Genomic DNA, 144,179 nt, shown 5'->3' with positions numbered 1-144,179 from the left:
CACACCTTCTAGCTTTTGCTCATTATTATTGTATTCTTCGCCCAATCTTCTTGATAATGTTAACAAGTTAAAGGAATCTTGTCCCATTGCTATCCACTTCACTTTAGGAATAGGGAATAGATAGAGTATGATCCAATCATGCAACTCGAAGCTCTATATTCTAGCCCCTGGCACTACCTCAACTACATCATGCTATGAGTATCACATTACTAGATTCCATACCTCTATCACTATTCTCACTAATGTGGTCCCATTTTGGGTTCTCCATCCTTGTCATTCACCTTGCCAAGAATAACACTTAGCCTACCCTATATCTTAACTTTGTTCTTTTTATTCTACGCCATTCAGGTTGTCCTTTCATTTATTTCTTTTATCTTACCCAAAATAGAACATGACTATTCTATCCATGGTTTCATTCTTCTTCCTAACATGACAGCTGTACTTGCTAACTGTATCTTTCAGAGTCTCTACCAGGTTATCACATATCTGTACTACTCAGATTTGGTCCTTTGACCACTCTAGCTAGTACTTCCACTGACATTTAGATTATATTGCATCTACAATCAATTGTCCAAATTTTCATTCTGCACTTTCTTTATCCACTAGCCTTCTGTGATTTATCTTCGCTAATTTATTACTCTTAACACTATTATAATTAGATTATACTATTGTTTTGAACAATATGAAGTTAGAAAGGAACTCAAGAAATTGCAGTCATACATTTATTGTGTGACTTCTATTCTTATCCTTTAGCCTACATAATACCCTTACTACCTTGAGAACTGGTTCTGCAATAATTTTATTTTATTTTTTTATTATTATTTTTTTTTCATGTTTACTCAATTAGCCAAAACTTAAGATACTGGGCACCCAAACCCATCATTCAATTCAAAGGCTTTAAATCCATCATGATCTAATCATTTATGATTCATATAATGGAACTTGTATCCTCTTGAGGATACCCAAGCTAACTACTCTCTACCACACTCTACAGTCCCATTTGGGGCACTATTTTGTTGGTCACCATCTGTCATGACCCAACCTATGAGCCGGACCGGCACTAGGACCTGGGCCAGCTAAAGCCCCCGAGGCCCGTAGTAAGCTTAACTATTCCTCAACCGAACTCTAAGGCCCATTTGAGCCCAATTTCAAGAATTCAACAGGACAGAGTCCGGCTATAAAATAGACCTTTTAATGGGGAGTTTTTGACTCTCCCGACCTGTAAACACAATATATAATCAATTGGGGAGCTCAACTTACCCTCCACATACTCATAATAACATAAAGTCGAATGGGAGCTCAGCTCCCTCATCCAATCCAACATACATGCATATAATAAGTTTAAAGGTCCAACATGGCAAATTATATTACAGACCCAAATCAAATAAATATTTCTAACACATGCGAAATTCTAGGAGTTAACAGAATTATGCAAATATTACAGACATTAATAGACGACCTGTGAGAGAGAGACAAGTTAGAACTCAACAAGAAATCACCTGTAGCCTGGAAAAATAATGAACAGGAGTGAGTGTTCGACTCAGAGAGTAAAATATCAATTTTAACCATAATCTCTATAGCTATCTAAAGCTAATGCACCCTGTAGAGTGAAATGTAACATCGTCAATATTTTCACGTCATAATAGCAAAAAGGTAATCTGGAGCACTCACACACTCGATAAAGTCAAACAATACGTATATGGGAGCTGATCCCCTATACAGCCCTCTTAATCCAACCTGTGCTAGCAAAGAACTCAAGCTGGACTTTCGCTTAATAAACCAAATCGGGGTCCCAGCGAAGAACTCAAGCCGTGTCTACCCCGAAGGACTGGGTCCCAGTGAAGATGTCAAGCCGTATCTACCCGTCCTGTCCATATTCAACACTACACCACACACGCATCAATGCACGCACACTGCTCCAAATTACCACAAACAACATCCATGGCTCTTTAACAGTTGTGAATGCAATATAAAATGTGCCTAGAGTTTAACTACATAGATATATACATATAAGTGATGCATGGACATACTTGAACATATAATAATATCGAAATTACAATTAAAATTAATATTTTACTCACAGACTCAACCGAAGTCACTGTGGTGGCTGGGAGGAGGAGGAAAGCTGTCCTAGCTCACCTAATAATTTTATTACAATTATTTAATAAATTTGACTTAATACAAACTAAGAAAAAGATCAAAGATGTCCTAAGTTGTGCCGAAAATCCGACAGAGTCTCCCCTATACCTAGGACCTACCCAACCTGCAAAAGGGCTTAAAACGCACTTCTATATCCACATACCATACACCCACAACTCAATCATATCACACAGCCCCTCCTGGGCCCATCCAAATAGTCATCAATCACAATATGTAAAATTACAGTTTAGTCCTTATAATTGACCCTTTTTGCAAAAACTATCCAAATAAGCTCTAAAAATTCTAAAACTTTGCCCCGTGGTCCTTAGCAATATTACTAAGCTAATGAAAAAAGAATCATAATTTTCTGAGCTACCACGAATATTTTATGGATTTTTAATCCCATTCAAACACTAGAAAATTACGAAAAAGCAAGGTTCGGGTTTACTTATGCCGATTCCGACTCTGGAGATGTGCTCGGGACGTCTGACAACGGTGAGGTAGCCAAAATCTCGACCCGATTCCGAGACGTTTTCTGTAACTTGTCTGTCTGGCCAACAATTCACAGACAAGGGCAACCGTCGAATTTCCGCAAATTGAAGGTACCTACACAAAGCCCACAACACGGGGGTTAGTATATAATTTTTACGAAATTTTCTAAGCTCATTTAATGCTCGAAAAAACACTACGAAGTTTCATGGGACCCACCGAAAAACGGTGTCAGAAAATTTTGAAATTTATATTGTCGCGAAGCTCTCGATGAGTGGAGCGCTCTAGTACTCTTGATTTTCTAGTGGGGTTCATGGTTTGCGAGAAATCTAGCCCAAAATTCGAAATGGGCTAAAACTTTCAGGACAAAAATTGGCAAACCGCTGGATGGATTTTGGTGTTCTTGGTGTCTATGGAAAGCTCTCGAGGTGTAGATGGTGTTTGACACAAGACCCAGCCCAATCGATGGCCGGATCGACCGGATTTTGGCTAGGAAGGAGAGGCATCGCGCTGCGCGTCGCATGACTTCGCACGCGTTTTCTCGGCGTTCCAGGCGGCGGCCGGCGATGGGGAAGCATTGGGGCGGGGCGCTGGCGAGGTGGGGAGGCTGGGGCGGTGGCTGGCCAGCGTGAGGAGGAGGGAGGAGAGAGAAAATGGGAGAGAAAGAAAGAGAGAGACGGGACGTGCGCGAGAAAGAAAGAGAAAGGAAGAAAGAGGCCGGTCTAATTCGACAGGTCCGATCTGGTCCGGTTCGATTCGGTCGGTTCGATTTATGACACAAAATTTTGAATTTTTACTCTGCCTTGTGACTGAAAATAAGGCTCAAAAATTTTAAAAAAATTCTAGAAAACTCAAAAAAATTCGTAGAGTCCAAATATATTTTTAATTTTGCCACATGGTCTTTAAATTAATTTTAAAAAAATCATCAAAGTTTCATAATCTCTGAAAATCGAACCCAATTTCTAAAATCAAAAAAATTTCAAATAATTTTCTAAAATTTAAATAATTTAAAATATTAATATTTTCTCACAAAATAATAAATTTAAAAATTAGGGGTGTTACACCATCACTAGTAATAAACCTCTATCTCTCTTGAAAGAATAAGACCACTTTACGTCATAACTGATTGCGAAAAAGGTACTACATCTACCACCTTGCCACAACCACGTCTGATTATCTGCTCTCTTATCATACTGCAAACCCCTTAAAGCGTCATTTCATAGGCTATGAACATCATCTATAGCATCCTGTCTCTTTTAGGGGAGAAAAATCGTACCATGCGCCTTGCTGCTACACAAAGAAGATATTGTTTTTTACTAAACTTTAGGCAAGAGGCTCATTGTAATGCCAAAACTATCTAAGACCCCATATCAAAGACCAAATGGCCTCACCCTATAGGTGTTACCTTTAATTTATGACTATACTGAAACCTCTAGTCTTTCAACAATTCCTGATGTAATTGTAGCTCATGTTAGGATAACTGAGTCACTGACTCTAGCTACCTTACAACTGTGACCTTCGATATTCTAGCTCTAAGGTTTTAAATCTCTACCTAGGATTTCCAAACTCTGTTGCAGTAGTAAAACCCTGTTCTGGCATAACTGTACCAAAGCAGAGACTGTCTATAACCATCCTCGTCATGAGCACCATAGGGAAGCAAGCAGCTCTACACAATAATCCCATGTCGGTACTATAATCTGCAGCTTATAGTACAAACATCGAGAATATTGCATAGTTACTACGGTACGTCTCAACAAACTAGGTTTCCCACTTTTTTATCTATCCTGAATCCACTGATACCATGAACTTACTTCGACTGGCTATTCACTAATGACTGCTAGCAACGATATCCTCACTCCCATTTAGGGTAGCTATTCTGTCAAAAATTACCTTTAGGTCCTCGTGCCTTGCACTAGATAGGCACACCACTTGGACCCATACTGATAGAAATATAGTGTTTCTTGGAGTACCTATTTCCATGGCAGACCTCAACACGTCTGCTAAATCTATTTCACATCACCATGTACTTCACAAAACTGAGGTGCTAAACTGAAGCACTCTTATACTACCCAAGGAATAATGCATAATCTAGAAGCAAGGAATTACAGAAGAAGACGAAACAGAATCCTATACTCCGCATATGACAACTCTATGTGCACACTTTTCCATGAATCTAAAGCCTAAGCTCTGATACCACATTTGTCACAACCCAACTTATGGGCCAGACTGCACTAGGACCTGGACCGGCATAAAGCTCCCAAGGCCTGTAATAAGTCTTATTGTTCCCAAATCCATGACCAGGCCCATAATTTAGGCCCAACATGCATATAAAAATAATTTAAATTAAAATATTATAATTTTATTTCGGACCAACTTAACCCAATAATTATCAGAAACTCAAATTAGGGGAGCCCAGCTCAACCCGGTTACATCCTTTATAAATTATTTAAGTATCATACAAATCTTTATTTATTAACCTCAAGAATTTAAATTAACACAATTCCTAACAGGGTCTATACTACTGCTAACATATGCGGAGTTCTAAATTACAAATTTAGAGAATAATAATAAAATTAAGTAATTATTGATAAACTGCGAGAAAAAAAGCAGGTTATTCTGAAAAATATCTCCTCCTATAGCCTGAAAAAATAAGGTGAACAGGAGTGAGGGTTTGTCTTAGAAAGTAAAATATCAATTTTAACTACAATTTCTATAGCTATCTAAAGCTAATACATCCTAAGGAGTGGAATGCAATATCATCAAAATTTTCATACAAATCACATCATAACAGTAAAAAGGTAATTTGGAGCACTCACACACCCAACACTGTTTAAACAGTACATATATGGAAACTGATCCCCTATACAGCTCTCTTAATCCAACATCTGCCAGCGAGTGTCTCTCAAATCGGACTTTCACTTAATAAACCAAATGCAGGGTCCCAGCGAGTATCTCTCAATCTGTGTCTACCCCAACTTATCCATAAAGGACCGGGTCCCAGCGAGTATCTCTCAATCCGTGTCTACTTGTCCTGTCCCTATCCAATACCATACTGCACGCACGCACGCAGCTCCAAATTACCACAAACAACATCCATGGTACTTTATCAATTATGAATGTGATATAAAATGTGCCTAGTGTTTAATTACATAGATACATATTTATAAGTGATGTATGGGCATGCTTGAATATATAATAATATCGAAATTATAATTAAAATTAATATTTTACTCACAGACGTGATCCGAGGTCACTGTGGCGGCTGGGCGAAGGAGGATGGCTGTCCTGGCTCACCTGACAATTTCATTACAATTATTTAATACTATTGACTCAATACAAGCTTAAAAGGACCAAAGATATCCTAAGTAGTACCGAAAATCCGACAGAGTTCTCCCTATACTTAGGACCTGCCCAACCTGCAAAGTAGTTCAAATCACACTCCTAAAGCCACACATCATCTCAACAATAACACATGGCTCCTTCTGGACCCTCTAACTCAGGCAAATCTCACATAATCTAGCAATTCAATTATAAGGTTTAAAACGGATATTTTGCAAAAGTCATTATAGCTAGCTCTAAAAATTCTAAAATTTTGTCCTGCAGTCCTTAGCAATATTATAGAGCTAACACAAAAGGAATTATAATTTTCTAGTTACTCACGCATATTTTATGGAATTTTATTCTAAACCTAGTACTATAAATTGAAGAAACTCAGAGTTTGAGTTTACCTATGCCAATTCTGACGTTTGGAATGCGTCCGGAGTGTATGAAAATGGTGGAGTAATCTATAACTTTGACCCGATTCTGAAGTAATTCCGACAGCTTATCTTCTCAGCCCGAAATTACAAATCCGAGCAATAATCGAATTGCCACGAAATAAGCTTACGATACCAGGAGTTAGACTAAAACATTTATATTTATATATAAAATAATTATTTAAAAATTAAAGGTGTTACAAAAACTATTTGTCCTTTTAATTATATTAAAGCAATTTTTCCCAATGCAAATATTCAATCTCTATAATTCGAATAATATAATTATTTAGTCTTATAATTTTAAATTAATCAATTATTCATTCTCCATTTATAATTATTTTCTATCCTTTTGACTAATAAAAAAGTCAATAAAAATGATTAAACAATTCACAAATTAAAAATAAAAAGATTAAATACGTGAAAGCGTAAAACAGTTGTCTGGTGATTTTCTGATACAGACTGTGAAATGCATTGAATTAAACCATGCAATTTGGTGGGCATGGGATGATGTGTGTTGGTCTATCACTAGGTATGGGATAGAAATTGAAACAAATGACTCACAAAGTGAGAAGAAAAAAAAATGAAAGAATTAATATAAGGCTAGAATCATTGCACCTCTAGCTATTTGAAAGCCACCTTAATTAATTCCCACATTTTTAATTAATTAATTGCCTTGCATCTCTAATATTTTTACTTGGTAAATTAAATATTTGTACTTGGTAAATTATATATCATGAATTTCTTAAGTAGTAATTGATAAAGATGGCGATTTTTTTAATTTATAATTCAATTAAATTCACATTTATTTTAACATAACTCAATTTTAAATAGTTTACAAATTTGATAATTAAATTAATTATCAATATGATAATTTATAACATTTTAATTTAAATTTTAATATCAAATTTGAATAAGTAATTTTTTTTTAAATAAAATTAACATTTTAACTTAAAATGGTATATAAATTGAATCAGTACATAATAATTAAAAATATATTATCCATTTAATAAATTCATAAATTTATATTTAAATTTATATTTTTTTAAAATAAATATTTATTTATGTGTGTCTTTTCAACAATAATATAATAAGATTAAGTTGATCAATTAGAAGGGTTTATTATTGTCAGCTCCACCCATTGATTTTTTTATTTTTTTTCTTTTTGGGTGCAACAACCCATTGTTAATTCCTCTAAGTTGTCAAAAACAATCATGGTAGTTGCTCAATCAATGGCTCTAATTAATATGATGAATTGTTGTTTGATTATCACCAAATATGCAATTAAATTAATGAAAGCCTTTTAATTTTCCAAGTTGAGTAAGCTCTAGCTACTAGTTTATTTTATCCTCTCTAATTACATATATGTATATATTTCAAATCTTTCTTAATTAATTAGCACTAGCACACCTAAAAGCAAAACCACTAATCTAAAAATGGGGCAAAAACCATTTAACTTGATGCTATCCAGTCTTTATCAGTAGCATGTCTATGTATACAAAAATGGGGCAAAAACCATTTCTGCAATGAGAATGAATTGATTAATATATTAAAGGTGTTCTAAAGCTTTAATGAAAGTGCATTTTAGCTAGAATAATTCTTCTTGTCCTTTGCAGTTGATCCATGCTTATAAGCTACTTTTGCTCATTAAATTATGCTTATAAGCTACTTTTTATCATTAAATTTTTATCGATATGATATGAATTATTATTTGCATTTATTAGCTAAATAAATTCAATTATTTACGTTAATTACTTATTTTATTTAAATTTTTTAATTTTAGATAATTTAATCATAATTTTTAAAATTAAAAAAAATTTATCGAAAATCTAAATTTTAATTTGGAGATTTTAACTTTTGCCGCATGAGTATCAAGTGGCCTAACAAGTCATAATTTTTATTTTTATTTTTTTTGTTTGATTCCTCTCTCTCTTATCCCATAAAAAATTATAGACATCAAATTTTTCCACAATGAAGAACTTGAAAGGTAAACCATAAAAAGATTGAGAAGAGTATATGAGAGAGAGAGAGAGAGAGAGAGAGAGAGAGAGAGAGAGAGAGAGAGAGAGAGAGAGAGAGAGAGAGGTTGTTGATTAGCTTTGTAAGGGCTAGTTTTTGTTGATGCAGAAAGAGAGAAGGAGAAAATGGGAAATGTTTTTATTTTCTTTTGTTAGAAAGAAAAAGAGAGAGAGAGAGAGAGAGAGAGAGAGAGAGGCTGTTGATTAGCTTTGTAAGGGCTAGTTTTTGTTGATGCAGAAAGAGAGAAGGAGAAAATGGGAAATATATTATTTTCTTTTGTTAGAAAGAGAGGGGAGAGAGAGTGTGTGTGTGTGTGTGATAGAGAGAGAGAGAGGGCGATAGAGAGATGAGTCAAATAAAAATTTTAACTTATCAAGTCACTCGGCATTCCACGTGACTAAAGTTAAAATTTTTAATTGAAATTTTGTTAATTAAATATATATTTTTTTAATTTTAAAAATTATAATTAAATTATTTAAAATTAAAAAATTTAAATAAAATAAACAATCAACATAAAGACTTAAATTTATTTAGCTAATTATTAACCCTTTACTCAAACTCGAGATAATCTTAAAGAGGAAAATTTTCATTGATACCGAAAGAAAACTCCATTAGAGAAAGCATCTCAGAAGAAAAGGTTTTTAAGTTAAAATTTCACATGGTTTTATGTATTATTTGTTTGCGAGTGTATCATATTGGAAATTGACGTGGTTCATGCATTATAATAAATAATAAGCAAAAGAGGTCGGCATATCATCGCATTCACACCAAGCTAGACAGAATAATAATAATAATAAATAAAAAGATGTCATATTTTCTATTTTTTTTTTAAAGTAAATAATAAGAAGAAAATGTTTTAGAATGGGGAGACATTGTTTTGGTCAAATGGGTTTGTTGAATTTAATAGCCCAGATTCATTGTAGTCTTACTCTTAAGCCTTCAAGTGGCAAATTTGTTCTTTTCCAATTCCATTATCCTTATTTTACACATAATATATTAAATTAAAATTTATATATTCATTATTTTGGTTGTATTTATTAATTAATTTTATATAAATATCAGTATAAACATTTAATTTTATTATTTTTTTATAAGTCATATTAAATAATTTATAAATTTCAATATGAAAGATTTATTATTAAAAAAATATATAAATTTAAAAATTATTGAAAAAATATAAAATAAATAAATAGTGATAAGAGTAATAAATGTTTAATTAAGTGGTTGTCTTAAATCAAGAAATATCTAATATATTATTCTTCCCTATCAAAATTTTTGATGTAACAAAAAAAGTATGAAGCAACAAAAATAAATCAATAATAATACAAAATCGATGTGGGAAATATCAGCCACAAATGGATAATCAACCCAATCCCAAGTCTCAATTATTTAAAAATTATTATCGATCTCTTTAATAATTATGATTCTGTACGACTCTGAAGATCCATTCAGTGAAATTGTTGCAGAGAATTCCAAGATGTTCTGTCAAATGAGAATTCCAAGATGTTCTAGCTTTTCTAAAGATGCATCCTCTCAATTAGAAACAACTACATCATTGTGATCATCGTCATCAATGTTCCATTCCCAAGAAAGAAAAAGAAAAAAAATTGAATGTTCCAATGCATCCTGTGAAAAACATTGGAAGAGAGCCACATGAATTTCAGATGAAATGTATATCTATATTAAATGAGATGCATCAAATCTTAACAACTTTATTTTATTTCATTATTGACATATAAAATGATTTGGTTTTGGATTGTAATCTTTATGTAATCCTGTTTAATGGGAAAATGTAAAAGCCTTGAATTTTAATGAAAATTTATTAGCATTTTACATTATATTATAATCTATTTAGTCTTTGAATTTTTATTTTCATATTTATTTATTTTTTATATAAATATCTATCTTATTTATCATCCAAGATTTGGTTTAGATAAATGTATTAAAGTATGAAAATATAAATTGAAAATTAGAGAAAGTTAATATTGCGAAGGTGTTGTGAAGGTGTGTGTACGTAAATCATCCTGTGACTTTGGAAAAATAGATTAATTAGAAGGCAAGCTAAAAAGCTAGCTTTTTCTTTGAAGCCACCTTCCAAATAGTCCTGAATCCGACGTACTATTATTAGACTTGGCAAAATAAGGATTCAAATGACTAATCTTTATTGGAAATTTCATGGTTTTGATAAATTTCTATGCATATTCAAATTCTTTAAGAGATCATTTTCTTGGAAATTTCTTGTTTTAGGCAACGTCTAGCAATCAGATCATTCGTGGAAAATTTCAAAAATTCAGAAAGATGGGGTTTAATTAATTAGTTGATAAAACATAATTTCGATTCCCAATTTGAAATAATTTTCGATCTTTTAGTTTATGTGAACATTTTTTTAAAAAAATTTAGTTCCCTTGTTTCTGGTAGGAAAGAATTATATTATGGATCATGAAATAAATTGATTCTCCTCTAAAAACAAGGTCCTTTTCTTTTTCTTTTTTTAAATAAACAACACACTTCCAATCTGTTGCAATCCATCAACGAAAGCACTAATTAAGCAAGTTGGTTTCTACTTTGTGTTTTCTAGTAGAAAACTGGAAAAAAAAATTGAAGTGTCGATGGATTTGTTGAAACTGCGGGCTCTCCATCACAATGTTATTCTTTCAAGTTGATATTAGAATCATCTTAAGGATTCATTATTATTATTTTTTTTCCAAGCTTTTTCTGTCAAAGCTATTCAAAATTTCTACTCTCTAAATTTATTTTTTGCCGTTAATTTTGAAAAATTCAACCTCTATTTCATGGTTATTTCTGATAATTCTCGAACTTCTTAGCCATCACACATCCTATTACTGTTAATTTTTTAATGGTTTCAATTATGATTTGGGGATTAAGAGATGTGAAGTTTCTTGAAAGGTTGTCTTCTTTAGCATTTTATAATTGATAAAATATCTGAACTCACAAAAGAGATAGAAAAAGTTGATGCTAAATTCACTAAAAGACGATATCAATGAGATAACAAAAATAATTAAATTTTGACTTTATTTCTTAATATTTATCTTTCAGAAATTAAATTGAAATCTGGTCAATTTAAGACTACTACGAAAATTTGAGATTTTTTTCAGTCATTATACTGTATCAAACAATGTTTATCAACTTAAACTTTATTGTGCTCTTCATCAAATGCAGCAACTTTACATAGTTGTGTTTCTTCAATCTTTTCAAGTTAGGGAATCGTCATTATTTTGCCTCCATATTCAGATTTACTAAAGAAGGATTTTTTTATTTTTGGGAAATTTAAAGAATGATTAAATATAATTGATGATAAATATGAGAATTTTATTTCCCATTATTTGCGTTTTTTAAATTTCTTTTTTTATTATTTCTCATATATTTGAGTGTTTTTTGCCTTACCTCAACAAACAAGCACATGACTTATTTCCTAAGCGTAGAGTCTAAATTCTCTACATTAATATGGGCAAATTATTCAATGCTCAATCAATGGGCTCATCTCTGGTAAGGGCTCGTGATTTGTGAAAGGACCATTGGTAGAAAACTTTTAAGTCTTGTTATGTTTGGGCTGGGCCCCGATTCCTTTGTTTCTCTTTCTAAATTGTGTTGGAACTTAGAAGGGAAGAGAGAAAGGGATGTTTCTTTGGTGCTTCATGCTTAACTATCCCTCGCTATTTGTGGGGTCTCAATCTTGTGAAATGAAAATGTGCCCATATTAGATTTGACTACTTATATGGTAATCTGAGAGCAGCCTCAGGCGCAAAATAGCACAAGAGGACAAAAGTTCAAGAATTACCTGACCCAAGGTTGGGGAAGAAGCCAGAAAACGATACACGTCCACATGGAGATTAGCTTAAGAAGCAGTCGAGCAGATTCCAAGTTCCACTTTCCTACTGCTTTCATTTCATAGGATTGCCTTCTCAGTTGACATACAAAATTAGACAGAGCTTGACAACATCTAAGGCATCCCATGTTTCTCATGTTATGTTTACACCATTTACCATAAGATCATCTCTAAGAAAGAAAGTTTATTAATATGAATATTTGGCAAAACAGCAAAACTAAATTTCCAAGACAACAATGAATTCTATGACAAATTGAAACAAGAGTCAAAGGTAGCCCAAAAGCAACATTATCAGTCGATCATCAACCTCAATAGTTCCGTTGTATATTCCTATGTTAATGTCCTTGTTTAAAAAGGAGAGATGCAAGGTTTGCACTCCATCCATATATCATCGAAGCTTCATGTTTTTTGGGGATGATAGAAGCCAGACCTAGCCCCACATGGTGACTGGGTGCAATCTGCTGCTTGGAGCTAGTCTCTGCAGACCTGGGAAAGATACCAAATAATGAAAATTTCAAAGGCAATTCTTCAATCAAAAGGATGTGATTGTATTAACATTAAAAAAAAAAAAAAAAAGTTTAGCTAGTGATAGCCATGCATCTTTCTAACATCATCTGCATTAATCTTCTGCTAAACAGAGAATGTAAAGGGCAACAAAATACTGAAAAATTGATAAGTCAGTCTGTTCATGCAATTCAATCTTTTCAATAGGTAGTTTACTAATCCTTCATACCCAGTATATCATTGAAAACATTAAAAAAGGGTTTTGCAAGGAAATGGGACGATTGAGAGTTACAAAAAAGCAAAAGTCAAGTAAGAATATCATTGAAGTACTAAAATGAAGCAAATGGGAGAGAGCATCAGAACTTCGATTAAAGAATCTTGCATCCCTCCTCCCCCCAATCTTAATTTTCCTTAATATCAGAAATAACATATATTTGAAGAAAAAAAATTCAATCGTCAAGGCTGGAAAAGAAATTTATTGAACATCATTGCAATGCATTCTAGAAGAGGCTTGAACCTTGAAAGGCTTAAAACTCAATGCAAATCCAATGATTTAAGATTTATTGTCCTTTCTGTTATTTAAAGAAGCATTTTTACAGTGGCTTGGCTAAATGTCAACCATTCATGCAGTCAGCAAGAAACACTCACGCTACCCTTTATTTATTTACTTCTATCTGCAGATGGGGTTGTTATGAAGATCAAAACAAAGCAAAATTTATCAGCCAGCACAAAAGTTCACGAGAACCAGACCATGAAAAACCGTTACTATCTTACGACATGTGGAGGTTGCTATTGTAGATTTCTCTTATAGAACAACAGACGCTTCACAAAACTATATAAATTTATGTTTTATATATAATTAATAATAACATACCTAAACCTATTTCAAAGTGCATATATAACTCAAATTTAAACTTGAAAAATCATCTTAGAACTTTTTCTCTAGAAACACAGCATAATTTATTTATTGTTTTTTTTTTTGTTCTTATATTCAACAACCACTTATTGAATTCATCGCAAAGAATCAATAGGAATGATTATTCAAAATCTTCTAATCACCTAGTGAGAAGAATAATTTGACTTTGTATAGGAAAAGGAAAAACTGGTGTTCATACCTCTCTCTCTCTCTCTCTCTCTCTCTCTCTCTCTCTCTCTCTCTCTCTCTCTCTCCTTTTTTCTTTCCTTGCATGAAATCTCAATAATACTTTAAACTTGAACAATACCCACTTCTGAAGATACTTTTAAGTCCATGGCACAACTGAAATGCAACTAATGATTGAAAACAAACCACTGGCAATTTTGGACACGACCCGCGAACACGACACGAAAATATAGGGTTTAGATTAGACTTATTCGTGTTCGTGTCAAATTCGTGTCGACTCATTTATGACACGGTTATAATCGTGTCGTGTCACGGGTTAACCCGCTAACCCAACTTGACACGTTTATGACACGATTTAATATTCGTGTCACGTGTTGACCCATGACCCACTAACACATTTGACCAATTATGACCCACAAAACCCTCTTATCTAGCGTGTTAAATGGGTTAAATCGTGTCAAACCGTTAAATGTATTATTTCGTATTAAATGGGTCGTATCGTGTTAAATACACCTAAACCTATAATAAAATGGTATAAAATGGTCGTATTCGTATTTAAATTTTTGACACAATTAACGGTTAATAGTGTCGTGTTCGTGTTGATCTTAATCGTATTCGTGTCCCATTCGTGTCATGTGTTGACGTGACAGGACACGAACTCGAATTGCCACCCCTAGCGTGTGTGTGTGTGTGTCAGAGAGAGAGAGAGAGAGAGAGAGAGAGGTGTCGTGTGTTGACAAGACACGAACACGACCCATCAACTCGAATTGCCACCCTTAGTGTGTGTGTGTGTGTGTCACACAGAGAGAGAGAGAGAGCGCGAGTTTCTCTAGAGAGAGAGAGAGAGAGAGAGAGAGAGGGCGTTAGATAGCTTACGTGGATCCTTCATATGCAAATGTTGACATGCCTTGCCGTTGCTTGTGCTTAGGATTGGAACTACAAATTACATATACACGACCACGGCGTTTAACAATCTGACAAAACTCACACATCTTCTTCACAGATGATCGCACCTTCATGGCTACTGAAAAGAATTAAACAAAAAAGGGGTCGTCAAATGCATACCCAATATGATATTGAATAAGAAAGAATGTACCAAAACTGTTTTGAGGAGGGAAAAGAAAGGAAAGAGAAAAAAAAAAAAAGCAAACAGAAGGATTATATTGTGATGCAATCACCTCTTTTCTACCCTATACATGGTTAGCTCTCCATGTAACAAGCTAACATTGAAATCCCAGAAAAGGGTTTAGCATCTTCTCTCTTCAATTAGAGGGCAGGGCACACATCTTGAATTAGAGTGCAGGGCACACATGACACATCCCAAGCAATCCCCGTTTCAAAAGTTTTGTTAAACAAGTTGTTAGGAGTTGATGGCGTAAACTGAAGTTGAAATTAGCGGATACTAAGAACAAACTTCTACTGTCATTTTTCTTTTAACAAAGAAATTCTGAATACAAATTAACTTAGGACTACATGCAATTCTGCACCCATGAATAAATTGAATCAATTGAGAACGGGACCAAGAACATCACGTATAGAATTCTGGGACATCTAGTTTTCCACAATAAAAAAAAATAAAGAAATATAATTATCATATGGCAAACATAAACAAAGCCCATTTCCAGAAGTTAAATAACAGACAAATTTATACATAACTATCCAATCCCATCACATGAGATTTGTAATGTGAACTGAAATTTATAAAAAAAAAAAAAAAAAAACTTCAGCCCACTAAAAGGAGAAACTAGTACTCAAGTAAAACAAAGATCCACATGAAATTGGCCAGAGAGAAAGAGAGAGACAACAAACCAATTATGGGACGAGAATCGCTGTGGCGTCGGCTGTTGAGTTGTAGAGGTGTCTTCAAATCGACCAACAAGAAAGGAGAGCGAGAAATGAGAGTGCTCGAGATCATCCGCAGAGCAGACGGGAGGGAGAGGGTAGGGTAGGGTTTGGTTTTGGCGTTAGTGTTTATATATGGAGATTATGGTTAGTTGCTTCTCAGCCCAGGATAAGAGTTTACTTAACCGATTAAGGCATGACATGTGTTACACAGAAATTATAATTTAATATTTTTATTTTTATTTTTATTCAAGTTCTTACAAGAATTCACTACATTAATCACAAGTTACATACTCTTTAGCGTCCTCATTTATATCGGCCATCTTATATATTTAAATTAAATATTTATATTAAAATTTATTTAAAATCATTTAATATATGCACACGTCCTGACACCGGTGCTAGATGCTGCTCACAGGCGACCCAAAGGTTATAAGAGATTAAGAGGCCGGAAACTTCATTTTTCTCCTTCAAGGCTACGGTTAACAAATTCCGGCTTTACATTTTCAGAGTCTAAGGCAATGCTCTTCAGAATGGATTTCTACTCAATATGGTTGTTCCCAGCCTTGAATGGCTTCCCGCGGTGGAATTTCCTTGATTTCTTGCTACCGGAGGTTATTCTGTTGCCCAATTGGTAATGGGCTTCTCTCGACAACTCAAGCGGCGTGGTGAAGAATAGCTGATGGCAATGGCGCTGCATAACACTTAGCTTGGGTTTTGGGATTGTAGGTTTAGGGCCTAGCCCATTGGGTTTGGTTGGCTGAAAGGGATTGGTCTTTCTTATAATGGGCCTTTAGCAAGATCTTTCTTGTCATAGTCCATTGAGCTTTTCTCTTTGATAAATTTTTATCTACGAAAAAAAAATATTTAAAATTTATATAATTGATTCAAAATGCCCTTATAAATATTTTCTTTTGTATCCGACAATTTTACCCATTAATGATAGTCATGTGAAATCCATCAATTTGATTTTAAAATGAATTAAAATGATTAAAAATTTAAATTAAGAAATAATATTAATTAAATTGAATTGAATTATAAATCGAATTAAATTAAATTTAAAATTTTGAGTTTATTTTGTTAAACTTTTATTTTTTTTTAATTCTTATTAACTCCACTATAAAGTTTATAATTACACAATGGTGGACTGATTGAATCATAGCTGCCTTTATATTATTTTCATGATTTAGTGTCCAATTTATTTTTGAGACATACAATCATCGTCACCCTTATGGATAACAACTAAGGTAGGAAAATTATTAGAAAATTTTTAAGAACAATTTCAATTAACTTAAGCTTGATTGGTAATTTAGTTTAAACAATAAAAAATCACAACTTTTTTCCAATAAATATGTGATTCTTTGCTGGCTCTAAACTAGATAGCAACACTAATTACGGTGTAATTTAATTAGTTTTTCTTTATTATTAAGGTGTAAGAAATGAAAAGATTTTAACTTAGAGTTTTTTATTTACATATACTAAAATAATTTGGAAGAAATGATTATCTCTCGTTGTATAATTTATCAATTACTACTCGATCCATTAGACCCCATTAAATTCAAAAAAAAAAAAAGACAATAATAAACTAAATAAAGAGTCAAATATTTGAAAATTTATAGGCGAATTAAAAACAAAAGCGTGCAACTTTAGGAATCTAATTAAGCCTTTAATTATATAAAGATTCATGTTAGGGATGTTCCAACATTTAACCAAAGGGCACATCAATGAAACGTCATTAAGCATAATTAATCTTAATTTAAAAGAATAATGTCATTAATCCTTATCTTCATAGCACAATCTTTTTAATTTACCATTTAACATACATTAAAAGTTAAGATTAGACAATTGAGTTGGTTGATTAAGTCGTCACTCAACTTCCCATTTGATTAGAAAATGAATTCTAATAAAGTCATTGATAATATTTTATGATGAAAAATATACCAAATGAGGTATCAAAGAACATGCATGACATAATCATGATTGACAAGCAAACTAATGAAAAATTGGCATTTTAAAGCTTGTTTTAAGGAAAAGGAAAACATTTTATAATCAATAATACAAGCATAAAGCCAAGCAAGAATGAGGTAAGATTAGGGTGACATTATTGGGTGACTTTTGTTTAATTATGTATATAATGGTTGGTTGATAGAGTGGCAGGTAGCTGCAATGGTTAGGCAAAAGCATTGGCCCTTTTACTGACTGGTAAAGGGTAGAGAGAGAGAGAGAGAGAGAGAAATATCATGTACACTTTATTTTATTTTTTAAAATATAATATATGTCAATTTGGCATTAAGGTAATTAAACTTTAAGGGCTAATTTATGATTTATTTTTTAAAAATTATTTAAAAAATAATTTTATTATTTTTATGATATTATATTAAAATTTATTAAATTTATTTTTAAATTAATTTTTAATATTATCTTATTGATATAAATAAAATATTTTTTTAATAGTAATTATTAACGAACTTGAGTTGAATAAGAAATAAATGAGTCAAATTAAGAGTTTATGAAATGTGATATGAATTTACTTAAATTTAGATTAACTATTATTAAATAATTAGAATAAATTAATTAATTAATTGGGCTTTATTCTTTTAAGTCCTTTAAATTTTTTATTCTTTTCTAAACATGAAACTATTGCTTAGAAAAAAGAAAATTTCGATCAATCTATAGTGTTGATTTATTAATTAATAATTCCAACAAATGAGACTGATTTTTCAATTAAACTAAATAATAAAATCAATAGTGAAAAATTAGTGATTTAATCGATTAAACATACGATTCAATTGACTAAACTATCTATTTGATTAATAGAAAATAGATTGACTCATAATTTATGGGACATAAATCAAAGCTCAATGCTTATACAATAAATTAAAATTTATTAAATGGTGTAAAAGAGATTGATCTATTTAATTTTTTATTTATCCAATAAATTTTATAAAATAATTTATTTATTTATATGTATTTATTTTTTTTTTTTGGATATGTATTTATTATTTAGTAAATTAAAATTTGGATATTTAAAACCAGGAGATATGCTCATGTCATGCCAGAATCACTTTTATTAGATGGGGTACTTTTTTTTTTTTTATCATTTTCCTAGTTCAACCATTGTTGATGGACGTGTCATGCTCCACTGCAAACCGACAAATTGGGGTAAATTATTATTAATTTAATTGTTTTCTTATGAAATTTTTTTATTTAATGGAGCAGTTAGGTTTAATTTTTAATGTAAAGTATTTAATAAATGTAAATTTTAACAAATAATAATGAATGAATTTGAAGTTATAATTATGTTGTTTATAAATTAAAATTTTAATTATTAATTTTAACCCTTTAATTACTAACCGTTGATCACAACAATTGAATTAAATAAAATTCTTATTATATTTATTGATAGTATAGTAAATATGTCCATGAACCATGATAGACACTTGATATATAATTACTATGTACTAAGGATTTTTTTTTATTATTTTTGTGAAATTTAGTTTTTTACCATCAAATTATTTTGATATATATCATGAAATGGAAGTTTGCAATACTTACGAAGTTAAGACACATCTTATTTGGAAATTATAAGTTGTTAAATGGCATTGAATGGATTACATTATATTGGAATATCATGGGAAGTTAATGTTGCACAATTGTACAAATTACCTTAATTTTTTTTTTCATTTTCTTGAATATATTAACATGCAATATGTCATGGTTGCATAACAGGATATACGTGCTTATATAAGTTTTTTTTTCCCTAATTTTTTTTAATAAGAAAAGAAATGTATTATAATTTGTATCATGTCTGTTATGCATGGGTTGGTACAAGGTTTCATTCAGTGAGTAGTGTAATTATCAAAAGCACAATATGACCCTGCTGATTTGGGAATATTTTTTCCATTTTTTTTAATTGTAAGAAACATGGAAGATTTTGTGAGCAAAATAAGTTTCTCTTTCTAACATTTAGAGAGTTTTTTTTTTTTTTTTTTTGTCTTTTTGGCCTCTTCTGTTTTAGGGTTTATCCTCTTCTCACTATCGAATTGTGGCTCCCTTGCCCCTCAGATATAGGGGGGATTCCTCCTTTGTCCAAAAGTGGGTTTTTTCTACCTCTCCATTTTCAGGACGAGTTGTATTGTTTGGGTTTTGGGTGGACTAGGTGGATAGTAGGCTCTGCTACAATGAAAGGAAAGGAGGTATTCTCGAGGGTTACAAGAGCTAGCCGAGTGAAAGTTATTGCCCTTTGGATATAAGGATTGAGAGGTCGATTAGGCTCTACCTCCTCCCTGTCTCTTCCTTTCTTGTTGTTTCCACCTCGAGTGTGGATGGTTTTCTTGCTTTCTATGGTTGTGCTTCACTAAGCTAATAGTTTCCTGACTATTTTGTTGGGTGGATGGTCCTCTTTTTGGCCCTGGTTTCATTGGAATGGATACTGTCTAAAAGGACCTCTAGCATTGCAAATATGGGTGTTGCAACGCTGGTTGATGATGATGTCGAATCCTCTGGGTCGAGTTTCATTAACTAGTTATCTTGTGCCCTAGGATCTTTGGGTTTTGAACAAGCATTGTTGTGGTTTTCTGTGCTATTTGAGTTTGGGCTTAGACCTTGGTTTGTGTTGGGCTTAGATCCTTTTATAATAGCTATGTTTCATCTTATTCTTGGCCATGGGCCATGTTTCCTGCTTGTAACTTTTCGACCTCTTAAGGCTTTTTTAATAAAACTTATGCTTTGACCAAAAAAAAAAAGAAAAAAAAATATAAAAGGTAAAAATTTCATATTTTATGGTGCATAATATTTAGTCTAGTTTGATAATTTTAAAAATAAAATAAAGAGATACACATCTAGCTTGTTTCTTTGTACATGTCTTCTTCTCTTCAGTCAAGCCTAGGTAAGGACATGTGAAATGCATTATAAATGCTACCATTTTTAGTAATGAGGGTAAAACATCATTTGATGTTGTTTTACGAGACTCGAATGGGTTATTTGTTGCAACATTAAGATGTTTCAGTCTTTCTTCTCATCCTCCTAATATTGTAGAAGCCAATGCTCTTAGGGAAGCTTTTCTTTGGTTAGGTAGTCGTAATGTAAGTCATATGGATATAGACATGGATTCTAAAGGTGTTGTTGATGCTATTCATTCTGTTCATGATGATTTTTCTGAGTTTAGATAGGTTATCTTTGATTGCAAGCATTTGTTATCACAAGGGTCTAATTACCTTGACTTAGATCTGGCGACAAGCTAATATAGTAGCTTATACATTTGCTAGGGTAGCTACTTTATATACTAGTCTTACTTTTTGGTTTGAGCCTCTGACTTCTTTATGTAATATTTTTCGTTTTGATGTTGTTCTAAGTTTTTTAACTTAATATTTTAGATTCTAAGTTTGGATTTTTTGAGAGGTCTACTAGCTTAGGTTTAGAATAGACCTAATTTATTAAGTGTTTCCTTCATTTATTAATAAAATCATTATTTCACACAAAAAATTAAAGACAAATGATGAGAGAGAATTTAAGTCGCTGTTTGTTCAAAATGAAATATAAAATCAGGAGTTATTGGGCATGGGAGGGAAAAAATAAATAAATCATGGAGAAAGATCAGCTCGATTGAGGGAAGAAAGAAATGAGTTGTTGGTTCCCAAGATGGATTTTTATTTCTTAGATTGAGAGTACTTCTATGTCGTTTATTCATGAAATCCCTTGTTTTTTACTCAAAGCCCTAATTTTGTTCTTCTGTTGTTGTTATATTATTATGATTGGATTGTTAAATTATAAAGAGAAGAAGAATAAAAAATCTAGAATTGTTGATTTATAGTGAGAAAAAGAGAAATTTTAGGAGAAAGGCCGTGCGCAGGGGGGGGGGGGGAGAGTTTTGATTGTTTATTTATGACAAATTATAGGATACATTGATGCACTAAGAGTATATTAGGTATTCATAAAAAAATAGTTAGAACCTTAAATTTAGGATGTTAATATCTAGTTATGGAGAGGAAAGAATTGAGAAATTTTTTTATTATTTATTTTTAATACTACTTGATCAAATAAATATTTTTATTACTAAAATTAATGACATATTCTATTTGAAAAGGATTATTGTGGAACAAAATAATCATTCAGATGCTTAATATGAACAAAAATAATAAATATTTAAAGACTCAACTCAAATAGAACAAAACATGAAAATTGGGAAGCTAAAATATGTGTTTTGCCTTAATGATAAAGATATACAAAGACTTGTATTGCTTTTTAAAAGTTGATTGGAAATTGATGTATGGTGTGGGATTGAATATCCTCACAATTCACAAATAGTACTTGACCATTTCACTTTATAGAAGCCTAATCTAAAAGTTGATTGGAAATTGATATTTGAGCAACCGAATCTAATACTACAGTGAGAATCAAGAAAATTGAAGCTATAAAAAGTTGAATGTGAATATATCCAATGAAAAAACCAAAAAACAAAAGTTGAACATGTGAAACCAATGACTTATGATAGTTGATTTTAGCTTACCACATGACTTTTCTTTTTCCAATTATCTTTTTTGGTAGAAATATTTTTCATTAGATGAAATAAAATTACAAGACTCAAGCCCACAAGATATAACTTTGCTACAATCATTTCAAGTCAAGTCCAAACCCTAATGGATAGAAATCCTAGGGATGAATCGAGTATGACCTAAGACTTGACTTCAATAGCAGCTGTCAACACCTTTTCTCTGATGGCAGCTTGCCACTGGCTACCTAAAATGGACTGCTGATCAAATCAACCGGGCAAGGGAAAAACAAAACACAAATAGCACAGGAGTGCTTAAACATCATACTCAAACCAAAGTCTCGTAGCTCAATGCCCTCAAAGCCAGAGAAATGCCAAAGATTTATAGCAAACACCGGAAGAGCAAGGATAATGACCAATTCTGAACGAACTAGGAAACATGCTTGGGAAAACATGAGGCTTTCATACTTGCCCTGAAGGAAAGGGTGACCAACTCGGTACCACTCCTCCGAAATTGCCAGCCAAATAGCTCCTAAAGCTTAAGTCAAATTGTAGGAGAGGACAGCCACAACATACAAGCATTTCATTGAGCACCAATCAAAAGCCCCATCCACAACTAAGATTCCATTGCTATAGACCGATAAGAAACTAAGAAAATAGCTAAGAAAAATAAAAAAAGGAAAAAAAAATTGAAGATAAGGTAGGGGATGGTAGATGGTCAAACCTCTCCCTTGGGACTAAACCAGAACCGAGTCTTTTTTAGAGAGAGAGGAGGGTGTTTAATGTTAGAGAGAGAGAGATAGTAAAGAAGAAATTATGGTTTTCCTAATTATATACCCCATTATTTCATTTCATATATATAAAATTTAATTTTTAAATATGATAAAAAATACAATTTATTCTCTTTATTTTTTATGAAAAATAAATTTTATTAACAAAATAATTTTTTTCATTAAAATTAATCACAATTTAATCTATCTAATTTTCATTTGTAAAATAATTTAATCTTTTAAATTTAGACTAATTGTTGAATTATGATCAACTAATGGTAAATTTTAAAAAGCCTCTTTCCTATATATATATATATATATATATATATATATATATATATATATATATATATATATATATATATATATATATATATATATATATATATATAAAGAAGCCTAAAAGCCACGTTGGTAGGGATCAAGGTATTAGGTATACTCCCCAATAACATAGGACAGATGCAAGTATGTTTAAAACAGCTAACGTGCTGCTATAGCAGAAACACGATGTTGTCAACGAGCCACACCCGTCAAGAGAAGCAAACTCCAATCAGCCCTTCCCCAGGATCATATCAGTTGAGAAGGGGAGGGGCAGAGCATGTCTGCTGAGGTCACCACACCCCTTGGAAAGCCCACCAGAAAGCAAGATCAAAGGTTCGTTCAAATTGAAAAACAGAAGACAACCCACAAATGATATTCTTTATCCATCCACGATACCCTTCTTTGAGAGTTTATATTATCTCCATTCGAATTTATTTTATTATTTTTATTTGATAGTATTAAATTTATATCAATTCGAGAATCAAATAAGAGAAAAATGATTGGTTAGTACAGTAGCCAATGGCCAAAACATTTCACATGGATTGTCCAATAACAATGGAAGCACGTAGGAGAGAACGATAAATTATCTATTTTGAGCTCTCATTTCTTCTTCTTCATTGGTTGCGAGTGTTTGGTCAAACACTCAAAAGAGGAATGTTGGCTAACCAACCTTCTGGAATTTTTCAACTTTGATGAGTTAGGCCACTCGAGAATAGGGACATAAAAATTAAAAATATAATAATTAATTAATTGATTTGAAACAATATAATACATGATTTATATATGAAACACAAGAAGCCCCCACAAGCAACATAAGCAGCACTTCCAAAATTCAAATTAAAAAGACAGGCTAGCTGATATGTGATATCAAGATTCTCCTTCAAAGCAACCCCAGTTGAATTTTTCAGTTGCCCATCCTCTTTTGTAGAGGTTACTTCGCCTTTTCTTGTCCCCAATTATTGCTTCTCACGTGTCATCTCAAATGAATAATCCTACAATTCTTAGCTATATTCAAGAGGCAAGCCAGCCCTGGAGCTTCACCTTATCGCTAAGTGTAGGTGCTTTCTCATATCATTGCTGATGTTTCATTACAAGTGGACTTCAAGAATAATATACTTTTCTTGTACGTGAATTTATAGTTCAATGTGAATGAGTTGTTTTTAGCCTATAGTTCTCATTTAGTCCACACATGAATATTTATTTGAAAATCAATTTGGCCCCCCTAAAAAAAGGCCAAATTCATCCACATAGTGAAAAAGAATATTAAAAATATATTATATAATTCTTTTATTAAATCAAATCATTTTTTTATTTTATTTTTAATTTTGTTTTTCATCATACAAAAAATCTGTTTTTTTTTTAGTTTAACTTTTTAAATATAATTTAATGAAACAAATAAGGAGAAATTAAAAATTCATTCCCACTCATTGTGATTTTGAGGTCCTTAATTAACATTGGCTACATTAATCCAACAATTAAATAATAAAGCATAAACTAAATTCCACTAGCTAATGATCATGTGTGGTGAAGTAGTCCTCAAGCTCTGTAAAAGGAAGGAAGACTTATTATTTGGGTCTTTTCATATTAAACAAACCTGTTATTAAGTGTGTGGATGTATGGGTTGCTGAGGCTGACAAAGGAAGCATCCTCGCACATGCCTGTGTCCATTGATATGTTGGAATGGAGACTCAGTTCACATGTGGCTGGTTCATGTCCCTCGAAAGGTCAATTAAACCAAATACCATAAGGGTACCTTTTTTGTGTGGTTAGTTGGAGGATGCACACACCTAACTCAGTGACAACACACGGTTCTTAATAAAATGTGTGAAATCTTTATAAGTCACGCGCACACATTTTTATATTTGATGTGAAATTTTAAAAGATTAGCCAACGAGGCCAGCCATTTGACTATGAATTATACGTGGAAGGCTCAACCACCCATTAAACCTCTAAGAGCTACAATTTTTTTTTTTGATCGATAGGTAGAGAGACGCACACACTCGATTCAATAACAGAACACACTACTTAGTAAAATTATAATAATTTTATCGAGACACAATATCATACAAGTCATGTACACACATTTTCTATATCCGATGTGAAATCTCGAACCACCATAAGGGTACTTTTATTGCTTGAAATTGTTGAAAATTCATACACACAATAATTATGTAATTCCTTTTATAAAATTTTTTAATATATCAATTATATTTTAAAATTATTTTTTTATTATTATTTTAATTGAAATAATAATAATAATAATACTTAACCAATTGACCTATAGTTGAAGCACATGTGTGTATATATATATATATATATATATATATATATATATATATATATATATATATATATATATATATATATATATTACAATCTTGGATATAACTCTGTTATCAACGAACTTATATTTATATATTTTATTTAAAGAAAATATTAATTTAGCTCCTTATCTTGATTGAATAATTCGATTAAACACAAAATATAAAAGTTGAGTCAATTGAATTTTAAATTTAATAAATTAAGTTAATTTTTTTTTATATATATGAAGGATTAAAATGATAGTTTGACATCTTATAATTTACTCCTCAAGATTTAAAAGAAAAGCTATAAATCGATCCCTCTCTATTTTCTTCATCTTTCTACTCTTTTCTTCTTACTTTTCATCTATCTGCTTTACCACAATAATGACCAAAAAAAAAATAAAATTCAATTTTTTTAACTAAAAAATAAAATTCAATTGAACATTAAATAAAAAAAAAATATATCAAATTATTTTTTATCTATCTAAAACTCATAAAAAAAATTAAAAATTAAAATTCAATAAATCTAACAAATTTTAATATATAGTTGACTCCATTTTTATATTTTTATATTGAATTAAATTTTATTATCAAGATGAGGGACAAATTCAACCATTTTTTTTCTCTCTAATATAGTTCATAGCATAACGTCAAAGGAGGACATAATTATGGACCAAAAATGTGGAAAGCAATTTCCCTAAGAAAAATATGTGCAAAAGAATTGCATCTAGTGAAAAAAAAATGTTTTTTTAAGAAAAATGTGGGAAAGGCAGGTAATTTCAAAAAAATTTAGAAAAAAAAATTGCCAAAAAGGTTTGTAATTTCAAAAAAATAACTTTAATTTTACGTTTTATTATTTAAAAGATTAAAATTTATTTTTCATTAAATAAATATTTTTTTTTCTTTTCACTATTGCTATTAATAATGCGTTGATGTGATATTCACTTAATTAAATTATGAATGATTAATATCAATAAAGTAATGCCATAATATCACATAATATTTTAAATAATAAAACCCAAAATCACATATACCTTTTTGAAATTATTTATATTTTTTAATTAATAAAAATTAGCTACCATACATAAAAATTGTCTAAAATTATTTATGTATTTAATTTTTTTAATACTTACAGTTACAAGTATTTTTAATTAGCCTACTTGTATTGAGACTAAATGTTCTCCATGAATGATTTTTGTCATTATTTTTATTTTTTTAAATTAAAAGAATTGAATTATTTCAAAATTTTAATTTCAGACAGACTGTTTATAATCTGTCATTTTATAAAAGTGTCATTCAGTCAATAAAATAGCCATACAATATTCATAGTCAAGAATATTTATATTGAAAAAAATATGATCTAACATTGAAAAATAACAAAAAATCTCTAAAAATATTATATAGGATCTCTTCAATATGGCTTATGAAATGTTTCAATTACTCCAAAATTGGAAGAAAATTAATTTACACCAACAAACCGAATTTGGATTAGATTAGTGATGAACAGTTAGAATAATTGTACATGGAATTTCCATTACAATCTACTAGTGAAAAAAATCCAAGGATTTCTTGATTTAGATAAGAGACATTAACAAATATTAGAGAAAGTCAGAAGAAAAAATGGGGCAGAAAAAGCCAGAACTCTTGATATTTATATAAACTTGTGAACAAATATTCCAATTAGATTACCTTCCAAAATTACAGACAAAATCCTCAGCTAATACCAAGAGGATTCATCGCCATGACCAATTATCAGATGAGAAACAATGGCCAGTACAGTCTTAAAAGGACCGTGGGCCATTTCCTCCTTCGAGATTAATTAAAAAAAAGGGAAAGAAGAAGAATATATACAGTATTGGACTAAAAATCACACAGCAACACAAAATATTATACACAAAAACAGTCAATTAACAAGAATAGGCCAATCGGTGAATCACACGATCCCTAAGGATCCCATTGTAAAGAGCCACTCTATTTGCAGGCATTCCTTTGCCTTTAGCACCACTGCTACCACCACCACCACCAATCTTCTTGAACTTTGGTGGAGAATATGAATTCTTGCCAAGAACAATGGTATCACGCTGCCTCCTGAACTCTTCCCCGTTCCCACTTGGATCCACCACATCCTCTGCAAAGTGCACCCGCTTTTTCTTCTTCTTTTTCTTCCCCTCTTCACAACCCACCAAAAAAATAAAAAAAAATAAAACAGAAACCAAATTAGCATACAAGAAAAGAAAAGAAAAGAAGATATATCTGAAGTCCAATTATTATCAAGAACAATCATGTATATATATGCATGTAAATATGCAGAGATGTCTTTGTTAGATATACCTGATGAGATACAGGAGCGCAGAACTTGGTCTGAAGATTGTGGAATTTGGTCAATAGGTAAGAGGGAGGCAGGTAGAGATTTTTGAAGGCGAAGAGCGAGGAGAATTACGGTGCCGGAGACAGCCATGGCAGTGGCCAGAACCACTCCCTGTGAACAGAGTATAGAGGACATGGTTGTTGAAGAAGAAAAGAAAGTGTATGCAGGCTTGGAAGGAGAATATGCTGTGTGGGGTTTTTACCCTTTTACATGGGGCAGAAGACGAGGGATAAATAGATAAACAAACACAGCGTGGTGGGTGCAGTGGAAAAAAGAAAGGGAAATTAAAATGTCAACATATTGTACAATCCTGGTTCATGGAATGGAAGAACCAAATGGATTATTATTTTAAGTGGGTCTTATTCAATTTTAATTTTTGTTAAAGAATCTGAATCGAATTAAATATAGTCAAATTTTTTTATTTTAAACTATTTATATTAATTTTTATTTAAATTTTAATTAAAAATAATTTTGTATCTGTTAGATATTTAATTATTTTATTAATTATTAAATATTAACTGTTTATACTGTACTAAGTTCAATCCAAATTTTAATAAATAATTAATAACTAACTAAAATAATAATATAAATTCAATTCAGTTCCTGTAATAATATAACAAATTAAAGGAAAAGAATTGGTGGGGTTTTGGCATTAGACAACTGATTGAGAGTGAAGGAAATTTGGAAATTGAAGGGTAAAAGGGCTAAAAATTTAAAATGCTACAGTATGAGAATCTTATGCAAGCATGTCGTTTTGTTTTGGTTCTTGATAGACGGCTCTCTCTCTGGTCTTGCTAAACTTCTGCTCGTGCACTTCACGGCACAGAAAGCTTTTCTTTTTCGCTGATGTCATTTCCTTGTTAGAGAGGGACTACATGGGGATTATTTATTTTATTTTTCTTCCTATTCTAACGTGGAATACTATACCTGATCAGCCGCCGGCCATAGCTCCGTTCACCGGACGACTGGTGACTTTACTACCTAATTATTGACTACTTGAGAGTTGTGATTAGTTAAAACTTGTGGGTTTGTTAATTAAGTATGATTATCCTCTAATGTGTCAGCGTTTTTATCATCATATGTGATGTGTCAGAGCAAGCCACCAATGCCAAAACAATGGAGATTGAAGAGGCTTAGATCCAGTTGATAGGAAAATGAGTCAGGACCAATAGGATTAGAACTTGTGCCGCATGCTGCACATGCCTTGAGGTACATCTCTTTATTATTCTTTTTAGGAATGTTTGGTCCCAAAGATTCCAGTTAATTAGATGTAGTTCGGTGAATGTCTTAATTAAGACAAATCGAAGCATTATTTTAGAAGTGAACTAAACATAAGAATATAAGAGCAGTTAAAATTGTTCAGAATTTGCAGGAGATAATTAGAATTATATGAGAAAGGGAGAAAAGGGTTGCTTGGATCCCAGCAATGATGATTTTGGGATGGAATGAGACAAGATCCCATTATTATTGACAACAGTAGCAACAAAAAAGCAATCACTGCCTTTGAAAAAGGGTAAAGATGGTGAGATGCTTGACTACTACCGAAGGTGATATGTCTTTTTATTTTGGAGGTGCTTAATTGTTCAATCTCAATCATTTTGGCATTGAAAATTCCTAGCCATACAAGTCTCAACTGAATAGCAAATTGCACCATCCTATTCCCAAAAGGTGCTTCATCACTATCCTGTTTGAAAATTGAAACAACCTTTCATTGATGGGTTCCTTCTTTTCTTTTTAGTCTGTACTGAGAAATATTCTTGTATAAATTTGATCTAGAATGCAAAATCTTAGGTCTAGAGAAATTAATGGATGATTTCAATGTACGTGTACTTCTCTCACAATCATTTGAGGTCTACACTATATATTTTAAAGAGGGATTATATTTTTATATAAAAAAATATTATTTTTATATACACAGATAATATATTATAATCTTAATTTTTTATATATATATAATTGATGATGGCATACAATATAATCAACCTTTTAGTTTTATAATTTAATTCATGGATAATGTGATTGATTATATCACATAATTTTTTTCTTTTTAATAGTATTTAGATTTTAGTTTTGATGTAAAAATCCATATGCTATGTTTCATTTTCTTTTTTCATCCCCTTCTTGACCAAAACTTAAAATAAATAAGGAAACATTATTGTTTAGTCTTTATATTTTAATGAAATTAATTATTTAATCTATATAATATGAAAAATATACTATTTAATCTCTGTATTTTATTTACGTTAAATTATTTAGTCTCTCCGTCAAATTTTCTGTTATTCATGCTATTCAAACAACTATTTTGTCCATTTATTTTAAAGAAACTAATTAATTGATCCTCGTGTTTTTGAAAAATAATACTATTTAGTCTCTCTATTTTAGTGAAATTAATTAGTTGATCCATATATTTTGAAAAATATATTATTTTGAAAATATAGTCATGGATAAAAATATAAATTTTATTGTTTGGAGACTAAATTTGAATTTATTTTTTTTATTTTTAATTATTTAGACATCATTTTTGTGTTTTCTTTACTAAGAAATAATTTTTTTTTTAATTACTTAGAAATTTAAGGAGACTAATTAACTTTTCTATATATACAGCTTGTATAATTTTTATCAACAGATTAAAAAATAAAGAGAGAATGAGAGGGAGAAGGGTGTGGGTGTATAGGAGAAAAAACATAAAAAGATATAAATAAAGAGGAGAAATTATGATAGTTTAAGTATAAAAAATAATTATGAGACTGAATAATTAACAGAGTTAAATTACATAAATTAATTAATATATTTTTTTTAAAATATAGACATTAGCTAATTAATTTAACTAAAATAGAAAAAGTAAATAGTTGTTTAATTAGTGTTAACTAATTAAAAAATCAATAAAAAGAGTAATAGTTTAACAAAAATAAAATATATTGACTAAATAGAATATTTTTTAAAATATAAAAATTAAATAACTAATTCAAAAATTAAATAATAATTTAACCTCTAAATAAATATCAGCACTTTTTCAAACAAGATTCATTGTAGTAGTTGGATGAAACTTAGGGTTAGGTAGAATGTGGAAATTGGAGTAGTGCATGCGTGCACTCTTCAAAATTGATGGAATTCTTTTACTGTGATAACATAAATTATTACAATGATGGAAAACTGGAATTTATTAGAGTGGTTGAAACTTGAAAGATAATGCAGGAGAGAAAGCATGGGTAGACTTGAAATTGGATCAATTAAATGAGTAATATATTTTTAATCACTAAATTAAATTGGATCAGATAAACTTATTTTTGTGAAAATTAATAATGAGCCATTAGGTTGCAATGATCAATTGCTTATTATGGCATTCTAGAGAAAGTTTAATGTTAGAAATATGATCTGGGTCATCTACGTGGTTTAATCCTGATTCATCAAATATAAAATCAGAATAAAAAATAATCACATAAAAAGTCATATATATTATTAAAAAATATTAAATTTTAAAAGTCATGTATATTGTAAAAAAGAGACAAAATCTAAAAATCATATATATTAATTAAAAGATGTAACTACATAAAAAGACGAAACTCTTTTTAATAATTAGAAGTGATACAACTTCTAGTCAAAAGGTGCTTGACTTATAATTTATATTATTTATATGATTATTTAATAGACTAATGAAATAAATATATATGATGGATATCTTGAGATTGTATGAATTTATTTAAAATATAATCCTATCATTTAATGATCATTTTTATCTAAAATACAATTTTTTCAAGTAACATTTTAATTTTTAAAATTTCATTAACTAAATAAGAATTTAATAGTACATTAGACAAACCTAGAAAAGAATATGATTTCTCATTAATTTCAACATTATCAAAAAGCTACGCTTTCTAATGTCTTATCAAGGGCATTTTAGGCAAGTCATCGACAAGGATGTGATCGTCATGTGATCATTGCACCAGGCACTAAGAAAAATGCAAAAGGTCATTTGTTATTATAGATAAATCATTATTTTCAAGTTACAATATTTATTTATTTGATATTTTTAAAATTTTAAAAATAATGGGCTGTCAGCATTTAAAACTCAACTCTTTGTATTATGAGACAAATTCTTTATTATTAAAAAAATTAATTTTTATGCTAAAAAAATCAACGAATCCAATTTAAATTTAAGATTTTTCAATGCTAAGTGCTAACGAGCAAAACTAAGTCCAGAAAATTATTATATGTGACAACTCTGGCCGAACAAAGCACAGCTTTGAGTGGATGATGAAGCAAGCTGCAAATATCTCTGTAATGACAGAATTTCTGCAGTGGATGCATCCACATCTGTACTGAATTTATGGCCTCATTGATGGACCAACTAGCTGCAGCTCAAGATTTAGCCTGTGCAATTTTAAGTAGTGAGGATGGAAGGAAGTAACTCGGATTTGGATCCAAAAATCCGAGCTCTGGTATCTGGGAAAAATTCTGTTTCAGGAAGCTCTGTGATCTCTCCATTACTGGTAACTCCAATGGGATAAGTAAGCAAATGGCCTGGCAAGTCATGTTCTAAATTCCCAGAGGAGTAGAGGTCCCAGTACTTACTAGCAATGTGGTTCAATTTTTGGACACATTCCTGGGTCTCAGGTTGGCAGAAGGAGTCATCGAGCATGCCTAGATGTTCGTACCACAATGACATTCTGAACCCATGAATTTGACCCCTGGCTGGCTGCTTGGTGCCCAAGTGATATGGCTGATAGGCTCCCATTGCTATCTCTGAATCCCTTGCCCCGTCCATTGATCGTTGATTAATGTTTGCAGACCCAATGATTATGTATTCATCATCCACTACAGAAAGCAAAGCAAAGCCAAATTTAGCAAAATAATCATTTTCAATCAACTTCATCCTTAAAATAAAACCATATGGAGATTTGACTTGGTTACCTATCATCATCTTGGCATGAACATAGATCATGAACCGCCTAGATTCCTGAGCTCTAAAATAATCTGAATCATGTTCAGGTCTCTTGGGAGGTTCATATTCCCCAGTCTTCTTTATCTCTCGATTACCAAGGCAAAAGAATGACAAGTAGTCCTTTGGATTTGTGTCAAGTCCCTTGGCATTGAGAGCTTCAGCTATGTCACTATACATCATTTCCATTGTTCTATTTTGCCAATTCAATATTGCTTGAACAGATGCACTTTCTGGGATACCCTCTGGCCACATTGGAATCACAATATATACAGCAAATCTTTCTTCAGCTTCAATCTTACTTACAATCTTTAACGACAGTTCTTTTGGGATAAGATGCAAAGCACCAACCTCCTCAACCTTTATGCCATTAGACTTCCAGCTAAACGAACTTCCAAGGAAGTACTGGTTTTCTATATAAATGAAATTCTTTGCTCGCCGAATGGCATTAATATAAGCATCTTGAATGCTTCTTTCAATTATATTATCCTTCCAACTGACAAGACCAGCTCCGGCTGCAGCTTCAGGAGCTTCAGGGAAGCCAAAAGCAGCTCCACCATCAATGGACCTGAACAACTGTACATGCCATGTTTCGCGGTCTTCAGGGAGAGTAACAGGAGATGGAGGAATAAAAATGTCAGCAAATTCTCTAAGTTGAAGAAGCAAGTCTTTATTCCCACCTTGTTTCCTCCACCTCTGCTCAAAATTGGAAAGTACATCCCAAGCAACAGGCCCTTCTAACCGGCAATGAATGTCATGCCAAGGCTCCCTTGGTCCTCCCTTGGCAATTGATGCATGGGCGAAATTAGGCTGATGAAAATCCTTGTAATGCGCTGTATCTAAAGTCCTGAAAATGGAATGAAATGGAGTATCATATCTCCCATCACAAAGGTCAATGCCACCAATGAAACTCACTATCCTCCTCCTTTGCATTTCTCCATTTGGCAGTCCACTGTCCACCACAACAGTCTTCTGGTGGTGAGTGAATACTGTAGAAATTTCAATATCTTTTACAATGCTTTTCCTGTTATCCGGACTTCGAGGGCACAGAACACAGTGGACTTTGGTATTATGGAAGTAACTTCTAGTATCTTCATCATGTGTAGCCATTACTCCATCTTTCTTTAATAACTTTACTGATGTTTTATCATCCCAAACTAGCATTAGGACCCTAACATCTTCATCAGCTTTTTTCTTCAGTAGTTCTCCAAGAGTAATGTCTTCTCCCTCTTTTCGCCTTCTCAAGTCCCTCAATAAAGTGATTTTAGTATATACAGACCAGCCTGTAATGTAAATAAAATGTTCTGCATTAGAAATGGCATCAAAAATGTCTTCCCAGCATCGATTCGGTTCATAATGATAGGACTTGCCCCCAGCAAGAGGGAACTTGGGGACAAATTCATCTGGGACATGAACATCTTGATAAAGGGTAACCCTGCAACCACTTCGTTGGGGAAAGAATGTGCAAGGTATGCCTGGAAATGTAGGATCAGGAATTCCTTTAGACCAGCTACTTCCTTTACTTACATCAAAAAATTGTACTTTGACATGAATCTTTGAACCTCTACGTAGAGGTTTATGGTTCTTGTTCAAGATCCTAAGCCGTGTATCTAATTCTTTCCCATTTAAAAGTTCGGAAGCAGGCAGGTAAGCTCTTCCAATCACTTCTGCTCCAATGGGATCTTTTACTTTGATAGAGAATACAACATTGGAAGCCTTATGAGCACAGTAAATGTGGAAAGACTGGTGCCATTTTGGGTCAGAACGAGCATGTTCTAACAGTCTAGTTTGGCCAACTCTAGCTCCTTCTAAATCAATTGCAGCATATAATTTAGAGAAACCTTTTCCACATCCCACAGTCTCTTCAATGTTTTCCAGCATCTGCAGGAAGTATTTGAATGGCATTAGTCTAAATTTTACATTAAATTATAAACTTTCCCAACTTACTAGTGCATTTACCCATTCCAACTAAATGGCAATTTTAACTAAGTAAATTTTAAAGCGATTTTAAAATGCTAAAATATTAATTGAACTGAAATAAAAAAAAAATTAACTGAAATAGAAAATATTTGGTCAATTATTAATTGTAATTGAACTAACAAAAAATTATAATATGTATATTATATTATTAATTAATAAAAATATATTTATAATAAGTTTTTATTTATAAAAAATAACAAATATTATTTATGTTAATAGGAATATAAAAATAATAATCATAAATAATATATTATTAATACAATTATCTATATCCTATAATCTATTTATAATATATATATAAATATATCAATGAGGGGAGAATTTTTAAAGGACAAAAACATTTATATTATTTACAAATATATCATCTTTTATTACTTAAATAAATTTTAGAATTTATATAAATTTGAAATTTTTAGTCTTACTTGTACTTAACTTCCATTTATTAATTAAGTTTGTTATTACAATCTAAATAAACTATTATAGAAAAAATTAAATAAAATTAGAAATTTATATTAGAAAAAATATGTTTATGTTTCAAAAAAAATTGACTTTTATAAAGCAGGAGTAAATTACTTAAAAAGTGAAATTTATTTATAATTAAAATTTTAACAATTAAAAATTAAATTATAAATAATTAAAAAGTATTTATAATTTTTTATTTTGATTTGATAAATAATTCTAAAAAAATTAAATTCTATTTATAAATTTGATTTATTTTATATTTAAATTAATGTATTTTATTTTATAATTATTTTTATTTATATTTTTATTTCACTTTTAAGTGTTATTTTAAATTATTGATTGCAATGAATAATATAAAAACAGACAAAGTTAAAGGCTTCTTTTTTTCAACTAATTAATAAAAATTATATTTTATTAAGTTAAATAATATTATTACTTAAAATATTTAAATTTAAAAAATTAAAATTTGATTATTTTTCTAATAATTTAAATTAAAATTAATATTTTTAATTTAATTCAAATTTTATTTTTAAATATTTTATTGAAAATTTTTATTTTAATATATAAAAGTATGAATGGAAATACGAATTTATAAAAGGATAAAAATGTTTTCAATTTTTTCCATAATTTTTTTTATTAAAAACATATCTACTTATATAAAGCAGTAATAAATTACTTAAAAAATTTCTAACAACAATAAAATAATGGATATGAAAACATTTCAAATATCTATACATTATATTATACTAATTAAATTATAATATTTAATTATTATAAAAAATTTAATATTTTAATAAAATAATTAAATTAATATTAATTAATTTATATGTAAATAAAATAATTACAAATTATAAACTATTTTGATGGACGTCCTTCAAATGCTAGTATATGTCAAAATATGAATAATGGGTTAATAGTAATGATACTTGAATCAATAATAACATGTTTCAACTGTATCCCAATATATATATATATATATATATATATATATAACCCTAAAATTCTAAATCCTAAAGTGTAATCATAAAATTCTAAACACTAACTCTAAATCCTAAAATTCTAGAATTAGGTTTAAATTTTTAGAACTTAGGTTTTAGGGTTTAGAGTTTAAACTTTTAGAATTCAGGGTTTAAGTTTTTTAGGGTTTAATATTTAGAATATAGGGTTTAGAGTTTTAGAGTTTAAGATTTAAATTTTTTAAAATTTAAGAATTAAATTTTATTTAATTTAAAATTTTAGGATTTAAATTTTTAGGGTTAGTTGGGATAATTGGACATGGTCAAGTAGCATTACTTATAGGTTAAACTTGTAAACTGTAACACCCTAGGCAAATCCCACATCGGCAAAACACGAGAGAGATGCTGGGTTTATAAGTTGGTGGTTCGTAATCCCTATTGACGCTTTGTAAAACTGTGAGGGTTTCGGCCTAGAGTGGACAATATCACTAGTGGGTTTTAAAACCGTGAGGGCTTCGGCCCAGAGCGGACAATATCACTAGTGGGCCGGGCCGTTACATAAACAGAGAAAATTATCTTTAATTAAGATCTATTTATTTGTGCAATTTTAATTACATGAATCCTAAACTTATCCTATTTCTGAGGTGGATTAACGATAAAATTTATTAATATTATCTGTATATATTTATATAATTCTTTTAAAAATACAAAAAAAAATTGTATTTTACTAACTTTTTTATTTGTATTGTATTTATATTAGAAATTGAATGTACATATCTATATAAGACATGGAATTGTATATTTTTAGTTTCTACTAATACAAACTATATTAAATAGTCTTAAAGTTTTAATTAAATCTAAGTAAGCTTAGTAAATTAATCATTCTCATCATCTTCAACAAAAAAAAAATAAAAAATAAAAAATACTTATTAAATATAGTTCCTTTTGTATTAACTATATTTAAAAATTCTTTACCTTTCTTATTTTACTTTGATAATAATAATTATTATTATTATTATTGTTATTATTATTATTATTATTATTATTATTGAATAATATATATAACTGAAACTAATATTTAAAAGCTTATATTTTAACCCTACAAATAATTTTCTTAATAAAATTTTATTTTCAACCTTTTCAATAATGATTACATTTGAATTAAAAATATATAATTATATCATAATTTTATTTTATTATATTTATGTAAATAAGTAAATTGATATTATATATTTATAATTGAATTAATTATATAACATATAACTTTTCATAAAAATATATTTTAATTAAAAATATAATAACTTAAAAATTAATGAATATTTTTATTTATAAAATTAACTAAACTTTATTTTTTTTTGTTTAGTATCTAAGGATTGGTATTTTTTTCATATTTTATATTTTATTAGCTTGAATTAGACAAAAATAAGGTCAATTTTCATTTTGCAAATATAATATTAAATTATCAGCAACTTAATAAAATAAAAATTATATATAATCTTTGTAAATATTTTTTAAAAATTTTTTAATTTGGTTGTACTTAAGACAATTAAGTAGCTCTAATTATATGGACCGAGCCCAAACCTAATCAGGCCGAAACAAAATCCATCAAGTCCATGCAAGGGCTTGAAAAATGTTCAATGAAGAGACTTGAAAGCAAGGCTTTGCCTACCTTTTAAACAGCATCAAACAGATCATACCTACCCACCACTTCTCAAGTCCCAGAATTTTAATTGTTAGAAAAGAAAATGACAATTAATTAATTAATTAACCCAAATTTTCCCTTTCCATGCAGCCACAGAAAGCTTGAGCTTTTATTAAATATTTATATATAAATTTATATATTTTATAAATATATTTTAATTAATTTTACATAAATATTGATATAAATATTTAATTTAATAATTCTTAAGTTCATTCTCATGCACCCTCCTCTTAAATATAAGTATTTTAGGCTTTCTTAATAGAACAAATAAAAGAGTAAAAAAAAAAAAAAAAAAAAAGCCAATAGATGAAAATTAATAGCTTGAAATGAATAGAGGAGAGACACAGGATATAAATACCTTGCAAAAAAACCTGCAGCAACCAGGACCAGAAAGCCGATTGACGTCAAAGATGGTGACATGGAGTATTCCATGAAGCAGAACAGGAGAAGCCATACCCTTTTTCCAGCTTTATGTGCCCACAAATGCACTAACCTTGCTTCATATATATAGAAGAAAAATAAGTTCAGCATCGAAGAACATTCGCAAAATAAAATAATGGATGCAGGAGGCCAAGACCAAGACTCAGTCTGGAAGAGAAGAATGATAGTTGGGGAGGACAGAGGCTGTTAGCATTGTTCTAGGTGGAAAGAAAAGGGAAAAAGAAAGAGAAAGAATGTGAAGGGAAGACAATTTGAGTTCGGAGAATGGAAGTTGAAGGAATTTTAAATTAGCAGAAGCAATGCTTTAATGAGCAGACTACCAACATGAGTTTATTTTAATTCTGCTGATGTTGCTGCCATTCAACTGTTCCATTCCTTCCTAAATTACAAGAAAACCCTTCTATTTATAAAGGTTTTTTTTTTTCTCTTCACTCTCTAAATAATATATATAATTTTTCTGATTCATTTGGTGAAGATCATCTAAAAATGGGGTTTTAGCTGGAAAGAACTCACTCTATTCAACTAATTGATTTTATCCTAATCGTTTCCATTTGCTTTGTCAAAGTATTAGTTGCTTTTAGAAGTCTAAGCTAGAATAGTAAAATGTAATTTTAATTATGTTTAGTTGATGTAATCGTCCCCAGAAAAAAATGTAATGTGGATTAGGTAAAAGGCCTAGTGGATCATTGTTTCAAGCAAGCCAATTAGATATGATGTTAGGTAGTGTAGCTTTTAACTGTAAAGGCATTTTATATGGAAATTAAATACTCTTTTCATGTTAGGAATATTCTTGCTCGTAATTAATTAATGTAATAGCATGATTTTTTATTCCTTCTTTTATTAAATTTTCATTTGATTATATTCATTTCTATTCGATATACATAGCCACACTGGCGGGGAAAATTCCAGGTTTGGAGAAATGGTTAATTTAACCCTTTTTGGATCAGTGTTTATGATCATAACGTTCATGGCTCAGACAAATCAAACTTGCTTGTTTTCTTTTTCCCAAAATTCTCTCGTGTGGTGAACACCATGCAGGCAAGGATTAGGAACATGACAACAATGGATCCATCATTCTTCCATCTTTGGCCAGCATAAAAATAAATGATAAAAAGTTAAAGAAAATTGCTTTACGTCAGAAACTCAGGAGCAATTCCTCAAAATCTTTTTTGTCATGATCATTACAAAGCTTGTTAAGAGAGAGAGAGAGAGAGAGAGAGAGAGAGAGACACACACACACACACACACACAATTTGCATACAAATGACATACAATGCGGCTAATTTACAGCGATAAGGAACAGGATAAAGTATCAGAACTCAGATCCCGAGCTAACTGAAGAAGGTGCTCTATGTTGATATCAGGGTAGTGCTGCAAAAGCCTCAAGTTAGCAGCAAAATCCCCACTTAACAGCCTGCTTTTCGCACATAGCAACATTGCACAACAGATCCGTAAAAGCATATCCTGCAAAAAAAAATAAAAGAAAAAATTTGTTTCCACTTAATTATAATTCATCTGGATCACCTCAAGATAACTTTAGAATGAGCAACAGTGTCAGATACTTCTAGTCCAGTCAATGATTGTGTGTATGTGTAAGAGAGAGAGAGACCTGAACGCCAGAAGGATTACTCAGAAGTGAATCCCAAATTCTTAAGATGGACTGGAAGTTGAATTCTTGAGTAAGTAGTAATGTGATCCACCTGAACGCATAGAATTGCGGCTTAACCTGGTCATTAGGTGACAGTATAAGCTTTCAGATCATGATTAAAATTAGAGCAATGCAAACATAGATCAATATGATGAATTTTCAACTGTAGAAAATTTTAGCAAAAATAAAATACCTACTATCTAGTATAAATTACTCAAAAATACAGAAATTCTGAAAGCAATATTTGGTATAACTTGCGTGTTGTAATTGCATTCACTTTAATTTACCTTGGTTGTGAACTCAAGATGCCGCCACAATTCCTCATCATTTTCTTTCAGTAAGTCTGTCAATCGGGAAAGGGTGGATAGGATACCAACTGGACTATTATCCAACTGTGTACAAAAGTGATCCATTGAATCACTCAGCAGTCGAACAAAACAGGAAAAACTATCTGCTTCTGCATTTGCCTGCATGATTTAACAAGGGAATAAATATTGTTTTTCTCTGCTAAGGAAAATCCATAATATAGTAGTTTTATTTGTTTTTTTTTGAACAATGCAAGTTTAGAGTGTTTAGACATCTAATGCAGATAAGAACTAAAAGGATGTATGTCTTACAGCATTCTGCTGGTCAGTGTCAGTACTAAATACATAGAATATTGGTGCCAAGACTTCATTCATGCCTTGAACATAACGAATAGCAGGATTTAGTTTTGCAAAAAGGAGAAGAATATTCCTCATAGCATCCTGCAGTTGAAAATACCTCATAAATTTAGTCTAGGAGAACCCAATCTTGTATCCTTGTTGTTACTACTACTGCAATTTGGCATAGAATTTTGAATTTCATCTGGCGGCTTAAAAAACAAGGAGATAGAGAAGCTGCCACAAAAGAAACTAAGAACTTCTGGTATGCCTTTCAGCTTGAGCAAATAATCGTTACCAGCTGATAGAAATAAAATAGAGGAGAAAAATAATGGGAGCACAAGTATACCCTGTTTTTCCGACTGAATGACGAGTCCCCTGAAAAGAATTTAATGTTGGGGTGTGTACGCTGCAAATCACGCTCAATCTGATCTGCAATCTCTGTATGCTATAAACAAAGCATTCATCATGATGAGCAGCGGCTCCAGCTAAAGCACAATGAGCTCCAGACTCCTTAGAATGGAAAAGAGTTTTACCTGAAAGTACTGATGCCAAGCACTACTCTTACCAACACTCAAGGGGTGATCTTCATGAGAAACCCCATGTCGCTTAAGTGGTCCAGCAACATCACCTTCAGCATTCAGCTCATCAGAATTCAATGAATCATCATTTACCCTATTGAGTTCTGACTGTCTAGATTCAAGATTTTAGTTAGTGCATGGAAATGGTCAAAGCACCAACCAAAAACCACCAACTGATAGAAGTGCATAGCAATCAGCAACTTACGGGACTTGATAGAAGCTCCTCTTTTAGCTTGGCATATTTTTGTCTGTTCTCAGTCAGCTCCTTTTCCCACAAGTCACGAGTAGGAGGCAAATAACCTAAGAGAAGCTGTCGGCAGTTAAAAAAATGCAGAACATTCAGGATTCACTCATAACAGCAAGTATTTAAAGATTTAAACTGAATTTAGTATTGGTTGTGACAAGTACATATACGACCCTATATTTTATAACAATCCAGTAATTTAATTTTTTTTTTTCCTTATAAGCAATTCAGTTGTTGCAATAATATATTCTCATACAAACAGCATCAGCAGTATGCCAAGTTGTTGTGACAACATAAAGATGCTTGCAGCTCTTTATTCATGCTGCAAAGGCAATTAGGTTGTAACCTTGCCAACATATCATGTGCATCATATATTGTTCCTCGAGCTATATTAGATAAAATATATATATATATATATATATATATATATATATATATATATATATATATATATAAGCACCAAATACAATAAGACAAGAAAGGAAGCTATAACTATACTGACAATAAACTTTGTATTCCACTAGCTATTTGTAACATAAATGTTCTGTACAAAAGGATCTTCAAACTATTCAAAAGATGATATGCTTTCCATTGCCTGTATACCAATCATAAACCACCTGACACAGATTGATATAACACTCATCCTTGTCTTTGTTTCTTGCAATCTCCTTTTATTAGTGACCAACAGCCATGTATGCATGGATATTTCCTTTCGTCCAAACATCCAAAAGGTCAGCACAGGCCAAGAATATTGTTGAAATTACAATATACGATTATCCAAAGTAGAAAGATTGGAATTCCCAAGTTGAATGATTTGACTATGAGGCATAGACTTTGTCTAAGCTTATGTCCGAAATAAACATGGAAGACCTTATGCATGAGAATGCAATCACCTGGCAGGGAGCGGTCACTTAGGTTAACAAAGGTCGTTAACTCTTCAAGTGCTCAGTGTAAGAGTAGAAATCTGGCACCCAACTTGAGCAATCCAGAGTTGACAATTATTGTTTAAGCATATGTGAGCAGGTGACGTATTCATCCTTTAACCCTAAGCCTCTTGATATTGAATAATTGAAATTCTATAATCAATCTGATCTTGCTAAATGTGGGAGAAGAAATCAGATGGATATTGGAGATCCCAAGCCCCACACTTAACATTGACACATTGTTGTCTGTGAATTGATGATCAGACTCAAGGTTCCTCTACAGTCCTTGAAGATTACCCAATCACAACATTACCAAAATAAATTCTGCTACGTCATGACGCTTTCTGTTGGTTTTTTTAATTTATCAAATTAAAACATTAATACAAAATACACAATATTCATGGTTATGGAGATTTTCCCAATTATCGCCACCATACGAAGCATTCATTATAATATAAACTCAAAGGAAAATCCACTGGTCAATTGCTGCATTAAATCTTAAAATTTCTCAATTTACCAAAATAAACAGCAGATGTAAAGAATTATATAAAGCAAAATAAATGGCTAAGCAATAAAATTCTACCTTCCAAGTTGCTGCGCGTAAACCTCCTCCCTCAGGGAGATCAGTACTAGCAGTTCTCCTTAACTTCTCTAAATTTATTTCCTTCTTAGAAAGCTGACCAGAAACAAAAAATAAATAATGATGATGATAAAAGCACAAAACAATTGGCTCAAGCCTTAAGAAAAGCCCATTAAATTAACCGCATTAAAGAATAAGATAAAAGAGTTTCAATGCCTTACCTCATGTTCAAGATCAGACCTTTTCTCGTCGGCGGCGAAAACCTCCATCACCGAAGCCTGACCCGGTCCATCTTTGTCGGATCTTTTCCGGGCCTTGGCATCCTCTTTATCCATCATTTTCCCATTAAGGCCAAAAATACCATCATCGCCGTATTCATAGTGGATTTTGTAGTCACTCTCCTTACCCAATGTGGCCCCATTGGGCTGAATAAACTCGAGCTCCTCTCCGGACTCAACAACCGGGTCGTACACGCCATTTTCATCTACCTTATCATCAAGACCCGCGACCAAGCTTCCAAGCCGATCGGGGAAGACACGGCGAGCTTTGTCAGGGAGCTTGAACTTGCCTTTAAGCATGGTGACGGAGGTGAGACTGAGTCAGTGGAGTTGAATAGTGTGAGTCCGTTTTGTCGGTGTGCGTGGTTGTTCCATAGGAGAGGTTTGGGAAAAATGACAAGAGTGAAGAGAATCTGTAGGAGGGCCATGACTCGGGCTTAACTCGATTGGGAAATCGGTGTTTCTCTTGTGAGGAGGAGTGGTAGTTAATCACCGTTGAACGGTAGCTGTACCAGAGATTCCACGGTACCGCTTTTGTTCTAGGCTTTTGGGAGCGGCCCATTTGTCTTTTCCTTCACTTCCATGAAAATTATAAGTGCTAATCAAAACCTTAGGCCCAACCCTGCATTACAAATTTTTGTGGGAGACAAGTCCCAAGCCCATTAAGAAACAATGAATATAATAATATTATAAGCTCAATAAAAATAAATTGAACAATCGTTAAATTTTATATTTAAATATTTATTATACACTTTAATTAATTTATATATATTTTAAAATAAATATTTAATTTAATAATTAGCACCGATATTTTTATAGACATGTGGCCACTAAATATTACAAACTTAAGTTATTATTTTCATTTTAAATTTTAAATTTATAAATGAAATTTTATTTATTATTTTAATATCATCTCTCTTTTTTATAATTTACATAATAACAATATTTAAAATTATTATATCAAAAAAAAAATATTCAATCTAAAGATTTACATTTATGTAATTCTCATACTCAATCTAAAACTTATAAAAATATTTAAAATTTAATTATATTTTTATCACAAAAATTAAATATTTGTTTGTCCTATAAATTAAATTTTAATTAATTTTAAGCTAAAATTAATTTAATTAATTTTGTCATTAATTTTATTTTATTAATTAAATTAAATGGTATTAATTAAATTAAATGATATAAATTAATTATTAGTTACTTGAGTTAGAAGTAAGAGAGTAGGAAGTTATGGAACAGAACCAGAAACTGTGAGGCAACTGTCATGAATGTGCATGGATCCAATACAAATTCAAGAAGGTGCTAAGAGGGACACCAACAATAATTCAAATTGACATCAGCCAATTTATCTTTGTAATTATTCTGATATTTTTCAATTCCCAATCTTTTTTTATCTTCAAGAACTCCTTTCAATTTCAAGTTGTGTATTTTTCAGTATTTGTTCAATTAAATTCTAATTTCATTCTAATATATATTGCATTCATTTGTATGTATTTGAATTTGTTCAATTAAATAATATTATATCAAGAAAATACACGATCTAAAAATTGAAATTAATATAAGCCTCATTATCATATTTTAGTAATGGCAATTAACTTGAGTCTCCTTCATTATAATCTTGTTTCTGTCTCATATAATCATTTATGGGACAAGTGTTCCTGTGTCAAGTTGGAGAAGAAAAATTGGGTTTTATTAATTATCGGGTGTATTATATAGATGGTATCTTAATTTATAAGTATAAAATCATTGATATTTAATTTAAGTAATATAAAAATCTCATTTGTGATTTTTAGTAGTTGATATCTAAGTTATTTGTACTGATGTAGTATTTATCAAATTGAAAAATTATATTTTAATGGATTAATTGTTTTGGGTAAATAATGTTGAATTTTTTATTTAAAATTTAATATATATATATATATATAATTTAAAAAAAATCTTTTTGACCCAGTAAAGTTTGTTCCCTATTTTTTGGGAACTAATTTTATTTGTTATTTTTTAACGTTACTTGCTTGCTACTTTTAAGGATTAGTGATATAATATCTCTGATTAGTGGATTAAAACTATGGATTTTTTAGTCGTTGAAAAATACATATTTTTTCTGTTCATGAACCACCCATTATCTTAACGTACTCTCCACTAAATTCCATCTAACATTTAATCTTATTTTCTTCCATCTATCACGAATTGATTATCATATATTCGTTCTATATTTATTTATTTATTACATCTTCAAGTTTTTTTTTTTTTTACTCTACCGAAGGAAATAATTTTTCTGTCTGATATTTTTGGATATATCGATCAATAAATTCTGAGCATTGAGAATAATAGGTTCGGGGAACTCTTAGCTGTACACAAGAGTTCCAACGGATTGAAGTATCTTACGAGAGGGACGTAGTTGATTGATTACTCGATACAGACAAGCCGTTTCCTCTTAAAGGGTAGTGGTGCTTCAATCCACAAATTTACAGCTACTCTAATCCTTTTTTCTCTTTATTTTATATTGTTATCATTTGAATTTTATTATTTATTTATTGTCCATATTTACAGTTTCTTATTTAATCTGGTTGTTGATTTGGTATTAATTTTTAATTTTCTATCAAATAAGTTCTAGGTTATTGAACTATAGATTTTTGCAATTTGAATCGTCAAAGCTATAGGATAAATAGAAAACAAAATTAAAATTTTTTTTAATAAGTATCAAATTAATAGATATAAAATATAACTTTTAATATAACAAGTGTCACGTCAGTAAAAATAACCTAAAAACTAGCTATTGAATGTTATGAGAATTTTATAATTTAAATTAAAAATTAAGAATTTTATATTACAAACTAAAATTTAAATATTTTATTGTTACATAACTTTAATTTGACATACATATTACTGCACTGAGCTAATAATTCAATGCTAATTATTCTTTATAAACTCATAAAAAGTATATATATATATATATATAGAGAGAGAGAGAGAGAGAGAGAGAAATGCCATAAGACGGAGATGAATGAATAGTGACAGGTCACTGTTTAATGGTAAGGGGGTCATGGGTTTTACATAAGTAGGTGTAAATTAAATTGGAACCTCTTTTCTTTGATGGCAATTTGCTTTTGTATAAGAGTCCCCATCACACATCCATGTGAGTTTGCACTCACAGCTGTGATGTTATTAAATGCATTTTCATCCAGCAACAATGGCTACGTGGTTCACCCATCAGCCACGCAACCACTGAACCAATCCTCCATTCTCAATTCTTAGGAATTCTGGTGATTTACATTTGGAATTTTTCCTTCTTTTGGGAACATTTTGATTTTGAGTTGGGTTACATTTCCTTTTTTATTTATGCATTAAATTAATTTTACTCCACTGAGCGTGTTAAAATCAAAAGTTGAAAGCATTTTGCATGGCAATTTTAAATATTATGTGCATGCCTGCCTGCTATTTACAACTACAGCAATACAGATAGAAGTGGCTTTATTTAATTTTTTGCAGACATCTTGCCTGCTGAAAAGTACAAACCTATACTGTTCAGAAGCAATCAAATTAAATTTATACCATCATACATAGGTATATATGATCAGAAATGTGGGGCAATATGTAGTTATATATGGCCATAAGTTGTATATATGCTTTTTCTTTGGGTAATTTTTATAGCTTGTGATTAAACTTTACCTTAGTTTCACTATTGTCGTTGACACTTAAAAAAACTCGGCTATTTTAACTATCATCTACGTCTATCACAAAAATATCAATGTCATCACAATGATCTACTTCTCAGAAAGATAAAGAATTTACTCTTTACCGATAAATGCTGAAACTGCATTTATAGATATCATACTGTAATTTATATGAATTTTTTAATAATATGAAAATCTACTATTAAATAAAATTCTTTAACTTTTTCTTATAAAATTAAAAAGTATGTATTTTTTTTAAAAATATTTTTTGTCTGGAAATAATATATATATTTTTTTAATTTAAATTAGAGTGTTTGATTTGCGGTAGAGAACACATGCGGATGATGCCGTTGGCTGAAGCAATGTTAGAAGATGACAGAGGGTGGCAGCATTATCTCCTAGGCCCCAAGACAGTAGCAACCCACATGCTCAGAGTACAAATCTTCCTGACGATGATTATAAGATTATAACAGAAGCCTTAATAGTCTCAAAACTGATTACATCAATTAGATTCAACTGTCACATTAATAATTAAATGATTCAGTATTAAGATATAACACACATACTGTTAGGTACGCAAAGACAGTTTATGAAATTAACAAGAAAGCGAATGTGGGCATTCTGAAAAATAAAATATTTAATTTAATTTTTAAAATTGTCAAATTTTCGAATTTAAATTTTAATTAAAATTTAATAAATAAAAAAAATAATTACAAATATTAAAATTCTAGTCTCAAAGGTTATAAGACCTCATATGGCCAGGGCAATGACCATGTATCATAAAATGTAATGTGATTTGGAGACAAAAAGAGCAAATTGAAGCTTAAATAAGTGTTTCATTGGTCCTAATATATCTTCTCAATGTATATTTTGGCTTTGCATTTGATGGTGACTACTGCCCAAGCATGTTCCTCTATCACCATCTGCTAGCTCTTAATTTTATAATTTTTCCATCAACAAAAAAAGCACAATAATGAATATTATTAATTGCTTATGTTTTCATGAGAGAATTAAAAATTTGTTGGTTACGATCGATCAGATTAGTTCAATAGTATTGAAATCGTTTCCAAAATTATAATATTTCAAATTTAAGTTTTCATTTTATTCCATTAAAAAAGAAAACTGCTAGTTAGATAGAATTAATCAATTCTTGTTCTAATATTTTTTTTTTCATGTTAATATTTTAGAAAAGAAATAATCAAAATTTCAATCATTACCTTCAACCCAATAGCTTATAATTATACTTATATCTGTTAGTTTTTTTAGTAAAGAATTTAAAGAGTAAAAAATTTAAATTTAATTCTATAAAATGAAGGGTAAAAAAGTTATGGTGATCAAATTAATTATATTTTTTTTGGGCAAAAATGCAGTTAATATTTGTCAATTCTTGATTGGTAATATGTCAATTCTGTTTAAAATAACAATTAAAGACATATTCAATGATGGTTGTTGCCTTCATTAATTGCACCAAAATTAAAAGGAGATGTTCTTATAATCTTAATTGATATATTATTATAATAATTAATCTTATATTAAGAAGATAATATATTTTATTTAAAATTATATTATATTAATCTTTATTAATTGATTATATATATTAAATTATAGATAAAAATATAAATAAGAATTTTTAATTAAATAATTATGAAAAGTTGGGAAATTGTTTTTCTTTTCAGCATGTGAATTGATTTATTATCTATAAATACAAGTAGTTTATTACAAAATATAAAATCGAATTTCTATTCTTTTAATTAACACTTGCAAATGTCTCAATGTCCAATAAATTGATAGATAAAACATTCCTTGTTCAATTTTTATCTATCGTTTAAGATTTTTAAAATGTAATTAAAAAAATAATTAAATCACTTAGATTATAATAAAATATTGATTAATTTGATCAAATTACCTTTTATCTCACTAAATCAAGAGAGCAATGTGATAAGATGTGTTTCAAATAATTGTATAAATAGTTATTATATTTAGTAGAAATAAAGGTAAAATTAAAAAATAAATTAATTACTACTCCTTAATTTTCTCAAAAAGATAAATAATTATAGACAAAATAATTTTTTTAAAAATACATAAAAATGTGGGCAGAAGGAGTATATAGCTACACCAATACATCATTTGAAACATGTGGTGGATATATTAAATTCCTTTAATTTTATTTTCAATTAAATTCCTTTAATTATGCTTTCAATTTGAAACAATTAAATCTCTAAGATTTTATTTTATTAATAAAATAGTCAATTAATTTAAATTTTATATTTAAATAATTATATATAGTATATTTAAAATATAGAGTAAACTATTATTTAGTCTCGGAGATTTGCTTAAACCTATAATTTAGACCTTAACACTTTAATAAGTCTATAAGTTAGTCCCTTTCGTTAGAATTTTCTTTAAATCACAATTAATTCTAGAAAAATATGACTGCAATATCTTCAATTATATATTCAATTTGAAAACAATTTAATTCCTGAGGTTTTATTTTATAGAAAAAAAAATAATTTTCGTCAAATTTAATGGTAATTCTAACGACAGGTACTAACTTATAGGTTTATTAAAATATCATAGACTAAATTTTTTTTTTAGTATTAAAAGTATAGGGATTAAGTTATAGGTTTAATCAAATCTTAGGTACAAAATTGTCTATTAAATAAAGCATCAAAGACTAAATTGTCTATAAAATAAAACATTAGGGGCTAAATTGTTGTCATAGTAAAAATAGAGTTAAAAGTATTTTGGTTATTTTTGCTAGAATTAATGGTAACTTAATTGAAATTCTAATAGTAAGTGTTAATTTATAAGTTTATTAAAATGTCAGGATTAAATTATTTAGTTTTAAAACTATATGGACTAAGTCATAATTTAAGCAAATCTTAAAGACTAAATTATAGTTTATCTTAAAATATTATATATACTAATTGGCTTCGTTTGTTAAATTATTTTCTAAAAAAATAATTTTCATGAAAATATATTTTAATTATTTTATTGTAATGTAAAAGTAATAATATGTATATGTATCATTAGTGTTTTCAAACTTTAATAAAAGAGAAATTCATTTTTCTTAAAAATAGTTTAATTTTTCTTTTAAATTTGTAAAATATTTTTTATTAAATTATTTTTCTTAGCACTTTAAATGCTAAAAATGTAAAATATAATTTTTAGGAAAATGTTTTTCTGGAAACGAACAAAAACTAAAAATGATAAATATATAAATGACCACACATAGAGAATAGGAAGGCATATTCCTCCTATGATGTATAAGTATGTATATACCAACAAGAAGCAGAGCCAAGTGGCAGTCAATGTAATGCAAGACTAGAATGGAAAAGGTAAAGTGAGATATCACAGTCAAAGGTGGTCCAACGCTGGATCAAAGTGTCAACTAGGTCTTAATGAATTTTTAACTACCTCTGGGTAAGGCCTTTCGTCAAGCACGTTACATACAACTTACTAAGAGGGGGAGAGAGAGATGATTGAAGTGAAGACAAGTCCCATCGGTTTCAATGTCTTTACCTTTTATCCTCGGATGGATTTTTATGCATGGAATTCATCAAAGGTAGAAAATACAGTAGCCAGGGAATGCCCAGCTAGCCACTAATTGGGTAGGTAAAGGTTTAATGTGAAAGGGCATAAGAAAGGTTCATAGGTATGAGAGCTTGCCTAGTACAAACCGTTTATTTCGCCGACAATTATGTACGATTGAATTAGCTTTACCCTTCCATTCCTCCTCCCCTCTCTATATCTTCTTCTCTGAATCTCTTTATGTACTTCACTCTTCTCTCTGCATTTCTGTACTTTCCTCAGTCCCAGCTAAATCATTCTTTCTTTCTCTCTCTCCCACCAACATGGTGCAATCAAAGAAGTTCAGAGGAGTCAGGCAGCGTCATTGGGGTTCTTGGGTATCTGAAATTCGACACCCTTTACTGTAAGCTCTACGAACTACAAGATGTTATCTAAATTGTCTCATTATAAACAAATGCTTCTTCTTTCTTTTGCTCTCTCTCTCCCTCTCCTTTTTCTAGTCGATGTTATTGTGAAATGATATATAAATACATGTGCAGGAAAAGGAGAATCTGGCTAGGCACATTTGAAACGGCAGAAGAGGCAGCTCGAGCTTATGATCAAGCTGCAATCTTGATGAGTGGCCGCAACGCTAAAACAAATTTTCCAATATCTCAAACCCCAAACGGAGACCCAAAATCCTCTGAACATTCCCCAACTAGTACTAATGCTGCTGCTCCACCCAATGGTCTATCTGCAATCCTGCACGCCAAGCTTCGAAAGTGCGGCAAAGCACCATCTCCGTCCATGACGTGTTTGAGGCTTGATACTGAGAACTCCCACATTGGGGTGTGGCAAAAGCGCGCTGGACAGCGCTCTGATTCCAACTGGGTCATGACCGTGCAGCTTGGGAAGAGAGACAACCAAGTTTCTGATGGTACATTGCCATTGGCAGAGTCATCTGGGACGCTACCGGGTCCGGAGTTGAGAACGGAAATGGATGAAGAAGAAAGAATTGCACTGCAAATGATAGAAGAGCTTCTCAACAGGAACTGTCCAAGCCCACCATTGGGTGATCAAGATGGTGATGATGATGGTAGCTTCTATCTTTGAATTTCTTGTGGGTTTGGTTTCTTAATTTCAGGGGAGCAATGTGTTTGTATTGGTTGCATGACACTTCCTATTAGCTGTTGAGTTGCAGGGTCTTAGTTTGTGCACCCAAAGGGAAGAAAAAACCATTAAAAAAAAAGGAAATATTGTGAATTTCTACTTTATTTGCAATATTTTGTATTATACATCCATAAATAGAATGGGTGGAGAGGAAAATTGATCATAGTGAAGAGAAATTAAAACCTTCTGCATGCTCTCCAAGAAGGCTTTACCAATTAATTATAATCCTCGTTGCTGATCATAAATAATAATTAATGGAATTAGTTGTGATTTCTGTTTACTTTATATGTTAATTAGTTGTTTAATATATATACATATACATCTTCAATTTTTCTACCTTCGTTTTTTTAGAGAATATATCTTCTCCTTTGCTTTTATCTTATAAATGCAAAAGTAAGTATTAATTATTTTTATAATATGCTTATTTTATGTTATTTTATATCCATCACATAAATTACTAATTTTAAATAAATGATATTATAATTATATCTAAAACTATAAGAAATTCAATCATGAAAGTATTCACAGACATTTTATTCTTAAATTTGATAATTTTATTTAAATTCGAATCCTTCTTTTTATAAAATAAATAAAGTGTTAATACCAATACGCTGTAACTCAATAATACTAAAATAATCTTAGAGTTAGGAATTTTCGAGTTCGATAATGATTTTTTATTTTATTCAGTTCATATTTTGCTTCTCTCATAATGCTGCAGAGATAAATTTGCATATAACAGAAAAAAAAAAAAACAATTCGAAAAGAATGGTTAATCCATTCAAATGGGCTTTTAAATTTGTTTTATAGAAATTTTAATTTTAATTTTAAAATTTTTTTAAATAATTAAATTTAAAATGCATGAATTTTAGGTGTGTAGTATTAGAGTCATCTCTAAAACTATGATATCTCTAATTAAAATCAATAATATCAGATTTTATATATAAATTATTCTATATTCTATATTTATATAACCTTATTTAAATTTTTATTTTTTTAACATCAAATAAAATTACCTATTGTTAAAATTCCTTTTTTTGGGTAAAAATTGTAGAAAAAAAAAATCCTTTTTTTGTAGTAATCAGAGACTTAAATCTTTAATTAATTGTTAATTTTATCCATGTTTATTAATATTTACTGTTATTTTATGGAGTGAATACAGTAAATTGAAAAAAAATAATTTACCTTTATTCATATTTGAAATTCACCGATAAAAATAAAAATAAACCTCCCATGCATTATGATTTCAAGGTTTAATCGAAGCACAATAATTTAAAAGAAAAAAATTCTTACTCCCATGCATCTCCAAGTGCAGCACATGCAGACGCAGGTCTGGCTAAATATAGATATTTATGGAAACTCCAATTGAGATCAACGACTTTAACACTGTTGAACTAAATCATATGCTTTGTCCGTTTCTCCTGTGTTTTTAGGGATTTAATTAAGTCGTAGCTGTAGATAGCGCAGTTTATATTAAGAGAAAGATGGGTGTGATAACTAAAGAAAACGATATGTCGTATCACAATTCACCAGCACACAGTTCCATTTTCACTTACTGCTTTACGTGCTGCCTTTGTGTACAGCTGCATGTCCCATGCGCTTGACCATAGTTTTTTTTTTTTTTTAATTTAAATTTTTAAGACCAATCAATATAAACTTCAAATATTTTCGCTAATTGACAATTATATTCAAATATTATAATTTTGGATTATACATCCAACTTAATTTTAAGCGTGTGAACAATTGTATACAAAACTCAAAATTTTAGAGTACATTTTGTTACACATGATAAAATGTATTGACTATGATTTTTATTTTTTTTTAATCAATTAGGTGGACAAAATTTAAAATCCTTTAAATTGATTTTTAAATTTTAGCTATAATTATTCTCAATTTATAAATTAATTTAATTTGACAATGAATAAATGTGATATGAACATTCAACTTCAAATGGGATCAAAGTTAAATAAACCCAAGAAAATTAGTTAAGTTTTAAATTATCAGTGTCCCATTATTATTAGTTATTGTACATGGTAGACTTGTAGGACTGCAAATACTCTAGAAATATGCCGACCTAGCTAGCTATCTTAGATTAATGGCTTTTTTTTTTAATGACTTATTGGATTTAATAGTTAACTAGATTACTATGTTATATAAACCCAACCATCAAGAACCTACTAAAATTTAAAATATCTTGTTGGGTATGTTAAGCAACCCATCCACAGTAGATAATGTTTTTTTCATTGCTATTAATTATATATTATTCTTATTATGTTTCATTAGTGAATGGTTTATGGTGGAAAATGATGATAATTTGGAAGTAGTGAGACCTTTGAGGTCAGCTTGGTTGGTTGATCATCAATGTCTCCAGTGTTTGATTGGATGTTATAAATTAAATTGTCTGAGAGCTAAGTGTATATGGTCCCAAACCAGCCTCACCAAAATTTTGTACAACTTTTGAAATTGGAATTCAGTGCTTGGCTATTTCATGGTCCCAATGCCAATCAATCCTTGAAATGATTGCTAAATTATGAAAAGGATTGTGCTACTTCAAAGGATTTGAATATCAAAGGCATCTAACCTAGGATAGGATATCAACTTGACACATGTCAAGTGAGTGATATATTTTTAACTATTAAATTAAATCAAACTAGTTAAGCGAGAGGTAATTAATGGCTAACAGAATACACCTTCCGTCCCATTTCAAGTATTTTTTAAAATTTTTCACAAGAATTAAAGAAATGATTAAATAATATTATTTTTATTAAAAAAAATATTAGTAATCAATTAAAATACCCTTATATTTAATTAGTATAAAGAAATGTGCTAAAAATAGAGATAAATGTATTGGAGATAAAAATAGATAAGAGTAAAAATGGAAAAAAAATAATTAATTTTTTTTTAATTTTTTTAAAAAAATAAAATAAGATATATATTTTTTTTAAATATCATTTAAAATGAGAGGAAGTAACAAACAACAAAATTTTAAACAAAACACTATAATTAAGGGATAAGTTTAAATTAATAAACTCATAAAGAGGAAAAAAAATTAAAATGTGATATGCTCTTTCTCTTTCTAATGATTAATCCAAAATAAACAATTTGTCGGTGACTATAAGGCCATGGCAAATTGGGAACCTCTAGATGGTCCCTTTTTAATTTTTGCCTAGGGTTAGATGATGTGAGATTGTCCCATTAGTGCACTTATGGATAGAAATAGTGGAGATTACCATATCACATAGCTAGGGTGAGGCAATGGTGTGTATATTTTTAATAAATAGTGTGTGGCTATGCACATGAGGTTATTAATCTCTCTGAGCTGCCAATTGCCATATGGTCCTGTACCTGTAGGCTGCCTTGGCCATCCTTTTTATGCTATTGCTAGTCTGCCTTTAACTTTATTGGAACAATTCAATGTTGAATAATTTTTTTAATAATTAAAAATTCCAGTTAATTATCAAATCAAAATAAATTGTAAATTTTATAATTATGAATGAAAAAATAAAATTAAGGCATAAAAAAAAGTGATTGGAAGTTTGTTCACCTAATTCTTTTGTTTTGTTCTCCAATATATATATATAAAATATCTTCAGATATAAATAAAATGAGTGTGGCTATAAAAAAGTTGAAATTTATATGAGAATGAAGTTAATGATTATTATATTTAAATTTATATATTTATTATATATAATTTAATTAATTTTATATAAATATTGATATAAATATTTAATTTAATAGTTAAAAAAATCATTTTAATATAAGGTGAAGATTACATTAGATGCATCCAAACATAAATAAAGAAGGCATTGCATGGGTATTAAAGTTCTTGCAGAAGTCAGCTTAACTTCTCCACACCACTTGCTTGGAAATCAGAACTAAGTTGAGAATGGCATTCATGGATGGTAATGAATTGACTATCTTTGCTCGATCATTTCATTTGACTATGCGTCTGTTTAGCATTAAGATTGAAAGATAAAGAAGGACAAAAATTATTTTTAAAAAAAGAATATTTTAAATATTATTGACAAAGAACTGTTTTGTTTTTTAGGTAATGTTTATTTCATGGAAAATATTTTTCACATTTTTAAGCGATTGTGACACTCAGAAAAATAAAGTAAATGGAAAATATTTTCCTAATCAAAGAGAAAACTAAGTTATTTTTATGAAAAATAATTTTCTCTTTTAAAAGAGGAAGTCATTTTTTATTTTCTAAATTTTAAAAATTTTATTAAAATTTTTAATTATTTATAGATACATGATATAAATACATATTATTAATTTAATATTACAACCAAACAACAGAAAATATTTTTAAAAAAAATATTTTTCATATAAAATATTTCTTATATATAAAATATTTTTCACAAACAAACAAGATCTTAGTGTCCTCTTATTAAATTTAATTTTAAATTATTTTTCAATACCTCTAATTAGTATATTTAAAAATATATTTTTCTTAATATTAGCTCTAATAACAATGTCAAATAGGCCATAAACCTTATTAAAGTGAGTTTAGGTATTATATAGTAATATTTAAGACACGTTCGAGTTTAGAAAATAACTCCCATATTGGATTCGGAGCAAGTTTAAATTTTACATATTGGACACTTAAACTCATTTATATAAATAATTAATTAAATATAAAATATATTTTTAACAATATTATATATTTTATTTTAAATAAATAAATTTGAATAATTTATAAAATTATTAAATTTATATGTATATATATATTATTAATAAAAATATATTTTATGTGCATTATTAATCCAAATATATAATTAAATGAGTTGAGATATTATTTAAACAACAATAATTAAGTTATTTTATGTATCACTAAATAATAATAATAATAATAATAATAATAATAACAACAACGAGTAGTTGTTAGTGTTACCGTTGTATAGGTTATCAACTTAATTAGGAGGTACTTGGTGCATCTTTTTGGGAGATTTTATGAATGTACAATTGACTAACGAAGTCTTGATGAGATGACTCTAACTACTAACATTAAAGGGTGTGAATTATCAAAATTATGAAATAAGCATTCCATAATTGGAGTAAAAAGTTAGAATAAGTCTCTCACTAACTAGTTTAGAGAGAGAATTCTCTCTCAGACACAGTCCAAAGTCTTCTTTGGGCAAGTTGAAGTTTCATTTTTTGTTAGCTCTCTTGTCCTTCTAAGTAGAGGGAATCCGTTTCTCCTGTTTAAAGTGTGGGTTCGTTTCCCTCTCCACCCTTTGGGATGGATGTAGATATATGTTTTAGGTTTTATTCTTGATGCTGTAAATCCAGAACTTTATTGAGAGGGATTTGGTTTTAGTTCTGGGTCTTTGGTTTTGTATGGGTTTGATGAGGTTAGATGCAGACTCAACTATGGCAGCAGAGCCAAAGGGAGACAACTCAAGGATTAAGAGCTGGTATTTCGATGCTGTTGCCGGTGCTCCATGGCTAGTGAAGAGTGAGATGACATGCCTTATATGTCTTTCTTCTCTCCCAAGTCAACGGCTTTAAGAGCCCATTGTTTCCCTTAGGAGGAGATGGTTTATTTATTGAATCTTTGGATTTTCTTCTTGATTATGTTTGGTTGTTTTAGTCTTGCATGGATTTGGGAAGCTTCTCATCTTCAAGGTTTCCAGTGGCTTCTCTGATCCATCGTTTTTCTAATGAATGCACTGAATAAAATTTGTTTTATAGTTAGAAATATGTATAGGGTTTTACTGTATAGGGTACTGGACTTCTTTAGTGGACCTGCTCTTAAGTTGAAGATTCCGTTGTGATCAAGCCTATGGCCTTATTTGTGTAAGCTTCCAATTTGTGCTTTAATGAAATCTCACTTGCAATATGTATATATATATATATATATATATATATAATGGAATTGTTGATTAACGGTGAACTGCTACATTTGCCAAATGCTTACAAGGCATCCTTAATTTGCCACATGCAACAAATATTTTCAGATTTTCTTTTTTCCAATTTTGAAGATGAAAGACATATCATTGTAAGTTTCCAAGAGCACATCCAGCAGTAAAAATAAAAACAAAAATAAAGGAAATTTTATTGACACCTTGTCCTGGAAAAGAAAAAGATAATCCGACCTGCCGGATTCGAACCAGCGACCTAAGGATCTCAGCATACTACTACAGTCCTCCGCTCTACCAACTGAGCTAAGGTCGGTTTTCATTATTGGCAATGAGATTGAAATTTAAAAACGCTTCTGCGAAGCATTTATCTTCTTTTATGTGGACTTGAAATGAGAAATTAGAAATCATAGTAACCTTGGGCTTTCCAATTAGAGCTAGTCCTGGTCCTGTTGGGTTAACTTTCTACCCAGAAAGCAGCTTTTCTGAATTTTCCTTTCAATTATTAAATCATTAGCAATAACTCGGCATTGACGTGAGATCTCTGTTTTTGATAATTTATTATTTTAATAAGATAAAGGGACAAATCCGAATATTAGCATTTACCTGTTTAGATTACTAATCTCAAACCAGCTTAGGTCTGCATGCACATAATCTTTGATCGCATATGCCAACATCAATTAATTAATTAAGGGCTGATTAACCGTAGCTACTAAAGTCTCTTATTGATAATTAATTAAACAGATCAGTGATGGAGAGAGAGACAGAACTAAAATTTATAATCTAGCATGACCTCACCTGTGAAGCGGCCAGTGTAAAATGTTTAGAAAATTAATTACAAGTTTGTGGAAGATTAATTAATTAATTAATTAATTACAAGATAGGGATTAATAATAATATCCCAACTACAAAACAAAATTGCCTTTGGGATTAATTAGAGATTAAATATTCCAACTAATCTCTTATTGTTCGTCATTGTTACGATTAAGACAAGAACATTAAAATTATAAAATGGTGATGAAAAATTATAAAAGATGGGTTACTTACCACCAACTTCCATGGGTGGATAAGGATCCAAATGGAATATGCTATTTTTCCTTTTTTTTTTAAATAATATGAAATAGTAAATTAAATTAAATTATTAAGTATAATAGCATGTATATTTTATATGATTAAAATAATTTATTTTATAAAAATAAATTATTTATTTAAAATGTGAATTTAAACACAGAGTTTATATGATAAAAAATTTAAATAAAACATCGTTAAAGTTTTACTTTATAAAAATAAATTATTTATTTAAAATGTGAATTTCAAACACATATTTCATATGATAAAAATACTTAATTTAAAAAGCAAAAATCTCATTAAAATATCTCACTTTATAACATTAATAAGATAAACGTTTTTATTTTTAATTAATAGAAGTAGGGCTGTATAGTTCTGATTTGATTTGGGATCTGTCTAGAAATAAAAAATGAACCAAAATTTTGATTCGATTTTTATTGTATCAATTTTTATTTGATATGATCAACGATTCTTCGATTTGGTATAATTTTTTTTTTTTAAAAAGACATACTTAATTAGTATTTAAATTTTAAATTAAATTATTAATATATAATATATCTTTTTCTTATTTTTAAATTATATAATCTCTAACTATAAAGCACACATATAATTTATAATTAAATATATTATATTATATAATAATATAAGTATATGAAATAATATACATTCTAACTATTTATTAATTATATATATAATTAAAAATTAATATATATAATATAATAGTACATTTATACCTAAGAATTATAAGATAATTTAATGTTTTTATAATTACAATTATAAAAAATATAAAAAAATAAAATATAATATTAAATTATATTTAATTCATAACTATATATAAAAATATATAATACATCAAAAAAATATAAAAAAATAAGTATATAAATTTAATATTTAATTCGATTTTGATACTGTTTCAATTCAGTTTTTAACAAAAAACTAGAACTGAATCAAATCATCAAAATAATTTCTGTCACGACCCAACCTATGGGCCGGACCGGCACTAGGACCTGGGCCAGCCTAAAGCCCCCGAGGCTCGTAGTAAGCCTTAACTATTCATTTACCCAACTCTAAGGCCCATTTGGGCCCAATTTCAAGAAAACAAACGGACAGAGTCCGGCCATAAAATGGACTTACCAACGGGGAGTTTTCGACTCACCCGACCTGTAAACACAATATATAGTCAATTGGGGAGCTCAGCTCACCCTCCACATACTCATCAACATAATAATAAATGGGAGCTCAGCTCCCTCATCAAATCCATCAAACATGCATATCATTATACATTTACAGGTCCAACATGATAATAATATTACAGACCATAATCAAATAAATACTTCTAACACATACGGAAATTCTAGGAGTTAATAAAATTACACAAACATTGATAAACAACCTGCGAGGAAAGGGAGCAGGTTAACCTCAAAAATATCCTCCTGTGGCCTGGAAAAATATTGAACAGGAGTGAGCGTTCGACTCAGAGAGTAAAATATCAATTTTAACCATAATCTCTATAACTATCTAAATCTAATGCACCCTGTAGAGTGAAATGCAACATCCACATCATTTTCACATTATAACATCAAAAAGGTAATTTGGAGCACTCACACACCCTGTAACATCAATCATAATATATGGGAGCTGATCCCCTATACAGCTCTCTTAAATCCAACTTTGGTGCCACAAGAACTCACTCGGACTTCCACTTAAATACCAAATCGGGTCCCAGAAGAACTCAAGCCGTGTCTACCCCGAAGGACCGGGTCCCAGCGAAGAACTCAAGCCGTGTCTACCCGTCCTATCCATAGTCCACACCACATCACACGCACGCCAACGCACGCACACTGCTCCAAATTACCACAACAACATACATGGCACTTTAACATTTATCAATGCATCAAAAATCGTGCCTAGAGTTTAACTACATAAATATATGCATATAAGTGATGCATGGGCATGCTTGAACATATAATAATATCGAAATTACAATTAAAATTAATATTTTACTCATAGACTTGACGACAATCACCGTGTACCGGGCACAGGCGAAGGAAGAAAGGCATCCGGCCACTTCGACAATCATATTACATTTATTTACGGCTCACCTGACAATCATATTACATTTATTTAATACAATCTGACTCAATACAAACAAAGAAAAGACCAATTATGTCCTAAGTCGTGCCGAAAATCCGGCAGAGTCCCCCCTATACCTAGGACCTACCCAACCTGCAAAAGGGCTAAAAACGCACTTCTATATTCACAATCCATATATCAACAGTTCAATCATATCACACAGCCCCTCCTGGGCCCATCAAATCAGTCATCCATCACAATATGTAAAATTTCAATTTAGTCCTTATTATTGATCATTTTTGCAAAAACTGCCCAAACAAGCTCTAAAAATTATAAAACTTTGCCCCACGGTCCTTAGCAATATTACTAAGCTATTGCAAAAAGAATCGTAATTTTCTAAGCTACCACGAATATTTTATGGATTTTTAATCCTATTTAAGCACTAGAAAATTACGAAAAAACAAGGTTCGGGTTTACCTTTGCCGATTCCGACTTCGGGAACGCGCTCGGGACGTCTGACAATGGGGGGCTAGCCAAAACCTAGATTCAATTCGGGGACTTTTCCGATAGCGGGTCTGTCTGGCCCGAAATTTGCAGACCTGGTCAACTGTCGAATTTCCGCGAATTGAGGATACCTACACGAAGCCCATAACACGGGAGTTAGTACATAAATTTTTCAGAATTTTCTAAGCTCATTAAATGCTCGAAAAATATCGCGGTTCCGTGGGACCCACCAAAAGCGGTGTCGGAAAAATTCGAAATTTATGTCGTTATAAGCTCTCGACGAATGGAGCGTCTGGTGGCCTCGGTTTTCTCGTGGATTCACGGTTTCGAGAAATCCAGCCCAAAAGTCGAAATGGGCTAAAATCTTCCCGAGCAAAAATCGGACAATCCGCTCGATGGATTTGGCGTTCTTGGTGTCTATGGAAAGCTCACGAGTAGATGATTTTGGACACAAGACCCGGTCCAATTGGTGGTCGGATCGGCCGGATTTGGCCGGGGAAGCTGGAGCGGCGCGCGCGCGCAGGGGCGCTGCGTTTTCCATTTTCGAGGCACGGCCACATTAATAATGGCCGCGTGGCCGTGGTGGGGGTAGAGAGAGAGAAACGAGAGAATAGGGAGAGGGACGACGCTGGGGAAGAAAAAGGGAAGAAGGAAAAAGGCCGGTCCGATTCGACCGGTCCGATCCGGTCCGGTTCGATTCGGCCGGTTCGATTCGAAATATAAAATTTTGAATTTTTACTCTGCCTCGGGACCGAAAATGAGGTCCAAAAATTCCAAAAAAATTCCATAAAACTCAGAAAAATACATAGACTCCAAATATATTTTTAGTTTTGCCACGTGATCTTTAAATTAATTTTTAAAAATCATCAAAGTTTATATTTTCGGAAAATCGAACCCGATTTTTAAAATCCGAAAAATCTCAAAAAAATTTCTAAAATTCAAATAAAATTAAAATACCAAAAATACTCATAAATAATAAAATTTTGGGGTGTTACATTCTCCCCCCCTTACAGAAAATTCGTCCTCGAATTTTTACACAAGGCAGAATAAAGCACATGATTATACATTGAACAAATAAGGGTACTTGCTACGCATGTCTCGTTCTGACTCCCAGGTGCACTCTTCCACCGACTGACTCCTCCACAAAACCTTAACCATAGGGATCTGTTTTGATCTCACTGCCTCACTTGGTAGTCCACTATGGCTACAGTCGCTCCTCAAATGTCAAGTTCTCTTTATCTCTATCACATCCGATGACATGAGAAGGATCGGGAATGTATTTCCTGAGCATGGAGATGTGAAACACGGGATGAACGTGAGAAAGGTTGGGTGGTAGCTCCAACCGGTAGGCAACTGCTCCAACTCTATCCGTAACCTCAAAAGGTTCGATATACCAAGGTGCCAACTTGCCCTTCTTTCCGAATCTCATGACTCCCTTCATTGGAGATACCTTCAGGAATACATAGTCGCCCACTGCAAACTCCACATCCCTCCGTCTGGGGTCTGCATAACTCTTACATCTGTGAAAGTCGTCTTGATCGTTCCCTGATTAAAGGAACTACCTCTGAAGTGTACCGCACTAGGTCTACATCATGCACCTTCGCTTCCCCCATTTCTGTCCAACACAGAGGAGACCTACACTTTCTTCCATATAGTGCCTCATAGGGTGCCATCCCTATGCTGGAGTGATAACTGTTGTTATAGGCAAACTCCACTAAAGCTAGCTGCTCATCCCATTGACCTCCAAAATCCAAGACACTCATGCGAAGCATGTCTTCCAGTGTTTGGATTGTCCTTTCGGACTGTCCGTCTGTCTGAGGGTGGAAAGCCGTACTGAAGTTCAACTGTGTGCCAAGTGCCTCCTGCAACTTTCTCCAAAACCGAGAAGTGGCAGCCGTGCCGGATATTATGGAAGCAGGAACGCCATGCAATCTGACTATTTCTCGAATGTAGAGCCGGGCATACTGTGCCACAGAGTATGTAGTCCTTACAGGTAAGAAGTGAGCTGATTTGGTCAAGCGGTCTACAATGACCCATATCGAATCATATCCTCGCGTGGTACGAGGCAACCCAGTCACAAAATCCATAGTGATTATTTCCCACTTCCATTCTGGGATAGGGAGCTCTTGCAGCTTCCCTGACGGTCTCTGGTGTTCAAACTTCACCTTCTGACAAGTCAAGCACTTGGACACAAAGTCTGCAATATCTCTCTTCATGCCATTCCACCAATAGCTATCTTTCACATCATGGTACATCTTGGTGGAACCTGGGTGGACACTGTACAGTGTATAGTGTGCCTCTCGCATGATTTCATTTCTGAGATTGTCCACATCGGGCACACATATCCTAGAACCTTGCACTAGGGCGCCATCATTGGCAAATCCAAACTCACCACCTTCACCTTGCTGTACTCTTTCTATGATCTTCATCAGTTGTTGGTCTCTGTGCTGGGAAACTCTAACTCTGTCCCTCAAGTCTGGCCTCACTGAAAAGTGAGCCAACAATACCCCCTCATCTGAAAGATCCAGGATTAAACCTTGATCCATCAACTCATGTATCTCCTGAATCAGTGGTCTCTTCTCTACTGAAATGTGCGCCAAACTGCCAGAAGATTTTCTGCTCAAGGCATCTGCCACAACATTGGCCTTTCCAGGGTGGTACTGGATGGTGCAATCATAGTCTTTCAGAAGCTCCATCCATCTCCTCTGTCTCAAGTTCAAGTCCCTCTGCTGGAAGATGTACTTCAAACTCTTATGGTCGGTGTATATCTCGCACACTTCACCATACAGGTAGTGTCTCCAGATTTTAAGTGCAAAGATTACAGCCGCCATTTCCAAATCATGGGTGGGGTAGTTCTGCTCATGCCTCTTCAGCTGCCTTGAAGTATAAGCCACTACCTTCCCACTCTGCATCAAAACACACCCTAGGCCAACTCTGGAGGCGTCACAATACACGGTGTATCCTTCACCACTCACAGGTAGTGTCAACACAGGGGCAGTGGTTAGACACTCCTTAAGCTTATGGAAACTCACCTCACAGTCATCTGTCCAAATGAATGGAACATTCTTCCTGGTCAACTTAGTTAGGGGAGCCGCTATCCTGGAGAAATCTTGTACAATACGCCTGTAGTAGCGGCTAAACCCGAAAACTTCGCACCTCGGTGGTATTGTAGGCCTAAGCCAATCGATTCTGACTTCAATTTTCTTGGGATCCACTTGAATGCCGTCACTAGAAACCACGTGTCCCAAGAATGAGATGCTTTCTAGCCAAAATTCACATTTTGAAAATTTGGCATATAGTGGTGCTCCTCAACGTCGCAACACCATCCTTAAGTGCCACACGTGTTCTTCCTCGGTCAGAGTATACGAATGTCATCTATGAATACGATGACAAAGCGGTCCAAAAATGGCTTAAACACCTGTTCATCAAGTCCATGAAGGTCTTTGGTGCATTAGTGAGTCCAAAAGACATCACCAAGAACTCATAATGACCATATCTTGTCACGAAAGCCGTTTTGGACACGTCCTCATTCTGATTCTCAATCGATGGTAGCTCGACCGCAGTCTATCTTGAAAAGAATCTAGCTCCTTGGGTGATCAAACAAATCATCGATCCGAGGAAGTGGATACTTGTTCTTCACGGTGACCTTGTTCGGTATGCGTAGTCGATACACAACCTCAATGACCCATCCTTCTTTCTCACAAATAAAACAGGAGCGCCCCAAGGTGAAGTGCTCGGACGTATAAAACCCTTGTCCAAAAGCTCCTGTAGTTGTTCCTTCAGCTCTTTCAATTCTGCTGGTGCCATCCTGTAAGGTGGCATCGATATGGGGTTTGTACCCGGCACAACATTAATGCAAAACTCTATTTCCCTTCCCGTGGCAACCCCGAAGCTCCTCGAGAAGACATCCATGAATTCTCGACAACAGAACGTTTTCCATGCGACACCTTCTACAGATGTATCTCTCACCAATGCCAAATACCCTTGGCATCCACGCCTCAACATTTTTCTAGCACTAATTGCTGACACCAAATTATATGGAGCCACGCTCCTGTCACCATCAAAGCTAAATTCTTCCACACCAGGTATGTGGAAATACACCTTTTGTTCCGGTCTAAGGTGGCATAATGAGTTGTCAACCAATCCATCCCGGGATTACATGAAATCCATTCTTGGTAGAGGAACCAAGTCTGTGGGAGGATCTTTCCATCCACTACCCTGGGCTACCGGAAAAACCATATCTACATCTATGTTGTCACTAAGTGGGGTAGCTCTTGACAAAGGGCACTCTAAAGTTGTGGGGTTTCTACCCAACCTCATGGCAAACACAGGGAGACAAATGAGTGCGTAGCACCGGATCTATCTAAACACGAGCCTCATAAGAGCAGGACTGGAAGAATACCGCCACAACCGCATTGGAAGCTCGAGCATCCCGGTGGGTCGAGGTGAAAACCCGAGCTTGACCCCTACCCCGAGTGGCGTAACCACGATCTCGACTTCTACCTCTGACCGCCTCCAAATCCACGTCCCCCTTGTCCTCGGCCTGTTGGCCCGAATCGCACTGCCATGTTGGAAGTACCCGGATACAACTGGCGAGGAACATTAGCAACAGAACCCTGTGACCCCATCTGTGGCTCACTGAAAACGGGGCATTCTCTAGCAAAGTGACCTGGTTGGCCACACCTGAAGCATACTCCTGAACCCATCAAACAAGGTCCTGAATGTCCTCTTCCACACTATGCACAAGGTGCCAAAGAGGATCCTGAACCAGAGCCAGAACTGCCGTACCCTGAACTGTTACCACTGCTGGATCCATACCCTGGTCTGAACCCTCGGGATTTGTGTCTAAAACCACCCCTCTTATTCCTGCTTCTTCCTCTGTAAGTAGTTTGGCCACCACTATCCGTAGTACCCATGTGGGGAACACCTGAAGAACCCTCCGCTCTGTTTTTCTTTGCTCTACCGCTGTCATCCACAGCATAGCTAATCTCAATCTGTCTGGCTCGATCAACCACCACATCAAAAGACTGATCAGACATCATGGCCAGGTTCGCATACCTCCTGTCAAGCCCCTTTAGGAATCTTTTCACCTTCATAGTCTCTGTAGATACTGCTTTGTAGGGGCATATCTGCTCAATTTGAAGTGCAGAGCATATTCATCTGGACACTGCCATTCTGTCTTAAGGCCTCAAAGGCCCACCGCTCGATCTCTGAAGCTTTCTGGCACAAACCGATTGATAAAAAGTTCCACAAACTGAGCCCATGTCAATCCCTCCATCCGGGGTAACACGTAGTCATTCATCCATTGTCTAGGCATAGGCCCCATGACATGCTGCACACACTCTATCAGTCTTCTATCAGTCAATCAGTAATTACATTTCTGCCTGTCTGCAGGAATCTAAAAATCGATATGCATCGTCTGACACATCATAAGTTCCAGGCACCAACTTCTTGAAATTTATGATCTGTTTGTAAGATTCCTCTCTTGGTGCGGTGGACTGCTGCTGCTGTGGAGGGTGGACCATATACTGCGCCATCATGTCGATGGTTCTCTGTAACCCAGCTAGAGTAGCTGCCATGGGGTCCATGGGACCCTGTGCCATAAAGGACCGATCTGTCTGGGGGTGGTTGCTCCTCTACTTGAGCGACTCTAGGCCTCCTACCCCGCCTCCTCGGGCGGCGCCTCATCTGTCCGACACCTCGTCGGGCACATCTGGTTCAGTGCGATGGCGGCTCTCACCTTCTACGCATTTTCACGAAATTCAGACATTAGCCCACAAAAATTCAAAGCTCATTACATGACTCTATAGACTCATATTTATACATAACATATGGAGCAGAAACTAGAAGCAAAGATGACAATGCAAGACGAATGTGGACCCTATATTTCCGCATGTGACTCCTAGTAGACTCTTCCCAACACTTTAGACAACATTCCCTAAGAATCTGGAGCCTAAGCTCTGATACCACATTTGTCACGACCCAACCTATGGGCCGGACCGGCACTAGGACCTGGGCCAGCCTAAAGCCCCCGAGGCCCGTAGTAAGCCTTAACTATTCATTTACCCAACTCTAAGGCCCATTTGGGCCCAATTTCAAGAAAACAAACGGACAGTCAGGCCATAAAATGGACTTACCAACGGGAGTTTTCGACTCACCCGACCTGTAAACACAATATATAGTCAATTGGGGAGCTCAGCTCACCCTCCACATACTCATCAACATAATAATAAATGGGAGCTCAGCTCCCTCATCAAATCCATCAAACATGCATATCATTATACGTTTACAGGTCCAACATGATAATAATATTACAGACCATAATCAAATAAATACTTCTAACACATGCGGAAATTCTAGGAGTTAATAAAATTACACAAACATTGATAAACAACCTGCGAGGAAAGGGAGCAGGTTAACCTCAAAAATATCCTCCTGTGGCCTGGAAAAATATTGAACAGGAGTGAGCGTTCGACTCAGAGAGTAAAATATCAATTTTAACCATAATCTCTATAACTATCTAAATCTAATGCACCCTGTAGAGTGAAATGCAACATCCACATCATTTTCACATTATAACATCAAAAAGGTAATTTGGAGCACTCACACACCCTGTAACATCAATCATAATATATGGGGTGATCCCTATCTGACTCTCTTAAATCCAACTGTGCTAGCGAAGAACTCAGCTCGGACTTCCACTTAAATACCAAATCGGGGTCCCAGCGAAGAACTCAAGCCGTGTCTACCCCGAAGGACCGGGTCCCAGCGAAGAACTCAAGCCGTGTCTACCCGTCCTATCCATAGTCCACACCACATCACACGCACGCCAACGCACGCACACTGCTCCAAATTACCACAACAACATACATGGCACTTTAACATTTATCAATGCATCAAAAATCGTGCCTAGAGTTTAACTACATAAATATATGCATATAAGTGATGCATGGGCATGCTGAACATATAATAATATCGAAATTACAATTAAAATTAATATTCTACTCACAGACTTGACGACAATCACTGTGGCGGCTGGGCGGAGGAAGAAGGCTGTCCCGGCTCACCTGACAATCATATTACATTTATTTAATACAATCTGACTCAATACAAACAAAGAAAAGACCAATTACGTCCTAAGTCGTGTCGAAAATCCGGTGAGTCCCCTATACCTAGGACCTACCCAACCTGCAAAAGGGCTAAAAACGCACTTCTATATTCACAATCCATATATCAACAGTTCAATCATATCACACAGCCCCTCCTGGGCCCATCAAATCAGTCATCCATCACAATATGTAAAATTTCAATTTAGTCCTTATTATTGATCATTTTTGCAAAAACTGCCCAAACAAGCTCTAAAAATTATAAAACTTTGCCCCGCGGTCCTTAGCAATATTACTAAGCTATTGCAAAAAGAATCGTAATTTTCTAAGCTACCACGAATATTTTATGGATTTTTAATCCTATTTAAGCACTAGAAAATTACGAAAAAAACAAGGTTCGGGTTTACCTTTGCCGATTCCGACTTCGGGAACGCGCTCGGGACGTCTGACAATGGGGGGCTAACCAAAACCTCGATTCAATTCGGGGACTTTTCCGATAACGTCCGTGCATGCGGCGAAATTTGCGAACGGTCAGCCAATCGCCGAATTTCCGAATCGAGGATACCTACACGAAGCCCATAACACGGGGGTTAGTACATAAATTTTTCAGAATTTTCTAAGCTCATTAAATGCTCGGAAAAACACTGCGAAGTTCCGTGGGACCCACCGAAAAACGGTGTCGAAAAAATTCGAAATTTATGTCGTTGCGAAGCTCTCGACGAATGGAGCGTGCTGGTGGCCTCTGTTTTCTCGTGGGATTCACGGTTTTCGAGAAATCCAGCCCAAAAGTCAAAATGGGCTAAAATCTTCCCGAGCAAAAATCGGACAATCCACTCGATGGATTTCGGCGTTCTTGGTGTCTATGGAAAGCTCTCGCCGAGTAGATGATTTTGGACACAAGACCCGGTCCAATTGGTGGCCGGATCGGCCGGATTTGGCCGGGGAAGTTGGAGCGTCGCGCATGAGGGCATTTTCGCGCTTTTTAAACCATTCGGGCGGCCGGCCGGTGGCTGGGCCGGTGGCCCGGGTGGTGGAGAGGAGAGAGAAAGCGAGAGAAAAGGGAGAGGGACGACGCCACGGGGAAGAAAAAGGGAAGAAGGAAAAGGCGGTCCGATTCGGCCGTCCTATCCGGTTCGATTCGGCCGGTTCGATTCGAAATACAAAATTTTGAATTTTTACTCTGCCTCGGGACCGAAAACGAGGTCCAAAAATTCCAAAAAAATTCCATAAAACTCAGAAAAATACATAGACTCCAAATATATTTTTAGTTTTGCCACGTGGTCTTTAAATTAATTTTTAAAAATCATCAAAGTTTATATTTTCGGAAAATCGAACCCGATTTTTAAAATCCGAAAAATCTCAAAAAAATTTCTAAAATTCAAATAAAATTAAAATACCAAAAATACTCATAAATAATAAAATTTTGGGGTGTTACAATTTCGATTTGACATACTTTTTAGTTCGATTTCTTAAAAATTGTACATTATCCTAAATAGAAGTCCGAAGAATATAATAAAATAGATGTTGGTTCAAAAATAGAAAATTGGAAAATATAAACTCTGCAACTAATTTAAGAAAGCTAATAAATCAACCGATGTATATAGAATTGGAAATTTTTTTTTTTTTTTTTGGCTGGATTTAAGAAATTTCCTTAGAAGAGGGAAAAGGGAAAGAAGTTTCAAGGACCAAGGTGAAAAAAGAGCAAGGAAGGAGACCGTAAATGTCCAAAGATTCCAAGTAGAGGAGAGTATCCCACAGATATGTCCGAATCTCGTCCTTGGTAAAGCCTGTACAAATTGTCAACTTCTGCAGTGGTTTCGCAATTTTTTTAAGTTCCAGATTTACCCTTTGGATTCATTCACTTCCCTGAAAGCAACTTATTTTTTGTGTATTAAAAATATTATATAATTTTTTAATTAGAGATTGGTATTTTTTTTTATAAATAATATTATAAATTTATATTTTACATAAAAAGTATTTTAAAAATATTAGCTATAAATTAGATTTAAATAAAATAATAAATTGGAGAGAAATTTGAGTTAGTATTGAACTTAACATTTGATATTAGAGAGGTTGGATATTCTCAAGTGCCATGGAATTATACCTTGCGTCATAAATGAGCAACGCTTGCCGCTCACTTTTGGGCTCGGCTCTATACTCTCTACCCGCGGCACTTTTTTTTTTTTTTTTTTTTTCCCTGCCCTTGTATTATTCTCTTTAATTAAATATATATTTTTAATTTTGATTGTGGGACGTGGCATGTGCTTCGTCAATGATTAAAAAATATATATATTAAGAGCTATTTAGTAGTTAACTTTTCTCTGATTTTATTTCATTTGATTTTTTTTTTATATTTTACTAAATAATAAAAAAAATAATATACCCAATAAAACTCATATTATCTTTCAATTTTTTTATAAGTTTTCATATAAATAATTTATTTTTAACTATATTAAAAAATACATTTTTAGATATAATTCTAAATATATATTTACTAGGAATATAATATAAAAAAAATTGACAGTGTAAGTTTAAAAAATTACACTATAAATTCACTTTGCTATTAAATAAATACAATATGATTTCACGTCATTATTTTCTCTTACTTTATTTAATATCGTTAATTATCTATAATTAAATTAACTAGAATGCTATATCAATATGGTGTTAATAGAAAAAATTGTAAACTAAGGGCAAAAAATTATATAATATTTATTTTATAAATACAAATTTTTATCGTTTAAGTAATAAAATGTAAAAAATTATATAATACTCAACTCAATTCAACTAAATTTTTATCTCAAAATTTTATTGGGGTCGGCTATATGAATTCTCTTTTTCCACTCTAAACGATTTTGGATTAAATTCATAAAAAATTATAATACTTTCAGATCTTATTGTATTATTTTCTTTCAAGTCAGTTTAGATTTACCCCTTATTTTCTTTCTATTATCTAACTCAATGTGCTCTACTTGTCTAACTGAAGCCTCCATATATCTACGCTTTACATGATTAAATCACCTCAATTTCCCTTCTCTCAACTTATTTTCAACCGGCACCACTCTTACTTTTCTCTAATGCTCTCATTATGAATTTTATCTAGTATAGTATGGCCACTCATCAACCTTAATATTCTCATCTTCACAATTCTCATTTTAGACACATATAGAGCTCTTTTGTTGCCTAATACTCACTACCATATAATATGACTGATCGTATAGCTATATATTAAAATTTTTCTTTCAACTTATTGATAATCTTGCATTATATAATTAACATCCTTCTCAGATCCAGCTTTAATCATATGATTAATATCCTCCTCACATTTTTAATCTATTCGAAGGATTGAGCCGAGATATTTAAAGTGATTACTTTATACACATATATGTATAATATATGTATAATGAATTATATTAATATATATATATTTTTTTATCTTGCGTGTGCGTATTGTTTATCAATTAAAAAAAAAATATTTCAATCTTGTTTGAGGAGTCAAGTCACAATAATGGAATGCCACTTGAACTTGAGGATATATTTCCATATTTCAAAATCAAAGATACAACTAAACTTATCCATATCAATTATTCTTCGTATGATATTTTTAAAATAAATAAAGTTATAGATATGTTTAATTGTTTTAATTTATGAAAATTAACTTATAAGTATTAACTGAAAAAAAAAGAGATGAATTTAAATAAATGATAATAGAAAATAATAATGAATTTTAGAGAATAAAAATATTAAGGGTAAAGTAGATTAATTTTTTTTTAAAAAGAGATATGAGGGAAAATTATATAAATAATCTTAGTTTCTAAAAACATATTGGTTTGATAGATTTAATTTGGTTTAATTTTATCTAAAATTTTTCCTTTAAAAATCTAATCAAATTTAATTAATTAATTGATATTTTAAAAATTAAAATTAAAATAAAATAAATTATCAAATAAATCAAAATAAATTTCTTAGTCAATTCAATTATTATGTGAGTTAAATGGAGCTCCTCACCTATGATATTGCGTTTTGCATAAAAGATGAGCTTAGTTTTATTTTAAAGAGGCGTTTGATAAGATATTTTTACCTTTTAAATTTTTTATTAATATTATTTAGATATTTAAAGATATTAGATTAATTTTTTAACTTATTAATATTTATATTTTTTTATAATATTAAATAATTATATTCTTTAAAGATTAAAATTTATAAAAATAATATTCAATCCTTACATAATGTTTAATAAAAAATTAAAAAATTAAAAAATCAATTGCTACCCTTATAAATTTTAACTTTTAAAAATGTTAATTATTAACTTAAAATTTATAATATATTTGATAGAAGATTAAAAAATTAAAAATTAAATATTACGTTTATAAATTTTATTTTTTAAAGAGAATAATTACTAACTTAAATCTTCTAAGGTTAATATTTAAATTTCTTAAAAAAATATAAATATTAATAAAATAAAAAATTAATCAATCTTATTTTAAATATTCAAATAATTTTAATAATTATTTTTATTAATTTCATATTAAATACCCTCTTAAATTAATAAAATAAAAAATTAATTTATTCTTTTTTTAAGTATTCAAATTACATTACTCAAGGACCAATTAACTCTTGGTAACAAACCATTTGGAGAAATCCAGACTGACAAGCTAATCACAATCAGCTGGATAGCGAAGAAATCCCAAGCCGCTAAATAAAATAAAAAATTCATGAAAAGCCACGTGTCAGTTATAAAGGCCGAAAAGGGAAAAGAAAATTAAAAAATAAAGAACATATTAAATAAAATAAAATAAAATAAAATCTATTGTTTCTCTCTACATCGCAGGGAATAAAACCAGAGATATCCTCTTTCAGAACAATTGGATATTCCAATACTAGCCCCTCGAATATTCTTCCTCTACCGTTATATCTCCCTTCCGCCCCTCATCCTCTTTTATTCTCTCACCATCCTTTTCCTTCACTTTCCCTCTTACTTTCTCACTAACCAAACAAACCCTCAAACTCTTTCTTTTCTTCTTCCTCTATACTTGACAAACAGAAACCATGAAATTTGGCAAGAGCCTTAGCAACCAGATCGAGGAGACCTTGCCTGAATGGCGAGACAAGTTCCTTTCCTACAAGGAGCTCAAGAAGAGATTGAAGCTCATAGAGCCAAACAAAGGTGGAGGTAGGCCTATCAAACGCCCCAGATTGGACGCTGGAGATTGTACAGAGGGCGCCGCCGGAGGAGACAATAAAGATGGTATGACAAAAGAGGAGATCGATTTCATTAAACTGTTGGAGGATGAGCTCGAGAAATTCAACACCTTCTTCGTGGAGAAGGAGGAGGAGTATATCATCAGATTGAAGGTATTTTTTTTTTTTTTTTGGAATCTCCAGTAGCAGTAATGGTTTTTTCTTAATTTCTTTCTGTTTTTTTTAATTGATAATTTCTTTCTGTTTGGTTTCCGGGAAAATTCTCTCGTACATACTTGTGTATCAATGTGTATAGCTAGAAAACTTGAGGAATTTGATTAATTATGCGTAATTAGTGTTTACTCATTATTCTGTTAAATGTGAATGAGACGATGTCGTTTAGGGATAGTTTGGATCAGACTCAGTGAGTCGTTTACTGGGCGAAGTAAAAGGATACGGTAACGGAGACAGTTAAAGCCGTTAGTTTTTATGTGGGCTTGTGGTTCCATCTGTCAACGACCTATATCTGACTGCCACCTGTCCCGTATTGACAACTGGCGCGCATTTATAGTTATTCCGTTGAGGGAATTGTACCGTGGTATATTCTTCCAACATGTAACATGTGCGAAATTACAGATTTATCTCCGTTTCTTTATTGCTTTCTAATTTTTGTGCTGTTCTTTGGGAAAAATTATATCCTGACAAAGTTATACGGCAAATTCATATAAAATGGCAAACTAATGAATGAATTATATATAAGTAGAAGTAGATATTAAGAATTGTTTGTTTTATAAAAAATAATTTATATATGAAAAGGATAATATTTTTTTTATTTAATTATAATATTAAATTAACAGTATGTGTTTATTTTATATATATATAAATATTTTTTATATTTTAATAAAATTATGAAAATCAAAAAAATGAAAACTGACATTCTGTTTTGAAAAAAAAATTATTTTTCTTAAAAATGATTTAATTTTTCCTCTAATTAGAAAATATTTTTTGTTGACTAATTTTACTGATCGCCCCAAACACAAAAAAATGTGAAAAGTATTTTTTATAAAATAAACAATTTTATATATGAGTCTAAATTTTGAAAATAAAAAAATTGCTTAGTAGTTACTTACTACCCTCTTTGTATATATGTGTAATCCGTGTCGGATTGCCATTAATTACTCTTTCTTTGGGCCAGTAGTGATTGCCAGTCGCCACTGATTGGAGAAGGGCTTTAACAAATTAACAGGCAGGCATTTTTAGGCAACTAACTATAATCTAAATGAAAAATGCAGCCACATATTTGTGGGGTGGAAGTTCTGATTATTCTTCAAAAGGTAGATATTTTGAACTTGTGTAATTGTGCGGCCCAAACTATTGATATACTTCTTAGAAGGTTTCTTGGTTGATTTGACGTCCGGAATTCAAGTGTATTATTCGTGGGTTGGATATTGTTGAGAATAAATTTTTAATTCGATGAAATAGGTTGATAAAAGACAACCTATTATTGAGTGAACTTCCTATTCTTTGATTTTGTACTATTGAGTCCAGGAATTTACTTTCCAATTTAAGGATATTAACAGGAAAAAAAAAAAAAAGAGAAAGTTGTCGAGGACAATCTAAATTCTAAAGAACAATTGCGCTAGTTTTTAGAATTATCTGAAACTGAAATTGAATTTTTGCAATCATGATGCAGGAGCTGCAAGATAGGGTGGCAAAGGCAAAGGATTCCAATGAAGAGATGATAAAAATATGGAAGGAGATTGTCGACTTCCATGGAGACATGGTTTTGTTGGAGAATTATAGTGCCCTTAACTACACAGGTAGTTAAATATTTGCTTTAATATTTCTATTGAGTTGATAATTTTGTTTAATTTTTAGTTATATGATTTGAACCTTTTGGGCATACGAATGTTTTTCCTTCTCAAGATTTATTCTGGACTCCAGACTTGTACTGCAGACTGATACCTATTGTTTCGAACAATTTAATTAACTTGCCATGGTTTTAACAGGATTGGTAAAAATACTCAAGAAGTATGACAAAAGAACTGGCGCTCTCATTCGCTTGCCCTTCATCCAGAAGGTCTTGCAACAGCCCTTCTTTACCACTGACCTGCTGTACAAGCTTGTGAAAGAGTGTGAGACAATGCTTGATCGCCTTTTCCCCATATATGAATCACCATCATTGGTTGAAGCAGTTGATGGGGACGAAGGATGTGATCCTTCAACTTCGGCTACAACCAAGAATGATGGTCCTCTCAGAGTGCCCAAAGAACTTGCAGAGATTGAACTTATGGAGAGTTCATATATGAAGAGCACCATTTCAGCATTGCGGGTTTTGAAGGAAATTCGGAGCAGAAGCTCTACTGTTAGTGTATTTTCATTGCCACCGCTGCAGTTGACTGGGTTGGAGGATACTTGGAAGAAGGTTCCCATTCTAGAACAGGTGGCCAAGTAATTGGATTTTGAGAAAGGAAATAGAGCCAGATATCACTTTGTTTTGTAATATTACTCTTTTCCCTCACCTCCTCTTTTTTGGGTTATCTTTAGCTCATATTTTAGATACTAACACAGATGTAAAAGTAATGTTTAATTCAAGCTGAAATAAATATTGTACAAGGACAAGTTCTGATAAAAGTATCCTTGCACTCTTTGGAAGTTGAAAAATTGGTGAAACAATTTGGCTACGTTATGTCTCTAGTTCTTGAAATAATATATTTGCAAGAATTGAATTCATATAAAATAATATTTTATATTTATTTCTTTTAAAATAATTTTTTAAATTAAAAAATAAAATAAAATAAAATTTTTAATTAGAAATATAAGATTTGACCAAAGAAATTTTTTTAAAATTTTAGTTGTCAAAATGAGGTTAAGCTTAAAGATTCCAAACAGCAGGTGCATTAGAAGAGGCTAAGTACAAAACTGAAATTGTTTTGTTTGGCACACATATCAACACTCTCAAAATGAAAAATGGATTGACATTTCTGAAATAAGATTTCACTTTCTTCCTTCTTTCCATCTCCATTGCTATATGCATTCTATAACTAAAGCCATGTTTAATAGAATCTAAATGTAATTAATCATATAATGAATTAGATAATATAATGTAAATGAATGATACAATATGATAATCATTTCCTCCTTATATTTAAATATAAAATTAAAAATATTTTATTTCGATATTTAATTAATTTGTGATAGCAATAATAAGTGAGTAGTAATAACTGTGTCTAGCGATAGCCAGATGCCATTGGTCTTATTGTTGGGGATCGCGTGCTGATGCTAGTGTCTAGGTGGTTGTGGCTGTATAATGATGGTGGTTGCTAGGCAGAAGCATGGTGGTTAGTCGGTGAAAGCATGGTGGCGATAACTAATACTACGAGCAGTAAACTGAAATAAACGATTGAATTGACTAATTCGGAAATTTAAATTGATTTTATTTAAAATTAATCCGATTTAATTTTATTTTTAAATATTTTAATTTACTCAGTTCGATTCATTTTAGAGACAAAAATTCAAAAAATGGAACGAAACTTAAAAAAGGCGTAAAACAGTGTCGTTTGCCTGAAGTCTAAAATCCCTAATTTCTCCATCTGCTACCTATATTCCTTTGCTCTCAGTCTTCGCCTCTTCCCATCTTCCATTCAGCCATGAATCGTGTGGCTAATTTTCGTGTGGCTACCCATTCAGCCACGAAACCTCTCCCCGCCATCTTCTTTTTCAACCCTGTGGAATCCAACTGCCCTTGCTTGTTGAATCGTCGATTTCCAACCATCCTTATTGGATCTTTGATTTCTAAGCAAATTTGAGTAGTAGCATTGATGCTCTACTGCTCTTCCCCTCTATCAGACTTGTAGATTATTGTGATAGTGGTTTTATTTTGATGTCGATGGTGCCGTAGCATGGATGTTGCTCTACTGCTCTTCCCCTCTTTTATGTTTTGTTTGAGTTCATTTGGATTAGTTTTTTTTTTTTCCTCTCTTTTCTTATTTTACTTTTTCATCCCTATCCTTTTCTTTTTTTTTTTTTCCTGAGAGACAGACACTTGCATACGCTGGATTAAGAATAAATTTAAATAATTGTTCTGAACTTATATAATTATAATATTATAATCTTTTAACTTTAAGATGTAATATAAAATTTTTTAAATTTTATACAGTAAAATTTTTCTGTCTTTCAATTATTGATTTTTCAGTTAGAAATTGATGTGAATAGCTCCTGTATGACATTTAATGTTAAATTATTCTTTTTACGCATGAAAAATTATTCTATTTATAGAGAGAAAAATATTTTAATATACATATAGCTTGAGACAGAGAAGAAAAATACAGATTAAACTCAATGCTGAAACTGTTTAGATCAGCGTCTAACTGAAAAATTGGCAATTAAATATTATAAAAATTTTACTGTGTAAAACTTGAAAGTTGATAGTTTTATTTTACATTTTTAAGTTAATGGACTGTAATGTTATAACTAGATAAGTTCAGGGACAATTATCAAAATTTATTCCCTGATTAGTGACAGGACCTTAACAAAATCATGATAATTTTATTAAGGCTCACTAACTCATATAACCTATGCTTCACAATCAAGAGTCTAAAAGCTCAATTCAACCATGAGACTTATGCGAGTTGAGTCACATTCATGTACACCAGCTCATTCTCACAACTTCGAGTGTTTTTTTGTTTTTTCTTAAAGACAGACAAATGCTCACATTTGAGTTTTTTTTTTAATTAAAATAAACTGCATTGCATTGATAGTTGGCCTATTTTACACACAAAACTTTGAATTGTACAATGATAATATATCACATTAACGAAGTCAGGTAGATGCCACCTATGAAGCTTTCTAAATAACCATTTCCTCCGCTGACTTACATTCATTCCCACAAACGCCTTAGCATTTTTCTCATTTTCTAGAAAGTTGACAGGCTTCCAATAAGAGTTCGTCGTCCATATCTGGTATAGCTTGAAGTGCATCAACAATAACTTCAATTGACATATGTTCTTTTGCCTCCCTGCTTTCCATTGTTTTGACTATGTGTGGCTTCCGACTAAGTTCTTTTGGATCCTCCATCTTCTATCTATGAACTTTCCTAGAAGCATTGAGGTTGACAGCGTTGCAAGTTTCCATTTTTTTCTGTGATCATATGTCTCAAATTCTTTAGTTCCATTAATTCCTTCGAGCCCCATGTCTACGTCAATCTCCATTTTTACACCCAAAGTTCTCGATCTTCCAATCGGCACTTCACTACCATAAATAACGCAAAGAACATCATAACTACTTAAGATTTGATCTGTGTTCTTGATTGCATATGGATGTTCCTCGGTATAAGATTGCCAGAGGGTATTCGCACCTTTCTCTACAAAGATAAATGTAGATCATAGGGACGGTGATTTTTATTACATGGGATTTGGCCTCATCAAGTATTAGAATCTAATTGCCTTTTAAGGCAAGAGAGTAACAATCTGATTATTACCGAATCTGACCCAATCCATTTTGAATTCATTCAATTTTTTCTTTGATTTTATTATGATTCTAATATTTTGTTGAGTGGAGATGAAAGACCTTCTTCTCACCTTAAGTTCCTATAATCTGTTTGTCCTACATAATAATATATTGTTATTTTATTAAAAATAATTTATTTTTATATATTTAAATATTATAATTTTAGTAAAAAAATATAAATATATTATTAAATTATATTTAAAACTTATATTTCTAATTTTTAATTTACTTTTTTAATAAATAAATTTATATTATATAATAAAAATTAAAAAAAAAAGGAAAAGTCTCTATGGAAAAACTTGTCTAGTTTCGCTCTCGGTGGAGGATTTCCACCCCTACTTTGAACTTTTATAGGGCAGGGATAGAGAGAGCGATCTTTGCTTGGATAAATTTCAATAACTATCCCTGAACTTATATAGTTGTAATATTATAATATTTTAATTTTAAAATGTAACATAAAATTTTCTAAACTTTCAGATTTATACAGTAAAATCTCTTTGATTTTCATTTACTGATTTTTCAGTTAGAAACTGATGTGAATAGCTTCCGCATGGTGCTTAGTCAATATTTCTCTCTTCTCTCTTATGCAAAGTGTAAAATTATTCTCTTTATGCATGAAAAATTATTCTATCTATAGAGAAAAGAATGATTTAATTTACACATGGCTTGAGAGAGAAAAGAGAAATACTGACTAAACTCAATGCTGGAACTGTCCATATCAGCGTCTAACTGAAAAACTGATAATTGGAGGTTAGAAGGATTTTACTGTGCAAAATTTAAAAGTTGATGGGGTTTTATGTTACATTTTAAATTGAGGGACTATAATGTTATAACTAGATAAATTAAAGGACAGATATCAAAATTTATCCTCCCTGCTCTGACTAGCTCAATTGTTAGCATGTTTCATTAGCTTCCAAATTTAAGCTACTTGATAATTGATTTATGTTGGAGACCATTGAAGGAGGGGTAAATTATATAGGGAATACCTCAATTTAGGGGTATATCTAACAATATAGTACTTAAATTTTAATTTGTAATATAAAACCCTTTTATCTCTAATTTAAGTAAAATAAAATCCTATATGACATTCAATAATTAATTTTTAGGTTATTTTTACTGCATAACCCTCGATAGATAAAAAAAAAAATATTTTCTCAATTAATTTAGAGAAAAAATTTAATTATTCTTTATCTACTTACAATCACGACAATCTAAATTACATAGATTAACACTTCAATAAGCCATAACTTATTTGCCTAAAACCATCAATCCATAAAAATATCATTCTTTTATTTTGATAAATGACACTTCGACATAAATAATCTAGAAATCGACTACTGAAGGTTACAGAGGATTATAAGTTTCTTAAATTAGAATCTTGGGTTACAAATTAAAATTTAGGTATATTACTATTAAATAGCTCTAAATTAAGGTATCGCTTATATAATTTGCCTATTGAAAGAGTTTCAGCAATGAGCTTGAAGAAATTTTACAATGAATCCAATGCACATGTATCTTATTTTATAATCATATAGTTTAAGAGTATTGTAAAATTTTCCCCATCCTTGGGGAGTTTCTCATTACTCTGTTTCTGTTTGGTTGCGCATTATGCAACCGTTACGTTTTTTATGGGTCTCCATCCTAACCTAATTAGATCAACAAGCAGTGAAATCACCATTAGTATTAGGCTTCCAAATTAACTTACCATTTCTGAACCTACATAACTGAATTCAAAATGACTAGCTATTGAGCATACAAGCGTAGTTCCCATTGAAAAGGTTTCTCCTCCAAAGAAGGTTACACTCCCACCTGTTATTTTGCCAGAAACCACAATCAGAGACCAAAGCATTTGGATTGGAAGACAAATTGAAGAGCCTAGCAGAAAAGGCAACTTTCAGAACAATTTTAACAAATTGAAGGGCCACATCATCAAGATAAGTTCTTGAAATAGATTTCTTAGTGCAGTTGAGTATTTGATTTTGATAAAGCCATGTGAAACTTCTTAAAAATATGTAATATAAATTTGTAAAAATATGAAGGTAGGTGCTGATCAAACCATCCAAGCAAAAGCAAATTAGGACTGGTAGCAACTGGATGCCACCCATTATAATTTTTGTGTAAATGGAATATATGCTTGTGACATAAGATTTGCTTGTCCCACCCATCAGCTCCTTGGAGGTGCCCACATGGTGGCCAAGTATTGTGGTTTTCTTGCATGCAGCACAGTTATTCCATTTTTATTTTTTTCCCTTAGCAAACAGAGGATAGATGTAAGAATATGTCTTTGATGTAATGATAAAGTTATTGCAAACTTTGATGTAGTGAAAAAAGTTACTCCATTTATCTATTGGAGGTCACAAGTTTAAACCACTGAAATAATTTGTCTGTAAATTAATGGTAAAATTACATACATCAACCTTTTTTAAATTTTATAAATGTGGAATGTTTCATACACTTAATTACTTTTTTCTTAAGAAAATGAGTCAGGTAAACTCATCCCTAAAAACTAACTCAAGTAGGAAGGAGTGTCCAAAGCTTTATAAAATGAATATATTATCTCTATCCCAAACCAATGTAGGATATTAAAATATTTAGGATCAAACACCTAAAATATGAAACACTCATGGGAAGTCCAAATATTGGTTAGAGAGGCTTTGTTATCATTTTAAAAAAATGGGCCGAGTGTAACTCTCCCAAAAAGTAGCTAAAAAAATAGTGTTTAAGGCCTTACGAGAAACAAATTATCTCATCCCAAACTAATATGAAATATTAATATTTTTTTTTATAAAGGTAGATGTATTTTCTTTTTCGTCCCCACCTACTAGGATTGGAATAGAAAAATTTATCCCAAAATGAGTCTATTAATTAGTTAGTGTAAATGTTTAAACTCTTGATATCATGCAAATGCATATCAACTAACAATTAGTTAGAAGAAATCATTTAGCCTACAAAATCAAACCAACGTTCTGTTGATTTCGTTGAGATTCATTGCTTGGTTGTGGATTGCCCAAATTCAAGATCAGCAGATTATTTTTGATTTTAGCAAAAAAAATCTCTTTTTATTAATTCTTAATTATAACAGAATAAAAGTGTTAAGAGATGATTTAATTATATAATAAGAACAAATAAAGAGAAAGCATATGCGACTCACTTTCATAATTGAATTTAAAAAGCTTCTTAATTAGCTTAGAATGAAATACAGAAAGGTATCAATCAAATTACATGCTTCACATAACAAATCTCATTTTTGCTGGTTTGCTTTGCAATTATTAGTGTTTAATTATGGGTATGTATTTCTTATTTTCACATACTATATACTAAACTTTTTTTTAATCAACTATATTAAAATTTTGGATTTGGCCATAGATAAAACATTCAGAATAAAATTTGAGGAATCATAAGAAAGAAAAAAATATTTTTTTATATTGTAACTCAAAATTTGAATTAACACTCGCTCAGGATCAACTATGTTGCAAATATCAACTACATTGTAAATATGTAAGTGTGAAATTCTTACATTAGAAGAAGAAGGGACGAGTGAGAGACTTATAAGTAGAAAGATGCATTAACCCATCATGAAATAATTCTCCTCAGCGCTTTGCGCTCTTCGAATCTTTAAAAAACTATAATTAATCATCCTTACAAATGCTAATCATCTTTGCATGCAATTGGGTTATGATGATAGACAGAAGTGATGATGGGAACTAAGGCTCATGTGAATGCAAGAAAAACAACTCAAGGCTCAAGGGAAAGGGATCATTAAAGGAGAAAAATACAAACAATGACAAGCACACAGGAAAAAAAACGCGTTTAGGAATAAAGCTAAAGATTCAAGAACAAGATATAAAGAACTATACCTCTCCATTATCATTTCTTCAGAACACAAATACACACGGAAATGCACTCCAATTATCTAAAAAAATAAAAATTAAAAGAGAAAATTCCACTATTTCAATGTCCCCACACGCCTCCACTGAAAAAGAGAAATAAATATTATCAGTAGCTCAAAAAATGCAACTTAATGGACCACCACAGAAAGTGGATATAGTATGCAAATTCATCTATAAATACAAAGTAGTGCTAGTCTCATTTGTAATTGAATTCAGCTACTACTGAATGTTTATCACCCTAAATCATGTGGCTGTTGGTTTTTCTGGTGATTTTAGTGGTGGGTTTGCCTGTTCAAGGCCAATTGAGAAATGGGTTTTATGCCTTTCCATGTCCACAGGCTGAGGCTATAGTCAGGTCCACTGTTGAAGCACACTTCCAAAAGGATCCAACCATTGCAGCTGGATTGCTCAGGCTTCATTTCCATGACTGCTTTGTTCAGGTTGCCTGCCTTTCTTTATCTGCTTTTTTGGCTTCTTTTCATCTTCAAAGGTACTCATAGTAAACTAAGAATGCAAGTGTTTCACAGGGCTGTGATGGCTCAGTGTTAATTACAGGGTCTTCTGCAGAGAGAAATGCATTGCCAAACCAAGGATTAAGAGGATTTGAAGTGATTGACGATGCTAAATCACTGTTAGAGGCGTCGTGCCCTGGTGTGGTCTCATGTGCTGACATACTAGCTCTGGCTGCCCGTGATGCTGTAGACTTGGTATATCTCCTCTTCTCTGCCTCTATATATATAAGGTGTTTCTTTAACCAGATTGATTCCGTGTTTCAGAGTGATGGTCCGAGTTGGGCAGTCCCAACTGGTAGAAAAGATGGTAGAGTCTCGTCATCCTCCCAAGCCTCCAATTTGCCTTCACCTCTTGATTCCATTGCCACTCAGAAACAAAAATTTGCAGCTAAAGGCCTTGACGATCATGATCTCGTAACCTTAGTAGGTATATATATGAATATATTATATGTTCTCTCCCTTGCTCGACATATTTTTATTAAAAAAAAAAAAAAGCTTGGTGTGGTGAATCACTACAGTGAAAAGTGACTAGAGAAAGTAAATCGATAAATATAAAAAATAAATAAAATATGTAAAATTTTTATATTAAAAAATAATAATGAATATAAAAAGTAAATAATAAAAAATGTAATAAAAATAAATGAAATATATAGAATTCAGCACCTCACTACGACACAATTTATATTGTAGTGAAAATTATTATACCTAGCTAATAAAATTCTCTCTTTAGGCGATCCACAAATTAATATTTTGAGTTAATTAATCACTTTCTGTAATCATTAATTAAATTTTATTTATAAAAAATTACTTTATTTGGATTTTATTTCAATAATATCACCATAGTGCTTATAGAAAATTTAGATTATTATTTTTTATTTATAATTAAATGTATTTTCGAGCTAGTTTTCCCTCATCGAGAATTGACCCCTTCTCGAAGGAATTTGCTTATTGCATCAATTATAAAAAAAAATCTAACTAAAATTAAGCGAATTTGAAAATATAAAAGTGTCAATTATGAAGTTTACTTATCGTGTTAGAATAAGAGGTGATTAAATTTATAAGTGTAGTGAAATTAAGCCTTAGAACCTTTTAATTTTTTTTTTTTTGGGTCAGAGGTACATTTTGTTGGGGGAAGGGAGTCGAACCCGGGGTATTGCCTTGATTGAGCGATGTCTTGGCCGCTAGGCTAAGCTTGGGAACTTTTTAAATTTGAAAGAATATAATTCATCATATTTATAAAATCTCAATCATATATTAGACCCTATTTGATTTAATTTTATGAAAAATTTCATTTCATTTGTAAATAAATTTAATAATAGAATTCATTGACAAATGAATTTCTTTGTTTAGTATATTTTATAGGAATTTTGTATTTAAAATAAATAAAATAAAATAATATGATATATAATAAAATGATAATTTTATCACTTAAAATATATATGATTTTAAGTTTGAAATTCATTTGTAAATTATATCAATTTTGATAAAATTTGGTTTAGTTATAATAAATTTCATGAAATTGATTATTAATAATTTCAAATGAATTTTCATTTAAACCAAACACTAAAATTTTAGATTTACAAATGAATTTTACAAAATTTTATGAAATTTGTTTATATTAAACACTCCCTTATTTAAATTCAAAATCAATGTTAATTTGATATTTTTTTATCAATATATATGCAATCCTCACTTTTCAAAAATTTAAATATGATTTTTTAAAAAACTGAATATATAAGTTCACCCCTAAATTTTATTAAAAAATTTTTTATGACATTTTAAATTTTTAAAGTATCTCATAACACATCTCAACTCTTATAAACGTCCCATATCATGTATACCTTAACTCCTGTAAAAAGTAAAATTAAAATACCATTTAAATCCTAATTAGTAGATCGCTATGTCAGCGCGATTAGAGTTCACACTCGATTTCAAGGATATTTTAATTCCACTTTATAAAAGTTAAAGTGTGTTATGAGACGTTTTAAAGTGTCACAATGCCAGAATTTTTTTTTTATACAATTCAAGTGTGAAATGGTGTATCGCCATTTTTTAAAATTCTCAACCACTCATTGTGAAGGGTAAATAACATTAAAACATGATACATAATGTTTCTATGAATCTAAAACCATTTTAATTTACTTAGACCCAATTAATCAATTATAGATATAAGATATAAATATGTGATTGTCATCTATTTTATACATGAATCTCATTGCACATTGTTATGTTTTAAGTCTATAATAAACTGAGTTTAAATAAAAAAATTTTCATTTATTAATTACAACTTGAAATTACTAAAAACGAAAACTAAAGCAACCCACAAAGGATTGGCCAAGTGGTAATGTGCACTTGTACCTCATGCTTAAGCAGGTTTGAATAATGGAGTCACCATTCATGGGGAGAGACTCTGACATAAATCCTATCTTGAACATTCAAAAAAAAAACAAAAATTAATATCCAAAATTTTTAGGCCTTGGAACACTTTAAACGGCAAATCCTAATTATTATGAAAAAAAATCCTAATTATTTAAGATGGTAAAATTTATAATGGGAGTATAATTAATAAATGTGGCAGGGGCACATACCATAGGCCAAACGGACTGCATATTCTTCAGATATCGGCTATACAATTTCACAACAACAGGCAATGCAGACCCAACAATAAACCAATCATTCCTGAGACAACTCCAAGCCCTTTGTCCCCAAAATGGAGATGGGTCGAAAAGGGTAGCATTAGACAAAGACAGCCAGACAAAATTCGATGCAAGCTTTTTTAAGAATGTAAGAGATGGTAATGGAGTTTTGGAGTCTGACCAGAGACTTTGGGATGATGCTTCTACCCGTAATATTGTCCAAAATTATGCTGGCGACATTAGAGGATTACTTGGTTTTAGGTTTGATTTCGACTTCTCTAAAGCTATGATTAAAATGAGTAGCATTGAAGTCAAGACTGGATCAGATGGAGATATCAGAAAGGTTTGCTCTAAGTTCAATTGAGATCATTAATTGTAAGATAAATAATTAATTTATAAAAATTATGTCTTCTGATGTGTCTTATATTTATAAATTCCACATATAATAAATTTAGAAATAATTTAAATTATTATTGAATCCTGAATGTTGGATTGGACATATTCTATAATTTTCAAACTTTCCATCAATTATTCTTTATTTGGAGATTGGTATGTGGTGTAATTCCCACTAAGGACAGGATGATTCATTGCCATTTGGAGGTGGATGAGATTTGTTCAATTTGTGGACAGGAGGCTGAAACAAGTATGCACCTGTTCTTTCAATGCCCTGTCAGCTCCAGGGTGTGGTATCTTAGCCAGCTTAGGTTCAATGTGCTTCAGATATCTGTTGATGATCCACCTGCGTTATTGAACCAGCTATTTTAGAATTTTCCTCCAGAGTACATGGAGCTTTCGCACTTCTCACATGGTCCATCTGGCTGGCTCGAAATGATCATATTTTCAGAAATGGGAATGTAGATGAAAATCAGATTATAGCTAGTGATTATCGACTCTGGATTAATGAGTCCCTGGAAGCTCAAGATGTCCCAGTTCTGCTAGAGAAGCCTACTGTCATGCATAAGTGGACACCTCCTTCAGGGTAGCATAAGCTCAACTCAGATGCTACTGTTTCTAAGGAGATAGGCCTGGGATTTGTTATCCGTGATTCACAAGGACAAATTCTGCTAGCGGCTGCTAAATCTTTTCGGGCCTCTTGGGAAGGTAATTTGGCGGAAATCCATGCTCTGAAATTTGGGTTCGAAATAGCTGTTTAGTGGGGGTTTTCTTTTCTGCAAATAGAGAGTGATAATCAGAACTCCATCAATGCGTTGAATGGAGGGGCCATTGGGGATCCATGTCACGCTCTGTGTTTTGAGGATGTGTTATCTTTCGCGAGAACTTTTTTCATTCATCTGCTTTTTGTATGTTCATATATTAAATTATACAATGAAACCGAACCATTAATTGTGGTGGGTTACAACAATTATAATTAAACAGTACAACGTTTTGGGTTATCGGTTCTCGCCCATATGGAAAGATCAATTAAATTAATAAGTATTATTATTATAAAAAGAAAAAAAAAAGAAGTTAAAGAGATTAGTAAAAAAAAAATTAATATTTTGTGAGTATCTATGTCACATTAATCAGGGTAACTGCAAATTTTATTTTAAAGAAAAAATTGAGAGAAAAAGATAGTAAAGAAAAGTGCTTTCGGAGAGGAAAATTCTATATTTTTGTATGCTGGATCAATTTCACTCTTTTAGCTTTTGGGAGTTCGTTAATCATTGGATCGAGCTCAAATTTTGCCCGCATATTTCTGACATCTAGTTCTTTAGTTTGAACAGTGGAGATGGAGATTAGAGACTTATAGCCTAGTGATTGGGTCTACAAATTATGTCACTTGATTTGATATATTTCTACTCTTTATTCTCCATTTCTCTCGTATTTAATCTCTTCGTTGTTTAGATTATTTGGTGAATATATTCTGAGGCCTTTTAAAAGGTGTTTGTAACCTTATTTTGTTAATAGTGGAGATTTGATGATGGTCTTCTAAAGTCCTATAGTTTTTCCTCTTCACTTTGGAGAGGTTTTCTACCTAAAAAATATTGTGTTCTCGGCGAGCTTTTTTTTATTTGCGTTCGAGTTATTTTTTTTCTTAGGTTGTGATAATTTGGTTGTTGATAATTTAATATTTGAATTATTTGGATGTTAATTTGTTGATTTCGCGAATAACCCCAACACAACAATTCCACCAAATAAAAATTTTAGCTAATGGATTGGCTCATTCCCTCTCCAAGTATGATAACTATTACAAGATCTTTAAGGATTACCAACAGATTTCCATTGATAATCCTATAAAATCCATTATTAATTTTTTTTGCCAAATAATTATTAGAAATACATTATAATGAAAGGAAAAATGGCATTTAAAAAAAAAATAAAGATGAGGAGTGAAATGAGGAAAAATTATAATGAAAATGGAAAATATATGGTAAAAATTAAAAGGAGAAAAAAAAAATGAAAGTGAAGAAAATCCAAGAAAAGTGAAGAAAATAAGAGAAAAAAAGAAAGGAAATGAGAGGAAAGAGAAGAAAGAAGAAAATGATGATAGAAGGGAAGAAAATGAAAGAAAAGAGAAGAAAATGATAAGAAAAAGAGAAGAAAGTGGGAGAAATTGAAAGAAAATGGGAGAAAAAAAAATAAGAAAATAAGATAAAAGAGAAGAAAAATTAAAAATGGAAGAGAAGAAAAATATTAAATAAATGAAATAATGAAAGGAAAGATGGTATTTTTATGTGTAAATACACAATTTATCAACGGATTTTGCAATCGATGGCAAAATCCATTGCAAAAATAAAAAATTTGGCATTTTTTCTCTCCAAAAATTACTAAATAACTTTAAATTCATTGATAATTTAAAAAAAAAAGTGAGCTTTTAAAAAAGTAATGCTAGATTTTTTCTTAGAAAAGCAAGATTTTTTCTCTGAAAATTTACTAACTTATTTCAAAATCTATTAATAATTTGAACACTTAATTTTGTTTTATGGCTCATAAATTACCCACAAAATTTTAATCCATTGGTAATTTGGACTCTAAATTTTTTCTTTGAGAAATTACCAATGAATTTCAAAATCCATTGATAATTTGAACACTAATTTTTTTCCATTGATAATTTGAACACTAATTTTTTTATGTCTTATAAATTACCAACGAATTTCAAACCCGTGGATAATTTGTACACTAACTTTTTTTTCTCACAAATTACTAACGAATTTTGAAATTTGTTGATAAATTACTAACGGATTTTGAATTCACTAGTAATTTACATACTAATTTTTTTTTCTCAAAACTTACTAACGAATTTTGAAATCTGTTGGTAACTTACGAATGTATTCCATTAGTAATTATATTCCATTAATAATTTGAATAATAATTTTTTTTTATATCTCAATTTATCAATGAATTCAAATCCATTAGTAAACTCTGTTTCTATATTGGTAGATTTTTATAATGGATCTATCTTAGTTGGAGCAAGAAGTTGCCTAGATTGGATTGAGGAATTACCTAAAATTGCTTTTTAGTGATGAAGTTGCCTCTTTGATTGCAAAGATAAAAACCTAACACTTCATAATTATAAAGTGATTTGAAGTAAATAAGCATTAAAAAAAAAATCTATCTAAGCAATTTAATTTTATTTGATATTTAACTTTAATCTTGAAAAATTAGTATCTCAGCTTTAAATTTTTTTTTTTAACAACAATATTATGATTTAATTGATCACATTCACATGTAATAAAGTGATATAATTACTTGATTGATCTCATTGATATATATATATATATATATATATATATATATATATATATATATATATATATATACATATATATATATATATATATATATATAGAGAGAGAGAGAGAGAGAGAGAGAGAGAGAGAGAGAGAGAGAGAGAGAGAGAGGAATGAACTTTTATATAATTAATCAAATAAATTATAAAAATAGACATTATTTTCCGTACACAATTTTGATCTTAAACTAAATAGAAAAGTATAATCTCATTTTACAAATGCATGTTTAAATAATAAATAATGAGAAATTTATGTGAAATTACGATTACAATAATTTAATTTATAATTATATAAATTTAATAATACATGTTTAATCAGTTTATAAAATTAAATTTTCATTTTTATTTTTACATACAACAAGTCTTTAAAAGCACGTGTGATCTGCTTACATCAACTAATTAAATTTTAAATTTAATTATTTAAATTAATATTTATTTTAATATTAATTTAGTAAATTTTTAAATAAAAGTATTTATTTATTTAAAAATTATTATATGAAATTTTTTATTTTATAATTAATTTAAATACAATAAAATGAAAATTCTATATAATAATAGGCATAAATGGATGAAAGTGTTACTTAAAATTTAAAAATAATAAAACAATATCGCATCATGATATTAGATTTATTTAAACTTTGTTATTTTATTTTAAATAAAATAAATTTAATTTTTTTAAGTATATTTTAATTTTTCAGTAATTTAAAAAAAATGAATCTTTTATGCAATGAGACTGGTTTTTAACATAAAAAATTATTATTTGTAAAATTAGAAATTATTATTTGAATAAGTTTTTATAAGAATTTTTCTATATAATTAGAAATATGTTATTGTAAATGTAATTCATAGAAAATGGAAATATTATTTAAAAGTCAATACAAGTTGGCTAATGATATTACATTTATTTAAGCTTTGTTTTTTTTTTTTTAAATTTTAAATAAAATAATTTGATTTGTTTATATTTTAACCTTTTTCAGTAATTTAAAACTAATGAATATTTTGTGAATTGAATCTATGTTAGTCAACATAAAAATTATGATTTGTAAAATTAAAAATTATTAAATGAATAGATTTTATAATAATTTTTCCGTAGAATTGGAATATATTATTATAAATAGAATTCAAAAAAATGAAAATAAATCAAGAATTAAATTAAAAATTATTAATTTGCAAGTGAATATAAGAAAGTGGGATTTATTATTTTTTAATTAAAATGTAATTTCATTATTTTAAATATTTTCAGAAATATATAAATTTAATTAATTATTTTTTTTATATATTCTTTTATATAAATAGCTTAAACGAACATCTAAAAAGCAAACACAAACACCAACGCCAGACTTATCCTAATCCGAAAGGAAAGCTTGATTACCTATAAAAGCCCCATTTTCTTCGATACAGGCGCAAGAAACAGCAACCCCATTACCCATAATTATTTATTCTTTTGTTTCCATTGTTTTGAGCTCTCGCTTTGTCTTCAAGGCTACTTGAACAGCGATTCTAAGCCAAAGCCAAAAACACTTTGAACGCTTTTTCTTTGTCGCTGAATTTTCTTGTGTTTTCTTTTCAATTTAAAGGTGCCGTATACTCTTTTCCTACTTAATTCTATACTTTATTTTTTTGAGTTCAATTATTGTCTGGCTCTGTGTTGACGAAATGGCTTCTCTTAATCTAACCTCTCAATCTCAATCTTTATTTAACAAAACCCACCTCCAAGTATCCCCATCTCTCTCTCTTTCCACTGCTATCCAATCCGCTTTTGTACCCAAAAGAGCTTCTTTTCAGTTTCAAGTCCCGGTATCTCCAAGAATTGTGAATATGCCGTTGAAAGCTGCTGCTATTGTGTCCTCCACCACTGCGGAGAAACCCCAAAAGCGCTACCCAGGTGAGGCTAAGGGGTTTGTGGAGGAGATGAGATTTGTGGCGATGAAGTTGCATACCAGGGAGCAGGCTAAAGAAGGGGAGAAGGAGGTTGAGAAGCCGGAGGAGCGGGCTGTTCCCAAATGGGAACCTTCCGTCGAGGGTTACTTGAGGTTTTTGGTGGATAGCAAGTTGGTTTATGATACTCTTGAATCCATTGTTGATAAGGCGGCTTATCCTTTTTGTGAGTTTTGCTTTGCCTAAAAGGTTATTGGATTTTATGCTTAATAGTTGATACCCTTTTATTAACTTGGTCAGTTTTTGGTTGTGTTAATGATTTCCTGGATGATTTATTTGGTCATATTTTGTTGGATGACTTGTCCTGGTACGGATTCATGATTGTGGTTGGATTGCCTGATGGATTGTGTTATTACGGCTTCTGTTTTGGAATAGTTTCTTCGTCGCTATGGGGCTTTAATCTTGATGTAGGAAATGAACTTCTGTTTTGTCTGTGACTGTTGGAAAATCTAATTCATTAAATATCCCTTATAAAACAAATAAAGGTATATGTTTCTTTGTACAACTGCTTCTATGATACAGTTAAGAGTGGGATTTAGCTTAGTTGTGGTAGACCATAGATTCTCATCTAGCTTCATCAAGACTTTGGCTTTTGCAGTTTGGTGTTCTGTTGGAAAAATTAGAACCACGGGTACTAATCCATGGGCATGCATAACCCTACGATCATAACTTGTTTCACTAGTCCTAAGCATAATAAAATTATATATATATATATATATATATATATATATATATATATATATATATATATAATGCTCATAAATCACAGCCTAGAAGTGTATGCAGAAATATTTCACTCCAAGGTTTGAAGGGAGGATGAGAGAATTTGTGCACCAACTTGAACACCCGCCTTTGAAGCGCCAAAATGCTTTCACTTGCAACCAGTTTTCTGCCTTGGCAAACTTGCTCATGACCAAGGAAACTTACCCAGAGAATTGCTCGCTACTCTCTCATGAACACCTGCGCTGGCAATTGCACACAATGCTCTCACTTTTTTTCCTTTGCACTTAAGCCATATACTGCATATATAAGTTATAATCACTAATGGCCTTAACTCCCTCATGTAACTGCATGCACTCCTCGCTTGCGCACACCAACATTCCTTTTATAACCAGCACACATGCAAGTTCATAGCTCCAACATGGAGCCATTTAGTGGATTCATGAGTAGAGGTAGACCTGGCCAATGGCCGGTTCCAGTTTAGAAACTGCTGCTTAGTGGCCCTTGGCTGTTTGGCCCGGTTTGGCCCGTGGCCTGGTCTAGGTAGAGGTGAGGGGAGCAGTTTGCTCCCCATGTTCCAGCAGCATGTAGCCTCTACAAAGGAGGCCATGAAGGATCATGGGCCTGGTTTTAGCCTATCCTGGGTGGACCCTGCCACAATTTCCTTCATGTTCCATGTGCAGTATGGGTGCAAAGACTTGGTTTCATCGTGGTGTTATTTTTTTCCTTCATTTAGTTCTGTCCAATATGGCAATCTTAAAAAGAAAATTCATGGAGCTATATGTTCATTTTGGTTCAAATGTCTATGATCGTTCAAAAACATCTGTACATATTTTTTCTTTTATGTTCTCTACATTTGCAAATTCCTAGGTGGGTTTGATTTTGGCTGTCTTTGAATTTTCTTGTTTTTTGCTTTAATTCTTGAAGGTAGCAGTTTCAATCTATAAGATTTTCATTGGTTAAATTTGACAAGCTTTTTTTTAGGTTCTTATGCATCACCTAGTCTTGCATTCTCTATCTCTGTCTTTGTGCCTGCATTGATGGCCTGCAGTTTGTAGTATGTGTACTTCTGCTCATGAAAATTTCGTTCCTTTCCCATAGATGCTGAGTTCAAAAACACTGGATTGGAAAGGTCTGAAAAGCTGGCAAAAGATTTGGAGTGGTTCAAAGAACAGGGCTATGTCATTCCAGAAGCCTCTTCTGCTGGTGCCAGTTATGCACAGTGTCTGAAAGAACTGTCAGAGAAGGACCCGCAAGCTTTTATTTGTCACTTCTACAATATATATTTTGCCCACAGTGCTGGTGGTAGAATGATTGGGAAGAAGGTAAACGAATTTAAACTTAAATGGCCAAAAAATATTTCCGCGTTTCATGGAGGTGTAAGACTCAAGTTGCAGCGCAATGCTTGAGCACTAGGTTTATTTGATTTGTGAACTTATTGCATAGCAACATAAGTAAACCGTTGAGCTCTCCCTCTCTACAAATAAACAATGCTACACTAGTATCAGTGTGCCTTCATTTTTATATAAATCCATTGAAGAGGAGTTCTTGCCAACAAGAGATATGAGTTTCTCAAATAAATTAGGAAAGCATCTTTTTACTTAAAGGTCATGCCTTCATGCGGCTATATAGACATACTTCGGTGGTGACTCTGATGGGGTGATATCAATGATATCTTAGTTTATGAGGGGCACTTCTCACATATTTTCTTTTCCTTTTTGTCTTTGTTAGGTGGCTGAGAAGATACTTAACAAAAAGGAATTGGAGTTCTATAAATGGGATGGTGACCTAAAACAACTGTTGCAGAATGTTAGGGACAAGTTAAATAAAGTTGCTGAGGTAATTTTATTGTGAAATTCTCTTATTAATTTGCTTCAGTTTTTCAATCTAACCTCATAATTCTGAGAAGTAATAAGATACATTATCTTGTAGATGTGTTTTGTTCCACATTTTACAGCCTGTTAATGCATACATGTATTTGTTTATGTGATTGCGCAGAGCTGGACCAGAGAAGAGAAGAACCATTGTTTGGAAGAAACTGAAAAGTCATTCAAATATTCAGGGGAGATCCTTCGTCTAATATTATCCTGATGTGGATGGTTCCTTGATCTCCTTGTAATGTTGTGTAACCACGCGCAAGCTTAAGTATCCAAGTTTATATCGAAAACATTTTATTTTTCTTTGCAGCAGTATTCTTCAGTGAAATCAAAATGCTGTTCTTGTACATTATAACTTCATCCATGACATGAATAAATTAGGAATATGAACATTGATCAAGCCATTATGATAATATGGCAGATTTTTTTTTCTTTATTATTTTTGTCACCAAAAGCTAATCCAACTCATTATTGAATTTTCATTATTTTGCCTGAAGAGATTGTTGTGTGAATGGTTTGCATTTGAGAGGGGAAAAGAAACCATTGATGGCAATTGGCATAAAAATATATTTGGCAGGCGGACAAGCAATTATGGATTGCGTAGATTGTATTGGAGTAGAATCTGGGGAAAAAAAAATCTGCTGCTAGGACCAGAGTTCACAAACTGCCAGTGGTCTTCATTTGGTACAGGCAAAACGTACAACAATTCCGGGATGCTCGTTGGAGTTTGCATAATGACCTTATGGGTTTATTATATGTTACTTGAGCAGGTTGTACCCGGAGAAAGGTTGAGAAAGCAAGTAATAGTGTTGTTTTTCCTTCTTTGTTGCTTTGTAGGGAATTATAACAGGAAAACCATCAACTGCAAATGGGCGATTGCTTAGATGTCAACATCGTGTGCTTGAAGCAGGTGGGAAGTAGAATAGAATTTATTTTGGGGTTGGCCTTAGTTGGCAGCACCTAAATGCTCTACGGTCCCTTAACTTCCATACTTTCTTATTGATGAAAGGGACATGGCTTCCAATCTTATCAATCATCCCCCTGTCAAATTATAGCCCCTGCTTCGAATCTAAAAGGGGCTCAGGAAGTGGATACGTTTCTTTGTGATGGAATGGGGTTGTTCTTCCTCCCTCTTTGTCTCTCTCTGAACAATAGAAAATGATTTGGATTTATTTTTTTTTCCCAAAAGAACCCCAATTGATTACGAATTCTATTAAACCCATTTTTTAGTATTTTGACATTGATAATTGGCCATTAGACCATTGATGATCTTACGTCTTAATTAGTCTAATTTTAATTTAAATTACTAGTAGCATGATGAGCCATTTACTCTGGACAATGTTAACAAAATCACCTCCGTTTGGAAACTCTCACTTAGGGGTGGCAATTTTGAACATTATTTGCGAACACGACATTAAAATATAGAGTTTGAGTTAAGTTTATTCGTGTTTGTGTCGAATTCATGTCGACCCATTTATGACACGGTTATAATCGTGTAATGTCACGGGTTAACCCGCTAACCCGACTTACACGTTTATGACACGATTTAATATTCGTGTCATGTGTGTTGACCCATGACTCACTAACCCATTTGTCCACTATGACTCATGAACTCATTTATATAGCGTGTTAAATTAAATTATGTCAAATCGTGTTAAATGAGTTATTTCATGTTAAATGGGTCGTGTCATGTTGAATACACATAATATAATTTAATATTAATCGTGTTGTGTAACCCATATAATAAAAAGGTCATGCTTGTGTTTAAATTTTTGACACGATTTATTAATCATGTCGTGTTCGTGTCGACCTTAATCGTATTCAAGTCGCGTGTTGACACGACATGAACATGACCCATTAACTCGAATTGTCACCCCTGCTCGAATCGCCACCCCTACTCCCACTTAATTATTTACCAACTCAAAAACTTTCTTGAATAGAAAAAAAAAATATAAACTCAATAAATATTTATATGAGCCTCATTTATTTTAACTAAACGGTTCATATATTTTTTATTTTATTTATCATTTTATTAATATATGTTAAATAATTTAAAAAATTAATTAAAAATATATATTAATCAATTTATTTATTTATTAAATTTAAAATAAAATCATAATTAATTAAAATTATAATATTATTAAAATTTTGTAATATAATTATGAACTCAAATTATATTATTAAAATAAAATAATAAATAGTTTGTGCACATGCCACTTCTTTTATTATAGTGTCACATAAACAAATAAGCATACTTAAAAATTGCCAATGACACCACTTTTATTATCTTATTTTTAAATTTATCTATAAAAATGAATTTATCATATTAAATATTAATTTATCTAAATATTTTTAAAATTTCAACTATGAAAATTTGATCTCAACTATTAAAATATAAAATTATTTTTTTTATATTTTTTAACAATTTTGAAATTTTCTTAAATTTATAACTTCAAACATTATAAAACTATATTCATCATATTATATATCTTTACAATCAATTATTTTTTAAAATTATACACACATATATATATATAATATAAAATTTCAATAATGATATTTTCAAAATGGTCAAGTGAAAGTATGTATTTCTTTCTATTTTATTTATCATTTTATTGATATATGTTAAATAATTTAAAGACTAATTAAAAAAATTTATTAATCAACCTATTTATTTATTAAATTTGAAATAAATTTATAATTAATTAAAATTATAATATTATTAAAAGTTTTTAATATACTTATGAAATTATAAATTGTAGTAAAATTTATATTAAATTATGTTATTAAAATAAAATAATAAATAATCCACGCATGTGTTATATTTTTTATTATAATGTGTCACTAATAAGTATATTAAAAATTGTCCTATGACAACCTTTTATTATTTTATTTTTAAAATTATATATAAAAATTGACTTATTATATTAAATATTAATTTATCTCAATATTTTAAAATTTAACTATGAAAATCTTATCTCAACTATTAAAATCTAAAATGATTTTTAATTTATTTTTAAAATTTTAAAATTTTCTTAAATTTACAACTTCAAACATTATAAACTATATTCATCGTATTATATATCCCTAAAATCAGTTTTTTTAATTAAATTTTTAATTAAATAAAACAGGATGAATTACTTTTAAAAATTATATATATATATATATTCATTAAAAAATTATTTTAGAAAATTTAAATATATATTTTTTAAAAATTTCTTATATTTAAAATATAAGAATTTTAATAATCATATGTATTTTTTCTATTTTATTTATTTTTTTGTTGATATATGTCAAATAATTTAAAAATTAATTTAAAAAAATTATTAACCAACTTATTTATTTATTAAATTTAAAATAAAATTATAATTAATTAAAATTTTAATATTATTAAAATTTTGTAATATAATTTTGAAATTATAAAATATAATAAAAAATATATTAATTTATGTTATTAAAATAAAATAATAAATAATCTATTGCAGGCGAATGAAATGACTAGTTTTATATGCAAAGCTAAAACTGATTCAGAAATTAAACAACTTTATTTGATGCATACAACTAGGGCATTAGGAAATAAGAACAACACTTCTATATTGAACATAGATGGGCAATACATAACTAGACAATGAGAATTCAAAGTTGCCTTGCTAAAAAGTATGTGAATGCGGAAGTTCTACAGGGCCATGTACAGCCTGCAATTATGAATGCAAGGCATTCATTGCCAATCTTCAAACATGAATAGAGGATACAAGGGAGAAAGTTAAAGCAGATATAATAAATGACTTTGAGCTCACCATTTCCATCACAATCAGCGCAGACTAAACTACTTGGTTTAAAGCTTTTTTCGCTACCTGTAGCCTGTCAAATCCAGAGAAAAGTGACTTGCAAGGAAAACATACCAGACGAGAGATGAAGGGAAGACCGAGCTTTCATGCATTGCCAATTGAAGTGAGCCATGCCTCATACTCATTTAAAATTTGGTTGAAGAAATCTCTTTACCCATTTGCTTTATTCTAAGCATTTCTCTAGAGCTCCATCCTACAATGATTAGGCCCACTTGATCCCAAAGTTCATCATTAGCAAGAACTTTGTTGTTTATTTTTATTGCAGTCAACTAGTTCATTAGTGTCAATCCACCCTACTAATGCACCACTGTGTTCTGCGTAAATTCTATTTTAGATTGCCATGCCATGAAATGAACACTAAAGTAACAACTATACCAGCAAAGTTTTCTCTGATTTGATAAATGGGCATCAATGATCATGGGTCAATTTTTGTTTATGTTTTTAATTTTGACCATTCTCTTCAATTACAACTAATACTTCCATTCAAGATTATGAGAATGGTCATTCATATCCCTCACCATCCATCTCCAGGAAATTATTGTAGCCATCTCAACCGAGCAACAAGCGTATAGCTCATCAGAATAAAGTAAACTTTTCCTAGCAACCACCGACCTTAACCTCCAAAGATTGAAATTTACCATATTTGGAGGTTTGGTTTGTTCACTCTAAGAAACTTCCCAACAACTGAATCCCCAAGAATCACTCCTAATAATATCGTCACAGATAAGCCACAGTCAAAAACCAAACGCAAAGAACAAAGAAAACCCAAACATCAATTGATAGAGAAATAAAGGGATGTTGCAGAATGAAGAGAGAGATACCTGGTTTGTTGGGAGAGAGAGAGAGAAGAGTAAACATGGGTAAAACTAAAACACATAGCATTCATCATTTTCAATATGGGTTGCTTCTTCAAGTGATCTTTCAGCAGAAAGAGAAGAGCTAAACTAAATAGTCAAAAGAGAGCGAAACTCTACTTCTGTGTGCTTCTTCAATTGTTGGTGGTAACGAACACAGACGCATTACGAGCAGATAAGGCACCAGGGGCTTGCAAGGAAATGGACAGACGTTCCAATGATTTTACTTAAATACCCTCCATCTTCTCAACAGTGTCGCCTCAGCAAACAAGGGTATTAATGTCAATAAATCATTTGGCACCAAATTTGCGGAAGGCCAGAAACCGCTTCTTATAAACAAAGAAATTGTTTTTAGAACAGAAAGCAGAAAAGATGGCTAGTGCTTTGTTATCTACTGCTTGCTTTCTCCCTTCACAGAGTAAGCACTTTCAAGGTATAGCGAGAAACTGTTTGGGTTCTCTTTTTCTTGGTTATAGAAGATTCCCTGTTTATGTTATGTAAGAATGCAATAGAAAATGTTACTTGATCTGGGTATCCAATTATAAGCTGCTTGTTTTTCCTTTTTATACTACTTTGTGAAATGTTCTATCTTTTATGCAGATAAGGAAGTGACTGGACTTGTAGTGAATTTGAAGAGTTCTTTCCATGGCCAAGTGATTCATAATAAAAGTTTATTGAGGAAGGAATTTAGCAGAATCAATGGAGGCCGTGTTGCGATTACCTCAGTGGTTTATAATTCTTTACCTTCCTATATTTACTTAATTTCATTTCTGGTGCTTACAGTAATCACACTAACATATACATATCTAATTTGGGATAAATCAGATTATAGGCATAGCTGGTCTTGGGCAACATAAGCTCGTTTTGTGTAATTTGATTGATTGGAAAAGTAGGTGCTTAGGGGTGACTAGATTAATGGGTTTGCATCTATTTAACGTAGTCCTTGAATTCCTTTTACATGATTATTTTCATTCTGCACAGCTTGGAAGAAGCGTACAGAAGAGGGAGACAGTTATTCCTGATCCAGATTACAGGATACCAGTTGTCTTGCTTGGTCTGTAAATTAAGAACCCTGTTTTGTTTGTCATTGTTGATTGGGATTTTTATGTGTTAAAGCTTTCCTTGTACTGTGTTTAGAACTTCAGAGAGCAGCAAAATGAAACTGAACTGAGCTAGGAATTTAACAACAATACAACTAGAGCATTCTAATCCCAGTTTCTGCTTTTAGTTGATGGTAAATAGCATTTATGCTTTTAAACCAAAGCACTACAGCATTTCATGCATTATCTGCTAAAATGCATATCTGTGCTTACTTGGATGTTGTGCTCCTTGGACTAGAATTTTTTTTAGCCATGTCTGCGCAATGCAAATCAAAACCTGTATTTATGGTAATTTCTGTGTAACAAAAGAACTTGTATTTATGCTTTAAACTTCTTTTTTTTTTTTTTCCCTAATGCATGAAAAAGTTAGAGATTGCAAGACATAACAGATTCAGATCATCCCTCCCTGTTGTTTTTTATATAAAAATTTAAAAAAAAAAAAAAAAAAAACACCCCAACACAACTATTAGAAAACACCTTGCCAAACTTTTCAGCTTATCCTTGAGAAATTAGCTTGCCAAACTTTTGCATTGTTTATACTATCATGTTCTCCTTTAGAAGATAAATTGAATTTAATAGTATCTATTGACAAATCTAAAAATTTCATTATTTAAAAATTTGTTTGGGATCTTGCTTTTAGTGATTAGCTGGTTGCTTATTGTATGCTCTTCCTTCTCTGAAATGATCTCTGTTGAAGCAGGTTTAGCTGGTGGATTAACTTATACAAATAATCTGGCACCAGCTGTACCTGTTGGTCTCCTTGGATTGCTCCTTTTATTTCAGGTAATTATAAACCAAAATGTGTCGCTTAAGAATTAGATATCACAATTTTCACTTTTTTACGCCTGTCAGTTTTTTGGGCTTTCTTCCTCTGTGAGACAATGGTTTCTTGCATGCCATTTACATTTGTTCTTCTCATCAATAATGAAATAACAATAAATTTCCATGCAGACAATCTTTCTACTGAAACTTTCCCTTAAATTTGTTGAATAAACTATTATGTGTTGGTACTTGGTACATCTGCTTCATTTTCTGAAATTAGCTAAAACTTAATTTCTTTTTTTTTTCCAGACAACAAGGGTGAGATTTGTTTTTGACAATGAGGCTCTGGTTAGTTCACTCATTTTTTTTTTTATTAATTATGTTCATTCTCTAGGAAGTAGGATCTACAAGACAGAAAGATAAAATCTACTTATCATTGATATATTAATTTTTCAGCTTTTTTCCTCAGACTTGTGCATTTGTTCCTCACACTTGTGCATTTGTTTATATGTTAGAATGATCTTTTACTTGAAAAACTTAACTTTTTGACGACTCAGTTTGTTAGGTAGGTTCTGCTACCTGAACTGTTCTTAGATTGTATAACTCAATTGGCTTTGACTGGATCTTTGCAGTGACTTTAATTTGGTTGGATCACTATAAAATAAAGGAAATATGCATGCTTAGATTTGCATGTGGAGTGCATATCAATGCCACTGTTGTTACCAATCAAAGATATTCAGAAAATTGATTTGCTGTGATATCTGGAATCTTTTTCTAGCAAATTAATGTGTTAAACTGAGATCCAGTGCACTCGATTTTGTGATTGTAATTGATAGTTTTTGAAGGAATTAAGCAATACTGGAATCTCTTCTCCCAGCTGTACTTGATTTGCAAACTGATTGAGTAAACTAGCTCAAATATTGAACTGAAAAATGATTAGTGTTTTCTTTTAGTATTTCCCAGAAATATATTTGTCTGTCAGTTTAGTTCATATGGTCTTCTACCAGGAATGAAATCAGGATCTAGTTGAGATTTTGAACAACATTTATCTTGGAGTTCACTTCATTTCGCTTTCTAGGTTAATAGATCTCATTCTCACTGTACTTTTGGCTCGCCCCACAGTCGAGTGCTTGTCCCTATGGAGTCATAATTTGGACTGGTAGATAGAATGACATGCAAATTGCATCTGTTCCTGTTTATTATTGATCCAACAAACTTCATTTTGGCTCATATGCATATGATGTTTGCCGTCCTAGAAGGTCAAAATTGGAGACCAGCTTGAGGAATCAGGCGAAAATGTGTTCGTAGGTGGAAAAAATCGTTGGAAGTAAGTACTTTCTTTGCTCCATCCAAATTCAATGAATAGCCACTGACCTATTTTTTTATATTACAGATTTTCAACATTTGTGAATTGGGAACTATGGTGGCCAAATTTCCCTATTCTGGTGTACTTTAAAGAGACTCAAACAAAACCTGAAGGACAAGTGCACTTCTTCCCAGTAATTTTTGTAAGTATATCATCAAAATACGAACCTAGGAAGCTGAGCTTTAGGGCTTGTGGGGAGGAAGCCTAATCATGCAAATGTATTTGTGGGGTGGGCTGCTTTGTATTAAAGAAAATAGAATAAAGGGGAAATATATATATATATATATATATATATATATATATATATATATATATATATATATATATTTAGAATGAATATCTGTGACTTATGACTTGGGTTTTTCTTTGTTAAGCTATTTCCTTCACTAAAATTCTTTCTGTTTTTCTTCTTCTGAATAGAATGGTAAGCAACTTTATGATGTAATGGTGGAGAGAGCTGGCCCCTCTAAAAATAGTGGTCCAAAACAATCCTAAAAGGTTGAGCTTCGTAGTCATAACTCTCCAGCAATCCATTTGATATTCAGTGCTTCGATGAGGTATGGCAATCCTCGAAAGCAGTATTGACTTTTTTATAGGATATATTCGTTGAAGCTTCTGGTATTATTTTTATTTAAAGGTATGTAATAAAAAGGATTTGTGTAGAATATAAATGGACTGATGCAAGTTCTGTTTCTAGCGTGTTGATTTTCCTGCAGGGTAAAACATGTTGCTTCTACTGATTGAAGCTGAATAGTGTAGATATTGTTCATCTCATATACTGTACGAATTCATATCTTATATATGTTTATACATTATGGAATTCAGGAGCAGATTTAGTCGGTGCAATTCTGTATATTCTACAAACTAATTGCTGTTAAAAGGGGAAAAAGGAAAAAACCTTAGAAAGTATGGTATTCTTGTTGAGATGGCTTGAATTCTCAATTAGACTCGACAACAGCACGCTATCAAGCCGACTAACGTTTTTTTCGTCCAGAGTGTGAGCTCAACAAGCAGCACATATGGAATGGCTTGCTTTTAATTGAATTTTCCGTCACCAGTTGCACCAGCAGCAAAAGCTAAGATCCAATCACCATTAACTCAGATTATATGAACCACCATTAGCTCATTATATCTCATATATCTTTCACTGAGAAAAGGAATGAAAAGATTAATGCGCTCAAGCGAAGCAGCTAAATTCCTTCATCATTGCCCAGATATATGTGCCTTGTAGTTAGGTTCAGTTTCCTGTAGATATTCCAATTCATTATGTGTTTTTATGGTGAATGTTACCGCTTTATTGCAATTAAATTCTTTTTTTTTTTTTAATAATCCAACTTTGCAATTAATTGAGTATTCAACATGAACCCCAAATCAAATGAAATATAGTTGTATTGATATCCTTTTTCTTGATGTTAAAACACTGATTTCTTTTCCTTTTATGAAAATTTATTTCTTTTTGGCTTTCATTGTTTAAATTTAATTATATTGCTTTTCTTTTTTTTTTAAATGATTTATTTCTTCTCTTTCCACTTTTTTTATGAGAAAATAAACCAATGATGCGAACTTCTAAGATTATGTAAAGAAATTTGTTCTCATTAGGTTTACTCACATTTAAAATTTTGCTATCACACACGTGTTTTAGTTTTAAAAATTTTAAATTTTCAGTGACATTATTTGAATTTTTATATACGTCACTACTATAAGATAAGCAAGTTCCTTTTGACTTCACACCGCCTTACAAGAATTTTTTTGACAAAAATCCCTCTCATTTTCATATTCCACTCACTGCATCTAAATAAGTTCATCTTCATTATAGTTTCATTTTCCAAAAAAAAAAACAAAAAGAGCTGGTGGGGGGTGGCTGGGGGGGTGGTGTGGGGTTGTGGGTTTGTAATGGACCGAACAACATGAAAACAAAAATATTACTTCAGAGGATAATCTAGAAAAGGGAAAAAAAAAATGTAACTAGGCTAAAAACTTGAGAAGATACAACGAGAATTTGTTTAAAGATTATACGACAGATATTACACGTTTTCTTGGAAGCATGAATACTCTTATGATCTAAAATTTACATGAGCTAAAACATAAAATATCCTCACTGCCTGAGAATATCTTACAAGGACCACCTGTGAATTGCCATTTCTTTGACTGATGTCACTAATCTGAGAAATACCTTAAGTGGGCGGCCAACTTTATCCTGTAATAACACATAACCACCATTAAAAAATATGTCAAAACGCTCCAATATATATATATATATATATATATATATATATATATATATATATATAAGTATTACTAAAAAATTGGGGGCGTATGGAGCTGTGGATTATGTTGATACCTTCCAAGTCTATTAGATAGTTCTAGTAAACCTTTATAAGCAATATAAGAAGTATAGTTCTTGGTACTAGAGGAAAACGGACAAATAAAGTGAGTGCTTGGTTAGAGAGCATAGGCATGAGCTTCAACCAATGAAATAACAATAAAATAGGGACACCCAGAAAGATTCCTGTGAGTATTTTGCTTGCACAACACCAACAGTCTCCATTGAGGAAGAAAATTTCGCTTTCTACTAATAATCAACTCACCAGACTACTCCCAAAAAACAATAGCTCAGTAATTGGAATATTCCACCTAGCTGTAAGCTGTAAACTAATATTTCAGGAAGCTTCATACCTCACTCATTAGCTCAAGACGTTCTAAAGCTGGAACCAGTTTTCCACACAATAAAGATGTGTCCTGTTCTGAGTCAGACTTCACACCATATGTAATCACTTTCATAGCTCCATTAGCATCAGATGTCACAGAGCTGCCAAGAAAAGCCACAAATCAAGAAGATAACTTTAGTTGTTATACTGAACCAATCTGCCAGTGATCAACAAAGTCAGCCTAAGCTAAATACTACCAACCGCTTTACAATCACATGTTAAAGCAAATTTCAAGAAGCTGGAGGGTAAGCCATCTACCATATGGTAAGAATGCTTCATTGCAAATAGGAGATCACAGGTTTAAAGTTTTAAATTGCAGAAACAATGTCCTCCAGTGCAAAGTGAAGATTGCATAAAATTCTTACGGCATTACTCTACAACACCCTCCCAAACTGAAGATATACAAGAGAGAACAATGGGAAAAAAAAAAAAAAAGAGACCTGTCTTGAAAGTGAATGAGAATGACATTTAGCAATTGTTCCACAAGTGGAAGTAATATGGTAATTAGCTGATCTCTATTGCCAGCCACATGGCACATTTCCACCATTGCGATATACCTCCTGCAAATAAGAGAATGGATTGATGGTTTTACTCCAACATTAAAAGCATATTCCTATCATATTCCACCATGAAGATTTTGAAACAGTACAATGAACAATTTCAGAGAGTGAGAAGATATCAATAGTCAAGCTTCATCAGTCAGATGTGAACCACTTAATTGCAAATAACAATCATTATGCACCTCATTCATATAGTTGGAAGATTAAAAAATACGCCAAGAATAAACAATAAAGACCTATGGTCAATAGAGTTATTACCATTTGGGGAAAAAAAGGTTGAGCATAATAAACCCTAGTACCCAAACGATAAATGAATCAAATCACAAGCACTGAAATATTATATCATATGCAATCCACGCCCCCATTAGAATGTCATTAAGAAATAGAGAAAACAATAGACCTTATTACAGAACAAGACAGCTTGCATATAATGATGATGTGTTGGAAATGGCAGACCAACATGCATCGTTCCATTAGATTGTAGAGCCAATGAGTTTTTATGAACAGTCAAATAAGGTTTACTACAACTTTTCTGCCTTTGGATCTATATTACAACTCTTCGATGGTTAACATAGGATGGTACTGGGGGAAGTGTGAATTTATTTGACACTGAAGCAACTTTATAAAAAAGCAGCCAACAAGATATTGGGTTTTTTTTCCCTTTCATTCCTTCTTTCTTCTTCTTTTTTTCTTGTTTTCCCTTTTTTTAAAGGGGGAGGCAGAGGGCAAGGAAGTGTAGGATATCACACTCCTCCCTCTTCGCCAAGGTTCAGGAATAATCCAAGACCCATCAAACTCTGAGCAATGACGACCTATTTGGCATGACTCGCATTTATCGTTCTCAAGATGGATTGCCTCAATGCAAAAGTTAGTACCTATAAAAGTATTCAGAATGTTGCATGAATCTTTAGAAAAACTCCAGTTTCAAGAAATCAGGGCATTTACTTCATGTTCCAGCATAAAAACAAAATAACTAAATGTTGGACAAGTGCGTTGACTGAACATAGCACATAAGGGCAGAGTTTAATCTTCTCTTTTGCAAATATTACTTTTGAACATAGTTACCATCTTTGTGAAGGATGGTCTACATTATTAGTAATTTGCTTTTATTCATCTATTGAATTGTGCAATGATTAAGTGATAAGTGTTGTAACTATGGGCATGCAAGTTTGATGCCTAACAGTAACTACAACATGCCAAAAAAATTGAACGCTTGTCTTTCCTTTTAAGGACCCTGCTTTAACGCACCACAACTTGATACCTATCTCCAAGTTTTTTGCTTATCATTAATATACATAGTAATGACTGAAAACACTAGGAAAATAAACTTCGTTTAACTTAATGCATCATTACCAAAACAAGAACCTTTTTTGTATGATGAACAGAAACAAAATTACAGCATAAAAGAAGAGGAGAGACAAGAAGCAAAAAACAGATAACCTTTTTTGTATATCATCTGATGATGATACACATTCTCTCCGAATACACATGCTGATAATTTCATCCACCTCCTGCCTTGATAGCTCATTTATATCTCGAACCTGAGACATCACAAATATAATAATCATTTGTAACCAATTACCAAAAGGAGATAGAAGCAGTATAAGAGGAAAAAAGGCTATTGCTTATTTTTAATGCTGCAATACCTTATTAAGTAGCAAAGATTTTTCCTCCGCTGCTCTTTCAAGGGAACTTGTCACAGAACTAAGAAGAGAACCAAGTAAAGTCAATGTGGGCTGCTGCAGCCCAGCAGGAGAACGGTAATCAATAGGGTGGTCCGAAACCTGTGGTGCATTATATTCACCATAGATGTCATAATTTTTTATTCATTAAGCAAAATGGTACCAAAAGTTCCACACGTATGAAAATTTATACACAATGGCCACTTGCCCAAAGTTCGTGCATATACCTGGAGTCGCAAAGATTTCTTTGTGACCAGAAAATATAGATAAGAGCTCAGACTGAAGCACAACCGAAACGAGTTCAATTCTAACTTTCTCTTAGTCTGATAATTTTTCAACAAGCAACCAAACAAGTTAACGATGAATAATATATTTTGCTTCTGTTTGAACTTTGAAGTGGTTTTCCTCAAAAGAAACATGAGATATACCTCAGGAGATTGCACTGATCTCCCTAAAGTAAGTGTCTCTGACTCAAAAGAGAAAAGAGTACGCATCATACTGAAAAGCTCTTGAACAAAACCAAACTCATCACTCTCCTCATAAGGCCATACCTACAGAGAAGAAAAAGAGCAACCGAAAGAAAAAATGGGAAACAAGAACTACTGACAAATTCTACTATGAGACAAGACAAGTAGACAGAATATTCGAGTGTCATTCACATTTCCCCACCACAATATAGATATAATTATAAATGCCAAACAGCCACCCAGTCACATTAACAGTACAATCTCTTAATAGTTGAAAAGGTCACCCAGCTCGTTTCACCATTTTAAGAGCATTATCATGCACCATGATGGTCGTTACCTTGCTAAGTATGCCAACAAGAAGATTTATCTGCTCCATTGTCAAATCATCAGCTTCAGAAATATCTTCCTGAAGAATTTGATCAAATAACAATTGTTGTCCTTTGACAAAATCTATAACTTCACGAACAATTTTGTTCTTCACCTGCCAAGCACACAATTCAACTCAACTCAACTATATTTCTGCACCAAACACACAAATTTGAAGAAAGAAGTGCTTCCTGAACATAATGAAAACGAATAAATGATAAGGAAAGAGGGAATGTAAAGGATTGACAACAAACTCAAGCAGAAATGTATATGAAAAAACAAGACAATTATGATTGGGGCATCCAAGTTGCCACAACTAGAAATAGACTGGATAAGAAAGTAACAGCCAATACAAGGAAGACCAATACCAACCTCAAAAATATCAGATGTATCAACCAATGAAGTCAATGAAAACACCAATCTCAGTATTGGAGTTGTGATCATCCGTTGTTTGTCAATATCCACAGCCGCATCTCGTTGAAGCTTTGGATCAAGCCGTCTCAAACTTCCCTGCTAGGTATGTTAGCTTTACTTTATATGAACTTAAGTGCAAAAAAACAAAACTATGGATAGATAGAAAATATTATCACCTGCAAATTAACTGCCTTGCACGAGGCAATATGCTCCAAAACACCCATTGAAAATAAAACTTGTGCCCCAGATTTTCCATACTTATGGCTAATTCTAAGCAGTAATGCCAGTTCAGCCTCAACAGTGCATGCTCGTTGCAAAGAGTCTAGGGAATGCCTAAAATCCTAAATTAAAAAAATAAAGAAAAAAAAAATTATTGATCCAACTAACACAAACAACTTGAGAGTATATGAAGTGTGGTAGACACTGCAAGATCCTATTTAATGAATGGAAATCCATAGCTCCATCTCAATTGAAAAGTTTACTTGAGCAACAAATAAAATGAACGACTAACCCTAACAATATTCACGTGAAAGGGTGGGCAGAGCTGAGTGCTGAATTTATGTTCTATGATGTATGAGAATGTCCTTTTGTTTCTTTTCTTTGTTATTGTGTGTAGCTTTGGCTGTCAGGTACATGCGCACGCATGTGCGCGTGCACACACATACACACACAGATTCAAATCCTGAAGGCAAACACTTCATGAGAAAATGAAGTTTATTCCCCCAGACACTGCTAATGTGAGACTAGGATGGTTAATAGTTTTTATCCACTATCACACAGGTTTTAAAAAGCTGAGAAACCAGGTCAAAATTGAATATCATTGCATATACTCCTAATAAAAAAAGCATACATACATGCACATGCATTCATTTTCTTTATTTATTTATTTTAATTTTGCTAATAAAAAAATATATATAAAAACATAAGGACAAGGATAATACAATAGAAAGCTAGGATAACAATTAACAAAAGTTTTGAACATATAAATATTTTAATGGCACATAAATGTCAAAGTAAGGTTCCCTAACAAATATATTTGTTGTAATTTATATTTTCTCATAATCTTCCTATTAAGTCCTCATTAAAAAAAGACTTTCAGATAGGCAAGTTCCCATTAGGGGAAATAAGTATTCATCAAATATGAGCCCTCTGTAACTAGTGTATAAATATTAAGATTTGAAGTATATTTTTCCATGAATCAGTAGATATTGTGGCTCAGAGAAGCAACACCTGATAGGAAACATTGCTGATGCTCATCAGGCAAGACCGCAAAAATCCCCTACTTTGAAGTTGGCTAAAGAAATATCTCTCGTGATCAATACAAATCAGTGAATCCAGAACATAGAGTGCTATTGTCTTCCCAGGTTCACTACCTTGAGTTGCATCCTTTATTACCTGGAGATATGAGAACAAACACAAATTTTGTGAAAAGAGAGGGGAGCAACAGTCAAAATAGCAGGCGAGGGTTTTGGACTACAGGACAAGAAGAATATGAAAAACAATCCTAGATAGCAATGACAACTTGAGGCACAAAAAGTGAAGCAGAAAATGATATGACCCAATTTAACAAAAATTTAATTTTCATTAAGAAGTTTGAACTTAACAGTACATTGAAACAGAACTCAATGAATATGGATTTTTTATAGCTTGTAAACTAAGCCTTCCAAAAGATTATACAAGTTTAACCAGCCATTATAGCCTCTTCAGAAAGCAATCTAATACACAAAAAGCATATCATATAATCATCATTCACTTCGTTCCAGTCAGCTTCCATATGTCAGAATATATGATAAAGTTGGATGCCTACCAAATCTAAGATTGCCTGAGCTTCTTTTCTCAATATGGAAAAAATTGCATGAGCTAGTTCAGCCTGTTCTCTGTTAATCTGGAAACATGCCAACAGGTCAAAATTCATAAAACTTCAGTTAAGAGAGAGAGAGAGGGAGAGAGAGAGAAAGACATAGAGCATCAGGGTTGTCTAATCTACACACCTTACGGAGGTCCAGATCTTCACTATCTTGCTCAGTAAGCAATAAGAACTGCATAACTGTTGTTGGAACATCTGGATCAAGTGTATGCTGACAATACTGAAAATAGCTAAGCAGCAAGGCATATTGGCTGCACACCCCAAAAAATGCATGTGCATCCATAGAAAGAGAGGGCAGGAAAGAGGGAGGGTCAGAATGCAACTAGAAGTTCAAACTAGACTGACTGCACCAGCTTCCTAGTTAAAAAAGAAACAAACATACCGTCTCCTCAAGGCCTCTGATGATTCATTTCTCAGAATTGCCATTACAAGCTTAAACAATATAGAGTGACAAGCACCATTTGATAATTGCTTCACCATGATAATATCAAGACATGTGATACTATCAGGATTTAGACCACCAGGGCATATAAATCTTTCATCCCGAAGTTTAGCCATGCATGTAAGCGCAACCTAGGGGTATCTCAAGAAAAAGAAAGCCACAGTAGAGGTTAAGACTAGGTAAACCGCCCACTTGAAAGGAGGAAAGATTTAACGAATGAATCATACCTGACTCAAAATGAATGCCATCCTCAATGAACAGTCTGGAGAAGCAGAAGCACTCAAAGAGGCATCAAGAACCCTGTCAATGACCAAAGAGCAATTACAAAGCGTCCATGAATAAAGTGGAAGAAAAAATGCCAATCATAATAAGGGCCCCACTGATATAAAATTTCAGATCTATTTTCCAGAGAGGACATCCTTCTTGAAGCAGAGACCTGAAAAAGAACATTGACGCACACAAGAGACAGAATTAAAGTGATTAAAAATATTTAAAATATGGGCTTTTCAGATATAGAACTTAAAAGAAACCCAAAGGAGCCCTTTGGAAGACTCTGAACCTCAACAATCTGAGACCAGCCAGTCAACATATGAAGTTGTGCAGCTTGTTCCTCAAGGTTCTTATTATACTTCCATCCCCATCTCAACATCTGTTGAATTGTCTCTCTTAGATCATTTAGCTCAGCTTCACTGCCAAAGTTACTCAATTGGGGATACAATGAATTGAATTTCTGAGCAAAAACAGAAGTCAGCGCCACCATCCTTTATGAAAGTTTGCAAGTTCATAATCTTAGGAAAAGTATTGTAGACAAATCAATTATGACTTCTGAGGGCTCAGTTAATTACAGAGATGGACCTGCCAAAGTTTGTCATGGAAAGAAGTTAGGTCTATCAGACGATCACCGCGCTCTGAATAGTAATAAATACCACCCTTTCCAGAAGCAGCTGGATCTCCAAGTATGTCCTCTGCCTACAAAACCACAAGAAAGAGTCTCACACAAAAAGAATACAACTATACAAGGACCACTTTCAAGCACTAGAATCTTACCAGCAAGTCGTACTTCACATTAGAGACAATCTGAGAAAGCTTCATACTAGTATCTGGATATCTAAACTGGACTACCTCAAGCAACTCTAACACCTGAATTTGATAAAAGTGGAGAACAGCCAAATTTTCAGCAGCATCAAAATGATAAAATAGATTTTGCTCAAACATTAATCCACCAATGCCTCTTTAAGGATCAATGGTATATTTAATATTTCCGATACCGCCTGTGAAGCGTAATACATTATTTCGGTAAGAAACAAGTCTTTCAAGATGGTCTAGCAATTATGAAACCCGATCGAAATCATTATAGAGTAACAGAAAATAAATTTAATATCGGCTATAATTAGGATGTGACAACGTAGAAACACAAGCCATCAACATTTTTCACTTTTGAAGCTAGCTGTTAGTGGTTGAAGCCTCAACTGCTACACATTGAGGTTTGGTAAAACAAAAAATAAAAACTGTTAGGTTGAAATATTATTTTTTTAAAATAGAACTGTTGGTTGAAATATTAAAGGCTAGCTTTTAATTTTTATAACTAAAAGTTGCAAAAGCTAGAAATCATAGCTTTTGTACTCAAAAGCTGGCTTTCAAAAAATTTGCAATTGAATTTCAGAATAATTATGAAAATATTTATTAATAATTTAACAATAAAAACACACAATTTATTTGCATTTTTAAACTTTTTAACATACTCAGTACATTTATATAGCCGAACAACATACCATACCAACTCATTAAAATATGAAAATAATTAATTAAAATATAAAAATGTTAAATAATAATTTAATGAAAACCCCAACTGTTAAATTACCAAATGCCTAACAATCAATTACAGCCGCTGACCGCTAGCCATTCACAGTTGAGTGCTACCACTGAACCAAATCAGGAATTGCAATAGGATTGCATAACTTAAAACCATGAAACATAACCTCTGATACCCCAACTCTTCTTTTTGCCCTGCCCTACCCGTGTCAATACTGCATGAAATAGGACATGACATGGAATATGCATCCGACACATATGCATGCAATCGGACACTAAAGTGACAAAAATCTCTCAAGATGAAAAGCATATTGAATTAAAGGATAGGTAAAAAAAAAGTTAAAAAGAGAATGCAACTTTGGATTAAAGGATAGGTACAAAACAAGTTAAAAAATATTGAATATTTCGAGAATCCAATGGCTTCATATCACAATTTTAATTGTGACTGGCCCTTTTTGGATAGATTATTTGAACCCTTTCAGCATTCATAACGTATCTGAGCAACGGTGTCTAAATTTAGATCCATATCCCGTATTTTCTTTTTAGAAAGTTCACAAGTCTAACACATGGATATGTACTCATTTCCGACACCCATACCCGAGTCCGAGTAATGTAGAAGATAAAAATACATTAAAATAAAACACAGTGTGACTGTGAACTACTCTCACATAAAGTAGAATTCAAAAATCACATCTGTCGGTCCTCAATATAAATGATTAAAAGACATACTGCCTGGGTCATCAATTCAAAAACCGTCAGTCAGAAGCAACTGAAAATACCTTACTCTTGCTTATCGCTTGGGTTCCAGCATGTTCAATGCCATTTTGAAAAGTGAAAGAATCAGAAACCACTCGATCAGACCCAATTTCAATTATTTCCCTTCCAAAAAGATGAGCAAGTATATTCTGACATGCTTCTCTGTGAGTAGGGGTACTCATATCGCCAGAATGCAACTCTACAGCTAAGAGCTTTAAGAGCCATGCTCTCTGGGAAAGTAAATGGAAAAAAAAAAGGGAAAAAACAAAAACAGAACAAGAAATTAACATGAAAGCAATCTAACTAATTGAAAGAGCCATAAATTACTAGCAATAATTTAAAAATTATGTTGTTTTTTGGTGAAACAGAAAAGCAGTACACATTGAGTATGAAAATTCAGATATGAGTAGACAATTATTCAGCAGGTTTTCAAGTAACTCATAATATCTGTAAAGAAGTCCTAATAGTGGTTTTATACAAATTTCACATTTATCTTCTAATAAGTTACAACCAACATTCATCAATCTACTAACTGAAGAAAATCCATGCAGCATAGATCTTGTTTGCAGAACCTTCATGTCAAACCTCACCCTATTCAGATAGCATTTAAGTAAACAAAATCCAGTCATGAAGACTAGGTGTTGTGGATGCATTTGTTGGCAAGGGTTATGATCGTCACCATCGTACTAGTACCAGGAATGCAGGAAGAGGGACAGCAGATGTGCAGCTCACTCAAGTTAACAGGAATGCAGGGATAGGGACAGCAGATGTGCAGCTCACTCGAGTTAACAGGAATGCAGGGATAGGGGCAGCAGATATACAGCTCACTCAAGTTAATGCCTGAATTCAAATTGTCGCAGTCAAAGGTTGTTACCTGTCGAGGAAGCAGCTCCAGTATCTCTATTTTTATGTTTCATTCAAGTTTGAATTTTGTAATTTGAATTATAGCTACAGCTTGGATGTCATCTTTGATGACTAAATTCTTTGGCTGTTGTAACCTTTATATATAAACCAATGATTATCAATAAATAAAGCAGGCAAGATTTTTCTCAAAAAAAATTATGTTCTATGAGATTGGAAGGTTCTCTCAACAATGAGCCTTCACTTAATTATTCACAATAGGTTCTTCAAGGAAGAGCAGGAATGTTTAACAAAGGGAAGACGATAGCTCTGTGCAAAGGTGATTTCCCAGTAGCCTGACCTGTGACAAGATCCTACTCAAGGGTCCTTAACACAAGGACCTTTAAGAAATTCGAAGGCACCAAAAGTGAAAAAAAGAAAACGAATAAGTGTCATTTTTGTTCCAGTACCACATCATATATCAGTATTACCAAGACAGTAAGGCAACAGGTATGAGCTTTGCCTAAATCCAAATATGTTTTCAATAATTACTATTATATCTTCTTTTGGCCAGTTATCAATCATTGCTAAAATATTTTTCAAAAAATGGGACATCTAACAAACAAAAAACTTAAAAAAAAAAGGGAATAAGATATCAATTCCGCTATAGAGAAAAGAGACCTAATTTTGTTATAAATAGACATGCACGAGGATCTTTAAGCTCAAACCAATAGAAGCTGACCACCAAATTAAAAGTAGAAAAGCATGTAGAGAGTGGATCAATAATAAAAATGCAGTTGCTTAGTCATAAAAATTAAATATATAGTAAGAAACCTGGTGAAGGGAACTGATGCGAAGTGGCAGGTTGCTATTTCTTTTTGGAAGGGGAGCAACACCCAAGGTTTCAAGGTGCTGTCACAATGAATTTAACAAAGATTTTAGAAATGAAAATCTGTAAGGATATTTATAAAGAAGCTACAAAGTGGTAGCATCATAGAGATATTAATCTTGATTTTTCAGTTCACGATGTACCTTCACAAAGAATTGATACTTTTTATTGCTCAGCAAATCCATGGTAGGGCCACAAGTTAGTGGATCCAAGCACAACTCATAAAGGAGCTGCACAAGGCAAATGGACAAATCTTTCCATTATAACAGTAAGCGAAACAATCCACATAATAAAAAATAAAGTAGAATAGAACAATTTGAGAGCACTAGATGAGAATCCAACCTGAAAACCAAACTCATGGAGTAATGCATTAATATCTGCCTTTAAAAGTTTCTCCAAGATTTCAAGAATAACCTTCAAGCAACTACAAGTGAAACAATAAATGTAAAAAAGATGCTATAGACAATAGAGAAACAAATATGAATATATTTAAAGGAATTGTAACAAAAAAAAAAAAGAACCTGTAGTGAAATTTTGGCTGTAGAACTGTTCGCTCAACTGGGGTGTCAAGATCAAACTTAAGCAGTAAATGTGTAATATTTGGAGCTGGTCTACCAATATTATCTATCAGAAGCTGCACAGAAGTAAAGGAAATTATGACAAGCATTTTATGAAGTGCTGAAGCAGTAGCACTTATAATAACAAGCAAGAACCAGATAACACTTACCTGCATTATCAAAACCCCTGGATCATTAGCACTGTTCTCTATAATTTGGCACTCTTCTGAACGTAGCTCAAGGCAGGCTGCATAATCCTCAACCAAACAGCTTGCAGCATTGGATTTTAACAGTAACTGTATGAGCCCAACCATGCGAGAACTGTAACACATGATGACTCCATTGTTAAATCTTTCAGTACAGATGTGAAGACCAACAAATACCCATACAGGCCCACAAGCGAACCATTTCAGCCACAGCTCCTCTTCCACCCCTTTTACTTTGCACATACATGTACATGCACACATTTCCAGATACAGATGCACATGTATGCAAACATACACATATGCATGCCCACACAGATAAACATACATAACGAACACTAATTCACAGTCATGACAAAAAAAAATGAAAAAGACATTAAAGTGAAGAGGATACCTCAGAATCGACATGATTTTGATAGAGCACTGCTGAATTAGCGGTAGAAAATCATATCTGACATACTCCAACAATGCCACAATTTGATTATGATCTTGAGATAGTATAACGTCCAAGGGCTGCAAGCGAGAGAGAGAGAGAGAGAGAGAGAGAGAGAGAGAGAGGGGAAAAAGGAATATCATTTGAAGGTGAACTGCTAGGCACAAAAAAAGAAAACAGTAAAATTTGCTTTCAAGAAATCTGTGACACAAACACACTCATATACCTAGTGGTTAAATAAACACTGAATTGCTTAAAAGGATTTTACAGAAGGTAGCCTGTTTAGGTTATTTGATGTGTTAGAATGCTTGCTATAATTGTGACTAAGATTGTGTGATGTGATTGTGTTGTAACAGTGCCTGTAAATATGTCCCATAAATGTATATTCTTCCCTTCTTGATGTATGATTATATCCCAATTGCTTAAAGGAATAATCAAGCAAATACTTACAAATTTTCTTATGTTCCTTCTTCTTCTTCATGGTATTAGAGCCAAGTCTGAATCCCTGCTCCTCCTGCTCCATCTAGCCCGAAAACTATTAAACCTCATATTGTTCATGTTTATTTAACAACATTGAAAACTCTTGACTCAGACCCTCCACTAACAGCTTCTTCATCAAAAGATCCAGCAACCACTACTGATCTTGATTCTGACCTAGATCTTTCCTATTGCTCTTCACATAGGCAAATGCAAGTAAACACATCCTATCTCATTCTTTGTGTCTTAAACCATTTGTCTTCTTCATCTCATTGTTTTATCACTTCACTAAAATCTATTTATGTTCCTAAAATTGTTGTGGAAGTCTTGTCTCATCCTGGCTAAAGTACAGCAATATAAGATGGAATGAAGGCTTTAGATGCTAATGGTACTTGAGAACTAGTGCCTCTACTCGTATATAAGAAAACTATTGGTTACAAATGGATATTTACAGCGAAAGTGAATCCAAATGGTTCTATAGCTCAACTAAAGGCTCACCTTGTTGCAAAGAGCTTTGCTCAAACTTATGGGATTGATTATTCAAACACTTTCTCTCCTGTGGCCAAACTTGCTTATGTTCGTTTGTTCATTTCTCTTGCAGCCACACATGATTGGCCTTTACACCAACTGCATATCAAAAATGTTTTTCCGCATGGTGATCTTTAGAAGAATGTCTATATAGAACAATCACCTAGTTTTGTTGCTCAAAGGGAGTTTGGTAAAGTGTGCAGATTTCGAAAATTCTTGTATGGCTTGAAGCAAAGTCCTTGGAACTATTTTGTGAGGTTAAGTGAAGTCGTTAAGGAATTTGGCATGAGAAAGAGTAACTGCAATCATTTGTGTCCTATAGGCATTTTGAGAATGGCCTAATTTTGCTAGTATTCTAGCTGGATAATATTGTCATAATTGGGAATGACAATACAGGAATTTCATCTCTCAAATTTTTCCTTCAAATCCAATTTCAAACAAAAGACTTGGATATGTTAAAGTATTTCTTGGGCACTAAGATTACGAGGCGTAAGAAAAGCATCTTTTTTGAACTGGGGATGGTTTTCAATATCCAGCAAATTACACACCCAGAGCATATGCCAGCAGGCCAACACAAGGCCAGGGTGTGTCTCTCGTGGGTCAGCGGTATGCAGCTTCGTTTTTCATTCCAAACTTGCCTCCAAAGCAATCCAAGCTCAGTTAGACTTCCTATTTTGCCAAGATATAGCTGCAGATTTAGTTTACATGTTTTCCTATTTCAATTAGGACTTGTATCTAGTTTTCCTATTTTAATTAGGATTAGTTATTGAAGTTTTCTATTTTATCTAGGATTTAGTTTTTCCTATTTTATCCAGATTTCCTATTCTGTTTTAGTTTATCTAAACTTCCTAGAAAGTAAATTTCCCTAGTAGGTTTAAGAGATAAAAATAGCTCCATATATTCTATTATGTATTTTCAACTTTAAAGATTTGATTAATAAAACTCTACAAAAATTCTCTCTTAAATACCTTAGTGTATTGTGTGAGTGTGTTTTATTTGAATTTCACATTGCAACACTTTTTATCTATGAGGAAATACATCCTTGACTTGATGGCAGAAACAGAGAAATGAAGCGTTAAGCCTTGCAATGTATCAATGACTCCTAATATCCAACTTATAGCTAAGGATGGTGATTTATTTGAAGATCCGAAGATGTTTAGGAGATTAGTTGGAAAGTTGAACCATCTTACTGTGACCCGTTCTTTGTTGTATAGCAAGTCAATTTATGTCCTCTCCGACTATTACTCATTAAGAAGCTTTGAGACAGATTTTGTGTTACTTGAAAGGAGCTCCAGGAAATGGTCTCTTGTAGAGGATCTAACGTTAACATAAGATCAACTACAAGATATTCTGTCTTCACTGGAGATAACTTAGAGCCATAGAGAAGTAAGAAGCAGAGTGTAGTCACTCAATCTAGTGTTGAATCAGAGTATATAGCGATGGTACAATCTGTGTGCAAAGTAATTTGAATACGTCGGTTATTCGATGAGGTTGGGCTTAAGACCTCACTGCCCGCTAAATTGTGGTGTGATAGTTAAGCTGCTTTTCTAATTGCTTCTAATCATATATTTCATGAGCGAACAAAACATATCAAGATTGATTATCACTTCATTCGTGAAAAGATTCAATAGAACACCATCTCAACAGGAGAGCAATTAGGAGATATCTTTACAAAAGCTTCGAATGGAACTCGTGTTGACAACATTTGTAACAAGTTGGGCATGATTAACATCTATGCTCTAACTTGAGAAGGAGCATTATGGGAAGTCAACTTATATATAGTGTGTTCCTATTTAGTTAACAATTAACATAGAAATTGTATTCCTATTAAATATAGCATAATTATAGGGATTTATATCCCTAATTAGTTAGCATGATTGTAAAAATGAATACATATATATGAGCATCTATTCTTCATGAAATAATAAGAACTTTTCTACCACGATAACAAAGAGATATGAATAGCTACCTGGTACAGAGGCCGCCAGTAATCAGAAACAAGTAAATCCTTTTCCAAAACTAGAATTATAATTTCCAAAGAAAGTTGTACAGCCTTTTCTAGAAGTTGCCCATGAATTTCATTGGTCCGTTCAGTGATGATTGAATTGACCCCTGGTAGAAGAATACATATAAGATTGCGGAAAACAGTCTTCCCGCTCATGAAATCCTGCACAATAAAAACATAAAATATAAGATATTTACAGAAGGTGTGCAAGTAAAGCAAATCTCACAGCCATTGCACAAGATGTTGCATAATGCATAGCTACCCAAAAGCTTAAAGGAAACAAAATCTGCAAAAGTCATTGTATATAATAAAGCAAAAACAAAATGCAAACACATGAAATATAGTCATATCAAAAGAGTGATAAGACATTAGAGTTTACTGAATCTCATGGAATAACAAATTTCTTAAGAAAGGGAGGGGGAGAGAGAAGTGTCTTTAGCCTTCTCACATTGCAAAATCCATTCCATCCCAAACTCCCACTTAGAATGCCTAAAGTTCAGATTAAGACATTAATATATCATTGATCAAGGTTTCAATGACTAGCAAGGAGGTAGAGCAAAGCAGATACCATTTCAGTGACCATAGACCTCCCAAACAAAAAGGGAAACCACCACTTCTTAGTTTGTATTAAAGGAAAAAGAGACACTCTATACCCAGTGAATAAAATAGATAAGGAGGTATCAAGTTATTATGAGTTATAACATAAACAGAAACCATTTGAAGTTTCATAGCAAACGAGCAACCAACATAGCAAATCAAGATTTCGTGAAAAGAAACCCACTTTGCTATAGAGAAGTACCTTTAGATCACTTGATGATATTGCAAGTCACAGGTTCTAAAAGACGCTACAATTTTTTCTATAAAACAATATTTCAAGTGTTGAACAATTATGCAATTCTAAGAAGATCTAAATTATAGAAGAATCTGAAGACACCAAAATGTACATTGCTCGTGAAAAATTTGATATAATAATTATTTTGTATAAGTAGAACCCATAAGATTCTTTATCCATTTTTCTTATTTTTCTCACGTAGTCATACCAAGGTCCAACCAATCAATAGCCTAAATTTGGATTACATGAGTGTGACTCTGATAGTCAAGATTAAGCGCCACAAGAAAACAGAACTTGTGACCCCTAAAACTTCGCTTATATCTACGAAGACATAATTTGACTACAAGTCCTATATCCAAAATCAAATTTAGAAAAAGAAGTTGCTGGAAATAGCTTAAGAGTGGCTTATTAGCAAGATAATTCAGCTGTAGAACAATGCCATTCTAAGCTGATTCCAACAAGCTAGGCATAAGAAAAATGGTATTAACCAAACCAGAATGACCCACAAAACCATGAGGCTCTAAAAACAAGATTCATATGGTTTAAGTGACAACAGCAAATGGGAACCGGTAGCAGTCTATAATTCTGACTCTACAATTTTAACATATAAAAGAGCATAATTGAGATCAAAACAAGCTAAAACTCCATAAAAGAAATCTTGAATTGTGCCAATTGAGCTCAATAGTAGGACAAACTCAAGCCTCGTCAAATCTTGATCAAAATATGAACATTACCCACAACCCGGCATGAATTCAAGAGAACTATCAATCACGGCTTGTCCAGAATCCCATCCAATTACCCTACTTTTGATCTGTCATACACACACTTGGTGCCAAACTACACATGCAAGAAAAAAAGGGAATAGAGAGAGAGAGAGAGAGAGAGAGAGAGAGAGAGAGAGAGAAAGAGAGAGAATGGGTTGGGGACACAGCAAGGAATCAAGTACCAGCTGGACAAGTATGCCCAGCATGAAAGACAGAAAGAATCCCATTACACAAGTTATCCAAAATACTACCTTAATCTAGTCTATTGTTGCATAGATATTTCAGCTAAGTATAAAGGCTATGTCAATCAATGTAACAAAACCACCTTGAATTGTGATGTCCCATTTCACTGGGATCAGAGAAAACATAGTTTCTAATTGCAGTCAAAATCATGGAAAACAATACCCTTGCAGTAGTTAACCATAACAGCCATCATGGTGCAATTTTCCTTCTCCAGGAAAAGCAAATTGCATTGAATGCACGGATTTTAGAGAATTTCATTAAAGATTAATAGATGCATCCATATATAAGCAGTAAAATGTATGAACTAAAGATGTTACAGTCACAATTTGTATTGCTTATCTATTAAGCAAGTTCATAGCAAAAAAATAAAGTGAAATGATATTGAAAATCCAACTTTGTAATGTCACCACCAGAAGGAGTGTCAAAATTATTATGACATTTTGCCCCAAAAGAATTAAGTGTAGTAAGTTAGTAACATAATTTGACTTTCAAAAAAAAAAGAGATTACACAAGTACATAAAATTAGATTGCAATGAAAAAAGGAATTGAAGAGAACGGGTTTGCAACTCCAGACCAGTTATTTTGTAAGTTAAGGAATACATTTCACTTGCTATCAAGCTTTGGGATTCAAATTTAATTTACTAACAGTAGAAGAATAAGTTAACCAACTATAGTGATAAACACATACTTTTAGCAACTCTAGGACCGGAAGCTGCATCTCAAGAGAAGATGATTGTGTCTGTGACTGGTCAACAACACTGTCAACATCCTCATCTTGGATGTTATACATGCTCAACATCCTGCACAATAAATTATAGAAGAAAATCATTTCCTTGTTAACTAGTCACCTGATCATTTAGTTAGGAATTTGGACAATGAACTGCCAACTTAGAATTAAGATGTAGCTTAAATGGAAGCTCATCACAAATTAAATGGCAGAACAGGTTTGATGCAAATATCAGATAAAATAAATCATAAACTTTCAGGACAATGAAAAGCAGGGCAATATAGTCAAAATTTTAGGGGGAAGAAAGATAAATAAATCCTGGATGCAAAAAAGGTTTCCAGTTTGGAATAGTCACTTACATATAAAAATGCTGCAGACAAGCAACAACTAACTGCCATTTCTCACAAGAATCTGCATAGGCTCTCTGAGGAAACAGCCCAAACACATCATCATATATGAACCTAAAGATACCTATAAATCTGCAAGAAGGCCCTCAATGTTAAAGCTAGCATGAAAAGAGAAGATATTAATTATGAAAGAAACCAAAAACAGAAACCATTGACCAATACCTACGCCCTCTATCACTTGTATCTTTTTCCTCAGCAATAAGAGCATTTAACAGCTTAAGGAAAGATATTGTTGAAGGATATCGCTCTATTCTTGCTTCTATTTCATTCAACTCATATCTCATATCGTAAACCTGTCGAAATCAAACTTCATAAGAATCATTTTGCCACCTATTGAAAGACCAAATACATTTGCAAGTCCAAGTTGATGGCAGTTATCCTCATAAATTTTACTCAGCTTCCCAAATAACTACACAATCAACTCTCCTTGACGCTTATTTATTTCTGCAACACTCTAAGTCATTTAAAATCAAATTTCAACCATATTTTCCAGCATTATGATACAGCAAATACATGCAATTTATACATAAATGTGAAAAGAAGAAACCATGTTCAAGTACTACAGAGATTAATACATTTTACATCCAACTTAACCAAGAAAGAACAGCTGAGCAAATTGACTGTGCCACAAAGTTTATATAAAATTAATAAATAAAATGAAACTGTGAGAGTTTTATCATATTAAATGAAATAATGTTATGATAATCTGATGCACTATGATTAGCAAGCAATTTCATCTACCAGAATAAACTTTAAAATTCTACACAGAAACTAACCTGAGCTGCCATTGGTTTTGCACTGTTTCCAACACGAGTGCCAACAACTAATGGCAAATCATACAGCTCAAGATAACTCCAAATAACGTCTTTTAGGACTGGAGAGACTTGAACAAAAGTGGTTATGGCATTCCGTAGAGCACCCTGTAAAAGAATGCTTACTAAATTTATAAGGGACATAAAAATATATGGAAGATTCAAATCTTCAAAGAGATTTCAAACACTAATTAGACTTATTCAAGCAAAATTAACCTTCAGATATGGAGGCACATTTTCATAACTAAGGAGCTTGAATAATGGTTCAATATCAGGAAACCAGTTCTTTCTTTCATTGGGATGTCCATTTTCGATAACCTGCAGCACATGGCAAATCAAGAACAAATCCAACAGCATATGCGCAAAAGAAAGGTCAAAGAAAAAAGACTTCTTTAATTATCAGTACACAGGCAACGATGAGCTCAAAGCCTATGGAAAAGTAATGAGTTGCTCGTTAGTAGCAATAATATGCCCTCAGCCCCCATCCCTTCACTTTCTCAAAAGAAAACAAGTACTCAGCAAATGGACATAATACAACAAGACAACATTTGGCATATTCAAGAGAAGCAAAACTGAGTCATTGAAGACCTATACAGCAGTCACATGAAGCTGCCACGTAGCTCACCAATTTTATACGTGTACCAGTTAAGAAGGATAAAATAAAAATTGAACACAAAGTCCATTAATTACAACAAGAGAATCATAAGTTTTGTTTTGGAGGGAAGAGAGGTGTGAGTGTTGGAAAAAAGGAGGAGGAGGAGGGGGGGGGGGTGTTGTGTGGTGTTCGGAAGGGGAGTGAGAATATAATAAAACAAACCAAACAATAACTTCCCATTTTCATTAAATAGTTATATTCCAAACATAATTAGGAGCCCAGAGAAAAGATATAAATGTCAGGGATTCATAATGGGACATCCTTTACATAGAAGCAAATAAAAAACTAATGTACTTACCCAATAAGTTGGGATTAAAATTCAGGGTGTTTAGCATTTTCATTAATTCATTATTTGATCCTATTCTTCAAATGTTAGTTAATTTTCCAGAATTCACAATATTCAACTAAGCCTTATTCCCAAACTAGTTGGGGCCCAGCTATATAGATTTATTTCCATCATCCCACCAGATATAGCGCTATTAAGTCCTTGCTCGCTACTTCCCTCCGCAACATCTTAGTTTTGCCCCTCCCTTTCGTATCTCCTACCACTTCAATATGAAAAATATTCAATCAAAGAAAAAATCATACCTGGCCACATGAATTTGGACCAATGCTGCAAAGGCTATGAAATCCGTAATCATTCAGCATAGAAAACAGACCACCAAACACAATTTTTAAACTAAAATCTCTTTTTTGTACCAGCATAACATTCATATTAATTTACTAAAATGTTAATATATCAAATCTCATGTACGTCGCACATGACCAATGAATAACCAACCTAATTCTTTCTTTCATTAAAATACATACATGCCTGATTAATGTTTATATATATATATATATATATATATATATATATTCAAATAACTGTTCTTAACGCTAAAGAGAAAAGTATTAGAAAATGAAAGGAATGTAATTCTATGCCAGCATAGATTTTGTTCAAAGCAATAATTTCACACGCAAAACACTTATTTACTTGTAATTCTTGAAAACAACAAAATAGAAAACGTTATTGCAATAAATTATCTGATTGATCAAATAAATTTTCAGATTGATCAACTATCATCTTTAGTCCATACTAAGATGCTTGGGAGAAAGATAGGTGGCAATTGAGTAATCCTTGAAAAACTATCAAATTCAAGTAAAAGAAATTCCCTAGCAAAAACAAGATGATCAACTATCAATTAATATACATGGTAATAATTTTACAACGTTAAAAAAATCAACAATGTGATGAAGCCATAGAAAGACATCAATTTGCCACATAAGAAGCAATCAAATGCAAGAAAGTACAAGGTAAGAAAATATTTTATAGAACAAGACAAGTCCAAACCTTCTGAAGAACACTCAAATACGCAACAAGGGCTTTTGCATCACCCTCTTGAAACTCGGGTAACACAGCCCCAGCAGTCTGAAGGGATTGTTTAAATTTCTCATCATAGATTGTTAAGCAATCAAATAAAGTGTTCCACCCAACAGAGCGGAATGCTTTGCCCTGAAGTAGTTCATAAACCTTTGAAGCGCCTTCTTGGCTAGAAGCCTGAAAGAAATGTTACAACAAGAACATTGATGCCTGATCCTGGCCTTGCATAAACATGATAAAGTGTGCTCCATTGATTAGTATAAATATGGTCACGTACCAAAGTACTTAGCATTTTCAAGAAAGCCACTAGTGTTTGGAAATTAGTATGATCCTCTCCAGCAAAATTCACAAATGTCCATAAAACATCATTGCCGGACAACAACTCCGGTTCCTTCTGAAAATTGCACAAATTCTGAGGGTTTACAACAAGAGAACAATACTTTCAAGCATTAAATTAAAAAAAATGCTTAACACGTGTTTCCTAGTCATATATGCATTATAATACAATTACTGCTTCTTTTATACCTCAAATTTAAACACATTTTAAAAAGCAATAAAGCATTCAATAAGATTTTGCTAAGCAAAGGGTTTTTCATAAAGCATTTATATTTTTGGAACCTCAAGATTCCTTTTACATTTACAAAGTTGTAACATGATAATCACAAGGTCAAACAAACCTGGTAAATTTCGCTCACAAACTCCAGTAGGGAGACAAACGGTAGAGGGCCAATTTCAGTGGTCTGTTGAGAATGCAAATTGCTATCATGCACAACATCACGCGGACCAGACAAACGGTATGAATTAAGCACACCCATTGCCTTCTCCTTTGAATCTTTTACCTTTAAGAGAGTCCTATAATAAGTTTCTCAAGGTGATAATGACAAGAACACAATAAGACAGTATAACATATGTGTATGCATACAACATGATATTAATTAGAAGAAAAGGGCAACAAGGATAGCGAAATGCACACCTTGTGCCAGTTTTTTTTCCTTTTTTTTTTTTTTGTCACACAAAAACCTAGTTTACCTACCAGATTGCAAAGAACAGAAGCAGGATGATACTACAACAAATTGAGAAGATTTACTAGAACTTTTAATAACTGCAGATTACTCATGCAATCCACAAAACCTTTTTTGGCCCCCAGTCCCACCATCAAAGTTCCAAGAATAAAACCTCACAAAATATAATTTTTGCAAAGGAAAAGAGAGAAACATGTCACAGGACATAGAACAGCTTGTGGGAATAATGTACTGTATCAAATCACATTGATAACACTAATGATATTAGATATTTTAATTAGCAGGTAGCATTTTCATACTGTTTGAAACTCAAATCATCCGCTACCACATATGTTTCTGTTACTTATCAAAGGAGGAAGTATAGAAAGAAATAGTGAGTAGTTAGGAATGTGAGAGTTAGTGAGGTAATGAGTCATCTTGGGGGTATGTTTGGCGGGAATTAGGAGAGAGGTGGTTACTAAAGTTGTTGAGCTATAAAGTTGTTGAGCTGTTGTAACTTCTCTCCCTAGTAGCTTGGTTACTGAGCACTATATAAAGCTCAGAAGCTATTTCTTGTACTTCATTCTAGAACGATAACTAAGAAATACAACTCTCTATTCTTCTCTTCTTTATATCTCTCCTTCTAATCTCTCTTCTCTTCTCTTCTAAATCTCCTATAATTCTCTGTTAGGGATTATTACCCAAAAATTTGGTATCAGAACTTGCCGAGAGGGAATTGAGTGGGTGTTCACTGCATTGATATTGGAATTATGACTAGGTCTGTGGTGGTTAGTCCAAAGATAGTTAGGGTTGCAGAATTGGAAGAAAAATTTAGGGTTATGCAGGAGAATATAGATGGAAAATTTTATTCAATAGAGGAAAGATTCAATGGAATAGAGGGGAAATTGGATCAGGCTTCTGCTGATAATGATGAATTAAGGCAGGACCTGAGGGCCTTCATGAGTATAATGGTAAAGGAAAAAAGGAATAGAGGTTTCAGTTGAAGAAAATGGAATCAGAGGAGCCGAGAGTAGGGGTCTGTTGCCAATTCCACAAGATTTACCTAATCCACAAATAAAGGATCAAGGCAATATTGGGAATGTCGCAACTATTGAAGGTATGAATCCATTTTTGCCTCAAATTGAATTAGTTGCTTTTGATGGGAAAGAACCTAGGGTTTGGCTTAGAAAATGTATGAAATACTTTGAAGTGTATAAAGTTCCCATGGATCAAAGAATTGGGATTGCAAGAATATTTTTGATTGATAGGGCTGATGCTTGGTTTCAAAATTGGAATAAAGGGGCAAATCATACTTGGGAAGAATTTGAGAAGGGACTATGTGGGAGATTTGGGGATCTTGGATTGGAAAATATTGTAGAAGAATTTATGAAGTTGAGGCAAAAATTCTTTAGATGAATATTTGGATATTGCATGTGACCTTAGATGAAAAATTTTGAATTTCAATGATCTAAACAGCATATTAAAACTCTTTTAATATATTTTTGGATCTACATTTGCCATTTAAGATTTTAGAATTAATCAGATTAATTATTAGAACCTTAGATTAGATCAAGAACAAGTGCACTAACCTCTTGATGCACTGCAGTGTATTTGACACTTTTGGGATGAATCTAGGACACCAGATGTTGTCCCTGTAGCTTGTCCACACCAAAATCACCTATGGCAGCCCTTGAACAGCTTCTAAAGCTTTTTCTATGAATTAGAAAATCAAGTTTTGCCTTTTGAGATATTACAGATGTAAACAGGACACTAAAAACAATTTCTAGTATTTTTAATTCAAGAGATTGTTTGCTAATCTCTTGGAATAGACGAGAGATGAAGAAGAAGAGAAGGGAGAGCAGCCAAGGGTGGCATCACAAAGAGAAGAATGGCAACTTGTTATGTTTGTTCTTTCACCCTTACACTTATATAGCTATGTCACCACTTAAAACCCTTGCCACATGTCACCTTCTGATTGACTCTAGGTTTAATTGATCCAATCACATTGTACCAAGTGTCAAACCTATATTTAATCTTAATTTTAATCATCTTACATGATTAAAAGACATTTGACAAGTTTGTGTGTAGTGCCATGTGTCACCATCTCATGGTGCCACATGTCACCCTATGAAATAACCAAAATACCCCTGTGTCTTAATTTTGAGTTCTCAATCCAAAATAATTATTTCTCTTCTTCTAACCAATTTATATCAAATATAAATTAATTAATTAATTTCTATTAATTAATTTATCATTAATTAAATTCATATTTAAACACTTTAAATATAAATTTAACTTATACTATACATCCAATAACCTAGATTTGGTTTCAAGCCATGCTAGGGACTTTGCAATCTAATTGCAAACCAAACCTATTTAATTAATCAATTAAACTCTTTAATTAATTAATTAAATCATATTTAATTTGGTGATTACTTGTATATGTATGTGACTTACTAGGATCATCACTAATTGGCAATGAAACATGATATCAACTCTTAGTATCATCAGAACTCTTTCTTACCATAAATTATTTCTCTAAATCATTTTATGCACCTCATAGACCATGATTAACACCTAGCATAGCATGCCATGGCCACCCAATTAGTAATAAGGTTTACCTTAAATGAACCTATAATCATATGTTATCATGCACTAGAATTTCTCTGTTACAAAATCCCAATTCAAGCTGGAATCATGGTTTATGTCAAACCCCATTTGCTATGAATATTATGTTCTCTTTTAATTCCAGTTCTTGATTAAAAAGATTTTCTCATCAAAAACTCTTTTCTGAATAAATCTATCTGTCCTGGCCAAGAACTTGAAACATCAAGAACAATTAAATGAACATAGGATTTTATCCCTATTTACTTAGAGGAACAAATTCCATCTTGATCAACACCTACCTCCATATATAACTAGTAGGAGCTAACACATGCCCATATACCCATACACAGTACAAATATGAAAGCAATATCAAACTCAAACCACCTATATACAAGATAACTGTGCTATCTCAGGTCTAAAGATTATATGCACTGATATGATTTATGACAATGCATTGACAAGAGTAAACTCCATGTGCTTGTCATAAATGTCACTGGTTCGACCTACTTATCACGTACAAGTGCCTATCATGTTTGTTATATGGCATGAGACTCACCATTCCATCTTATTTACATCTCATATAAATAACTTGGGAACAAACATGATTACAATCTTTCTGGATAAGTCATGTCCTTATTGTGAAGTATCCTCGATTGTGAACCTATTTATGATACTTTGTACTAAAAATACTGTCACTCATATTCTTAACAACTTAAGAATATAATTTCTAACAAAATATCAATGGACCTTTTCTATTACACATAAATATATTATGTAAACGAAAAAGTGAAAATGTCTTTTATTAATAAAAGATGTACAAGATACATACTAAATAATATGCTCTAGGCGATACTGCTAACAATTTTTGAGGATTTGAGGATTAGAATGGAGAGAGTGATGCCTTATTTGGAGGAAGCCTATTTTCTTTCTGGTTTCATGGGAGGTCTTAAAGATGAAATAAGGTTGATGGTGAGGATGTTGAAACCTACAACTTTGGCAGAGGCAGTAGAAGTAGCTAAGTTGCAAGAACAACTGGTAGATACCAAGAAACCCAAAACATTTACTAAGACCTATACATCTAATTTTGTTAGAAGCACTGCCAATTACAATCCCAATTCTCCTTATTCCAATTCAAAAAATTCTCAAGCATGCACTTACCCTCCAAAATCTCCTATTACAGATTCACAAAATAAAATCACCATTTCCATACCTATTACCAATAAATCTAATTCTACTAGAAATTCACCATCTGTTAACCAAAGTATCAATAATTCAGCTCTTCTAAGCATACTACTCAGAGAGGTGGTTACTAAAATTGTTGAGCTGTAAAGCTGTTGAGCTGTTGCAAGCTATAGTAACTTCTCTTAGTAGTAGCTTGGTTACTAAGCTACTAGATAAAGCTCAGTAGCTATTTCTTGTATTTCATTCTTGAACAACAATCAAGAAATACAACTCTCTATTCTTCTCTTCTTTCTATCTCTCCTTCTAATCTTTCTCCTCTCTTCTCTTCTAAATCTTCTATAATTCTCAGCTAGGGATTCTTACCCTAACAGTTTCATATAGATATTCCATACAAACCACATTCATTCTAAATGGAAAACAAGAAATCTTTAAACAATATTACCAACTCAGTACTTTAAATAACAGAATAAGAGATCCTAACCAACATTTTCAACAACTGAGTGGAAATCTATATGCTTTTACCCATACTATTTTACCTGGACTCAACAAGAATGTCCAAATGGAGCATCGACCATAGTTGCATGCATGGACACATTTCTTATTAGTTTATTTATTTACTTCATATTGCCATTATTGTTGCCATATAGACCATCACATTCAACAGACAGACAACAAATTTCTTACTACTGAGAAGAAAGGGGATGAAGAAGATTAGTCTTCGTGATAGACAAAGAAAATAGGAAACAACCAAGAAAAAACATTGAGAAAGTTGAAACAAAAACTGACAAAGAAGAAGATAAAGAGTTCAAACTAGTGGAGCTAAAGAAAGGGAGTTTGGTTGGTGTCAATGCAATTCAAGTTGTATATTTGCCACCGCCAATTGGAAGATTTAAAGTTTCTTAGTGAGAACTTTTACAACTTTTTTTTTAATGTACAAAAAGACATCATTCTATTTAATTATCTAGCCCATCAAGAGATTAGAAAATTATAACCCTAAAAGCCTTTTAAAAATTTGAGGTCCTCTTTTACGTTCTAGTTTCTCCAGATTATTGGGTATTGTGTTATTGGCTCAAAAACTACTAATTAAAAGATCACAACAATTTTCGAAGATAATAAATTAAAGTATTAATTTATCACTATCATTTTCAAAGAGAACTAAATAAATTGGCACCAAATTATTTATTTACGATTTCCAAAAAGTTAAAGAATTATAAGGAATAAAAAAATTATCTAAAAAGAATACAAACTTTCACCACTATCAATTTTCTCTCAAAGAATCGAAGATGCTATTCAAACATACCATGTCCTGCAAAAGAGAACCAAACTAAGCCTACCCCCCAAAGAATCCAATATATAAGGAGCGTATCACACTATCATGATCTATTGCATAATAAATTTTGGGTAAACTATATGCCAACTAACTTAATGTATGGTATGTGGGAGTACGCTTCTTGTACTGTTATGCTAATTTGCTATGCGTTACAGAGATTATACTTATTTTAGGTCACTAGGTTTTAATTGCTTAAATGGTAACTTAGAATCATTTTATAGCTTTTTCCTATCTAATTTTTTTTCAGAGGAACAAAATAGAGTATTAAAAATTGGAATGGGCAAGTGATATTTAATTTGATAATTTATTTTGACCAATCAACAAAAGTTGCTACTTTGATTGCAACAAAAATTAAATATTTTTATATAAATTAAGGGTCCATCTTCAAACCAGGGCTAACTAACCCATTGAAATCCTCACAATGGGTAAAAATGAGAGGTAATTCTAGTCTTCTATCCGATTTTCGGTCTAATCTCACTTCCTCATCATTACTTTAGTGATGGTTCTACTTCTTGTGTCATGGGTTCTGAATCAGAACCCGACTTCGTCAATTTTTTGTCTTCTGCTTTGTGTCTACCAAAATTGTCTTTTAATCTACTTTCATTAGTAAACTTACTGCACTTAAATTGTTCTGTTTCCTTTTTTCCTGACCAGTGTTTGTTTCAAGATCTTACGACGAAGCAGATTATTGGTAGAGGACGCGAGTTAGGTGGTCTCTACATTCTAGAAAATCATGTACCACGGTCGCTTGTTTGCTCTAGTACCTTAACACCTCTTGAAGCTCATTGTAGATTGGGTCATCCTTCTTTGTCTACCATGAAGAAGCTATGCCCTCAATTTGCCTTTATCAAGATTTAGAATGTGAGTCGTGTCAGTTTGCAAAACATCATCGTTTGCCTTCTGTGTCTAGAGTCAATAAACGGGTTTCATCCCCTTTTGAGTTAGTTCATTCTGATGTTTGGGGTTCTTATTCTGTTACATCTAAAACTGGATTTCATTATTTTGTTACTTTTGTTGATGATTACTCTCGTGTTACCTGGTTATATTTAATGAAGAATCGTTCTAGGTTGTTTTCTATCTTTTGTGCCTTTTATAATGAAATCAAAACTCAATTTAATATTTCTGTGCGCATATGAAGAAGTGACAATGCCAAAGAATACTTTTCAAAGATAATTTCACCTTATATGACACAAAATGGCATTCTTCATCGCCTTCCCGTGGATACCCCATCCCAAAATGGCGTGGCGAAAGAAAAATCGTCATCTTCTTGAGGTAACTCGTGCTCTTCTTTTCGGATGAAAATACCTAAACACTTTTGGGCAGATGCGCTTTCTGGCATGTTTTTGATCAATCGTATGCCGCCTTCCGTCCTTAATGGGGATATTCCTTACACTACTTTGTTTCCTACAAAATCTTTGTTCCCTATTGAACCCGTATTTTTATTGTACTGCTTTTGTGCGTGATGTTCGTCCACAGGTTACTAAATTGGATCCAAAATCTCTCAAATGTCTTCCTTGGGTACTCCTGGCTCCAAAAAAGGTATCGTTGTTTCTCTCCTACTCTTAATCGTTATCTTGTTTCTGTAGATGTCACATTTTTTTAGTCCACTCCATTTTTCCTCCATCATCCGTGTATGAGAGTCGGGGAGGAGGATAATCTCTTAATATATCTTGCCCAACCAATGTCTAGTCCTCTCCCACACTGCTTCTTCCGTCTCTGCACCTACTCGACCTCCGTTGTTCATGTTTATTCCAGAGATTGGAGATTCGACTGCATCCTCCACCACTACTTGGGAGATCCTGCACTCATACTAATCATAATTCGATCTAGACTTACCCATTGCTCTTCGTAAAGGTAAACGTTCATGTACTTATCCTATCTCTTCTTTTGTTTCTTATAATCAATTGTCTTCTTGTTCTCGGTGTTTTGTTACTTCTTTAGACTCTGTTCCTATCTCTAATACTGTTGATGAGGCATTGTCTCATCTTGGCTGGTGTGATGCTATGAAAGAGGAAATTGAGGCTTTAGATGCTAATGGTACATGGGAACTATTGCCTTTGCCCACTGGTAAGAAAGCTATTGATTGCAAATGGGTATTTACAAGAAGGTAAATCCCGATGGTTACGTGGCTAGGTTAAAAGCACGCCTTGTAGCAAAAGGATATGCTCAGACATATGGGGTTGATTACTCTGATACTTTTTCTCCTGTAGTTAAACTTACTTCTATTCGCTTGTTTATCTCTTTAGCAGCTACATATGATTGGCCTCTGCATCAATTGGATATCAAGAATGCTTTCCTTCATGGTGATCTTCAGGTGGAGGTGTATATGGAGCAACCACCTGGATTTGTTGCTCGGGGAGTTGGGTAAAGTTTGTAGGCTTAAGTCTCTTTATGGCTTGAAACAAAGTCCTAGGGCATGGTTTGGGAGATTCAAGAAGTAGTACAAGAATTTGGTATGCAAAAGAGTAAATGTGATCACTCAAGATTTTATGTGCAACTGAGGTGGTCTAATTCTCTTGGTAGTCTATGTGGATGGCATTGTCATCACCGGGAGTGACTCTGCACGTATTTCATCTCTTAAAACCTTCCTCCAAACTCGTTGCACCAAAGACTTGGGATTGTTAAAGTATTTCTTGGGTATCAAAGTTATGAGAAGTAAGAAGGGTATTTTCTTGTCTCAAAGAAAATATGTCCTCGATCTATTGACAGAGACAGGAAAATTAGGTGCTAAACCTTGTAGCACACCAATGACTCCAACTTTACAACTGTTAGCAGGGGATAGTGAGTTGTTTGAAAATCCAGAGAGATACAGGAGATTGGTAGGAAAATTGAACTACCTTACAGTCACTCGTCCTGACATTGCTTATGCCGTTAGTATGGTAAGTCAGTTTATGTCTTCCCCAACTGTTGCTCATTGGAAAGCCTTGGAACAAATCTTGTGTTATCTGAAGGGCGCTCCAGGAAGAGGTTTGCTATATAATAATCATGGGCATTTGAATGTTGAATGTTTTTCAGATGCCGACTGGGCTGGATCTAAGGTTGACAGGAGGTCAACTACTGGATATTGCGTTTTTATTGGAGGAAATTTGGTGTCTTGGAGAAGCAAGAAGCAGAATGTAGTTTCTCAATCTAGTGCTGAATCCGAATACAGAGCCATGGCACAATCAGTATGTGAGGTAATGTGGATACTTCAATTACTAGATGAGACAGTTTTAAGACCTCCACACTGCGAAATTGTGGTGTGATAATCAAGTCGCTCTTCATATTGCTTCTAATCCTGTTCCATGAGCGGACCAAACATATTGAGATTGATTGTCACTTTATTCGTGAAAAGATTCAACAACAGATCATCTCAACAGGACACATCAAAACTTGAAAGCAATTAGGAGATATTTTCACAAAAGCTCTGAATGGAGGTATGATTGACTACATTTGTAACAAGTTGGGCATGATTAACATCTATGCTCCAACTTGAGGGGGAGTGTTATGGAAAGTCAATCACTATGTTATGGAAAGTCAATCACTATGTTATGGAAAGTCAATCACTATATTATTTCTCTGTATATTCTGTATCCTATATTCCTATTTAGGATTTCTTATTTAGGATTTCTTCCTAATTAGTAGAATATAATTATAGGAATCAATTGTATATATATACCCATTTACAGATTAATTGAAATCAATGAGAATTATCTCTTTCTACAAAACATAGTGACATGCATATGATATTCTAATTCTATACTTCATTTGTCATCATTGCAAATGTTTCCATCTATTGCAATTTAAACCAAAATTTTACACACACACACAATATATATATATATAAATGTTTCACTGATTCTTTATTAGAAACCAAACCATTAACCAAAATTTTACATGCACAAAGTATATCTATATACAATATCATACATTTCTAAGAATGACAATAGGCAAGGTACTTATGAAAATAACCTTACCTAAAATTGAACCTAATTAATATTTTCAATATCTAAACTTGTACTAGACCCAATTAAAATTCACTTTAAACTACCTTAACCCATCCCAAACCCAATTATTATCACCCAAATAATACCCAAACCCATTTATTTTAATTAATAATCTATATAAAAATATATTTTTTATTAATAATTTATATTTTAAAATTTAATAATTCTATTTATTTACAGTGTTCTTATGATTAAAACTTATCAAATTTAATTTTAAATTATTTTTAATACTATTTAACTAATATATTTAAAAAAGTGATTTTCTCAATAGTAGCTCCAATAACAATACCAAACAGGCCCTTAGCAAGTTAAAAATGTTGTTTGTAGTTCCTGATTCCCACTGTCTATTTCTGAATGGAAAGATCTGTTACTGACTTTTGGTGGCTGGGCAGTTGTTTGCTTCAAATTTGGTTAACCACTAATGACCAGTAAATTAGGGCCCATTCAATGTGGATATTTTTTTATTTTATTATAATTGTTAATTATAATTATATTATTAAAACATTTATTTTTGCTACTTAATGTCTTAAAAGATAGAAACAGGTTGTTATATCAAGTAATGTCTAATTGTTTTTGGTTTTTACTAATATCATTACCCCACTTTCCAATATAAAATTCTTCAGTACTAGATAACAACTAAAAACAACAGATAAATTTGATACCAAACATGCTAGCAAAACTTTTCCAATTTTAAAGGTCTGGTTTCATATCAGCATTCTTTGAAACAATACCATCAGTTTGGTTTGTAAACATTTATCATGGTTGGGCAAACTAAACCATGACATCATACCTAATCACGTGAACCAGAAGCATGAGTATTGCATTTCACAAAGCTATGTTACAAAAACAAGATCTTATGGCACTATAAGCCATTATCATGCAAAGTAAGCAAATGAAATGAAGGAAGAAAGACATTGACAACTCAGGAAAATCCTTAGCAGCTTACTTGTTCGCACAACCAAAACAGAGAGAACAAGGCAATGTCCGAGTAAATGTCTCTCCTTCTGAACCACAGCTTGCCGCTCAACAAGAGTACCTCTAGAGTCAATGATGTAGCGCTCACATAGAGGCCCACCTAAACCAGCAGGTTCTTCTCGATTGAGTTCCTAGAATTAAATAGATATCATTTTGTTCAATAAATCACCAGAATAACAGAATTAATAATCTATAATGACAAAATGCAGGTGGAAATCCTTTGCAAAAAATTGTGCAGAAATTAACCGAAGCAACAACTTGATAGCCATCTAATCATTTTAAGATATATGACAGTAAGTCCCACTCCTTGAACAACTCAGTAACTTAAAACTTAAAAGCATAAGATGAAAATCAGAAGAACTAAAACTTAACAAGTAAAGATGTTTTCGTAGAGACTATTACTACTGATCATTTAAATTAAAAAAGTATACTCCTTCTATAGCTTGATTCCCAACGAAAACATGACTGCATACAAAATTAAAGCAACTATACAGATGCAAATAACAAGAAACTTGAGAAAAATTATGTTTATCAAGTTTAAAGACTCAAGAAACTTATAAGCATGTTTTAAATGCAGGGCTTATTTGAGGCATAATTGAGTATTTCGTCCTAAAAGAGTCTTACATACACGTTTATTCAAATAAATTAGTGCTGGACTAGTATTTTAAAACTTTAAGTCTCAAGGGTAAATGTTTTAATTTCAATCTTTGCTCCAAAAAAGGAAAAAAAAAATATCTGGACGTCTTTAGAAATCCTTATGTTTATTTTGAAGTTTTATTTTGAGTGCTCGTTGGATTAGGATAAATAATTCCTTTTCAACTTTCTTTGGGAGCCAATATCATTAGTGGATTAGGAATAGTTTTACAGTCCAATAAAATTTAGGATTACTCAGTATGTAATTACTCATGCTTGTAATGTATTATTATTCAATTTTTCAATTAATAGAACTTCAAGCAAATATGATTCTTTGGATAGTGTGATGCCTAAGGACTTATAGGTGTGAAGTTTAGAATCTTTTATATCTTTCCTTTATTTTGGACTGCAGCCAGATCTAAAAGCTTCAAACAACTGCAGATTTCAGCTAGCCCACAGTTGTCTTTCTACACTTTCCTAGATTAAAAAGTGATTCAAATCAAATCTATAAGAGAAAACCTGCAAATTGCCCTCTTTCATGTATTCAAGCATATAATTGTGCCCTTATGAAATCTCAGGCAACTTAAATTAAGTCCCATAAACAGAAGTTCAAACCCAATAGCAAAGTACTTCTCATCTAGCCAGTTGGAAACAACAACTCAAGAGGGAGTTTCCAAACCATATTTTGCATCTTCTAAAATTGTGAGCTGAAACTACCCTCAAATAAATAGAATAGGTTGATCGATCATATATAAGCTCAAATTTGTCAGGCCTTTGTGAGCTCCCTCAACATTGGAATGGATTATGGAAGTCACCTAGAAATAGATTACTTCACACCAAGTAGATGTGATGAAAAAGAAAGAACTATAAAGGTTCAAACCTTTATAAGAGAAATGAAATGTTGTCTAAGCCCACCATTGATAAGATCTTCCAAACACTTCTGAATGTCTAAAACAATATCAGCTTCAAGTTGTTGATCGAGCACAACAGCCTGCAAAAGAAGTGAAAAATTTATAGAAAGTATGAAGATGATTTAAAGGGTGGAGAGAGAGAGAGAGAGAGAGACCCTTAAAAGCATAAAGAGGGATGTTATAAGATCCCGTCTCTCAGTGTACCAAAGTCCCGCTGCAAGGCGCAAAATTTCCAATCGCTCTCGTCCCATTAAAATCCACTAGAAATAAGACAAAAATAGAAAATCACAAATGAGATCCTTCTACCAATGCAAAAGCTATATGTCAATCAAAAGACAAGATAAGGAAAGAGAATAGAAATCTACCTCTTGGTTTGCTGAAACAAGCAATTGAACACAATCTATTTCATTGAGATTGAGGTCATCACTTAATTGCAGAGCCTATTACATTATGACACCAAACATTAAGGGTGAAACAAGGATAATGGTGATAGAGAAAACAGATTGTATTTTTTTTTTTAATGTTGTGGATGCCTCCAAAGAAAACAAGCTCTGCAATCAGTAACTCATCGAAATTTCATCATAGCATAACTTGTTGAACTGTAAAATGAACATCAACTATTGAAGTCCATACTTCCATTATTCAAAAAGCTACTATAACTAGTACAAGTAAAAAATTTTAAAATCAGTTATTTGCTTGATCCATTATGGGAAAGAAAAAGTTTCAGACAACTCTTCCAGCAAAATTGATGCAGTGGCACATCAATCGATTACAGAGCAATAAACATCACTATACCTAAAGCATAGCTCATACTGCTCTTTAGGTATGCGCACATTCAGAGTCAAACTTAGAATGATAGTGTAACAGACCCTGAGAATCATCCATTCATTCAAAACATGGTTTGCAATTACAGAGACTTATTGTTAATTCTCATATAGGAATCAGCCAACCAATAAGGATTATAAGATAAGAACTATATTTCCAAACCCAATATATTCACACAAATATATGTAGTGTTGGCCATTATGGTTGAGTAGCTTATCACCACAAGATAGTCACTTGTATGATAATGATATTGCCAAAAATAAGATATCATTCTTTTGGCTACTTTAAGGATAACATGGTCTTGTAAGGATCAAATTCCGAGAGTTTCAAAAGCTGTGAAACTCGTATAGCTGGGATGAAAAGACCATGGCAGTATGCTCTTCATTTTTTAATGACTATAGAGTTTTTTTAGTAAATCATTTTGCTCCAATAAATCTTGTTGATAACCTTTCTTGAGAAATTCCATAATTTTATTTAATGCACACTGTAGCACCCATTCAGTGCTCCATTAATATAGTTCTTTTATTTAGTATTAATAAAAAAAAAGTGTTTATATGATAAAGAAAAGTAATAAAGTTCATTATTCTAATGAAATGAACATGTCATAAGATACTTTTACCAGTTTGTGAGGGGTTACAAAATAACACTGCACATAACTGGGCAGAACACATATGCAAGGAGACAAGTTACTTTCAATTAAATTCTCCATTTAACACGTTAAATATAACTAAAGCTTCTAGGAAACAAATTCCAACAATTCTCTAATTTGATTCATTTCCGTACAGTCATTTTCCAAGGAACCAAACAGAAAATTCAATAACTTACAATCTGTACATCCTGATCATCCAACGAGATTGGCGGTGAATCAGGCAGCCTGACTTCTTTTGACTGAACTTGGGCACGGTCCGATGGTTTGGGAGGCTAGAAAACCATAAAAACACATGATAAATAAAAATCACAAATGTGAATGAACTGAGAACAATTTTATGATGACATCGAAAATTAAGAATACCGGATAGGAAAGGAGAGACTGGAGAGATGACAGGGAGCTGCGAATGGCGTGCAAGAGCTCGATTCTTTGAGCCGGTGAAGGAGGCGACGGACTTAGGAGAGAGGATTCGATAATGGAGAGGAGTTGCCTTGAAGATACCATGGTAGATTTTGGCAGTGGTTTCGAAAACCTAGCGGAAAGGGAAAGAAGAGTAAAGCATAAAATGGAGAGAAGATGATTGCGAACTTAGGCGGGAAATGAAGAAAAGCTTGTGTGTGAGAGATACTAGATAGGGATATAAAACCCTATATAAGCCCTAATAGCTTTGATTAGCTACTGTTTTCACCGGTGATGAAGAGGGGCAGACGCCCATGTCGTTTCATTTTTCTTTTTCTTTAGACTTGGCTAAAAAAATAAAAAATAAAAACTATCCGTTAATCTGCGAGATAAAAAAAAAAAAATCATGATCAATAATAATTAAAAATAATCATCGTTATGTATTCGATCATGAAAAATTAATATTTTGCAATAAGATTTGAAAAAAGAAAAAAGTCCTAAAATTAGAATGAGAGTATAGTTTCTAAATTTTTGTATAATATTACAATTCCATATGGAAAGCTTAGACGGGCGTTTGGCAAAATTTGTATGAAAAAATAAAAGAAAATAATTTTTATCGAGAAATCAAAGGATATTTATCGAGAAATCAAAGGATATTGCTTTAATTGAATCGGGATTGCAATGCCCTAAAGCCTAAGAAAAAACACTTAACTGCAAAAACTCAAAACCTAACCTAAGAATGAGTTCTGTATAATTTTTAAAAAATTAAGAGTTAAATATTTTTTTTGTGAGTTTTAAAAGAGTAATTATTAACTTAGTCACTAATATTAATATTTAACCCTCAATAAAGTATAAATATTAATAAAGTAAAAAGTTAATATTTTTAAATATAAAAATAATTAAAAGTATAAATATAATAATTATTACTCATTGTTAACCTCAAACTAAACATTGTTAAGCCTTAAAACAAATGCTCAAAACACTATAAATCATAGAGTCCTAACCTAAAGGGGTTGAGACTCGAAACTCCTCTCCAATGATCAGATCAATAAAAGATACAGCCAACACCAACAGTTGTTGACTACTAAGGTGAAAAGGTGCAGCAAAGCAAAACTCACACATATTAGTGATATTCAATCTTAGCAAAAGGGGAGGCAAAACATCCCACCTAGAACTAACATATTTTTCCAATACAAAACCTTCAACCCCAAAGGATTGGAGGAGTATTAGAATAAGCACTAAACAACATAGGGACTAAGAACCAGTGCCAGAAGAAATCAAGAAATAGCTAGGCAGAGTATGAGTATCTCAATCTCCTCTAGCCCACATAGATTGGTGACCAAACAATCTCTCCTTCATATTTGCTAGTCGACAGGGAGAACTCCTAGAGTCAGAACCTTCAAAAAGCCAATTTGCACAAAAATCTCTTACCATGATGCTTAAAATAGCAGATCAATAAAAAAAAACACCATTACATAGCCATACACAACCCAACCAAAAAGGGATAGGGATGATGTCACCCTTCAGTTGGGGAAAATGCCTTCCCCTGTAGAGGTGAGCATTTGGTTCAAATCGAACCGAACTAAATCGAATCAAATCAAATCATGAAAATCAAATTAAATATTTTAGAAATTGATGAAAATCAAACCGAAATGAATAAAAAATCAAATTATACCGAATCGCTCTATTTCGATTTGATTCGGTTCAAACTGATTGATTTTAATTTTTGATTATTTTTTAATTTAAACTTAATTTTCAAATTATTTAGTCTGATTTTGACCTTAGTTTGAACCTTATAACCATTAATCAATGAAACTAAACAATTTATATATATATATATATATATATATATATATATATATATATATATATATATATATATATATATAATTACATATAATTCATAAATTCTCTATAAAAATAAATTAATTAAAAAATCAATAAACCTATTCGGTTCGGTTCAGTTTAACTAATTTTTTTCTCTTCAAAATCGAATCGAATCGAAATAATTAAAATTTTTATAATATAAAATCAAACCGAACTGAATTATATTAAAAATTAAACTGAATTACCAAATTAAGGCAATTCGATTCGATTTATTTGGTTTGAACCGAATAATACTCACCCCTATTCTCCTGCACCTTTGGCAGGAGATAGCCACTAAGCAGGGACTAAAAGAAAACTCTATAAAGAACAAGAAAGAACTCTCTCACTAAAACGAGAGGTATTTGAACAACCACAATTGTTATATTATAATTTAATATTAACATTATTGTGCTGATATAGTAGATCACCGATAGTATTTATCTTATGATATAAAAAAACAAAGTTTAAAGTTTAATAATTTTTATTTATTATTTAATATATATATATATATAAGGTGAATAAACAGAAACTATATACATAAAAAGGGCTTGAAATATTACTGCTTTAAATAGATTAATTTTAAATGTGTAAATAAACAAAAATGAAATAATATTGGCTTTTGTTCAGGGTTGAGCAATCGTAAAAATTGATTTATTAAAATCATGAAAAATAAGAAGCGAACCGAAATGGAATAGAACCAAATTGATTTGGTTATAACCCATCGGTTTTGTATGGAAGCAAAGCTTTGTCCACCAATTTCAACCCTTCCCTAGTTCCCATGGTCTATCTTTGTGATCCTCATCCTAAAATTTATCCATGTATGATCCATTGTCCATTTACAATACAATAAACACCACATACACACATATACATATAAATTTTGCAACACAACACATGTGTAATCCCTACCCTTGAATCATTTCATTTTGCAACTTTTTGTTTGATGATATTTGGTTAAGGAATTATTTCAACACAACATTTTAAATTATATAAATTAAAATAAAAATTATTCCCAAAATTAACATTGGCAAAAAATATCACATAGAAACATTGGGCGTGGAGCAAGAGTTAGGTATTTGAGAGACCTAGATTGATGTCAATCTGGAATAATGAAGAAGGAAAAAATGGAAAAATAATCAAGAGTGGGTCTCTGTGGATTAGAACAGAGGAAGAAGAGAGAAAAAGAAGAGAAAAAAGAAAATTTGAAAATGAGAGTGGTTGCATTAGAGAAAGGGGACATGAAAATGAAGGTGGGAACTGAAAGGGTTATGTGCATAATATCCAAGTCTTATCTCATTGATTTTGTCTAGAAGAGGTGAATCTTAATGTGTCAGCATTCTCACCAAGCCTCAAAACTTAGATGAATGATCTCTCTCCTAACCAAATGACTATAGTGAATCCTCTCATAGCTCTTGGCAACCATATCTTTTTATAGTATTTTCTAATACAAAATATCAAAGAAAAAAGATTTACTAATGGTATTATAAGGAGCAAAAGTCACAACCATAACATCAAGTATAATAATAAACTTATTCACCGGCAGCAAATGACCAAATTAGTGAATTTTTGCTATTTGAAAGATAGGTATAAATTATGAATCCTAAATGATCTTTTAATCTAGTCTATTTGATTTCCAAATTGACCTTTTAGAAATCATACATTTTCTATTTGTGGAGATGTGTATTGTCAAAGCCACCAATTTGCGTATTGATAAAAATATTGGCTTATCTTATTCTTTAAGCTTTTAAGTGGACACTAAAATTATAATTTATAAAAATTTAATATTTATGTTTTTCCATCTTCATAGAGAGATTATTCTCCCATAAAAGCCTATCAATTGTACCAAAAAATAGACTAGTAAATAGAGATGGTTGGTGGTGGGTTTTCACAGGTACCCAATCCAACTAAATCTTATTGGGACGAGTTTGGATGGTTTCTATATGGATTTAGGTGGGTCGGATTCAAAAAATGCTATCACTGACGGGTTCAAATAAGGTTGGGATCATGTACCATTGGTACTCAATATCTGAACCCATTTAGCTAATAGGGTAACAGATTTAAGGTACCCGCATACCAAATATGTTTGGCCAGGCAGGTTTAGAATACGATACCAAGAAGCAAATAATATGATTGCTTTTGGTGGAACTTTGACCTATAAAAAAAGATAAGGTAAAGAATTAACCATTATGCTATATGCTCACACTTATTACTTCAATGTGTGTGTGTGTGTAAACACTAAATATTATATTATCAATGTTAAAATAAAAAATATTTTGTATATAATTTTACACATTAGTGATATTTTTATCATAATTTAAACTTGATAAATTAAAATAAATAATAAAAATTTAAAATTATTTTACATACTTGAAAGTAATATTTTATGAATTTTCTCATTGTCTCCCTCTCTTATTACTATCTATATTTTTTCTGATTGTGTTATCTCGTCTTTTCTCCCCTATTCCTATCAATATATATGATATATCTCTTTCATTCTAAAACTCCCATTGTAGTATTACTTTCTCTCCTATCAATATATATAATATATCTTTTTCATCCCATGTTCTAATATTCTCTTTTATTTTAAAACTCTCATTATACTCTCCCACTTTCTCCCTCTGTCTCTTCCTCTCTTGCTCTCTATGTCCCCTTCCTATCAATGCCTATGATATATCTTTTTTTTTTTTTTTCTGGATAAAACACATGCAAGGATTTTATTCATCAAATTCAAGTAATACAAATAATCAGGGAAGAACAAGATGCCTCTCTTGGAATAGACCAGGAACAA

At 32.1% G+C, this 144,179-nt stretch overlaps 11 protein-coding genes, 1 long non-coding RNA gene and 1 other non-coding gene across 20 annotated transcripts; 5 read left to right on the top strand and 8 right to left on the bottom strand.

Annotated features, from left to right (window-relative positions):
- Positions 1–12,214: 12,214 nt before the first annotated feature.
- LOC110642975 (uncharacterized) lies at positions 12,215–15,828 on the bottom strand. Its single transcript, XM_021795184.2, has 3 exons — positions 15,662–15,828; positions 14,729–14,876; positions 12,215–12,732 (listed from the first exon to the last, which is right to left on the bottom strand). Exons 1-3 carry the CDS (start codon positions 15,765–15,767, stop codon positions 12,582–12,584), a joined length of 405 nt encoding a protein of 134 aa, XP_021650876.2. The 5' UTR covers positions 15,768–15,828; the 3' UTR covers positions 12,215–12,581.
- An 11,371-nt stretch (positions 15,829–27,199) lies between these two features.
- On the bottom strand, positions 27,200–28,230 carry LOC110642962 (uncharacterized). Its single transcript, XM_021795168.2, has 2 exons — positions 27,910–28,230; positions 27,200–27,748 (listed from the first exon to the last, which is right to left on the bottom strand). Exons 1-2 carry the CDS (start codon positions 28,079–28,081, stop codon positions 27,486–27,488), a joined length of 435 nt encoding a protein of 144 aa, XP_021650860.2. The 5' UTR covers positions 28,082–28,230; the 3' UTR covers positions 27,200–27,485.
- A 4,095-nt stretch (positions 28,231–32,325) lies between these two features.
- On the bottom strand, positions 32,326–38,776 carry LOC110642965 (phospholipase D alpha 1-like). The gene is made up of 3 exons (XM_058140242.1): positions 38,344–38,776; positions 32,858–34,766; positions 32,326–32,761 (listed from the first exon to the last, which is right to left on the bottom strand). The coding sequence occupies exons 1-3, from the start codon at positions 38,437–38,439 to the stop codon at positions 32,328–32,330; spliced, it is 2,439 nt and encodes an 812-aa protein (XP_057996225.1). The 5' UTR covers positions 38,440–38,776; the 3' UTR covers positions 32,326–32,327.
- A 713-nt stretch (positions 38,777–39,489) lies between these two features.
- Positions 39,490–43,808, bottom strand: LOC110654816 (uncharacterized). Of its 3 annotated transcripts, none has more exons than XM_021810931.2 (9): positions 43,265–43,804; positions 43,047–43,139; positions 41,502–41,606; positions 41,252–41,404; positions 41,065–41,163; positions 40,692–40,820; positions 40,362–40,541; positions 40,036–40,152; positions 39,490–39,890 (listed from the first exon to the last, which is right to left on the bottom strand). In XM_021810931.2, exons 1-9 carry the CDS (start codon positions 43,619–43,621, stop codon positions 39,711–39,713), a joined length of 1,413 nt encoding a protein of 470 aa, XP_021666623.2. In that variant the 5' UTR covers positions 43,622–43,804; the 3' UTR covers positions 39,490–39,710. The 3 variants fall into 3 exon arrangements, with proteins under 3 accessions (XP_021666623.2, XP_021666624.2, XP_021666625.2); XM_021810933.2 differs by having other exon boundaries at positions 39,724–39,890; positions 40,036–40,126; positions 43,265–43,806; XM_021810932.2 differs by lacking the exon at positions 40,692–40,820 and having other exon boundaries at positions 43,265–43,808.
- Positions 43,809–50,501: 6,693 nt separating this feature from the next.
- Positions 50,502–51,954, top strand: LOC110654815 (ethylene-responsive transcription factor WIN1). The gene is made up of 2 exons (XM_021810930.2): positions 50,502–50,938; positions 51,075–51,954. The coding sequence occupies exons 1-2, from the start codon at positions 50,859–50,861 to the stop codon at positions 51,625–51,627; spliced, it is 633 nt and encodes a 210-aa protein (XP_021666622.2). The 5' UTR covers positions 50,502–50,858; the 3' UTR covers positions 51,628–51,954.
- Positions 51,955–57,776: 5,822 nt separating this feature from the next.
- On the bottom strand, positions 57,777–57,861 carry TRNAY-GUA (transfer RNA tyrosine (anticodon GUA)). The gene is given in 2 exon segments: positions 57,777–57,812; positions 57,825–57,861. It is a non-coding gene; the product is annotated as a tRNA-Tyr (tRNA).
- Positions 57,862–73,110: 15,249 nt separating this feature from the next.
- LOC131175453 (SPX domain-containing protein 1) lies at positions 73,111–76,141 on the top strand. The gene is made up of 3 exons (XM_058139818.1): positions 73,111–73,651; positions 75,171–75,297; positions 75,487–76,141. The coding sequence occupies exons 1-3, from the start codon at positions 73,346–73,348 to the stop codon at positions 75,930–75,932; spliced, it is 879 nt and encodes a 292-aa protein (XP_057995801.1). The 5' UTR covers positions 73,111–73,345; the 3' UTR covers positions 75,933–76,141.
- Positions 76,142–83,062: 6,921 nt separating this feature from the next.
- LOC110654754 (peroxidase 25) lies at positions 83,063–87,417 on the top strand. Of its 2 annotated transcripts, XM_058140060.1 has the most exons (5): positions 83,063–83,315; positions 83,403–83,582; positions 83,652–83,814; positions 85,966–86,366; positions 86,654–87,417. In XM_058140060.1, the coding sequence occupies exons 1-5, from the start codon at positions 83,121–83,123 to the stop codon at positions 86,786–86,788; spliced, it is 1,074 nt and encodes a 357-aa protein (XP_057996043.1). In that variant the 5' UTR covers positions 83,063–83,120; the 3' UTR covers positions 86,789–87,417. The 2 variants fall into 2 exon arrangements, with proteins under 2 accessions (XP_057996043.1, XP_021666550.2); XM_021810858.2 differs by lacking the exon at positions 86,654–87,417 and having other exon boundaries at positions 83,064–83,315; positions 85,966–86,447.
- A 3,672-nt stretch (positions 87,418–91,089) lies between these two features.
- LOC110654810 (heme oxygenase 1, chloroplastic) lies at positions 91,090–94,724 on the top strand. Its single transcript, XM_021810922.2, has 4 exons — positions 91,090–91,857; positions 93,513–93,736; positions 94,143–94,250; positions 94,410–94,724. Exons 1-4 carry the CDS (start codon positions 91,410–91,412, stop codon positions 94,500–94,502), a joined length of 873 nt encoding a protein of 290 aa, XP_021666614.2. The 5' UTR covers positions 91,090–91,409; the 3' UTR covers positions 94,503–94,724.
- Positions 94,725–97,811: 3,087 nt separating this feature from the next.
- LOC110654809 (uncharacterized) lies at positions 97,812–99,164 on the bottom strand. The gene is made up of 2 exons (XR_002494770.2): positions 98,958–99,164; positions 97,812–98,841 (listed from the first exon to the last, which is right to left on the bottom strand). It is a non-coding gene; the product is annotated as an uncharacterized LOC110654809 (long non-coding RNA).
- Positions 99,165–99,265: 101 nt separating this feature from the next.
- Positions 99,266–103,127, top strand: LOC131175533 (uncharacterized). 3 transcript variants are annotated; one of them, XM_058140067.1, is made up of 9 exons: positions 99,266–99,423; positions 99,591–99,718; positions 99,972–100,044; positions 100,791–100,873; positions 101,162–101,200; positions 102,109–102,179; positions 102,246–102,360; positions 102,639–102,775; positions 102,935–103,127. In XM_058140067.1, exons 1-8 carry the CDS (start codon positions 99,363–99,365, stop codon positions 102,711–102,713), a joined length of 645 nt encoding a protein of 214 aa, XP_057996050.1. In that variant the 5' UTR covers positions 99,266–99,362; the 3' UTR covers positions 102,714–102,775; positions 102,935–103,127. The 3 variants fall into 3 exon arrangements, with proteins under 3 accessions (XP_057996050.1, XP_057996052.1, XP_057996051.1); XM_058140068.1 differs by having other exon boundaries at positions 99,307–99,408; XM_058140069.1 differs by lacking the exon at positions 101,162–101,200.
- A 999-nt stretch (positions 103,128–104,126) lies between these two features.
- LOC110654772 (nuclear pore complex protein NUP205) lies at positions 104,127–127,818 on the bottom strand. 3 transcript variants are annotated; one of them, XM_058140064.1, is made up of 36 exons: positions 127,618–127,812; positions 125,705–125,866; positions 125,305–125,421; positions 124,998–125,204; positions 123,226–123,327; positions 122,974–123,117; positions 122,360–122,490; positions 122,150–122,269; positions 121,752–121,863; positions 119,189–119,386; positions 116,176–116,294; positions 115,749–115,899; positions 115,543–115,655; positions 115,364–115,445; positions 115,165–115,251; positions 114,967–115,044; positions 113,316–113,522; positions 111,772–111,864; positions 111,580–111,693; positions 111,284–111,454; positions 111,105–111,160; positions 110,952–111,024; positions 110,665–110,855; positions 110,407–110,533; positions 110,223–110,300; positions 109,646–109,810; positions 108,592–108,756; positions 108,374–108,511; positions 107,973–108,116; positions 107,597–107,719; positions 107,396–107,491; positions 107,133–107,270; positions 106,927–107,027; positions 105,367–105,486; positions 104,895–105,027; positions 104,127–104,415 (listed from the first exon to the last, which is right to left on the bottom strand). In XM_058140064.1, exons 2-36 carry the CDS (start codon positions 125,840–125,842, stop codon positions 104,332–104,334), a joined length of 4,416 nt encoding a protein of 1,471 aa, XP_057996047.1. In that variant the 5' UTR covers positions 125,843–125,866; positions 127,618–127,812; the 3' UTR covers positions 104,127–104,331. The 3 variants fall into 3 exon arrangements, 2 of the variants coding, with proteins under 2 accessions (XP_057996047.1, XP_057996048.1); XM_058140065.1 differs by lacking the exon at positions 110,223–110,300 and having other exon boundaries at positions 127,618–127,818; XR_009145718.1 differs by lacking the exon at positions 104,127–104,415 and having other exon boundaries at positions 105,367–105,488; positions 106,928–107,027; positions 127,618–127,813.
- An 8,175-nt stretch (positions 127,819–135,993) lies between these two features.
- LOC131175532 (nuclear pore complex protein NUP205-like) lies at positions 135,994–139,851 on the bottom strand. Its single transcript, XM_058140066.1, has 6 exons — positions 139,490–139,851; positions 139,303–139,398; positions 138,018–138,092; positions 137,808–137,912; positions 137,622–137,732; positions 135,994–136,239 (listed from the first exon to the last, which is right to left on the bottom strand). The coding sequence occupies exons 1-6, from the start codon at positions 139,628–139,630 to the stop codon at positions 136,009–136,011; spliced, it is 759 nt and encodes a 252-aa protein (XP_057996049.1). The 5' UTR covers positions 139,631–139,851; the 3' UTR covers positions 135,994–136,008.
- Positions 139,852–144,179: the final 4,328 nt, after the last annotated feature.

Source organism: Hevea brasiliensis, chromosome 17 (assembly GCF_030052815.1).
Source record: "Hevea brasiliensis isolate MT/VB/25A 57/8 chromosome 17, ASM3005281v1, whole genome shotgun sequence".
NCBI classification, from domain to species: domain Eukaryota; kingdom Viridiplantae; phylum Streptophyta; class Magnoliopsida; order Malpighiales; family Euphorbiaceae; genus Hevea; species Hevea brasiliensis.
Note: the sequence above shows the minus strand (reverse complement) of the source record. Positions and strands in the feature narration are given on the sequence as shown.

Bases quoted from the DNA above. Each gene is read 5' to 3' on its own strand.
- LOC110642962 (XM_021795168.2), bottom strand. From the start codon at position 28,081: ATGTCCTCTATACTCTGTTCACAGGGAGTGGTTCTGGCCACTGCCATG. The intron at 27,749-27,909 runs GTATATCTAACA...TGGGTTGTGAAG, and splicing joins GCGCTCCTGTATCTCATCAG to AGGGGAAGAAAAAGAAGAAG.
- LOC110642965 (XM_058140242.1), bottom strand. From the start codon at position 38,439: ATGGCTTCTCCTGTTCTGCTTCATGGAATACTCCATGTCACCATCTTT. The intron at 34,767-38,343 runs GTATTTATATCC...TACTTCCTGCAG, and splicing joins GCTGCAGGTTTTTTTGCAAG to ATGCTGGAAAACATTGAAGA. The intron at 32,762-32,857 runs GTAACCAAGTCA...TGCTTTCTGTAG, and splicing joins TCATGCCAAGATGATGATAG to TGGATGATGAATACATAATC.
- LOC131175453 (XM_058139818.1), top strand. From the start codon at position 73,346: ATGAAATTTGGCAAGAGCCTTAGCAACCAGATCGAGGAGACCTTGCCT. The intron at 73,652-75,170 runs GTATTTTTTTTT...ATCATGATGCAG, and splicing joins AGTATATCATCAGATTGAAG to GAGCTGCAAGATAGGGTGGC. The intron at 75,298-75,486 runs GTAGTTAAATAT...TGGTTTTAACAG, and splicing joins TAGTGCCCTTAACTACACAG to GATTGGTAAAAATACTCAAG.
- LOC110654816 (XM_021810931.2), bottom strand. From the start codon at position 43,621: ATGCTTAAAGGCAAGTTCAAGCTCCCTGACAAAGCTCGCCGTGTCTTC. The intron at 40,542-40,691 runs GTAAGACATACA...TAAATCATGCAG, and splicing joins ACACTGACCAGCAGAATGCT to GCAAATGCAGAAGCAGATAG. The intron at 39,891-40,035 runs GTCTCTCTCTCT...TTTTTTTTGCAG, and splicing joins GTAATCCTTCTGGCGTTCAG to GATATGCTTTTACGGATCTG.
- LOC110654754 (XM_058140060.1), top strand. From the start codon at position 83,121: ATGTGGCTGTTGGTTTTTCTGGTGATTTTAGTGGTGGGTTTGCCTGTT. The intron at 83,583-83,651 runs GTATATCTCCTC...TCCGTGTTTCAG, and splicing joins CCCGTGATGCTGTAGACTTG to AGTGATGGTCCGAGTTGGGC. The intron at 86,367-86,653 runs GTTTGCTCTAAG...ATTTGTGGACAG, and splicing joins CAGATGGAGATATCAGAAAG to GAGGCTGAAACAAGTATGCA.
- LOC131175532 (XM_058140066.1), bottom strand. From the start codon at position 139,630: ATGGTATCTTCAAGGCAACTCCTCTCCATTATCGAATCCTCTCTCCTA. The intron at 137,913-138,017 runs GTAGATTTCTAT...TCTTATTTCTAG, and splicing joins TTGTTTCAGCAAACCAAGAG to TGGATTTTAATGGGACGAGA. The intron at 136,240-137,621 runs GTTTGAACCTTT...ATTTAATTCTAG, and splicing joins ATTTCATTTCTCTTATAAAG to GAACTCAATCGAGAAGAACC.
- LOC110642975 (XM_021795184.2), bottom strand. From the start codon at position 15,767: ATGATCTCGAGCACTCTCATTTCTCGCTCTCCTTTCTTGTTGGTCGAT. The intron at 14,877-15,661 runs GTTTGTTGTCTC...AATTCTTTTCAG, and splicing joins CGATTCTCGTCCCATAATTG to TAGCCATGAAGGTGCGATCA. The intron at 12,733-14,728 runs GTAAGCTATCTA...TATCTTTCCCAG, and splicing joins TTTGCATATGAAGGATCCAC to GTCTGCAGAGACTAGCTCCA.
- LOC110654815 (XM_021810930.2), top strand. From the start codon at position 50,859: ATGGTGCAATCAAAGAAGTTCAGAGGAGTCAGGCAGCGTCATTGGGGT. The intron at 50,939-51,074 runs GTAAGCTCTACG...ATACATGTGCAG, and splicing joins GAAATTCGACACCCTTTACT to GAAAAGGAGAATCTGGCTAG.
- LOC110654810 (XM_021810922.2), top strand. From the start codon at position 91,410: ATGGCTTCTCTTAATCTAACCTCTCAATCTCAATCTTTATTTAACAAA. The intron at 91,858-93,512 runs GTGAGTTTTGCT...CCTTTCCCATAG, and splicing joins TAAGGCGGCTTATCCTTTTT to ATGCTGAGTTCAAAAACACT. The intron at 93,737-94,142 runs GTAAACGAATTT...TGTCTTTGTTAG, and splicing joins GTAGAATGATTGGGAAGAAG to GTGGCTGAGAAGATACTTAA.
- LOC110654772 (XM_058140064.1), bottom strand. From the start codon at position 125,842: ATGGGTGTGCTTAATTCATACCGTTTGTCTGGTCCGCGTGATGTTGTG. The intron at 122,491-122,973 runs GTTAGTTTCTGT...TGATTTCGACAG, and splicing joins CAAAACCAATGGCAGCTCAG to GTTTACGATATGAGATATGA. The intron at 115,045-115,164 runs GTACATCGTGAA...TCATTGTGACAG, and splicing joins AGTATCAATTCTTTGTGAAG to CACCTTGAAACCTTGGGTGT.
- LOC131175533 (XM_058140067.1), top strand. From the start codon at position 99,363: ATGGCTAGTGCTTTGTTATCTACTGCTTGCTTTCTCCCTTCACAGAGT. The intron at 100,045-100,790 runs GTCTGTAAATTA...CTGTTGAAGCAG, and splicing joins GATACCAGTTGTCTTGCTTG to GTTTAGCTGGTGGATTAACT. The intron at 102,180-102,245 runs GTAAGTACTTTC...TTTATATTACAG, and splicing joins GGTGGAAAAAATCGTTGGAA to ATTTTCAACATTTGTGAATT.